The sequence below is a fragment of the Aquarana catesbeiana genome, linkage group LG07 (genome assembly GCF_042186555.1).
Source record: "Aquarana catesbeiana isolate 2022-GZ linkage group LG07, ASM4218655v1, whole genome shotgun sequence".
NCBI lineage: Eukaryota > Metazoa > Chordata > Amphibia > Anura > Ranidae > Aquarana > Aquarana catesbeiana.
This window is the reverse complement of record NC_133330.1, coordinates 108,835,722-108,979,900: the sequence shown is the minus strand read 5'-3', so window position 1 is coordinate 108,979,900 and position 144,179 is coordinate 108,835,722. Positions and strand designations below refer to the sequence as shown.

At 43.3% G+C, this 144,179-nt stretch overlaps 1 protein-coding gene across 2 annotated transcripts; it reads left to right on the top strand.

The window, feature by feature from the left end:
- Positions 1–31,015: 31,015 nt before the first annotated feature.
- Positions 31,016–120,946, top strand: EIF3L (eukaryotic translation initiation factor 3 subunit L). Of its 2 annotated transcripts, XM_073592612.1 has the most exons (15): positions 31,016–31,165; positions 36,232–36,283; positions 42,525–42,735; positions 45,702–45,781; positions 47,194–47,255; positions 47,444–47,513; positions 47,601–47,674; positions 47,783–47,954; positions 56,095–56,249; positions 58,862–59,032; positions 59,158–59,291; positions 107,322–107,495; positions 107,573–107,762; positions 118,882–118,962; positions 120,791–120,946. In XM_073592612.1, the coding sequence occupies exons 1-15, from the start codon at positions 31,139–31,141 to the stop codon at positions 120,827–120,829; spliced, it is 1,692 nt and encodes a 563-aa protein (XP_073448713.1). In that variant the 5' UTR covers positions 31,016–31,138; the 3' UTR covers positions 120,830–120,946. The 2 variants fall into 2 exon arrangements, with proteins under 2 accessions (XP_073448713.1, XP_073448714.1); XM_073592613.1 differs by lacking the exons at positions 31,016–31,165; positions 36,232–36,283; positions 45,702–45,781 and having other exon boundaries at positions 42,528–42,735.
- Positions 120,947–144,179: the final 23,233 nt, after the last annotated feature.

The window sequence follows — 144,179 nt, the reverse complement described above, 5'->3', positions numbered from 1 at the left end:
CCTCAGATTTATAGGTTTCCCAGAGGGGGTGGAAGGGGGGACCCCCCTACATTCTTGGAGACACTGCTCTGCGATACCTATGGCAGAGCGGCCTTCTCCCCACTTTTGTTGTGGAGCGGACGCACCGCATGTCGGGCAGACCACCACCAGCTGGAGCGCCCCCCCTACCCCTCCCGCACATTTATCGCAAAATTTCTCAATTTTAAAGACAGGTATGCCATACTTTGCCTCAGCAGAGAGAAAGGCAATATCCCCTTCAGTAACAAGATGGTTGCTGTCTTCCCAGACTTCTCGGCAGAAGTGCAACGCAAGCGCAAAACCTTCATGGAAGCTAAACGACGTCTCCGTGTCAAGCATGTGAAATATGCAATGCTTTTTCCAGCTCGTCTGCGTGTGGAGGGAGAGGATCGGGCTTACTTTTTTGAGGATCCGGAGGCAGTCATCACATGGCTGGAGCAGAGGGAAGAACGCAGATAAGTAACCTTGTACTTCTACCTTTAGCTCGATTTTTTTTTTTTTTTGACTCCCTTGCACATTTAACTTGATTATCTCTCTGTAAAGGAGATGGGGCAACGGTCTGCATTTAGACATTGCTTTCTGATACTGTTGCCCCTGAGTCGAAAGGTGCTGCATTTTACATGTGCCTATGCCCGGAACAGCATACACATCTGCCTGGACACAGTACTCCCTCGATGGCCGATGAAATCGCAGGTACATTGCACCACTTACGCGCTCCACTTCTCAGGGCTCTCTGAGGGACAATTCTACTAACATATATGTCCACTTTAGGGTCCGAATATGTTGAATATTTGTTCTCTAAAATACCTATTCAATGATTTCCCTCGGCAGAGGGAGGCACTCTGCCTGTAAGTTCACTATTGAAGTGAGCACAGTCCTACAATCTGTTACGTTATGCAGCGAAAACTCGCTCCACTCACCACAGTTTGCAACCTGGGATGGAATACACTGACCACTGCTGTAATGACTGTACTGATGGCTACTGCTGAAGTGTTGAACGCACTGATCTTAGTGGCCTTTTCATGTTTTCCTGATCTTTTACATTTTCTTCTCAGGTTGGACAATGTTTATGCCGTGTTGGCAGTTAGGGATGAAAGCCCGCACCAGTTGGGGACAGTGCAGGGCAGGGAGGGGGGCTTTATGGTTGACACTATTGCAAGGCAGAATTTTTTATTGTATACAAACCTGTTCTTTCTGGTATCATGACAGTATAGTGGTGTTGCTGCTGATCAATCTCCTATTGGAGATTGTCTGTACCACCATTCAATCCTATGGGTGATCTAAACTCTGGAGCCTCATATTATAAACATCTCGCCCCATGGCCCCATTGAAACTACTTACATGGAATGTATGTGGGGTCAGAGATCCAATAAAATGGTCAGCTGTTTTTGCTCTGCTTAAAAAACAAAGAGCAGATGTGGCGGTACTGGTGGAAACTCATGCAGAAGGTTCGGTGCAGAGGGCACTTAAACGCCCATGGATGGGGTGGGCGTACTACTCTATACACACCACACACTCTAGAGGGGTCTCGATATTTGTTGCTAAGGCCACACACTTTGAGCTCCAGGGTTCAGAGATAGACCCAACGGGTAGGTACGTCTTTTTGAAAGCTAAAATACATGGGGACCCAATACTATTATTGACGTTTTATGTACCACCACCGTTTCAATTCTCTATCCTGCTGAAGGGTTTAATTTTATGGCTATGCATCCTAATGTGCCAGTGATATGGCTAGGCGACTTTAATAATGTACTAGACCCAACACTAGACAGAATGACTGGATCCCTCTCCGCTACCGCACCCCACCACCCAACAAGATTTGCTAGGCTCCTTGACAACTTTAATCTAGTGGACACGTGGAGGTATAAGAACCCCGCGTTAAGGGCCTACTCCTGTTTCTCCACCTCCCACCACTCTATGTCCCGTATAGACCTTATACTCCTGTCCAAATCACTACTCCCTAGACTGTTGGATGTGGGATTTTCCCCTAGATTGCTCTCTGATCACTGCCCCTATTGGGCCACACTCTCTTTGCCTCATACCCGACCTCCAAACTCATGGCACTTGAACCCCTTCTGGTTAACTTTGTTTCCAGAAGATGACAACCTTGCTACTGAATGGGAACAATATTTTGAGATTAACGAGGGTTCTACATCACCACAAATAGTTTGGGAAATGTTTAAAAAACATGCGCGCATGACACTTACCACACGCATTAATAAACTAAAATGCACCTTGGAAATAGCTATGGACGTAGCCACTGAACACCTGCTCTCGGCAGAGAGGGCTTTTTTAGAAAATCCCACCGTGGGTAAAGCTGATTACCTTAAACTATGTTCTAGGGCACTGGATCAGCTACATTATGAAAAATCCAGACGTAAACTCTTTTTCCACAGGCAAAAGTCATTTGAATATGGAGAGAGAGCCGGGAAGTTGCTGGCGTATATGGTGCATTGCGAGGAGGGACCTCCGGTGGTGATTTCACTCCGCTCCCCTGGTGATGTACTGGTAACAGAGCCTACTCAGATAACATCTTTATTCAGGGACTTCTTTGCTGCCCTGTATACCACTGCAGCCCCGAGCGACACCACCTTGATGAAGTCATTTTTAGCTGACCTACCAATACCTAAGTTAACTGTGGAACAATCTAGGGAGTTGGAGGCTCCGTTGATGGGAGATGAAATCTCCAGAGCAATAGCTGAGTTCCCCAGATCTAAGGCCCCGGGCTCAGATGGTTTGCCTGTGGAGTTCTATTCCACTTATTCGGACCTACTGATCCCCAGGCTACTTACACTATATAACTCCATATTTGAAAACTCTGACCTCCCAGCCTCCATGAGGGAGGCTACAATAGTGTTAATTCCCAAGCCCAGTAAAGATCCGCATCTCCCGGAATCGTACCGCCCCATCTCCCTGCTTCAGGTGGATGTTAAGATACTTGCAAAGATTCTTGCCATCCGCCTTAACACAGTCATCCTGTCACTAGTGCATAGAGATCAGGCTGGCTTTATGCCAAGAAGAAACACATCTTTTAATCTCCGGAGACTGTTTATCAATCTGCAGACGTCCCATGACAATCCAGGGTCCAGAATCGTCGTTGCCTTGGACACTGCCATAGTTACAAAGTAGGTGAGGTTGAAAAAAGACACAAGTCCATCAAGTCCAACCTATGTGTGTGACCACGTGTCAGCACTACACTGTATATCCCTGTATTTTGCGGTCATTCAGGTGATTATCTAATAGTTTCTTGAAGCTATCAATGCTCCCCCCTGAGACCACCGCCTGTGGAAGGGAATTCCACATCCTTGCCGCTCTTACAGTAAAGAACCCTCTACGTAGTTTAAGGTTAAACCTCTTTTCTTCTAATTGTAATGAGTGGCCAAGAGTCTTATTAAACTCTCTTCTGCGAAAAAGTTTTATCCCTATTGTGGGGTCACCAGTACAGTATTTGTAAATTGAAATCATATCCCCTCTCAAGCGTCTCTTCTCCAGAGAGAATAAGTTCAGTGCTTGCAACCTTTCCTCATAACTAAGATCCTCCAGACCCTTTATTAGCTTTATTGCCCTTCTTTGTACTCGCTCGATTTCCAGTACATCCTTCCTGAGGACTGGTGCCCAGAACTGGACAGCATACTCCAGGTGCGGCCGGACCAGAGCCTTGTAGAGTGGGAGAATTATCGTTTTATCTCTTGCGTTGATCCCCCTTTTAATGCACGCCAATATTCTGTTTGCTTTATTAGCAGCATTGCATGCCATTGCTGAGCCTATCATCTACTAGGACCCCCAGGTCCCTTTCCAGTCGAATGGGGATATCTATGGACCTGCCTTGATAAATTTGGTCTCGGCCCTAGATTCATAAAATGGATCCAGCTCCTTTACCAAGATCCAGTGGCGAGGGTTCTGGCTAATAGGTGGCCCTCGGAGCAATTTCCCCTTTCCAGGGGTATGAGGCAGGGGTGCCCTCTGTCGCTGATGTTATATGCACTGGCGGCAGAGCCACTCCCAATAGCTATACATGCACATCTGGGGATAGTGGGACTGCGGAGGGGGGAGATTGTGGAAAAAAATTAGCACTTATGCGGACGACACCTTACTGCATCTGGACGACTCAGGTGATTCCCTGTCTCTAGCTTTAGCCCTGATAGAGCGCTTTGGCACATTCTCCGGACTCCGGATTAATTGGGTTAAATCCCAGATACTTCCTTTTGACAGCTTTCCACCACTCAGAGATAGGGCCCTGCTTCCCTTACAGAGGGTAGACACCATAAAATACCTAGGAATACGAACCACCAGAGACCCAGCAGATTACACTTCCCTCAATATAACGCCTCTGAATGAAATGCTTAAGCAGAAGACACAGGTATGGGCCCGTCTCCCACTGGGAGTGATGGGCTGCTTAAATCTTATAAAAATGGTCTTGCTACCAAAAATTCTATACATGATTTGGCATTCACCGGTGTACTTGGTACTCAGGCATTTCCAAATACTAGAGACTTTCCTTAAACCGTTTGTCTGGGGCAACAATATGCATGAACTCCCTTGGCATAAGTTAAAACACCCAACGGACCTTGCTGGAATGGCACTGCCTGATTTTAATGCATACTACCTTGCAGCCCAACTTTCACAAATTTTTCACATCGATAAAGTAGACAGGGAAAGATTTCTTTACTTTCTATGCCCAAAGTGGGTACAACAGACCTTAGACCCCCTGGTGGCGCTAATGGGCAGAGGAGGAGACGAGGGCCAAAGGACTGACCGATGGTCTCTCTTGTATCAGTATAGAAAGGTGTGGGGGATGGCCTCTGATAGGCTCCACATCACATCACCACATAGCTGCACTCACCTGTGGCATAACGTGTCCTTACCAGAATTTAGACTCATCCAAGCCAGTAGAGTGTGGAGTTTAAGGGGAATATTCCATCTGTCCCATATCACCCATAATGGAAAATTGAAGTCTTTTGATAGTTTAAAGTCTGAATTCGCATTACCGAATCAAATGTTGTATAGATATATACAACTACGTCATGCCTTCCATGCACAGTTCCCCTTGGATGATCTTGTCTTGAATGATAACCCTTTACTGGCGGCCGTTAAATGTCCTGACCTTAAAAAACTGATCTCTCAATTTTACACCATGTTAACACTCCCACAGGCAACTACATCGGCATATGCCTTGAAGTCCAGGTGGAAGGGAGAGCTAGGCTCTATGGAAGATGCTGAATGGAGTGATGCTCTGGATACATGTAAATTAGTGTCTCCTAAACTGTCGGATCGTCTAACTCAAGCCTTTATAACACACAGAGCATATCTCACACCTTACAGAATCTCTAGATACAGGAGCAGCCAAACTACCAATTGCCCGATGTGCAATCAAGCCGTGGGTGCTTATTTTAATTTATTGTGGCAATGCCCTAAAATCCAGGCATTCTGGATACAGGTGGTACGGTTCTTACATGACAAAATGGGCTCCCCTATCACACTTCAGCCAAAGCCATGTCTCTTTGGAATTTTCCCGGACCCAGAGCTCAACAAATTCACTAAACTCTTCCTACATGAAACACTCTTTTCTGCTCGTAAGGTCATAGCTAGAGCCTGGATGAGACCTAATCCACCAGAATTTCTACAATGGTTGATAGAAGTCAACAATGTTCTGCCATACAAGAAATGAATGTACTCTCATAGGGCATGTTCTTCTAAGTATGATAAGACCTGGGACAGGTGGCTTAGGTACCCGAAACATGTATTGACAAAGCCTAGACATATTGTGCTCTTTAGACCCCCCCCCCCCCATTTATTTAATTTAGTATATTGGATTTACAACTTTTATTTTCTATTTCCCCTTTTCAATCTCCCCGTAGAGTGGGAATACTAGATGGAGGTGAAGCTGAGCATGCCACAATTTGAATATTAGTGTTATGTGTCCTTCGCGCTATCAATAGTGTATTTTGAAAACGTAAAATAAAATCAGTGCAACAAAATCTATAAATAGATACAAAACTAAAGTCAGTGCTGCAAAATCTATAATGTGTACCGTGACACAAATAAAAGAAACCAAATTAAAAAATGTGATTTTGCGCAGTGATCTAGTAGCCTGGGAATGACTTTCCTCTAGGTAAATTACTATGGTATAAGTAATGACACAAAATTATAATGTTGCATAAAAGTGCCTGAGTACATACATATTATAAATGTGACTAAATAATATATTCATAAAAAAAAGGAAGCTCAGAGTTGGGCAGGTGAGGTCAGAGGCAGCTTCCTCTTTGGGTTGCCTAGCAAACACCAGAATGCTCACTGCTGATTTGCAGCAGCCTCTGTCCTCTAGGATCACTCTCTGAACCAGTGGTTCTGAGCTTCCTGAAAGACATCCATGTGGGGGTGGTGAACTACCAGTCCCAGCGAGCCAAACCACTGTTTGAACAACAAAAACATGGAAGGAGAGAGTACCAGCACCTGCCTAACAAAGGAACCTCAACAGGAGATCCCGGAGCGGAGATGTACAATCCACCGCGCTGACACATTACAGCAGCTACGTTTATGGACCCAAAACTCAGAGATGCTTTAAATTACCAGCCCTGAGGTGAGAGTTCTGGGAGACTAGATATATATGAAATCTTAAAGGGCAACACCACTATCACCCATTATTTTTTGAAAACACACTTATCCCCATCTAGGATTCCCCATCATAGCTCTACTATCTATGAGGACTTTATCTGCTTAGATATCACCATTTTGGACTATTCACTACCTATTGCACATATTCATTATTAGCACACTTTATAAGTAATTTTGATAATATCTAACGGTAATAGATATTGATGAATGCTATATTTATAGTTTTTTATGAATATATTATTTGGTCACATTTATAATATGTATGCACTCAGGCACTTTTATGCAACATTATAATTTTGTGTCATTACTTATACCATAACAATTTGAATATTGTATAGATATATAAATAGGTAGGTGACAATCAGCACAAACAATTATAAAATCGCAAACGTTCATAATCAAGCTGAACACTAAAGGTAATCACATATGCCTAAATACATAAAATAAAAGTAAAAATAAGTGCAGCGCAATAGTTGAAACGAATAAATAATAGTGATTCCAAATGAATCCAAGTTAAATAAGTATAAAATGTCCATAAATTAAGTCCCAATGAGTGTAGAATGCCAATAGTATAATCGATCCTATATAACTTCATCCAAAGAACACTGAGTGCGCTTACCAGATGCTGTGGATCTCTGCAAGTAGAGGTCAAACCCACATGTATCCCCACGGGGATGATGATAATTCCCGGTGGTGTCTCTGAAGGGTTAAATAAAACCTGGAGAATCAGCCTTCCAAGGGGGATATATCAGCCGTCCAACAGGAAGATATCAGAGATGCAGGACCAGGTCAGCAGTAATGAGCATCAGATATAAGAGTAAACGACTCCAGTGTAAATATAAAAAAAATTAAAAGTACAATCTAAGTGCACTCCGTTGTTTAATAAGAAACAGTAACAGACATGAAGTAAAAACGAGCGCTCACAGTGTGGGAGCGGGTGACGTCCACAAATGCAGCGTACAGGGGGAGGAGTTTGTGGACGTCACCCGCTGCCACGCTGTGTTATGCTGGCATCATACTGTTTACCGTGCTGCTGTCTATTCATTCATATAGCGCACCTGAGTGCTCGTTTTTACTTCATGTCAGTGACTGTTTCTTATTAAACAACGGAGTGCACTTAGATGGTACTTTTTATTTTTTTTATATTTACACTGGAGTCGTTTTCCCTTATATCTGATGCTCATTACTGCTGACCTGGTCCTGCATCTCTGATATCTTCCTGTTGGACGGCTGATATTCAGAGACACCACTGGGAATTATCATCCCCGTGGGGATACATGTGAGTTTGACCTGCTTGCAGAGGTCCACAGCATCTGGTAAGCGCACTCCGTGTTCTTTGGATAAAGTTATATAGGATCAATTATACTATTGGAATTCTACACTCATTGGATTTTCATTTATGGACATTTGATACTTATTTAACTTGGATTCATATGGAATCATTATTATTTATTAGTTTCAACTATTGCGCCGCACTTACTTTTACCTTTATTGTATAGATTTAACCTGTTGTATATTGTATCGGCATTACTATCTTGTATCAATATGTATACTTATATGGGATGTCGCTGTCTATCTATTATAGGTAATCCCATCTATTAAGCTTGATGATTGTCATGATGACCTACTGTATGTACCTTTCTTTTTGTTCAATAAAAGATTTTGCCAAGTAAAAAGAAGCTGCCCACTTCTAAGGAACTGGCTTACATTTTTGCTTGGGAGATCTTTTGCTTACATGGGCTACTCAAGGTGATTGTCTCGGACAGGGGTAGTCAGTTTGTCTCCCAGTTGTGGCGAGCCTTTTGTGCACAGTTGGGAATTCAGCTTGCTTTCTCCTCTGCCTATCACCCGCAGTCTAATGGGGCCACAGAATGAGCCAATTAGTCCTTGGAGCAATTCATACGTTGCTATATTTCTGACCATCATAACAACTGGTCAGACCTATTACCGTGGGCAGAGTTTTGCTCACAACAGTGCCTTGAATTCGGCTTCCCGATTGTCCCCGTTTATGGCTTCCAACCTTCCATGTTGCATGACTCCTTTGTTCCGCAGAGTATTCTTGCGTTAGAGCAGCATCTCTGTGGTCTTCGTTCCACTTGGGCACAAGTTCAGGAGGCTTTGCAACATGCTAACGATAGGTACAGACTCCATGCTGACCGCAGACGCCTGCCTGCACCTTCCTACCAGGTTGGGGACAGAGTCTGGCTGTCGTCTCGCAACCTCCAACTTCGTGTTGAAGTTTGCACCTTGTTTTATTGGGCCTTTCCATATCCTTCGCAGGATTAACCCAGTGGCTTACGCCTTGGACCTTCCTCCTAGTATGCGCATCTCAAATGTGTTTCATGTCTCCTTATTGAAACCGTTGATCTGCAATCACTTTACCACCTCGGTGCCACGTCCTCACCCTATACAGGTTGAGAACCATGAGGAGTATGAAGTACAATCCATTGTTGACTCCCATAGGTTCCGCGGGCGCATACAGTACCTGGTGCATTGGAAGGGGTACGGTCCGGAGTAACGCCCTTGGGTCTCATCCTCGGACGTACATGCCCCTGTCCTCCTCTGTGATTTCCATAGACTTTTTCCCCTCAAACCCGGTGGTCCTCCTTTGGGAGGGGTCGTTGAGGAGAGGGGTCCTGTCAGGGCTGGGCTCAGCCCTTCCTTCTTTGAGCTGGCCGCTCAGCTGTTGGCTAATTGCCAGCTCCCATTTCTCTCCACAGTTACCCAGCTGTTGATTCTACTCGTCAGTCCTGCCTACTTAAAGTCGTCCAGCTCACTTGATCTCTGCCTTCGCCTTTGTCAACATCACAGAAACGTTCTCCTGCGTTCCTGTTGAAGACTTGCTTGGCTGACGTTCCTTCTGGCTCCTGATCCTGCTTGCTGTACTACTACGTTTATCTCTGGCTCTCTGACATTTGCTTGGCTGACTACCTGATCCGGTTACTGAACTCTGGCTTGTTTTGACTACGCTTACTATTTTTACCTTATTATTATTATTATTATTATTATTATTAAACAAGTGTGATTTAACTATATTTCTGTCTCGGTCCGATTCATGGTTCCTGATAGGAGGAAACGGTAAGCAGCAAGTGTTTGTGCTGTAGAGAGAAGAGTGAAACGTATGTACAGGAGTGTATATAGGAGTCCTAAGCAACTTTGCACTAAATTTCCTTGGGCATCCCATAATTCCCAAATCCCTATCCAAGTTAATTCCCCTCAAATAAACAAAAAAAAACAAGCAATGGCTAGTTTTCTGTGTCCGAGTGACTGGAATGGATGTCTGGCTGGGCAGGGTGACTGTGAACCACTACACACAGCAACCCCTAAGGGGGCATGGCTACATACCCAATCATGTTACTGACTTGTTGCCAGTTAACCTAATTAGCTTCAAAATGTTCCTCCAGCTCTTCCTTGTTAGTACAACTTACTTTGCATGCTTTTTTGAGATGTGTTGCTGCCATCAATTTCAAAATGGTGTTATTTTTTATTTATTTTTTCAGTTTAAACATTTGATCTGTTTGCTATTGTGAAAAAAATATGGGTTTAGGAGATTTGCAAGTCCTTGCATTCTGTCTTTATGTCCATTTTACACAGCCCCCCACAACTTTCCTGGAATTGGGGTTGTAAGTTGAGTTGCTGCTGTACTGTAGCAGAACAATAATAGTGGATCTTCTTGAGACCCAAATATATACTGTATAGATGGACACTTGGTCCCAAAAATTGGAGATTGAAGGGTAGAACAACAAATCGTGAGAAAGAGAGGCTCAACAGGTGCCACAGAGAGGGCAGACACCTGAGGATTGTCCTTTTGCTGAGAGGAAATGAAAGAAAGCTTTGTGGATTAGCTTAAATTGGGATTCTCCGGGTCTCATTGTGTTAGGTACCTGGTAGTTGAGCCCGACTGGTAGGAGAAGACCTCTCTTACAGCTCTGGTTCAGGAGCCACTGGAGTGGGAACAGTGGTCTTGTGAGCACAGTGGGTAGGAGTGCCTGGTGAAGGTTCTTGCGGAGGCCGGCACAGAAGCTGAGTAGAGATCCTTCAGGAATGGCTGAGCTGCAGATGCTGGCAGGGAGAAGAGGATCGGCAGGCAGGTAGGAGGTATAGAAGCAGCAGCACCTGGAGCTGGATGAGAAGGCCGCAATACAGCAATACAAGGCAAAGGCAGAGTCAGACAGTCCGGATTGGCAGGAGATCAGGCAGATATTAGCAAATGGATAATCACAGAGTAGTCAGGCAAGCAGGAGTTCAGCAACGGGTCACAAGAAGATAGCAAAGTCAGGCAGGCCGGGTCGATAACAGTAATGACAATCAGCAGGCAGGTTCAGGAACACAGGTACGGAGCTGCAGATGAACAGCACCGCATGAGTGCAGCTGTCACACTTTTAAAGGGCCCTTGGCGCCAAACACCAGTGGGGGAATTCTGCCGTGTCACTCTGGACGGACCCCACATGCGCACGCATATTCCCCTGAAAGGCACTGGCACGTCCTCGACATTGCCTCCTCCCAACGGGCAGCCTCCAGATGCCCAAGTAACTTTTCTTTTCAGGGTGGGCAGAAAAATAAGCATGGATTAAGCGTTTTGCATGGATATTGCTGTCAGGTTCCCATAAATTATTCTCTGGACCATACCCTTTCCATTTTATTAAAAATTGTACTTGCCCCAGTCTTTTTCTGCAATCGAGGATGGCTTCCACCTCATACTCCTCACCTCCATCCACCAGGACAGGTTCGGGGGCCCTGGTACCCCTATCAGGAAAAGGATCAGGCACGGCAGGCTTCAACAGTGATACATGAAATACAGGGTGAATTTTGAGGGAATCAGGTAGACATAGTTCATAAGACACTTCATTAATCTTCCTTCTAACCGAAAAAGGACCAATAAACTTAGGAGCAAATTTCTTGGAAGGACAAGTCAATTTAATGTTATTGGTAGACAGCCATACCTTATCGCCAAGCTGAAGGTTCGGATCCCCTCTTCTTTTCTGATCAAAGGTCCTCTTACTGTCTGCTTGTGCCTTGGATACCGCCTCCTGTAATATCCGGTTATTGCAACTGAGAAACTGCAATGTGTCCTGGACCGCTGGAACTGAGGATTCTGGAAGAAAATCAGGTAAAAAGGATAAATGAAAACCGTAATTGGCAAAGAAGGGGGACTGACCGGTGGCAGAGTGGCTGGCATTATTATAAGCGAATTCCGCTAGGGGCAGCAGGGACACCCAATCATCCTGTACAAAATATGTAAAACACCTAATGTATTGCTCTAGAGTCTGATTTGTCCTTTCCGTTTGCCCGTTAGTTTGGGGGTGGTATGCTCAGGACAGAGCTAGCTCAATTTTCAAGATCTCACACAGGGCCTTCCAGAAGCGTGAGGTGAACTGCACCCCCCTGTCAGACACTATATTTGCAGGGACTCCGTGCAGCCTGACGATCTCTTTGATGAACACACGGGCCATCTCCACAGCAGAAGGTGTTCCTTTTAAGGGTACAAAATGGGCCATCTTGGACAGGCGGTCGACGACCACAAAGATCGCTGAACACCCTTCTGAGCATGGTAGTTCAACTATGAAGTCCATTGCTATCATCCTCCAGGGTCTGTCTGGTACTGGCAAGGGTCTTAGTAGTCCCCAGGTTCGGTTCCTTGTGGTCTTATTCTGGATGCAGACAGGGCAAGAGCTGACATACTTTCTGCAGAACTCCTTCAAATTAGGCCACCAGAACGTGCGTTGCACGAGTTCAAAAGTTTTACGGACCTCAAAATGCCCTGCAAGTGGATGGTCGTGAAGTAGGGTTAGCACCTTGACTCGAACATTTTCCGGCACGAAGATTTGGCTTCCTCTCCACAATAACCCGTCTCGAGGTGTTAAGGTGATTCCCTGGGGGCTTGAATATTCCGGGGATGCCTCCCTGATCAGGGACAGAAGATCCGTCTGAAGGAGTAAAAAGTTGTTTGTAGGCAGAACGGTATCGGGTACAGATAAGTCCTTGGGGTTATCAAACTTGCGGGATAGAGCGTCTGGTTTAATATTCTTTGTTCCTGGCCGGTATGTGATATGGAAACAAAAACGTGTAAAGAATAGACCCCAACGGGCTTGTCGAGGTTTCAATCGTTTTGCAGATCTCAAATACTCTAAATTTTTGTGATCGGTATATATTAATACCGGATGGACTGCGCCCTCTAACAGATACCTCCACTCCTCCAACGCTGTTTTGATAGCAAGTAGTTCTCGATCACCTACGTCATAATTCCATTCAGCCGGAGAGAGTTTGGGAGAAAAATCCCACAGGATGCATTAGGTCCTTGTTGCCCTGCCGCTGAGAGATTACTGCTCCCACGGCCACTTCAGAAGCATCAATTTCCAGGATAAAAGGTAAGGACGGGTCAGGATGACTGAGAATTGGGGCTGAAGTGAAGCGCCTTTAAAGTTTCTCAAAGGCGTCCTGAGCTTCCGGGTTCCAGTGAAAGCGACAGTTCTGTTTGGTTAATTGCGTGATGGGTGAGATGATGGCGGAAAACCCCTTGATGAACCTTCTGTAAAAGTTTGCGAACCCTATGAAGCGTTGCATCCCCTTCTTATCCAGGGGAACTGGCCAGTCTAGCACGGCGGATACCTTCTGAGGATCCATTTTGATACCAGTTGGGGAGATCACTAACCCCAAAAACTGAATGTCCTTCTGTTCGAATTCGCATTTTTCTGCTTTAGCGTATAACCCATGCAGACGAAGATGGCCCAAGACTCTGCGAACATGTTCCTGGTGTTGATTAAGTGACCCAGAGAAAATCAAAATATCGTCCAGATAAACGATTACAAAGATGTTTAGGAAGTCTCTGAATACATCGTTGATAAAATGCTGATATGTGGCAGGAGCATTACATAGGCCAAAGGGCATGACCAAGTACTCATAATGCCCAAAACGAGTCCGGAAAGCCGTCTTCCATTCATCCCCAGCCCGGATGCGGACCAGGTTGTAGGCTCCTCTTAAATCCAGTTTGGTAAAGATGACAGCAGATCTCAACTTCTGAAACAGCTCAGGTATCAAGGGCAACGGGTATCGGTTCTTAACCGTGACTTTGTTTAGCTCCTGATAGTCCACACATGGACGAAGGGTCTGATCTTTTTTAGAGACAAAAAATATTCTAGCACCAGCTGGAGAGGTAGAAGGTCGAATAAATCCTTTTTCTAGATTCTCGTCAATATATGAGTGCTTCTTGCTCTTTTTCAGATAAGGGAAAGATGCGCCCAAAAGGAATTTCGGCCCCAGGAAGAAGTTCAATTGGACAGTCGTAAGGGCGATGGGGTGGCAGGGAGTCTGCTCCCTTCTTACTGAACACATCAGCAAACTCCCGATAGGCCTCCAGTATGGTTTGAAGGAGGTCCTGATCCATGTCCATACACAGTAAGGTGGCTGAAGATCTGGAGGGTTTATGTAAGCAATGTTCTTGACAGTAGGATGACAAAAACTTGACTTCACCGCTGGTCCAATTGACATGAGGGTTATGGGCCTGGAGCTAGGGCATGCCCAGAATAATCGGAAATAGCAGAGAAGAGATGACGTCCAAGGTTAGAATTTCTTTATGCTGAGAAGAACTGGTGACAGGCAGAGGAAGGGTCTCCTGAGAGACTTGCCCAGATTTAATGTGGGACCCATCAGCCAGGAAAACTGAAAGTTTATGCGTCTTGTCCTTTAGGGGAATATCTTGTGGAGTGGCAAAGACAGAGTCAATAAAGCAACTACATGCCCCGGAGTCAATAATGGCGTTGACTTGGATTGTCCTTCCCTGGAGCTGTAACGAGAGAGGGAGAGCAAGTTGAGTTGCATTAGCGGACAAAGCAGATAAACTGGCCGGATCAGGAAGGGGACACTTACGGGTCTTAGCCGGACAGCTGTGTACATAGTGGCCTACTCCACCACAGTAAAGGCAAAGGTTTAGCTGGCGTCGGCGTGCTCATTCTTCTGGAGACAGAGTAGATCGCATTAGTTCTAGCTGCATGGGTTCGGGAACATCAGGTGTTGGAGTGACCGAATTTGAGCAGGTGGAAGGTGAGTAACGGGAAGCAGGAACTGGAACTTTTGTGGTCATCCACACTGGGCGTGTTTGCTGGGAAGAGCGTTCAGACCGACGTTCACGGAGGCGTCGATCAATCTGAATCGTCAGGGTGATAAGTTCCTCAAGGGTATCAGGCATACCATATACAAAAAAAGGCTGCGCTGCTGCTAGTGTATGAGTGCAAAACTAAATCTCTTGAATAACCACAACTAATGCACCCATATGTGATAAAATAAACAGTGAAGAAGACAAAATTAAAATATTGACAAAAATTCAATCATGACTCCCACAAATAAAACAGAAAAATTGAGCATGAGAAATTAGATGGAGTGGGCAAAGTCCATACAAAGAGTTCCTTGCTGGAAAAGTCTTTCAGAACAGGAAGAAATACACCAGTCATCCAAACGATGTGGGGCATGCAGTATTGTCACCCTGAGGAGCGCGATAACAGAAAAAAGTTCCTCCACCTCAAAAACAGCTACCCCTTACCAGATGAATAGATCTCTTGTTTAAGGAGATCTTGTGGGCATGTGGCTGTGTCCCCCAGCCACAGGGTCTCTGCTGGGAATGAATCTCAAAGGGTCACCATTCTGGGGGTCCTCTAGAAGGTGCATAAGCGCTCAATCCCCATGGATATAAATAAGAGAAAAAGCTCCATAGCGTAACACAGTTAACCAGTTTAATATAAAATTAAGAAACACACTTACAATTTAGTCGTTTCAAATCACGTATTAAAAACACAAGCCGGCCGGCTCACAGCTGCTGCCCGTTGCTTCCGGGATCAGCGATGAATGGTGGTGACGTCAGCACGTCGCTCCTCCCTACGCCGTTTCGACAAATCTGTCGTCTTTCCGGGGCACGGGCGGCGTGCTGACTCACCACCTATAAATATCCTATTGGCTCAACGGAACGCCCCTATCTGAGATCAAGGAGTCCGATGCTTACGTCGCCATCTTCCAAGTGGGCAAAATTGCCCTTTCCCTATTAAGATAAATGTTAACATAGCTGACGTGACTCTATATGAAAAAAATGTTAGTAACCATGTGTTACCTGATATGAAAAAACCTTTATTCTATGTATACAGAACAAAGAGTCTCCTCACTAAAAAAAAAAATTATTTTTGTTTTGCATTCAAATGACGGTATTTGCATTCTCCGCATGTGATAACAATAAGGGTTAAAATTAAAAACTTTTTGTCCTACTACTCAGAGCCTACAAACGGCATTCCGGGTATATTAAAAAACTCCAGACTCACCGTGGCTAAACGGAAGTGCTAAAAAAAGGGAAAAAAAATCACTAACTAGTATACATGGGGATCCCCCCCACACATACTAACGGACAGTAATAAATGTATACCCAATAAAACCCAAATACATTAATGAATAAAATTATTTACTCAATGACAAAGCAGATATGATAATAGATAAATTGGTCCCCCCGGATTATAGGAATGAATTGGGGTGAACCAAAAAAAATTTTCAAAAAGTTCTTGGATTATCAACAGACGGGGGAGATTATCCATTACCATTTCCCCCACCTTATTGGCTCACATGTAAACATATACCTAATAAATTAGTAGTGTCTTCAATACAAGAGCCTGGATACAAGAGACCTCCCCATATTCACTCATGAGGGGTTATTACTGGGACTAAGGATTTGTATTAGAGTATCTATAAGAGTCACAAAAAGTGGCTAATTAGCTAAAAGATATTATATGTCTTTATATGGAAGCCTCAATGGCATATAGAGTCAGCCAATGTGCCGCTCTGTTTAGATAGGAGTACCCCCAGTTATGCAATTGGAATTGAAAATTGAAAATCAAAAATATTCAATTCAAAATGGGGTGCCCCATATAATGTTCCCCTCACCCAGCCGGTCAACCTTGAACTCAGACTAAGGTTACAATAAGACATTCTAACCATTATCAATGAAGGCGTTTACATCAGTATCAATATTCAGGCCATGAGGGGTGTAGCACCGTACCCGATGGATCCAAGCCATTTCTAGTCTAGACAATTCCCTGACCAAGGACCCACCCCTCCAATGAGCACTATATCTGTCTATCCCCAAGAATAGAGTGTTCGCAGGGTTGCGATTGTGATGCAGCGCATAGTGCTTGGACACCGAATGAAATTGAAAACCATTTTTGATATTCGTGATGTGTTCTCCTAGGCGGACTTGCATAGTTCGTTTGGTCCTGCCTATATATTGCAGCCCACACAGGCATTGCAACAAATATACCACCCCCTTTGAACTGCACGTAATGAAAGGCTCTATTTTATGTACCCTAGATGTACTGAAAGATGTAAAAGACTCAGTTTTCCTCTGTTTGTTCTTGTTGAGTGAGCAAATCTGACACCTACGACACTGATGGTAACCAGGTAAATTCTGGAAAAATGACACCTTTTGGGTGGGTGGGTCCACTACATTAGGAGCAATTTTGTCCCACAACGAAGGGACCCCTCTAAACACAATCTGTGGTTTATTGGGTAAAATTGTTTTGATGACTCTATCATTTTCCAGAAGATGCCAATGCTTCCGTAGGATCCTTGTAATTTGATGGTGTTGTGTGGAAAAACTAGTGATGAACGGTAAAGTAGGTCTACCAGAATCACCTTTGGGGGCCTCACTCAACAAGGTGGTTCTGTCAATAGTTTCCACTCGTTTCATCGTTTCCACTAAGGAATCCCTATCGTACCCTTTTTCCTCCAACCTGTTTGCAATGATACCTGCCTGCATTCTATAATCCCTGACGTCTGTGCAGTTGTGCCTCATTCTTATGAATTGGCTTTTTGGGATTGACTTAAGCCAGGGGTCATGATGGCAGCTCCCAATGGGAATAAAAGCATTACGGTCAGTTTTCTTAAAAAAAGAAATAGTTTTGAATGCATTTCCCTCCTTGGATATGGTGAGATCAAGGAAGTTGATCTTCTCATAACTGCTTTCATGGACGAATCTTATCCCCCTATTGTTATTGATTGTGGAAAAGAAATCGTCCAGTTGGGAGATGGATCCATCCCACAGGAGGAGGACGTCATCAATATACCTAGCCCAAAACTTTAGATAAGGGTTTCGGTCTTTGTAGATGACGTCCTCCTCCCATTTAGCCATAAATAGGTTGGCTAAACTGGGGGCGTACTTTGCCCCCATGGCCACGCCGCGCTGTTGGCGGTAATATTGATGACTAAACCAAAAGTAATTATGGCTAGCTGCATATTCCAGCAATTCAATAATATATGTCTGTTGTTGTTCATGTAAGAATGAAAATTTTTACATATAGTATTCAACTGCAGAAATCCCCAGATGATGAGGGATGATGGTGTACAAGGATGTGACGTCTGCCGTCACCAATAAAGTCTGATCGTTAGAACTTAATTCAGATAGCAGATTTATCACATGCCGAGTATCTTTCACATATGAAGGCATTTTATGTACCAATGGTTGGAGAAAGTGGTCAATGTACTTGCCCACCCGGGACGTGATGGAGTCAATCCCACTCACAATAGGACGTCCCGGGGGGGCAAGTCAGGCTCTTGTGAATCTTCGGTAAGAAATACAGTATAGGGACTCCCGGTGCTTTAGGGATAAGAAAAAGCTTTTCTTTTTCATTGAGAATACCCATCCGAAAGCCTTTCTCAACCATAGGTAGTAGTGTCTTCTTATATTCCCGAATAGGATTACCTGGTAGTCGGACATAAGTGTCCTGATCTCTTACTATGTTCTGCATCTCTAGCAGGTATGCATCTCTGTCCAAGACTACAATTCCCCCACCTTTATCCGCTGGGCGGATCACAATGTTTTTTTTATTACAAAGTGAGTCCAACCCGTCTTCAAGGGTCTTGTCCATACGAGGATTGGGGTTTCTTATAAGCTCCAAATCCCGTATAAGAACATCCCTGAATACCTTCAGTGAGGGAGCCAAGGTTCCAGGGGGGTTAAAAGTTGAGGCATTCAATAGCCCAGAATGTTGAATATGTTGCTGCACATTTACAGAATGCGTCGTTTGATCGCAAAGTGTCGTTTGATGTTAACCTTACGGACAAACCTATGTATGTCCATATAGGTTTGAAATTTATTTAATTTCTTTGAAATTAATGTGATTGTACGTGCAATTTACTGTACGTCCGGGGATTGCTGCTGTATACTTGTATCTCAATGTGCATAAATTTAAACCCAAAAAAAATACTGCGCTATCCCTAAATTGGATCAAATAAAGATAAATGTGTATAATGTGAACAATAGTTGATTAAAGCTGCTGCAACCATAAATGTGAGACAACCTCCACTTATTAACACTATATACAAAAAAAGGCTGCGCTGCTGCTAGTGTATGAGTGCAAAAGTAAATCTCTTGAATAACCACAACTAATGCACCCATATGTGATAAAATAAACAGTGAAGAAGAAAAAATGAATTTATGCACATTGAGATACAAGTATACAGCAGCAATCCCCGGACGTACAGTAAATTGCACGTACAATCACATTAATTTCAAATAATTGCACATGCACTTACAGTCATATATAATTTTTATTCTAATTTTACATAAATGTATTGCATAAATATTTGTATTTTTTCCCTCTTGGTTGAGAGGATTTTTAATTTATGAATATGGACATTTTTGATTACAGAGCATCCAAAACAGTTAATACTGAAGGGGTTTTTGAGACCTTTAAGGATAGTGATAAAGATTTGGGAGGTCTTTTTATGAGACTTAAAAACCTAACAGTCTCAGAGATACATACTCAGTGGGATGTAGCATTTTTGGAAACTTATATTCGATTGAAAATGGTTCCCAGGAACCTGAGGTGGGAGGTTTGTCCACAGAAAGGAGAGTCTGAATTGGAGGAATGGTTCCGGTATTTCAGTGATGCTGGGATCAGCTTCCTCCAGTTCCTTATATCCCGAAAAAAAGATAAATTAACCAGATTAGATCTGGAAATCAAGACTCTCAAGGACAATTTACTCCCATTTAAGGACAGCCAGGAATATAAAGAAAGGACCTGTTCTCTGATTAAAACTCTTGATAAAGAGGAGAGAGAACAAAAATTAAAAAAACGTAAGAAATACAATAGGGATTATGAAGACTATCAGGCTAGTCAGGTTTTTGAGTGGCAGAAGAAATTGGCAGCTGAACAAACAGCCCACTCTGACTCTCGTATGGATGCTATAACACAGGGAGATGAAATCCCGGGACAACAAACATCAAAAAAACTACCCAATAACACCAAAGGGGATAAGAAAGGTAGAAGAGTCTCTTACCAATCACCACAAAGAGGGATGGGTCCACCGAGAGGGGGACATCCCAAAAGACCCATGGGGGGGAATCTACCACCGTCTCAGAGAAAGAATGACAATTATGATTATGGCCCCTCACAATATTCAGGATCATATTATGATCATGGGAGGGAACACCAATATCATAGGAGAGATGCTGAAAGAACATCATACTACAACCAGGGCCCCATCAGACATTACGATCAGGATTACCACAAAAGGAATCGTTCGTATTCTGAAAGGGAGGACAATTGGGATCATGGTTATGGGGTTGACACCCAGAACCGTTTTTTTCCCCTAAGGGATAGAGAAGGCCCTATTGAACATGGACCCTCTGTCTTTGCGAATAATAATTGGCTTTGACCATGTGAGACCAAGTCCATCTAGGGAATACTCCAACAAACCAATTGGGGGAAATCATCAACAACCAAACTGGGGTTTGCCCAGACCCAATCAAGGGGTCAAAAGACCAGTGGAAAACAAAGAGGAACCAGAGGGGGGAGGAGAGCACAGTCAAAAAAAATCAAGAAAGTAAGAAATGATGGGATTTTTAATTTGAGCTCACATACCCTCACTAAAGCTGAGACCGCCCTGCTCAATAAGGGTTTGAAATTCGCACCTCCAAAGAAATTAAATAAATTTCAAACCTATATGGACATACATAGGTTTGTCCGTAAGGTTAACATCAAACGACACTTTGCGATCAAACGACGCATTCTGTAAATGTGCAGCAACATATTCAACACTCTGGGCTATCGAATGCCTCAACTTTTAACCCCCCTGGAACCTTGGCTCCCTCACTGAAGGTATTCAGGGATGTTTTTATACGGGATTTGGAGCTTATAAGAAACCCCAATCCTCGTATGGACAAGACCCTTGAAGAAGGGTTGGACTCACTTTGTAATAAAAAAAACATTGTGATCCGCCCAGTGGACAAAGGTGGGGGAATTGTAGTCTTGGACAGAGATGCATACCTGCTAGAGATGCAGAACATAGTAGGAGATCAGGACACTTATGTCCGACTATCAGGTAATCCTATTCGGGAATATAAGAAGACTCTACTACCTATAGTTGAGAAAGGCTTTCGGATGGGTATTCTCAATGAAAAAGAAAAGCTTTTTCTTATCCCGAAAGCACCGAGAGTCCCTATACTGTATTGCTTACCGAAGATTCACAAGAGCCTGACTTGCCCCCCGGGACATCCAATTGTGAGTGGGATTGACTCCATCACGTCCCGGGTGGGCAAGTACATTGACCACTTCCTCCAACCATTGGTACATAAAATGCCTTCATATGTGAAAGATACTCGGCATGTGATAAATCTGCTATCCGAATTAAGTTCTAACGATCAGACTTTATTGGTGACGGCAGACGTCACATCCTTGTACACCATCATCCCTCATCATCTGGGGATTTCTGCAGTTGAATACTATATGAAAAAATTTTCATTCTTACATGAACAACAACAGACATATATTATTGAACCGCTGGAATATGCAGCTAGCCATAATTACTTTTGGTTTAGTCATCAATATTACCGCCAACAGCGCGGCGTGGCCATGAGGGCAAAGTACGCCCCTAGTTTAGCCAACCTATTTATGGCTAAATGGGAGGAGGACGTCATCTACAAAGACCGAAGCCCTTATCTAAAGTTTTGGGCTAGGTATATTGATGACGTCCTCCTCCTGTGGGATGGATCCACCTCCCAACTGGACAATTTCTTTTCCTCAATCAATAACAACAATAGGGGGATAAGATTCGTCCATGAAAGCAGTTATGAGAAGATCAACTTCCTTGATCTCACCATATCCAAGGAGGGAAATACATTCAGAACTATTTCTTTTTTTAAGAAAACTGACCGTAATGCTTTTATTCCCATTGGGAGCTGCCATCATGACCCCTGGCTTAAGTCAATCCCAAAAAGCCAATTCATAAGAATGAGGCGCAACTGCACAGACGTCAGGGATTATAGAATTCAGGCAGGTATCATTGCAAACAGGTTGGAGGAAAAAGGGTACGATAGGGATTCCTTGGTGGAAACGATGAAACGAGTGGAAACTATTGACAGGACCACCTTGTTGAGTGAGGCCCCCAAAGGTGATTCTGGTAGACCTACTTTACCGTTCATCACTAGTTTTTCCACACAACACCATCAAATTACAAGGATCCTACGGAAGCATTGGCATCTTCTAGAAAATGATAGTCATCAAAACAATTCTACCTAATAAACCACAGATTGTGTTTAGAGGGGTTCCTTCATTGCGGGACAAAATTGCTCCTAATGTAGTGGACCCACCCACCCAAAAGGTGTCATTTTTCCAGAATTTATCTGGTTACCATCAGTGTCGTAAGTGTCAGATTTGCTCACTCAACAAGAGCAAACAGAGGAAAACTGAGTCTTTTACATCTTTCAGTACATCTAGGTTACATAAAATAGAGCCTTTCATTACGTGCAGTTCAAAGGGGGTGGTATATTTGTTGCAATGCCCGTGTGGGCTGCAATATATAGGCAGGACCAAATGACCTATGCAAGTCCGCCTAGGAGAACACATCACGAATATCAAAAATGGTTTTCAATTTCATTCGGTGTCCAAGCACTATGCGCTGCATCACAATCGCAACCCTGCGAACACTCTATTCTTGGGGATAGACAGATATAGTGCTCATTGGAGGGGTGGGTCCTTGGTCAGGGAATTGTCTAGACTAGAAATGGCTTGGATCCATCGGGTACGGTGCTACACCCCTCATGGCCTGAATATTGATACTGATGTAAACGCCTTCATTGATAATGGTTAGAATGTCTTATTGTAACCTCAGTCTGAGTTCAAGATTGACCGGCTGGGTGAGGGGAACATTATATGGGGCACCCTATTTTGAATTGAATATTTTTGATTTTCAATTCCAAATGCATAAGTGGGGGTACTCCTATCTAAACAGAGCGGCACATTTCATAATTAGCACATTGGCTGACTCTATATGCCATTGGGGCTTCCATATAAAGACATATAATATCTTTTAGCTAATTAGCCACTTTTTGTGACTCTTATAGATACACTAATACAAATCCTTAGTCCCAGTAATAACCCCTCATGGGTGAATATGGGGAGGTCTCTTGTATCCAGGCTCTTGTATTGAAGACACTACTAATTTATTAGGTATATGTTTACATGTGAGCCAATAAGATGGGGGAAATGGTAATGGATAATCTCCCCCGTCTGTTGATAATCCAAGAACTTTTTGAAAATTTTTTTTGGTTTACCCCGATTCATTCCTATGATCCGGGTGGACCAATTTATCTAATATCATATCTGCTTTGTCATTGAGTAAATAATTGTATTCATTAATGTATTTGGGTTTTATTGGGTATACATTTATTACTGTCCGTTAGTATGTGTGGGGGGGATCCCCATGTATACTGGTTAGTGATTTTTTTTCCCTTTTTTTAGCACTTCCGTTTAGCCACGTTGAGTCTGGAGTTTTTTAATATACCTGGAATGCCGTTTGTAGGCTCTGAGTAGTAGGACAAAAAGTTTTTAATTTTAACCCTTATTGCTATCACATGCGGAGAATGCAAATACCGTCATTTGAACGCAAAACAAAAAATTTTTTTTTTTTTTTTAGTGAGGAGACTCTTTGTTCTGTATACAAAGAATAAAGGTTTTTTCATATCAGGTAACACATGGTTACTAACATTTTTTTCATATAGAGTCACATCAGCTATGTTAACATTTATCTTAATAGGGAAAGGGCAATTTTGCCCACTTGGAAGATGGCGACGTAAGCATCGGACTCCTTGATCTCAGATAGGGGCGTTCCGTTGAGCCAATAGGATATTTATAGGTGGTGAGTCAGCACGCCGCCCGTGCCCCGGGAAGACGACAGATTTGTCGAAACGGCGTAGGGAGGAGCGACGTGCTGACGTCACCACCATTCATCGCTGATCCTGGAAGCAACGGGCAGCAGCTGTGAGCCGGCCGGCTTGTGTTTTTAATACGTGATTTGAAACGACTAAATTGTAAGTGTGTTTCTTAATTTTATATTAAACTGGTTAACTGTGTTACGCTATGGAGCTTTTTCTCTTATTTATATCCATGGGGATTGAGCGCTTATGCACCTTCTAGAGGACCCCCAGAATGGTGACCCTTTGAGATTCATTCCCAGCAGAGACCCTGTGGCTGGGGGACACAGCCACATGCCCACAAGATCTCCTTAAACAAGAGATCAATTCATCTGGTAAGGGGCAGCTGTTTTTGAGGTGGAGGAACTTTTTTCTGTTATCACGCTCCTCAGGGTGACAATACTGCATGCCCCACATCGTTTGGATGACTGGTGTATTTCTTCCTGTTCTGAAAGACTTTTCCAGCAAGGAACTCTTTGTATGGACTTTGCCCACTCCATCTAATTTCTCATGCTCAATTTTTCTGTTTTATTTGTGGGAGTCATGATTGAATTTTTGTCAATATATTAATTTTTTCTTCTTCACTGTTTATTTTATCACATATGGGTGCATTAGTTGTGGTTATTCAAGAGATTTACTTTTGCACTCATACACTAGCAGCAACGCAGCCTCTTTTTGTATATAGTGTTAATAAGTGGGGGTTGTCTCACATTTATGGTTGCAGCAGCTTTAATCAACTATTGTTCACATTATACACATTTATCTTTATTTGATCCAATTTAAGGATAGCGCAGTATTTTTTTTGGGTTTAAATATCAGGCATACCAACCCGAGCCAGCTCATCCTTCAGGCCCTCGGACAAGCCCATGCGGAATTGGTGGTGCAAGGCTGCATTGTTCCATTAAGTGTCCGCGCTCCAGCGTCTGAAGTCCGTGACATAGTCCTCGGCCGGTCCGCAGCCTTGCTGGAGCGCGAACAGAGCTGACTCAGCTGTAGCAGTCCGCTGAGGATCTTTTTAAAGCTGAGCCATAGCCTCAAAGAAGGAAGGTAAGGACTGGGTATGTGCAGAGTCTGTTTCAAGTAAACGGTTAGCCCAGGTCTGGGGTTCTCCTTGTAAGAGGGATATTACAAACCCCACTTTAGTAGCCTCTAGAGAAAATGTCCGCGGCTGCAGGGCAAAGTAAAGCTGACAAGCGCTGCGGAAGGCCCAGAACTTGGTTCGGTCCCCAGAAAACCTTTCAGGAATGGGGACCCTTGGTTCAGGTGGAAGCATTACCACAGAAGGAGAAGAGACAGTCTGTGTTGGGGCAGCCGCTGAGGCAGAGGCCACGCTACCAGGACCAGTAAGGTTCAGAACTTGTCCCTCCAGTCGGTTGTAGCTATCCTGCAGAGTCTTCACGGCCTGGGTGAGTGCAGCAAGGTGCGTGCAAATCTCCTTAATGGGGGAAGTATCTCCTGCTGGCTCAGTCATGGCTGTTCGTACTGTTAGGTACCTGGTAGTTGAGCCCAACTGGTAGGAGAAGACCTCACTTACAGCGCTGGTTCAGGAGCCACTGGAGTGGGAACAGTGGTCTTGTGAGCACAGTGGGTATGAGTGCCTGGTGAAGGTTCTTGCGGAGGCCGGCACAGAAGCTGAGTAGAGATCCTTCAGGAATGGCTGAGCTGCAGATGCTGGCAGGCAGAAGAGGATCAGCAGGCAGGCAGGTAGGAGGTATAGAAGCAGCGGCACCTGGAGCTGGATGAGAAGGCCGGAATGCAGCAATACAAGGCACAGGCAAAGGAAGAGTCAGACAGTCCGGATTGGCAGGAGATCAGGCAGATATTAGCAAATGGATAATCACAGAGTAGTCAGTCAAGCAGGAGTTCGGCAACGGGTCACAAGAAGATAGCAAAGTCAGGCAGGCCAGGTCGATAACAGTAATGACAATCAGCAGGCAGGTTCAGGAACACAGGTACGGAGCTGCAGACGAACAGCACTGCATGAGTGCAGCTGTCACACTTTTATAGGGCCCTTGGCGCCAAACATCGCGGGCGCGCCGGCGCACACCAGTGGGGGAATTCTGCCGTGTCACTCTGGACGGACCCCGCATGCGCGCACGCATATTCCCCTGAAAGGCACTGGCACGTCCCTGACACATTGATCGCCAGTCTCTGAATTTTATTGTAGCCCTCAAGATGCTTATCAACAAGAGCGTCATCTGGAAAGTCCTTATTTTAATTCTTCAAGGATGTGGAAGCAGCCAGTTTCGAAAAAAAAGAAGTGGAGTGGCTGATAGATATCTGAGATGGAATAGGATCATTTTTGAATTTGGAAATCTATCGGGGAAAGCTGGAACCTTTCGTTCCTATCTGGGCAGCAAGATTTTGTATAGTCGGTGAACTGTAAGTAGTATATGAAGTGGTGGCTTGGTAGGCTAACCTTAGCAGCCAGATCTTAGAACAATTTTAAGAGTCCATGTCATACAGAGAAAGGAAGCCTTTAAGACCCCTTTGGGTTTCCAGTAGAAAAGGCCTCATGCTGCATGCTAATATTAGGTGGAAAAAATATATAAGGTGAGAGCCCTAGCCTTTTCTGTATTTCCCTCCAAGCAATTGGTGTCCCGGATTAATAGATTATGTTGTACATTTGTAGGTAATCCTTGTTCTACTGCTTAATAGAGCCGTCAGGCTGAATGGCAGTACCATTTCTGAGTCCAAAGTGAAATTAGTATGAGAAGCCTGTGACATCCAATCCAGGCCTATACGTTAATGACTGGCTTTACAATTAAGTAAATAGATTGTACCAATATGTGAGCATAGTAATGATTATGAAAGACCTGTGGCCCCCTGCGCTAGAATACAGAAACAAGATTTGTGGTGCACATAGCGCACTGTGGCTAACAATGGCCATAGCCAGATTGCACGTAACAGTGGTAGTAACTTAAAGTGGAAGAATAAAAACCACAGAACCACCATGCTTGTACCCACAAAATACTCCTTGTTACTGTCCCACAGCAGACACACATAAACCTCAGGACAAGGAATCATTTAAAAATAAAAAATGTATCATTAACTATATTAAAACCAGCAACTGTTGACATAGTAAACACTTTGGTCAGGACTATGTATGTAACATAACAGCATAGTTTATAGCGTGCAGGGGTCAGGAGTGAGTAACATACAACACAATGTATATGGTGCAGCAATCAGGATTAGAAGGGGGGGATAGTCCAGGATGGAGAAAGACCGGAGGTCAAGGACAGAGAGAGGGGAGGAGGGAGTGGGGGAGGGGAGGGAGAGAGAGTGAGAGGAAGGGAAAGGGGATGAGGGAGAGAGAGGGGAAGGGCGAGTTAAAAGAGAGAGACCTGAAGGTGGAGAGATAAATAACCACTGGCTTTGGGAAAATAGAGCCCATCTGTTCACAGGCTCAGCACACTGTAAATCCAAAGTAAATGAGAAATGGCTTCAGCTTTGTTCCCCACCCGTAGAAGAACCCCTTTAACGTTTTTCCCATGTGGGGCTTAATCGTAGAGGGAGTCTCCGGCTGACATACAGGAAATTTTGGGGGAATGTGTGATCTGATGATGGGGCTGTACAGACGCTGCCAGTATGTGAGGCTCTGCACAACTCCAGGGGACTCCCCAAGGCACCCCAGGACACATCCGGGGAGACATCAAACGTGGACAGCCACCTCAAAATTAGAACATCTAGTCACCCTATTCTATTGGGGAGATTTCCCTTCACTTCCTTTCTTAGAAACACAACTGGAACCAAGAGAAAATCTCTCCAAACTAAGAGGAACTGCCTGCTTTACAGTTGTTACTGAAGTAGATTTTCCTACAGTACCTGCCACACATCGCACAAGTGTTGTTTCCCTAGCAGTGACCTGATTTAATCCAGTGTGGAAAAACACTGGTCACCGCTGATAGTGGGAACAAGGCCAAAGGCTTGGTTTAGACTGGAATCTTAACCACTGCTCCTCTGAAAAGCAATCCATATTTGGATACTAGGTGATTAAATGTTGGTGCGGCATTTATAGGATTAAAACAGACTGTGAGAAGACATCACATCATCTCCTCACCACTTGTCAAATGGCTCTGAAAAGTGATCCAAACGTGGATCGCATTTCAGAGAAGTGACTTGCTGCTCGCTCAACAAGAGATGAGTGATAATTTTTGACATCTCGACTGCAGAATGTGAAAACCCCTATTCCTTGCCTTTGAAGCATAAGGTGGGGTGGTAGCGCTAAAAGCCAACTACATGTCTAAGCAAGCCCAAAGAGCTTGCTTTCCTCTAGATTAGGGGTCTCTCTACTTTCTAAACAAAGGGCCAAGTAACAGTCCTTCAGCTAGTGAGAATAGACAAAGTCTCAGGCTTGGTGGTCAGCCAGAGTAAAAAAAAAAATTACATTGCACCTGTGGTCAGTAGGAGGTGGAATAGTGCCCCATTATTGGGAGGAGTAGTATGCCATCATTGGAGTCAATAGTTAGAATAGTACCCCACTGCTGGTGTTAGTAGGAGGAATAGTACCCCACTGCTGGTGTTAGTAGGAGGCATAGTACCCCACTGTTGGTGTTAGTAGGAGGAATAGTACCCCACTGTTGGTGTTAGTAGGAGGAATAGTACCCCACTGTTGGTGTTAGTAGGAGGAATAGTACCCCACTGTTGGTGTTAGTAGGAGGAATAGTACCCCACTGCTGGTGTTAGTAGGAGGAATAGTACCCCACTGTTAGTGTTAGTAGGAGGAATAGTAACCCACTTTTGGTGTAAGACCCTTTTCACATTGGGACGCTTTGCAGGCACTACAGCGCTAAAAATAGCGCCTGCAAAAGCCGCTACAGTCTCTCCAATGTGAAAGCCCCGAGGGCTTTCACATTGGAGCGGTGCGCTGGCAGGACACTGAAAAAAGTCCTGCTAGCAGCATCTTTGGAGTGGTGAAGGAGCAGTAGCAGTGTATACACCGCTCCTGCCCATTGAAATCAGTGGGGCAGCGTGGCTAGAGGTCGACCGATATGGGTTTTTCTCTGGCCGATGCCGATGCCGATATTTAGAAATCGCGGTGGCCGATGGCCGATATGTGATGCCGATTTTTTTGGGCCGATATATTTGGCCGATTTTTTTTTTTTCCCTTCATCTCATAAAATCTAACAGTTAGACCCCTTTCACAATGGGGCGTTTTTCAGGCGCTTTTGGGCTAAAAATAGCACCTGTAAAGTGCCTGTAAAACGGCTCCCCTGCAGTCTCAGTGTGAGATCCCGAGTGCTTTCACACTGAGGCGATGCGCTGGCAGGATGTAAAAAAAAGTCCTGCAAACGGCATCTTTGGAGCGGTGTATACTGCTGCTCCACCACTCCTGCCCATTGAAATGAATGCGCACCGCTGCCGAAGCGCCTGCAAAGCGTTTTGGCAGCGGCGCTTCAGGGGCGCATTTAACCTTTCCTTGGCCGCTAGCTGGGTTATAAGCGCCCCGCTAGCAGCCGAATAGCGCCTCTAAAATGACGGTAAAGCGCCACTAAAACTAGCAGCGTTTTACCATCAACGCCTGCCCGCTCCAGTGTGAAAGCAGCCTTAAGTAATACAGAAATTTTTTTTCATTTAAACATTAAACAAAACAAACCTTCAATCAGTTCACTTGTATGTATAATTTAGAAAAAAAACCAAAAAAAAAGAAAAAAAAAAAAAAACTATCTTAAATAATAAATACACAAAAACAGGTAATCAAAACTTTTGGACGAAAAAAAATGGGCTAACTTTACTGCTTATTTTTTTTTTTTTAATTCATTACTGTATTTTTTTTTTTTTTAAATTGCGTTTGAAAGACCGCTGCGCAAATACCGTGTGACATAAAATATTGCAACAATCACCATTTTATTCCCTAGGGTCTCTGCTAAAAAAATATATATAATGTTTGGGGGTTCTAAGTGATTTTCTAGCAGAAAATACAGGATTTTTACTTGTAAGCAACAAGTGTCAGATTTAGTCTTTAAATGGTTAAACTGAAAACTTCTACACACAGAGTTCAGTCTATTGATAAAAAGAACCTGAAAGAGATACAAATGTATCTTCTTATCGTACTTGGCAGGCTGCCCAGAGGAGGGGAGAATCCTCTCCACAGATAACTTAGGGAAACTTGCATTAACTTCTATTACAGAAGTCATTTGCAAGTCACGGCTGAAGTTATAATCGGCCTTTTTTATCAGCACAATCGGCCGATGCCGATTAAGTAAAAAACGCCAAATATCGGCCGATATATCGGCCGGCCGATATATCGGTCGACCTCTAAGCATGGCTATACCGATGGCATAGCGCTGCTGTAGCAGCGCTTTGCAGGCGGTTTTAACCCTTTTTCGGGCGCTAGCAAGGCGGTCTTAACCCCAGCTAGCGGCCGAAAAAGGGTTAAAACCACCACAAAGCACTGCTGCAGCAGCGCTTAAACGACGGTAAAGCGGCGCTAAAAATAGCGCTGTTTTACCACCGACACCGCCCCAGTGTGAAAGGGGCCTTAGTAGGAGGAATAGTACCCCACTGCTGGTGTCATTGAAAAGACAAGTGCCTCATCCTTGGTGTCAGTGGGAGAAAAGATAAAGGCAAGCAAAGGACTGCATCCTGCCCACGGTCAAGCCGGGCCACAATTCGGAGATCACAGCTCTAGACGAACAGCAGGTTTAGAGTTCTGTAGATACAGGTGTTTGGTTTATTGATATTTTTTCTATTGGTTGAATTTCATGTATTTTTAATCTATGTAGCTATCATTTAGCATGCATGAGAAAATTGAGTACTGTCCGTGATACTTTTTTTATTTGCACTAACATACAATTTTTCAGGACAAGCTTTCGGGGTATGTCCCCTTCTTTAAGGTCCAAGCAGTATTTAGCATGCATGGAATAAATAATCTAACACCAGGCCCACTGCAAACTGACAAAGTTGCGAATATTATCGTGTTAAACATGCAATACATAGCTGGCATGACCAGACTTTGGCGGTAAAATGCAATTCTCTGTCTCTCCAATAGGTCACAGTCTTCAATCACCTCCTATCCGGGCAGACGCACACCTCGCCTCCATGTGCTTCCCATGGACAATACTACAGCACAGCTGGCTTTAGACCATGTGACCGACCACCACCAATCAGCTCCTGCGTGAGAACCAATGGCCAGGACATTGAGTCTAAAAAGACATCAATGATTGGAGTAGCCCCGTACCGGAAATTAGGTAATATCTGATCGCCGGAAGTGGCGCTCTCTTTCTTACTCTGTGTGCGGTGTAGTTGCCGGATTCGGCTTGTGTTGTACTGCAGCCACTGACCATGTCTTACGCGAAAGAGGAATACGAGGTGAGTCTGGTCATTAGAGATCATGTATTGGCGTTGCTTCCATGAGAGGGCCGAATGTCACTATGGTTATAATGGCGATGAAGTGAGATCGAGCTTTAGACTGTATCGAAATATTTGTATATACATTTTCCAGGGACAAGCCTAGTAGTTCTTTAAGATTTTCTATCTACACCATAGAAATGTACTATTCAGACTAGCAAAAAGTCTATACAATTCATTTATAAATTACAGTGCAGCAGATTGGGGTATATAGTGTATAGCACAGTATACAAATTATAGTGCTCCAGACTATGTCATGTACAGTATATAGAATGCAGGGTTTGAGACTGTCTTGTTCAGTATAATACATAGTAGAATACTGGTGTCCAGACTGTCATATTCACAATGCGGTGACTGAATATGTCATGTACACCCCAGTATACAAAATGCAGTGATCAAGATTTATAATGTGCATCATAGTACACACAATGCAGGGCTCCAGACTGTTGTGTAAATGTATAGTACAAAAGCAGGGCTCTGGGTTATGTTGCATACAGTATAGTACACAGAATGCAGGGCTCCGGGTTATGTTGTGCACAGTATAGTACACAGAATGCAGGGCTCCGGGTTATGTTGTGTATAGTACACGGAATGCAGGGCTCCGGATTATATTGCGTATAGTACAAGGAAAGCAGGCCTCCGGGTTATGTTGCGTACAGTGTAGTACACGGAAAGCAGGGCTTCGGGTTATGTTGCATACAGTATAGTACACGGAATGCGGGGCTCCGGGTTATGTTGTGCACAGTATAGTACACGTAATGCAGGGCTCGGGATTATGTTCCATACAGTATAGTACATGGAATGCAGGGCTCGGGATTATGTTGTGTATAGTACAAGGAAAGCGGGGCTCCGGGTTATGTTGCATACAGCATAGTACATGGAAAGCAGGGCTCTGGATTATGTTGTGTACAGTATAGTTCACAGAATGCAGGGCTCCGGGTTATGTTGTGTATAGTATACGGAAAGCAGGGCTCCGGGTTATGCTGCCCACAGTATAGTACACGGAATACAGAGCTCCTGGTTATGTTGCATACAATATAGTACACGGAAAGCAGGGCGCCGGGTTATGTTGCGTACAGTATAGTGCATGGAATGCAGGGCTTCGGATTATGTTGTGTATAGTACAAGGAAAGCAGGACTCCGGCTTACGTTGCGTACAGTATAGTACATGAAAAGCAGGGCTCTGGATTATGTTGCGTATAGTACATGGAATGCAGGGCTCCGGATTATGTTGTGTATAGTACATGGAATGCAGGGCTCCGGATTATGTTGCGTATAGTACACGGAAAGCAGGGCTCCGGATTATGTTGCGTATAGTACACGGAAAGCAGGGCTCCGGGTTATGTTGCGTATAGTACACGGAAAGCAGGGCTCCGGGTTATGTTGCATACAGTATAGTACACGGAATGCAGGGCTCTAGATTGTTGCGTACAGTATAGTACACGGAAAACAGGGCTCTGGGTTATGTTGCGTGCAGTATAGTACACGGAAAGCAGGGCTCTGGGTTATGTTGCCCACAGTATAGTACACGGAATGCAGGGCTCTGGGTTATGTTGCGTATAGTACAAGGAAAGCAGGGCTCCTGGTTATGTTGCATACAGTATAGTACACGAAAAGCAGGGCTCCTGGTTATGTTGCATACACTATAGTACATGGAAAGCAGGGCTCCGGGTTATGTTGTGTACAGTATAGTACACAGAATGCAGGGCTCCGGATTATGTTGCGTACAGTATAGTACACGGAATGCAGGGCTCTAGATTTTTGCGTGCAGTATAGTACACGGAATGCAGGGCTCTGGGTTATGTTGCGTATAGTACAAGGAAAGCAGGGCTCCTGGTTATGTTGCATACAGTATAGTACACGAAAAGCAGGGCTCCTGGTTATGTTGCATACAGTATAGTACATGGAAAGCAGGGCTCCGGGTTATGTTGTGTACAGTATAGTACACGGAAAGCAGGGCTCCGGGTTATGTTGCGTACAGTATAGTACACGGAATGCAGGGCTCTAGATTGTTGCGTGCAGTATAGTACACGGAAAGCAGGGCTCTGGGTTATGTTGCCCACAGTATAGTACACGGAATGCAGGGCTCTGGGTTATGTTGCGTATAGTACAAGGAAAGCAGGGCTCCTGGTTATGTTGCATACAGTATAGTACACGAAAAGCAGGGCTCCTGGTTATGTTGCATACAGTATAGTACATGGAAAGCAGGGCTCCGGGTTATGTTGTGTACAGTATAGTACACGGAATGCAGGGCTCCGGATTATGTTGCGTATAGTACAAGGAAAGCAGGGTTCCGGGTTATGTTGTGTACAGTATAGTACACGGAATGCAGGGCTCCGGATTATGTTGCGTATAGTACAAGGAAAGCAGGGTTCCGGGATATGTTGCATACAGTATAGTACATGAAAAGCAGGGCTCTGGATTATGTTGCGTACAGTATAGTACACGGAATGCAGGGCTCCGTGTTATGTTGCATACAATATAGTACACGGAAAGCAGGGCGCCGGGTTATGTTGCGTACAGTATAGTGCATGGAATGCAGGGCTTCGGATTATGTTGTGTATAGTACAAGGAAAGCAGGACTCCGGCTTATGTTGTGTACAGTATAGTACATGAAAAGCAGGGCTCTGGATTATGTTGCGTATAGTACATGGAATGCAGGGCTCCGGATTATGTTGCGTATAGTACATGGAAAGCAGGGCTCCGGGTTATGTTGCGTATAGTACACGGAAAGCAGGGCTCCGGGTTATGTTGCGTACAGTATAGTACACGGAATGCAGGGCTCTAGATTGTTGTGTGCAGTATAGTACACGGAAAGCAGGGCTCTGGGTTATGTTGCCCACAGTATTGTACACGGAATGCAGGGCTCTGGGTTATGTTGCGTATAGTACAAGGAAAGCAGGGCTCCTGGTTATGTTGCATACAGTATAGTACACGAAAAGCAGGGCTCCTGGTTATGTTGCATACAGTATAGTACATGGAAAGCAGGGCTCCGGGTTATGTTGTGTACAGTATAGTACACGGAATGCAGGGCTCCGGATTATGTTGCGTATAGTACAAGGAAAGCAGGGTTCCGGGTTATGTTGCATACAGTATAGTACATGAAAAGCAGGGCTCTGGATTATGTTGCGTACAGTATAGTACACGGAATGCAGGGCTCCTTGTTATGTTGCGTACAGTATAGTACAAGGAAAGCAGGGCTCCGGGTTATGTTGCGTACAGTATACGGAAATCAGGGTTCTGGATTATGTTGCGTACATTATAGTACACAAAATCTAGGGCTCCAGACTGTCGGGTACAGTATAAACAAATAGCCACTGCCCTCACCTCTAACTAGCCTTTGCAGAAAAAGCGCACATGGAAGGGCAACGCATGTAAAACAAGACCAAAGAAATTCCCTGCTCAACTTACCAACGAGCCAGCAAACAACGAAATGATCCTGTCTAACAGTATGTGTTAAACAGGGGTTTAGTCTGCACACATTTGCAAAACCAGGTGTAAGCGACAGGCCCTGTCAAGACACCCCAGTAATTTCTGTAGTCCTAACTCTAAAGTTTGAGAGCCTCCACAGTGGAAGCATATGCATTATAATGGATAGGCTAGAGGGCAGGTGAGCCTGGAGGGAGCCCATCCCGTCTTAAAGGCACAGAGGTGCACTGGACACCCAGCACATAGAACTATGGCAGTAAAGGTGTCCAGTGTATCCCCTCACCAATATTTCAACAGTACAAACCAATGGTCACTGCCCTCACTTGTTGGACTTTGCAGCAAGGAGCACATGAAAAGGCAATGCATACAAAACAAAATCAAAGAAATTCCAAGCTCAATTTACCGACCAGCCTGCAGACAACAAAATTATCCTGTCTAACAGTATGCGTTAAACGGATTTAGTCTGCACACATTTACAAATCCGATAAGTACATGGATTGCAGGGCTCTAGATTATGTTGGGTACAGTATAGTACATGGAATCCAGGACTTCAGATTGTCGCGTACAGTATAGTACACAGAATGCATGGCTCTGGATTATGACCTGAACAGTATAGTAGATGGAATGAAGGGCTCTGGATTTTTTGGTGTACAGTATAGCTGTGGACTTCCTAATATACAGTATAGTACACAGGGTGCAGGGGGTCTGGACTATGTCATGTACAGTATGGTACACAGGGTGAAGGGGGTCTGGACTATGTCATGTACAGTATTTTATACAGAATGCAGTGGGTTTGGACTTTGTCATGTACAGTATAGTTCAGAGTGCAGGGGTACAAACTGTGTATGTAAAGTAACATGCATAGATCTACGTAAAAATACAGAACAGTGTCTATTGTGGCATTGTACAGTATGTGCTTTAAAGAATTAAGTGTGGCGTTCTAAATTATTTGTAGCAACGTGTACGTAACAGAATAGCTTCTGCAGTGGAATAGGAGTTTGTAATATACAGCACAGGGTGCAGTGGTCTGAAAATTGTGTCTGTTATTTAGATCAGTGGAAAAAAATTCAACTCTTTTAAAGTGGTTGTAAAGTCAGAAGGTTGTTTCTATCTTAATGCATTCTATGCATTAAGATAAAAAAATCTTCTGTGTGCAGCAGCCCCCATAATACTTATCTGAGCCCATTTTGAACCAGCAATGTTGCGGAAGTGTGTCTGCTGCCTGGGACTCTCCCTCCTCTCTCTCATTGGTTGAGACGGCAGCGCAGCACCATTGGCTCCCACTGCTGTCAATCAGTTCAGTGGGCCAATGAGAGAGAGAGAGGACACACAGAGCAGCGGGTCAGGTGCCCCCATAGAAAACTGCTGTGTGGGGCACTCAGCAGGAGGGAGGTGCCAGGAGCATCGGCGAGGGACACGAGAGGAAGAGATCTGGGCTGCTCTGTTCAAAACCACTGCACAGACAGGTAAGTATAACATGTTTGTTATTTTTAAAGAAAAAAAACAAACTTTAGTATCACTCTGAGTCACGTGTTTGTTATTCTAATGTTTGTTTGATCCCCCTTTTTTTTAAATTTTTTTTTATTTATTTTTTTTAGGGTACCTCCTATGATCCATACAATTATCAAGCAGATTATGATGCGCACACAGGTATGTAAACAAACGTATTTTATATTTTAATCATTCTAATGTTAATTTGTAGCACAGTCTGCCAAAGTTATTTTAAAATTAATGACACAATATATTTTGATTTCATTAGAGCCCTTATTTGTTTAACAACCATGAAATGTTTTACTTGCACAGTGGTAAAGTGCATGGGGACAGTGATTTATTTGGAACATGACTAACAAATGACATCACTAGCTGCAAATCCTTGTGTTCAGCTCCCAGTGCTGTATTCATAGCAGTTAAAGCGTTTGTTAACCCACCCCAAAAAGAAAAAAAAAAAAATCCTGTTTCTTTAAAGCATTTTATACAGCACAGTGCTTGTGCTGTGTCATTTGGCCCCCTTTATCGCCTGTAATACCTGGCTGATCCTGCCTGGCTATGCCCTCCCCTTTGTAAACTGACCACGGTGTATCATGGTTGCTGAGCCCAGACATCGTGGTCAGTTTCCTTGCCTCCGTCTTCCGCAGCCCTGCTGTCTGTCTCCTCTGTGCTCCCTCCCCCCTCCCTCCCTCCCTGTCTGTCAGCTAGTGACAGGGCCTGCCCCTGCAACTCCTGCTGCTCAAATAACTTTCACATCTTCATACCATCCCCTGTGTGAATAATTTATAAAAAAAACCCTGCTATAGCTCTATACACAGCTCTTCTCAGCGGTCACCTGATCGGCCGGCTCTCTCTCCTCTCCTTTTCTCTCGAGTGACTTCAGCAGGGGAATCTTGGCCCCGCCTGCTGCATCTGTCAGACTGGGAGAGGAGAAAGCCAGCTGATCATGTGATCACTGAGAAGAGCTGTGAAATTAGATATAGCAGGCTTTTTTTTTTTTTTTTTTTTTTTTTTTTTTTTTTTTTTTTAAATCGCTCACACAGGCACACAGGATTAGAAGACAGAGGCAATGGTATGATGATGTGAAAGTGGCTTAACAACCACTTTAATGATTGTCTTGACATATGTACTGTACTTTTTAGATTGTTTAAAATGGATTTTGTATATCTAGACTTTTGTTGCCAGAATGTATCAGAAATAACTATGCTCCATTGTCACTAAATGTGTAAACACAATTATAACTTTTTTTTAGCAATACTTTGTTATTGAGAAAGTTTTCAAGTAGAACTCCAGCCAAAAAATGCAAGTCATGTTTTAACCACTTCCGGACCGCCGCACGCTGATATAGGTCTTAACTTTGAAGAGGGATATCTTTGTTATGGCAGCAGCTAGCTGTCATAACCCCGGTATCCTCTTCTTCAGTGGGCACTCTGGTTTCCAATAATAGTGGTCTCTGCGACTAAGATCACTTTTATTGGCGATGGGAGAGGGGCCCGAACACACAATAGCTGGTGTTCTGCTGTTGGTACTTCCATCATCTTTTAGACCCCCCCCATCCCTCCATAAAGAGTACCTGTCACTACCTATTACTGTCACAAGGGATGTTTACATTCCTTGTGACAGCAATAAAAGTAAAAAAAAATTTTTTTTTTTAAAACACAATTTATAAAGTAAAAAAATAAATTTAAAAAAAAAAAAATTTTTTTTTAAAGTGCCCCTGTCCCCGTGAGCTCGCGCAACGAAGAAAACTCATACGGAAGTCGCGCCCGCATATGTAAACGGTGTTCAAATCACACATGTGAGGTATCGACGCGATCGTCAGAGCGAGAGCAATAATTCTAGCCCTAGACCTCCTCTGTAACTCAAACCTGGTAACCGTAAAAATAATTTTAAAGTGTCGCCTATGGAAATTCATAGGTACCGTAGTTTGTCGCCATTCCACGAGTGCGTGCAAGTATAAAGGGCGACATGTTTGGTATCTATTTACTCGGCGTAACACCTTTCACATTATACAAAAAAATTGGGGTAACTTTACTGTTTGGATTTTTTAAAATTCATGAAAGTGTCCCTTTTCCAAAAATTTGCGTTTAAAACACCGCTGCACAAATACCGTGTGATAAAAAATATTGCAACAATCGCCATTTTATTCTCTAGATTCTCTGCTAAAAAAATATATATAATGTTTGGGAACTCTAAGTAATTTTCTAGCAAAAAATACGGATTTTTAACTTGTAAACACCAAATTTCAAAAATAGGCTTAGTCATGAAAGGGTTAAGCTGATTGTTTACTGTGAAAATGAGAAAAAACTGTCGGACAATCTTTTCCAATTACTTGCTAAAATTAAAGGGGTTGTAAAGGCAGAAGGTTTTTTTTTTTATCTTAATGCATTAAGATAAAAAGCTTTCTGTGTGCAGCAGTCCCCCTAACACTTACCTGAGGTCCCTCTCTGTCCAGCGATGTCCACGAGTGTCTCAGCCGTCCGAGATTCTCCTTCCTGCTTGGCTGAGACACAGAAGTGGAGCTAATGGCTCCCGCTGCTCTGTCAGCTAGCCAATCAGGGGAAAGGGGCGGGGCTCCATGTTTGAATGGACACAGGGAGCTGTGACTCAGCTCGGGTGCCCCATAGCAAGCTGCTTGCTTTGGGGCACTGAACAGGAGGGAAGGGGCCAGGATCACAGAAGAGGGACCCGAGAAGAGGAGGATCCTGGCTGCTCTGTGCAAATCTACTGCAACAGAGCAGGTAAGTATAACATGTTTGTTATTTTTATAGGAAAAAAACGAGACTTTACAATCACTTTTAAGTAGTTGTAACAACTTTTAATTCTGTTTTTGGAGTCTGCCCCTGGTGGATGTTTTGTACATGCATTTGTCAAGTATCTGGAGGCAATCTAATACATGTACTTAATAGGCTAACCGCACAATCACCTCAATCCAATCGAGCCACTAACATGTGGGTAGCTGCCAACATTGATATGTGTCCCCATTCCTAAACGAAGTACAACAGAAAAAATGCAGTGCTACCAAAAAAATATAAAAATAATAGTAAAAAATACATTTTTATGGAAATATATTTAAATGGTGAACAGTAGTGGTGACACCCTCTCCATAGGGGTGGGTGTTCTAATCTGTGTTTTTATATATTGTTTCACCAAATAAACAACATGTAATTATAACCAACCAGTATAAAAATAATGATAATATAATAGTAATGGTGTGTCCCCCTTACATACGCTACATAACGTGTTATAAAGCAATGCAGTCTCAAAATAACCAGTCCAAAAATGAACTCCAATGTGCATATCCTTAGTATTTCCCTTCCATACACGTGTGTGTGTGTGTGTGTGTGTGTGTGTATATGTGTGTGTCTATCTCTCTATCTCTCAGTTCAATAAAGTGCAATCCTCCTTTACTTGTGCTTGCTAACCTTTAATTGTATGTGAAAACACCACAAGACTCCACCAGTATTCTTAGCAGATCACCTTCATTTATAGACCTATATTATATTAGGACAAAAGCGTGTTTGCCCTTGAGGCTCAGTTCACATCTATGCGTTTTTGGTGCTTTTTGAAGAAAAGCACTACAGTTCATTTAATATGGTTTCCTATGTGACACATTCACATGTATGCTTTTTTCAGCTGCTGCATTTTTGGAAAGGGTCAGGGACTTTTTTAAATGCAAAATGGTGCTTGTTTGGTTCAATGGGGAAGCTGAAGAAAAGCATGTAGTGTGTTTTTGCTTCCATTTGTGTTTTTGTTTGTTTTTTGTTTGTTTTTTGTTTTTTTTTTTTTTAATCCACCCAATAGAGCTGCATGATTGTGATCTCGATTCAACCCCCCACACAATTTGAATCCAGTATTTGGACAATTCATGTAATCAGTGCAGAGCAGTTCCCTGCTCACAGCTGTCAAAAAAACAGTCGGCAATGTATATCAACAACATTGCTCAGCGCTGAAAGCGAGATAAAAATGAACTTTTGTATCTTTCTGTTCATTTACAGCTCAAAGGGATGAACTTCAGTCTGCTACTAGCTCATTATGAATTACTTACCTGAGATCGAAGTTCCCGCAGCGGACCTCATTCACCGTTCCGGTGGCCGACATCGCTCCCGGAGTTACTTCCGGGTATCGCGGGCTCTGTCGCTGTGATTGACCGGAGCTGTGATGACGTCACTGACAATGACCAGAGCCGCCGGTAACGGCACAGGCTAACTGAAACAACGGCACGTACGTGCCAGTGCTTCAGTGCGCATGTACCGATGACATTGGCACATGCAAATACAGGGGATATCTCCAAAACCGTGCTAGTTTAGGAGGTATCCAGTGTAGCTACAGGTAAGCCTAATTATAGGCTTACCTGTAGCAAATAGTGGTTGTTAAGGGTTTACAACCATTTTAAAGCGAATGGAATTTTTTTTTTTTTTGAGTTTTTATTAAATTGTTTCTCTGTTTAACCCCTTATAAATCCTTAATTTACTCTAATCAGCCTAAACTCCTTATTCTCCTCCATTTAATTAATTTTTTTCCTGCTGATTTTTTTTATTTACTTCTATTTTTTAAACTATTAATAATTAAAACTTTTTTTATTTTTTTTGCTTTGTTCATTAATATTTTTACACCTTTAACATATATTTACACATTTCACATTGAAAATAGCGCAAAATTAATAAAAAAACATTTATTTTATTTCATTTGTAAAATAACTTTTCAATGCTTTGTACTATTGCTGACCGCTAAAGTGTAAACAAAAAGTTGCGGTAGCTATCGGTAGTTTTTTATCGGTGAGTACTTAAAGTGGAAGTCCATGCTAAAAAAAAAAAAAAAAAAAAAAAAAAAAATCCCTGCATTTCTAACACTAACCTATCTAGCCCTGTAAAGAAAAAAAATCAGTATACATTTTCTGCAGGCGATCCGACCTGATCTTCGGCGGCGGAAGCTCTGAGTACACGTCCGACAACGGCTGTGAAATGAATGGGGAATGACGTCACCCAGAGTTACTATGGAGCTTCTGTTGTCGGACGTGTCCTCTGCACCTGCCCACGCAGCGAAGCTGTGGCTGGTGGTGGTGTGTTTTTGTTTTTTTTTTTCCCTTTAGAAATGCTTTAACCACTTCCCATACGGCCTCGGGAACAAGCGGTGATACCAGGAACATGGCTACAGCTGCATTTTTTTTTTCAGCCACTATATGGGCTTTCCTGTAGAAATGATCCAACACAGCTACCTGATCACCTCTACAGGGCACTGCCATTCCTGGGCTTTCTGGTGCAAGCCAGAAGCCTGGGATCATTGCAACCTATTTATCCGGCTGCCCGCAGAGGAAAGTCAGGTACACTTGTACCCACCCCTCCTCTGTGATGAATGAAACTGGAAGCAACGAGGATTTGGTCAATTCCAGTTTCAGTTTGTTTGTTTACAAGTGGTTACAGGCTTGTACAGCATCTGATTGTACCATGCTCATGCGCAAATGCAAACTTATACATAAAGTCCGATTTATGTAGAAATTCAGGAGCTCAAAGGACATTAGAAACAATTTAAAAAAAAAATAGATAACAGGGACGTTAAATAGTGGATGTGTATAGATGATTTTTGGTGACTAAGGATAGTGATTATAGTCCCTTTTATCCTTGCCTTTGTCTGAGATCCTGAACATACAGCATGATTTTTAGATAAAATATCTCATCTGGTTAGCATAATATGCCATGTCTATAATTATATGAATGGGTTTACCTTCTTAGACCCAACGCGAGAAGCTATTTTTATTCTAAGATATGCTGAAATAGAACCTGTAGCAGTATATGATTAAGGAATGGTGGAAGCACAGTTGAAGAGAGTCCATGGTGAGGCTTGGAACATGGAAGCATCTCTAGAGAGATAGAGGGACTGCAGGGGGGGTGCAGAATAGCTGTCAGGTTGGCATTGACTGCAGGAACATGAGGGTTGAAAGTCCAAGATTACCTATACTACCTTTTGAGAATGATATGATCACTAATAATTTGAGGAGCACCAGAGGTTTGTTGGTGTGGAACGAAGGGCGGAGGAGAGATTTACTTGGCGCCCCAGCTAATGTTAGGATTGTGCTGTCTTCAGAATTTTCAGACTGTGCATGAGTGAGCAGTTTTCTATCAACATTGGGGTACATAAGCCATTGATCCTTGTTCCCAGCTGATAGCTTTATACATATGTAGGTTTCCTACTTGTGGAGGTAATATCAGAGGAATGATCATCTTTAAAGAAAAAAAAAATGTTCCAAGAGCTTTTGACTTTCAAAGGCTTCTCATCTCGATAGATTGGTAGATGTCTAAGCGCATGCACTTGTGGACTTTTCAAGAGTTCAAGATATTTTTAAGCTTCTCTTGGATCTGTTCAAATTGGGATGTTGACTATTTTGTTTCTTCCTATGTTTTAGGTGATCCTAAACAGGATCTAGCTTATGAGCGCCAGTATGAGCAGCAGACATACCAGGTCATCCCCGAGGTCATCAAAAACTTCATCCAATATTTCCACAAGACTGTGTCTGATTTAATTGACCAGAAGGTGTATGAACTACAAGCCAGTCGAGTATCCAGTGATGTCATTGACCAAAAGGTTTATGAGATTCAAGATATTTATGAGAACAGGTATGACCATTGATTGCTAAAACAACCAATCCATATAGTCAAAAAAATAGTGGATGTGCTTTTCTACTCCTCAAAGTGCAGCTCTAGGTCAGCCAACACATTCAAACTGCTGTTCTCCCAATGTGGCTGATTTTATCTCAGCAGCTGTTATACTGGTATGAAGAGTGAATATAGTGGCTAATCTACCTATCTTAAATGTTAACCAAGAGCTGAGCTCTTCAACTGCCAAAAAAAACAAAACTCAGACTTTAGTATGTAAAGAATAGTTTCCCTCAGTGTAAGATGGGATTAAATGAAAAATGCCTTTCTATTTACAAAGCATAGCAGTGTCATTTACATTACATTGCTGTTTTCTATATAAACTGTTTTTAAGCTCTTTATCTAGTTTGTGAAAATAACCCTTTAATCCACCCTTCAGCTTCACAACTTAAATACAAATACTGTAGTTGCTGACTCTTAAGGTTCAGGTACTTACTAGTGCCTGAAGTCCAGCACTGTCTTCCAGCAGCCGATTCTTCTATCCTCTGTGGGTCCACAGTGCTGCCACCTGACAAACAAAAGCCAGCTGTGACTTCTGAGGAAAGCACTGTACATGCATGAGATGGTGTGGTAATGTGGGACTGGTTCTGCAGCCCCCTGGGACCTGTGACATGTCGCCTATGCGCATGTCATTCTTGCCAAGGTGAGAAGGTAGGAGCAGGTTTCTGTCCAAATAGCACTTTCACTTTTGAATGAAGGTCCACTTTTAGGTACCACTTTAATGACCTGAAGTCATAGATGCCCAGACTAGATTTAGTATGTTTTGGTTAAAGTGTGTGTGTGTGTTAAGGTCAAAAATGTTCTTCTATAGTTCCCTCTGGTATATAACACTAAGCCCCCCTGAGTGGATGTCATTTTTAAAAATATGTGGAATAATAGCTTACTTCAGAGCGCTCAGCTGACTGCCTGCCTGTCTCCTGTCCCGATCTGATAGCTGCAGGGAGAGGTGCTGGGAAACCCCTGCTGACGTCAAGAGAGGAGGAGAGGAGACCAGCGGGCAGTCACGTGAGCGCCGAACGACGCTCTGAAGTAAGCTATTATACCGCATATTTTTTAAAATTACATCTTTTGGGGAGCTCAATATTATATAATAGACGGAACTATAGAAGAAAAACACTTTTTTTTTCTTTTTTTGTGCAGGAGGAGAGGACCGGGGAGCTGACAAGCGGGGGGGGACAGAGGGAGACAGATACAGAGAGCAGGTCTGTGGCTGACTGAGGCATGTTACTCTGATCACGGTGTCAGGGTTTAGCAGCCCTAATTATCGTGGTCACTGTATAGCGGGGAGGACAGAAACTGGCAGGATCACCCAGGCATTTCAGGTGATACAGGGGGCCAAAGTACACAGCACAAGCACTGTGCTGTATAACATGCTTTAAAGAAATGGGAACAATATATTTTTTAGGGTTAATGAACACTTTAAGCTTTATATGGTTTTTAAGGGCATAGCAGCATTTTATTTGTTACATTTTTATTTTAACAGAAATGCTTTTTATGCTTATGTAAACATTTTTTTTTTTCCTATTCTTTTTATTAAAGTGTATCTAAACCCAATATATATTGTAGCTTACCAGTCCTTGGATATGGTGGCTGCATTCGTTTCCTGTGTCACAGCTGACATAGTAATCACAATATTATTTATTTTTATTATTATACAGGATTCAAATCGTATTTCCATCACATGATCAGGAATCCCTCAAGTTGTGCTAGGGACAGCTGGGATTGAGAGCCAGCAGCTATGCAAAGTGTCATGCGCTGTTGGCCTTCAAAAGGGACATTTTATGAATGTGTCCCCAGCATGGAAGTTTGAATTGGGGGACACTTATTTACAGATGGGAAAGGGTTCGCTAAATTAAACTTCTAATGTAAATGATTAGAGACTGATTATAGCCATTTGGGTCTGTTAACCCATTTTTTTGTTGACTATTACGTTGCTACAGAATATAGTAGTGAGGTAGTAGGGGTTGGTAAGAGAAACTGCTGAGTGCTGCAGGAGACACGGGAGATCAACACTCCTGAAAGTGTTGATTTACAGTTCGACTTTACAATGTGACTGTGCAGCAGAAGAATTGTTAAAGGGTAACTCTTATGTTTGGACTTAAATTTAAGTAACAGTGACTTTAAAGTAATTAAAGTAGCCCCTAGGTAGCAACGGCTGTTCTATCCTGCTACGCCTGTGGCTTACCTGACACTATTGCATCTGTCCAGGACCAGCTGTCACCTTTTCGGGGGTTTGTCCTTAACCTGTTGCTCACAGTGGGAGACCCACTACCTCCTCTGGTCCTCTCTGTTGTTTTTCTCTTTCTTTTATCCCCTCCCTCTCTTCTTCCTCCTTTCGTACTACTCATTTTCAGTTAGGCCTATTCGCCCAGCTTAGCTGGTATCATTTTAATTTGCCGTTATGGAACTCTTCCATTTGTCCGTACCCGCTCACCTACTTGGGTTTGTACCAAGTATTTTCTATTTTTGCTGTTTTGACATTACTTACCGAGCAACTCTGTATGGTGTTTCCTTTGGCTGTACACATAATGGTGATGTAGTTGTAACAGCATATCTTTCTATTTTGTTTATATTTCGAAATTCAGTAGACATATGTTTGTCTAAAGTGATTGTAAAGGGATTTGTTTTAAAAATGACAAACATGGTATACTTGCCTGCTCTGTGCAATGGTAAGTATTTAGGGGAGCTTGGTGGGGGAGCAGAACAGAAAAGTTTTTTTTACCTTTTTATTGCAGAGAATGCATTAAGGTAAAACAACACCTACCTTTACAACCACTTTAAGCATTCTTAAATACATTTCTACTGCTTGCCCTGTTTATAATTGACAGATGTGGCATTGCAGTTTAGTATTTAGAATGCCCATGTGTTTATGTTGCTTTGTGTATGTTAGACAACTTCAACTCATTTGCACTCCATTTGTAATGCAGTTGGGCAAAGTTAACAGAACGTTTCTTTAAGAGCTCTCCCTGGCCTGAAGCAGAAGCCATTGCTCCCCAAGTTGGAAATGGTAAGAATGAGAAAATATATACTTATTTTATTGGTCTTTAAATTGGAGATGATTTTAAATATGCAGACAGACTGTACATCTTGGTAATCAATGCTACAACAGTTATTGTGCTTAAAGCTGAACTCCAGAATAATTATATATCCTCTAAAAAGGCACGTGTATTCTTACTTGAATTTTGCTGTTTGGATTTGTGTAGTAATCCAGCACTAAACAACTTCTATACTTTGCCCTTCTAGTTTTCTGCAGGCAGCCTGTAGTGAATGTACCTGCTACATCCCGCCCACAGCTCTTCTGTCTGCAAAGGATAATTGTAGCACAGTGATGTCACCAATGTTTTATATGGCAATATCTGGGTTTGCAATGACATTTGGTGCATACAAAATATTATATCCTATTGTGGATATTTGAAGAATTTATTTACATAAAAGTATTTGTATCTGGAGTTCCGATTTGATGCAAACCCATCAGTCTTCAGAGTGTCAACAGTCGTCACCCTCTGCTTAGTTAAGTGTTCTTGCATAGCAAGACCACTTACTGTTATCTCACATATATATTATTCTTATTATTATAGCCAAATTTTCCACCCTAACTCCTCCCACAGTTTTTACACTACATAGGCAAGTAATATACCGAAATGTGCGGATTGTTCCCGATTGGTGTGCTGTTACTTTGTGGAACTTTTCGCGGAATGGTTCACAAAATATCGTCGTTTTTGCTGCGAAATTGGTCCCATAGGAATGAATGGGCAAAATGTTCAAAACTAGAGTGGGAGGTGACAAAAGCTGAAAAATCAGGACATGATTTCTAAACTGCCACCACTCCCTCATTTTCAAGCCCATCTACACAAATCTTATATCAAAACGTTCAGCTATCCCTGCTGCCACTAAACATGTCATTGGCTAAGCCATAGTCCTGATAGTTTTCACAATATGACCATTTGTTTGCAACTCATGCCGTCCATTGACATTCATTGAAACGCCACTCTAGCCCCCCCCCAAATTTGAAGGGCAATATCTAAACTGCGACCGTGCCTCCATTTTAAATATTTCAGAGACATACTATGCATCAAAATCTAGGTCTCGGTCTTGTGATTCTCACAATATAAAGCTCTTCGCTGTAGGATTTATAGTTTTTAAAATACGACTGTTTGAAGTACTGCACAGTTATTATAGCCATCATGATCCTGTGTATTGTGTATTGAGCAGTGGTTATAAAGCATAAACAGGGCATGAGCGTTGCTAGGAAACAGTGGTTGTAAACACAAGATGCTGAGACCCCCCCAAATGCATGTGGTCATACCTTCATCTGCGAGGCTTGATAATGCTTGTAGACTACTGGTGGAGGCAAGAACACTTCACACAATTTCCCCAGAAATTGTAGCTTTTCTAGTTACTTTATTTTCTTTCTTTCAGATGCAGTGTTCCTAATACTATATAAAGAACTATACTTCAGACACATATATGCGAAAGTCAGTGTAAGTATTCCTTGGGAATTTATTAGTGGTGTGGCTGTAGGGAGTACGGGGTGGGGGGGGGAGTAGTATTTTTCAGTGTTTGATCTGCCTTGTTTTTATCTGCACACCATTTCATACAGGACACACCATAAAAGTGCTTGCCTGGATGCCTTTGGTTTTCATTTAACTAACTGCATTTGTGTCTGTAGGGAGGACCCACATTGGAGCAACGATTTGAATCCTATTACAACTACTGCAACCTTTTTAATTACATTCTTAGTAAGTGTTTCTGAAAACTGGGTGAATCAAATTGTATAAATGTATTAAATGGAAGAACAGGGTATAATTTTCATCTTACCTTTGTAGATGCAGATGGTCCAGCTCCCTTGGAGTTGCCTAACCAGTGGCTGTGGGACATTATTGATGAGTTTATATACCAGGTATTAAATGACAGATGCTTCTGTATCAAATTTTTGTTCAATGTGTTTTGATATGTAAATATTGGGTTTAAGACTTTTTTGGCTTGAGCTATCTTTCCAATACTTTAGTTCCAGTCATTTAGCCAGTATCGATGCAAGACTGCCAAGAAGTCAGAGGAAGAGATTGAATTCCTACGCACTAACCCTAAAATCTGGAATGTGCACAGTGTTCTGAATGTCCTGCATTCTCTAGTGGACAAATCCAACATCAACCGTCAGCTGGAGGTGTATACCAGTGGAGGTGAGGGAATCATACTATTCAAACGTTGCTTTTGAGCAGAGTACTTGCAGGAGCATGGATTGTCCACCTGCCAGCATGGGGGGGGGGGGGGGTGGATGGGGGCTTGCTTAGTTGGTGGAAGGGGGGGGTAATATTTCTGTAGAGGCAGTGTGCCTTTCTGCAGTACTCCGAGGAGAAAAGAAAAATGTTGGCTACCCGTAGTGGCTGAATGGAGGGCAGTGTAGCAAGTCTCTTTCTTTTATATTGTGTTTTTTGGCACACTGTGTTAATCTTTAGTATGTTCAGTAACCTGGCAACCACACAAAATGGGGCTGCATGTCCATCACTGTGATAACTGCTTCCAGCTTCAGTCTGCATATACAGTAAAGTATGCTTGTTATGCTCATTGTGGAACTTAAGGGGTTAATCCTGTGCATTGTGTAAAAAGGCTGTTTCATTCTTTCTTCTCTGATCCTCCCCTTTTACTGTCCCCCGAGCCATCTCCAAACAGTACAGAGTCTTGGGGGCACTTTTGTTTTTGTGAGGGTGCATGTGATCGGAGCCAATGGGCACTGCCCAGACAGAGGGTGAGGGGTCCTGCAGCCTCATAGGACATTGAGGAGAGAAATTAAACTCCTCCTACAAACTTTAACCATTGCTCAGCTGGACACTGATAGAAGTCACAAGACTGCTATAAACTGCTGATGAGAAAAGATATTTAGCAGTTTGTATTTACTGAATACAGTAAAACCTTGGATTGAGAGTAACTTGGTTTGAGAGTGTTTTGCAAGAAAAGCTATTTTTTATTTTATTTTTTTATAAATTTTGGCTTGATAAGCAAAGTCTTGATATAAGTAAGTGTCACAACTGAGTATAAAAGAGAAGAGGCACCTTTTAAGTGTAGAAATATGGTTACATTTAATGAAGATTCAACATTAAGCAACTCACATGGTTGATAATTAAAACAGGCACATCTAAGTATGCAGGCATCAGGGGTAAAGCTGTCCACATAGACCATCCTCTGCACTGCCATTGACGTCATCCCTTCCACGCTGCACTTTAAGCCTCGCTTTCAGATTGCTCTACTGCAGTGTAGTCTTCCCGGTCACGATTGCAGACTGACAGCAGTGAGAGCCGGCGGTGCAGAGGATGGTCTATGCCAGTGGTTCTCAACTCCAGGCCTCAGGACCCACCAACAGGCCAGGTTTGCAAGATAACTGAAATACATCACAGGTGATATCACTTGCTGCTCAGTGATTGCAGTATTCTAGTCTGCATCTCCCCAAGGCAATACTTAAAATCTGGCCTGTTGGTGGGTCCCGAGGACTGGAGTTCAGAACCACTGGTCTATGCGGACAGCTTTACCCCAGATAACTGCATACTTAGATGTGCCTCTTTTAATCCTCAACCAAGTGAGTTGCTAAATGTTGTACGTTCATTAGATGTAACCATATTGCTACACTTGGAGACGCATCTCTTCTCTCTTATACTCTGTAGCTCCTGCTGGATTTTGCTTCTAATCCCCTTGTGGAGGCTGCCATTTGTGGATGGACATTTTATGGTTACACAACCTATCACATTGCTATAATCATTTTATATGGACTATAAACTGAAGGACTTATGAATAAATGGTTGTGGAACGAATCATCTGAGTTTCCATTATTTCTTATGGGGAAATTTGCTTTGATATATGAGTGCTTTGGATTACAAGCGTTTCCAAAACAAATAATGCTCGCAATCCAAGGTTTTACTGTAATTGCTTTTCTATCTTCTGTGTAGGGTGTGAGGCCATATATAGTGAATGCAGGGTCCTGGGTTTAGTAACACTTTAATAGAATGTACACTTTTACTTGTCATAAGAAACAATTCATTAATGGCTAGCTTAAATTGGCTCATTGCAGACCCATAAAGAAAAGCTCACTAACATGTAAGCAAATGAATCAAGATTAAACTAACTTGGATATTTATTTGCTCATTTATAGCTACAACACCTATGCTTCTGAGGTCCCCAGTACTAAAATAAACAAACATGTTTAAGCAGAATTAAGTGTTGTGGGGATGTGGGAGCTCTTGCAATAATGTTGAAGCATTCAGAACATACTTGAACGTTATGGCACAGTACCTGATAGGTCCAGGCTCAAGTCGCCCCTCTATCCCCTACCAATACTGCCATTCTTCTCACACCACCTTCTGGGTCTCACAGCACTCCTCTGCACATGCGAGCAGGAGTTAAATCATCACAACAATCTCTGCATGTGGAGCAGAAGCAGGGATATACAGTGCACATAAAAAAAAAAAAAAAAACCCATACGGTTACAGGGCAGAAGTTTTTGGGCAAAATAGATTAAGTATGACTTCTGCAAAAAAATAAAATCTAACTTTTTTTTTTTTTTTGTAATGCGTGTTCTGTTCTGCTTTTAATATTTTTCTACTTTGCTCCAACTAGGCTGAGCTGAACAAATCTCAGAAGACAGATCTAAAATGTCAAAAATTTCTTCTAAAACAGAATTTTTCTATAATATTTCTTCTTGTTTCGGGCTCCATGAGATCATGTTTGCTTTTTGCTGCTCTTGAATTCTTTACATTTTGTCCAACCCGCTGACTTTCTTGCTATACTTGCTAATCCCAGAAAATGTTTTTATTTCTCAAGTCATCTTCCAGGACGGCACACCTGAGAGATGAGAGGCTCCTCCCCACAGGAAACACAATCAATCAACAGCTGTTTTAAGTCCACACCCTTCCCCCTGATCCTCAGTTTTTGATTGTGTTTCTCCCTACACGGCGAAACTGTTTGTTTTTTTCCAAATGACCGAAGCCTGGGGCTGGTGGTCTCCCCCTGGGAGCCGGACCAAATGCCTGGGAAGCCTCTGGGTCTGGCAGGATATATTTATCCTTCCCGGGGGGGGGTTCCCCTATCCTTTCCTCAGGGGGGGGGGGGGCAGCAGAAACTGGGAAAGCCCCCCTGAGAGCTGAAGGCACCTGGGTACAGTGGTGTCCCCAGAACTTCAGGGGCCTTTATCCTGTCTCCCCCCCCCTTACCTGTCCGGACGTCCGTTCAGACGGGGGTGCTGGCCGTCGGTTCTTTCCAGGGGGATCGTATCCCCTGACTCCTGGGTCCCTGGTAGCTCGCGTGGGCTGCTAGGGAGGGCACCGCCTGAACGACCCGCGTTCTTACCCAGAAGGGAAGGCTGAGAGTCAGCAGGAGCAGGCACCCACATCCTCCTTTCGAGGAGGCACCAGTTTACTAATGGTGAATGTCTGCCTAAACCACCTCAGATGGGAATGAGGAACGTACGGCATTGCCCCCCCCATGTGTATATACTGACTGGACAGTGCAGGACACAGCCTAACCTTGCAGCTTCCTAAAGGGACAGCAGTTGTGGGGGGGCACTTTGGCGGCTATCCTCCTTGCGTGTGGGCCATAAGGATGGAAAAGCAAGCCCGGTGGCTGTGGCAAAAGGGGAAGACGACAACGGTGAGTCAAAAATCCCCAATCCCAGCCAGATAGTTTCTGGGCATTTGAGATAATCTCCCCTTGGGTCTGGATTCAAATAGCCCAGAAGCTTTTGCTAAAGACACCAGCCACAGCTCCCTCCTACTTCAGAGATGCTGTATGGTGGACAAGTGGTGCAGAGGAGCGAGTGTGCCTAAACCACCTCAGATGGGAAAGAGGTAGGTAAGGCATTTTTTTCCCCTTCCACCTGTATCTACTGAATGGTGCAGTGCAGGACCTAGGGTCTCCATAACAAAATAGCCCAGAAGCTACTGCTAAAAACCACCAGCCACAGCTTCCTCTTATAGCAGAGACACTGTGGTTATCACAACAGTAGGTTGCCAGCCTCTCCCTACATACCCGGTTGTGGTACATTAGTAGGGGTGAATACAGCAAAGAGGGTGACCTGGTAGAACAAAGAGTTCCTTACTGGCCAGGTATACCACTGAACAAGTTATTAATGGTGCAATGGTTGAAGGATTCAGGAGTAATCTCCCTTGCTCAGCAGGTGCACTAGGTTATCTGGCCCTATTAGCCCAGCTGCTAGGAATCTGCTTAAAGTTGCTCCAAGATGCTTAAAAGCTGACCTAACTCTCAACAATGTGGCAGGGACCAAGCTTCTGTGTAGCACAGTAGGGGTTCCCTTGTGACAGATCCTCCTTTTGGGGGTTGCTTGCTATGGGTAACTTTTCATAAGCTCCAACCTCCCACTCCACTCTTACATTGTGGTTATATTTTAATGCAGGGGGTAAGAAAAAACCTTTTTGTTGGTTTGGGCTACAGTCCACTCAGTGACAGATCTAAAAGCGATTTACCATAAATCGTTTTTCCTATATCCTTTGATTAAGGATTTTCTGTGCAAACATATGCAAGAGCTAGATGGCTATATGATTGCTTCTTTAAGGGCTGCAGGTGGCTATTTACCTCCAGGCTAAATTGGTAACCACCCTTTTCAAAGGTCTTATATTGATCTCTAGGGCTGGGCTCATTGAGACTTTAGTTACTGATCAGCCCCACCCGTGTATGAGCTGGCTAGCGTTTGCTCAATCTACGAAGGTAAGGTAGGAAAACAGCTACTATAGTAAGGTGTCCAACCATTTTATGATTGGTTCCTTCACTGGTGGTGAAGGATTAGTATCTACAGCCCAGGCTATGCCTATGAAATAAATTGCCCCTGTTTGGTTATTTCATAAAGGGATACACCATGACTCCTTCTTGGCTGCTCACCAGTAGACCTCAGTAGTGAAGGTTTGTCCTTGCTGGGGTGTTTGGTGGCACAACTAAAGTACACATTGAGATTTGTGACATCTCTGCTGAAGCTTGTTGGGTGTCCTTTATATCCTAAAGGTATTGCTTTGTTTGGCTACAGATCAGAAAATACAACAGGGAAGGTGGTCTGTACTTTCTGGTTTTGTGCCGCACGCCAGAAACGCACATCATTGAGTCTGGTGATGACATTTCTGCCCATAATTGTTATATTGCTGCACATCAGACCTACACAAGATTGGGGTCTGTCTGTGGGGTTTTTGTATCCTGTATTACTGCCTTATTGGTTGCTTATCAGAAAGGCAGCAGGAAAGATTGATGGCAGGGGTAGTACATATACTGCCTTTGGTAATCTGTACAGCACCACAAGGTGGCGTCGTGCTGATTCAGACAGCGCTATTAACGGCAATAGCTGCCGATTTTAGGCATGCGATTTGACATGTGAGTCGCATGCCAAATCGCTTCAATATGGATGTGCTATCTCTATTCAGAATTGTTAGATTGTTGCACATTAGAGATATACACGATTGAGGTTTGTCTGTGGGTCCTGTATTACTGCCTTATTGGTTGCTTAGCAGAAAGGTAGCAGTGAAGATGGATGGTCCTGATTTTGTTGGAAAATACAAATTGAACCTGTGCCATGGGTCGTACACATACTGCCATTGGTAATCGGTGCAGCACCACAAAGTGACGTTGTGCTGATTCAGACAGCGCTATTAACGGCAATGGCTGCCGATTTTTAGGCATGCGATTTGACATGTTGAGTCACATGCCAAATCACTTGAATATGGATGTGCTATCTCTATTCAAAATTGTTGTTGCACATCAGACACATACAAGATTGAAGGTTGTCTGTCCTTTATGTCTTTCATTTACTGCCTTATTGGCTGCATATCAGAAAGGACACAACAGTGAAGGTTGTTTGTCTTTTTCTGATTTGTTTTTGCTGCTCAGCAGGGAGATACATTGAGGGTGATGACATCTCTGCTCAGTATTGGTATATGCTACACATCAGACATACACAAAGATTGAACATTGTTTGTGTCCTGTATGTCCTATATTTACTGCCTTATCGTCCGTATATCAGAAAGGCACAGCAGTAAGTGGTGTTTCTCATTGATCTTCCTTCCTGTTTCTTAGGTATACACAGTAGGGGGTTGTTGGCTGCACTCCTCCAGGGAGCCACAGCATGGGGACCCCTTGTTTGTTCGACCCGAAAACTGCTTTTCCTGCGACCTATGTAATCTTGAGGTCTGTGGTTCCGTAAGCAGGGACTGCTGGAGACGCTGCGACCTGGAGTCGCACAGTCATGAATGGTACCCTTTGGAAGCCATAGTATATGACTTCTCATGCGTCTTGCAGTCCCAAGTGGCAGGTTGGGTCGCACGGGTGTGGGAACCCTAAGCTTATCTGTCCCTTCTGGTTCAGGTTTTGCAACGCAGCAGGAATACTCATTGTGGAGTTATTGCCTTATTTTGCTGTAGACCAGAAAGATCGCAGCTGTAAAGGCTGTCTGTTGTTTGTTTGTTTTTTATGTTGCTGCACAGCAGAAGTACTCAACATTGAAGCTTGTTGGTGCTTTGTTTCATATTGCCTTACCTTATGGCACTTCAGAAAAACACAATGCTGTAGGTTGCTTGTGTTCTTTCTCTGTTGGTTCTATGTAACTGCACTACAGAACTGCATAACAGGAAAGATTGTCTTATAACTGTACTTGGTGGTTCGTCATAAATGCGCAACATAGAAGTTTGTGTCTTTCTGTCTTCTCTTTATAGCCTTGTTTTGCTGTACATCAGTAAAACACCACTGTAAAAGGGGGTTCCCGTCCTTTCTGTATTTACCAGTTATGACCTAGCTAGCTGCACTTCAGAAATGCGCAGCATTTAAGGTGTGTTTGTGTCTTAATGCTTATATATTGGCCGCACATCAGAAAACCAGACTGAGGTTCAGATTTGGGTCTCTTCCCATATTTGATATTTTGGTTTAGCTAGTCACAATCAGATACACAACATTGTTGTCTATGCTTGTGTCCTTTCTGTCTAAATCTATTGTGCTATGTCCACAATCTATGATTTTTTTTTTTATTTGTGATATTAATAATACATGTATCACCTTTTTGTATTTCAGCCTTCTCTTCCGTGGAAGGGCCAGGAGTTCTGGCTGCAGATGTCACATGTCAGAATGCCTCGACCCCTTACATTCCGGGATGCCAGAGCCATTTCCTAGGGTTGAAGCCCAGTAGAGTTATGGGTCACTGGAGGAAGGCGATAATGAATCGCCCTGTTTAATAAGAACTTAGGAAGTTCGGTTCAGAGGAGTTTTATGGCCTGAAGATGAAGTATAAACATGTATACCCGACCAAATAGGTTACAGCTCGGTGCATGGCCTTCATTTTGCCCTTCTAGCAAAACTAGATGTAGCAATATGAGTGTTCTTCTCCTGCTATAGATGTTAGTCTCCTGAGTAGGCTCTCAGGCGTAAGTAAAACTATAGATTGGGCATGCCTTAAACCCAGGGATTAAGTTTTTGTTACCCTTGTTTCCCTTAAGTAGGTTTCCCTTCAGTCTTTGCTGACGTAAAGATAAAAATGAACAAAAAGGGGTTGTCTGTCAGGGGCCCCCTTTTTTTTTGTTTATTTCCCTGGACAGGGTTGTGTTAAGACAGGCCCCCTTATGGATCAATGTAGTGTCCTTGTCTTAAAACACAGGTCTCCGATTAATCTTTTTAGTGGTTCTAAACAGCACCTATAGGCAGAATAGGCCATTGTTGGTAGATGTGTGACAGGCAACATTGATAACCTACAAGTTTAACATGTTTTCTGATTCCATCTTTAAGAGCCCACTCCACCTAGATCCTGCATCCGAAACAGAGAAGGCAGGGACACCGGTGGAGTAGACCGGCAGATCAGCCGCATGATCCAGCTAAGATACCTTCATCAAGCATATGGAGTAAAGGTAAAGCTTACTGCAGAACCGAGGTTCGCCAAGAGGGTCTTGCAGTGGTCCCACCCTAAGGTAGGCCTGAGGTACTTGATTATCCTCTCAGGTGCGCCGTCCTGGAAGATAACTTGAGAAAAGTACTAGTTACTTACCGGTAACTGTCTTTCTGGGAAATCTTCCCGGACGGCAGGCCTACTTCCCACCCGTTGGAGGAGGGAAAATTTTAGAACACTAGAAGGTGAGTACCTATGAGGAATGATTTCCCTTGTGAACCAGGTTCAGGAGTTACTTCTCTACAAACTGAGGATCAGGGGGAAGGGTGTGGACTTAAAACAGCTGTTGATTGATTGTGTTTCCTGTGGGGAGGAGCCTCTCATCTCTCAGGTGTGCCGTCCTGGAAGATTTCCCAGAAAGACAGTTACCGGTAAGTAACTAGTACTTTTTTTTCTTCCTTTTTCCACAGGGGACCCGGAAAGCGTGGCTGGAGAATATGGCAGACACTCTCTTTATAAGATGCTTGGGTACTTCAGCTTGGTTGGCTTGCTGCGTCTACACTCACTGCTGGGAGACTATTACCAGGCCATCAAGGTGTTGGAAAATATAGAGCTCAACAAGAAGGTATGATCCCCTGCTGAAGAGATTTTTTCAAATCTCACTGGGGAACAATAAACTTTGAAGTGCTACGGTACTCACTCTAGGTTCAGAGCTGTCAAATCCCAGCTGGCAGTGTTGGGTTAGAGGCAAATTCGGGACCCTTTGCCCCCATCTGCTTGACTTGAGTAAGACATTAAACTAGTTCTAAAAGCTGAATGTTTTTTACCTTGTATTCTAAAAACTTTGTGTGCAGCTGCTCCCACAGCCCTTCTAAGGCTTTATTCACACCTATTCGTTTTTTGGTGCTTTTTGTAGACATGCACTGCAGTTATTTTAACATGGTTTCCTATATGACATGTTAACATCTATGTTTTTTTTTTTTTTTTTTTTTTTTTTTTTTTTAATGCAAAATGGTGCTTTTTTTTTTTGTTTTGAAAGACTTAATTGGAGAAGCTGCAGAAAAGCATGTAGTGTGTTTTTTGCCAAAATTTGCGTTTTTCAATCTGCCCAACAACAAATTGACCAAAAAAAAATGTAAAAAATTGCAAATCGTGGTAAAATTGCGTGTGAAAAAAACGCAAAACACACTGCAGAAACGGATCAAAAGCAAACTGCATAGGTGTGAACCAAGCCTAATACTTACCGAGCTCCCTCTTGATTCAGCGATGTGCATGACGTGAGAGCATTGACTTTCCGGGGATTCTCCCCCCCTCATTGGCTGAGACCGCAGCGGGAGCCGATGCAAGCTGCTTTCTCTGGGGACACTTAACAGGAGGGGAAGTGCCAGGAGATCCGGCGGGGGACATGGAAAGAGGAGGTTTGGGGGCTGCGCAGAGCAGGTTTGACATGTTTGTTATTTTTAAAGAAAAAAAATGTTTGTCTTTTAATATCACTTTAAGGTGTAGTGTAATTAGATTTGATGCCTCCATAAAGATAACCTATATTCAGCAACTCTGCATTGTGGGCGCTAATTGCAGTGTTGGCTTTATTCACTTTTACCAATGCATGTCTGCTTTGGCTGTCATGTGACCTGAAATAAATTACTGTTGAATCTACGTATATCTGACTTGCCCATCTGCTAATGTGAAAGGGACATAATGTTTGAGGTTTAGGTTTCCTTTTTAATTGCATATTAAAATGCAGAGAGATAAGAACTGGAACTCTATACCCCCCCCCCCCCCCCGATACTATTAGGCACCATTCACACTTGAGTCCACTTTCTCCCTGAATGTGTACTTATCTATACTTATATTTAAATTCCCTACATAGTAAAGTCATTGGATGTTTGAAGAATGAATACATCCTATGTAATGTAGCAAAATGGAATTTTATGGGGAATATTTACTGGACATCACATACCTAAAAACGTTCTCCAAAAAAATCTCTAAGAAAGTTATGAAGCCTCTACCTATATACTTGAATGGAATAGGTGTCACAAATCCAAGCGCAATTCACCACTTGTAAACCTCCCCTTTAAACTGTTTGAGGATGGGCGGATACTTACAAGGGATGGACGATGTAAAAGGAGCCCCCGTACACCGCCCCAACGTCCAGATGAAGCTACGCAATAGCACTGTGAAACGTGTTGATGTCACTTCCGCCCGGACGCCACGCTACGGCTCTATCCCCCATAGTGTTGGCGAATACCAGGAAGGAGACAGAGGAGTCTGTATATGTGACGGGTGTAGTGGGAAGTCCCCAAACCTGGGATTCAGAGTCCCGTGTTGGAACTGTGTGTTAGCCAATGCATCTGGAGAGATACCGGCTACTGAACAACCCTACTCCCACTCGTTGAGAGATACCCATATACATGGCGATGGCAATATCACCTTGATCTATTTTAAACGAGGAGGGCCATACACAAACCTGAACTTATAACTTCTACAAATGGTAACATATAGTAACGCTGATATTACTTGTACTCCCCATTTATCCACAACAAGCATGCACAGTTGGTTTGCGAGGAGATTAGCACACAGGGACTCTAGCTAAGGCCAAATCCCTACATGGGCCCGTTTTGGAGGTGACGGTATGGACATTGTGGAACGGGCTTCTTTCTATGGACCATAGGTCCTTAGTATTTTGAACAATCCATAGTCCCACTATAAGAGTAGCATCCAGTCAGTTTTTCTGGCCCCCTCTATACTCCTCTCCCCTTCCTTGGCTCGAGCCTCCAGGGGGATTGGTACAGGCCTGCTCCATACACAGGGTTCTGTCATACTGGTATTACCCAGTATGGTATTGTCCCAATTCACCAGGTGTCCGGACGTTTTTTCTGTATTATATGTTACATGTTTTGTGATGTATGTCCTACATGTATGTGACATTGTTTGGCTTGTTTATTATGGTCGGCCAAACTAGATATAAGCAGCCCTATATTAACATTTGTATTCACTAACCATGTTTTAAACCATCAGTAAAGTATTTATACTTTATCTTATTTGAATGAACTCTGTTATTTTCAAAAGCCCGCTTTTCTTCCCCATCACCTGTTTGGGACGCTTTTTTGTATGCTATTTAGGGCTGAATAACAGATACACTTTAGATAAACATGTTTTTTTCAAGCCTTCTATTTTTATATGCATAGAGAAAAGAAGGAATTTTTGCCTATTTTGCTCTTTTTTATCTTTTATCAGAGTATGTACTCCCGTGTACCAGAATGCCAGGTCACCACTTATTACTATGTTGGTTTTGCTTATCTTATGATGAGAAGATACCAGGATGCAATACGTGTCTTTGCCAACATCCTGCTTTATATTCAAAGGACCAAAAGTATGTTCCAGAGGACAACATACAAGTATGAGATGGTGAGAAGCCTCTGCCGTTCAGCTTAATTGTGTGTTTTTTTTTTTGTTTTTTTTTTTGTTTTTTTTTTTGTTTTTTTTTTCTCCAGTTCTGTTTTTCTAACCTACCTTTTTTTTTCTCTGTACAGATCAATAAGCAGAACGAACAGATGCATGGCTTGCTGGCCATTGCCTTGACTATGTATCCTATGCGCATTGATGAGAGCATTCACACACAGTTGAGAGAAAAATATGGTGACAAGATGCTGCGCATGCAGAAGGGGTAAGAAAGTGTGCTGGGTTTTAACCACTTCCATACCACGCCTATTCTGGCACTCCTCTCCTACATCATCATTTGTATGCTAGAAAATTACTCCCCAAACATTGTTTTTTTAGCAGAGACCCTAGGGAATAAAATGGCGGTCGTTGCAACTTTTAATGTCACACGGTATTTGCGCAAAAAATTTTCATTAAATAACAAAACAGCAATTTTTTTGTATAATGTGAAAGATGATGTTACGCCGAATAAATTAGATACTTAAACCGTCACGCTTTAAAATTGCGCACGCTTGTGAAATAGCGCCAAACTTTGGCACTTAAAAATCTCCAAAGGCGACGCTTTAAATTTTTTTACAGGATACTAGTTCAGAGTAAGATGAGGTCTAGTGCTATAATTGTTGCACTTTCTCTAATGCCCTGTACACACTATCGGAATTTCCGTCAGAAAAAACTTGGATGGTTTTTCCGACGGAGTTACGCTCAAGCTTGCCTTGCATACACATAGTCACACAAGTTCTCTGAACTTTCGACCGTCAAGAACGTGGTGACGTACAACACTACGACGAGCCAAGAAAATGAAGTTCAATGCTTCTGAGCATGCGTCGAATTGTTTCTGAGCATGCGTGATTTTTTGCGCGTCCGAATTGCATACAGACTAACACATTTTCGGATAGGATCTTTTTCAAAACTAAAAATAGAGAACCTGCTCTCAATCTTTTGCTAGCTGGAATTCTGCCAGCAAAAGTCCGATGGAGCATACACACGGTCAAAATTTCTGGCCAAAAGCTCACATCCGACTTTTGCTGGCGGAATTTCTGATCGTGTGTACGGGGCATTACACACGTGGCGATACCTCACATGTGTGATTTGAACGCTGTTTACATATGTGGGCGCAACTTAGGTGTATGTTTGCTTCTGTGTGCGAGAACACGGGGGGGGAGGGGTGCTTTCAATATTGAATTTTTACACTTTCTCTTGAATTTTTTTTTTTTCTTTTTCATACATCATGGGACAGAGTCAGGCTAATATTTATTACCTGCTGGTTATACTTAATCTCAAGGTGAATGGACACTGGTAGACCAAAGGTCTTTAGACCGGAAGTGATCCCCTATATAACCCCTCCCATACAGGATGTACTTCAGTTTTTAACCAGTGTCTGCAAGGTGGATGGCGCGGTTGTTTGAGCTCCAGGTCTCTAGTCCCACAAACTGTTCTTAAATGAATCAAGGGATTGACTGATGGGATCCATTTGACACAGGCTTTTTATATGCTTAGAGATAAATGGTACCCGAGCCTCGCAAAGAAGACTCAAGATCCTGTGAGATTTTGCACAGCGCTAAGGCATCTGCAGGGTGCTGTACAGGTCCAAGGGAATGGACCCTAAACCTAAAAAAGGTACCCAGTCCTTGAAGTTCCTCAAGTGACAGGAACCCGCCGTGATGGGTGAAGTTTGGGCTCTTAGTTTCTAAGCTGTATAATGTGGAGAACAGCGGCGCTTATCTGAGTGCAGTGTATTAAAATGCTAAATGATGAATTTATTAAGATAAAAAAATAAAATAAGAATTAACTCACAGGGTAAGGGTTAAAATGGCTACACAGCGAGCCTCCCCTTGTGACTAGCCATTATAACCCTTACCCTGTGAGTTAATTCTTATTTTATTTTATCTTTAACTTATCATTCATTTTAATATACTGCACTCGCGCTGTTTAAAGAGCTGCTTCCTCTTCCACAGCTGGCTCCACCTCTAGAGCGCTATATACATCTTTAACCCATCAAACTTGTTCCTAACCCATTTGATAGCCTGAACTGAACTTTCCGGGGTCCAAGTTACCCCCGACCACTGGATGGTGCGCCATTACGCCTTGGTTCACCATGGCGCACGTGCGTTCGTAAGAGTGCTGCTGTGTTCAGCAGTTTTTTGTTTGGCGGCCATGACGCAAGAGCGCCGTTGGACTTAGCAGTTTGTTTGGCGGCCATAGCACACGCAGCTTCACCGCACATGCGCAGTAGCCTTTATCTGCGTGTACGAAGATTTGCTTCATACGCGAATACAGCCACGCCCGTTCACCGGGACCAAGCACATGCATGCGCACACATAAACAGAACGTTCCGGCGCACAGCCAGCTTATTTAAGCTGTATATGCCAAGCATGCGGTGCTTCCAGAAGGCAGCTGTGGGACACAGAGCACACTCTGAACAGGCACTTGCAGAGGTTCATTTCTCCTTACCCGGGTCACGTGAGTCACCAAGTGTTGCTTGGCAGGCTAAAGGTGCTTAGCAGGATTGTTGCATAGGGGCTTGGTGAGCCCTATTAAAGGATTTTCCTTCTGAGGTGTTTTAACCACTTGCTTACTGGGCACTTAAACCCCCCTCCTATCCAGACCAATTTTCAGCTTTCAGCGCTCTCACATTTTGAATGACAATTACTCAGTCATGCAACACTGTACCCAAATGATTTTTTTGTCCTTTTTTTCATACAAATAGAGCTTTCTTTTGGTGGTATTTGATCACCTCCCTGGGTTTTTTATTTTTTGTACTATAAATGAAAAAAGACCGAAAATTTTGAAAAAAAACAAATTTTTCTTAATTTCTGTGATTTGCAAATTAGTAATTTTTCTTCATAATTTTTGGCCACAATTTATAATGCTACATATCTTTGGTCAAAATATCCAAAAATTAGTGGAAATTATTTGGTCTGTGTGAAAGTTTGAGTCTACAAGCTATGGTGCAAATCATAAAAAATCTTATGTACTTGGTGGCCTATCTCATTTCTTGAGACCCTAACAAGCCAGAAAAGTACAAATGCCCCCCAAATAACCCCTTTTGGAAAGTAGACATTGCAATGTATTTAGTTAGAGGCATGGTGAGTTATTTGAAGTTGTAATTTTTTCCCACAATTCTTTGCAAAATTGAGATTTTTTTTTTTTTTTTTCCCCCACAATATTGTCATTGTAATAGCTTATTTCTCTCACATAGCTTGTGTATACCACAAATGACACCCCAAAATACATTCTGCTACTCCTGAGTATAGCGATACCACATGTGTGGGACTTTTTCACTGCCTGGCCACATACAGAGGCCCAACATGCAGCACCAAGTGTTCTAGGAGCATAAATTATACATCACATTTCTCAACCACCTATTACACTTTTGAAGGCCCTAGAGCACCAGGACAATGGAAACACCCACAAAATGACCCCATTTTGGAAAGCTAACACCCCAACGTATAATCTCTGAGGCATAATGAGTCTTTTGAACGGTTCTTTTTTTTCCAGAAGTTTTTGGAAAATGTGGGGGGAAAAAATGAAACCGCATTTTTTTTACACAAAGTTGTCCGTTTATAAGATATCTCCAACACATAACATTTAGATAGCAAAAATGACACCCCAAAATACATTCTGCTACTCCTGAGTATGGCGATACCACATGTGTGAGACTTCTACACAGCCTGGCCACATACAGAGATCGAACATGCAAGGAACACCGTCAGGTGTTCCAGGGACACATAGCATGTACATACCAAGAATTACACCCCAAAATACATTATGCTGAGCAAAGCGTAAACAAAAGATTACCTGTGGTTGTAGTAGCGCAGTTGTACACAGGAGGATAGCACTGGTCCAGGCAGCAGGCAGGGACTTGGTCAGCAACGGCGAACACAATTGTCCAGGCAGCAGGCAGGGTTACTGTCCATATAAAGTCCACGGTCAGTGTAGGCAGAGATATTGTCAGCAGTGCCAAAAATATTGGTCCTGGTAGTAGGCAGGTCCATGTGGTGTGGTCAGTGTGACAGGCAGAGGCATGATGGCAGGAAGTCCTACAGGCAGAAGTAGGGCCTCGTTCAGGACAGAATGGGGACAGGGGTAGAGGCTTCTCCCACCCAAATCTCTTTGAAGCCTCAGTCTCCAGACCCTAATCTAGGATTGAGAAAACAAAAAAAATTGTTTTCTTCATCCAGAAAAACAATTCTGGAGCCCCTCGCATATGTGAGACCCCTGTGTTGAATCCCACTAGTCCAGTTGCAGGGTACAAGATCAGTCCATGAGGCAGGCAAAAAACATGGTCAAACAGTCCAAGGTCAGTTCCAGATCAGGCAGAGGTATGTACAGAATCGTCAGAAGCATGGTCGAATAACAAGCCAGGGTCAGTTACAGAGCTGGCAGTGGCATAAGAGGTGTGAGGGTAAATTGCAGGAACTGAGGCATACGTTTACCATACTTCACTAATAATTTACTGAAGTATGGTAACGGCGAAAAAATTCACCTATGCAGAGGCCTGGTTCGGAAGGACATTGTGCACAATAAAAAGATGTCTCTTCTGAATCCTGCTCTGGTACACACCTTACATTTTTTTGCCGTTGTTGGTTTGGGAGGGATTTTATCAGGAAAGTGGCGTTCGGAGAGTCGACTTAGAACGTCTGATCGGATATTTTCTGGTGGGCCGTTCGGGACTATAAGGGCAGTGAAAACTTCCTCCTGGTAGCCAAGGAAGCGTTTGGGGTTTTGGCTGAAGTTACGATAAATTACATATGAATTGTATATGGCCAATTGAAAAAAATTGTGACTTTTTTATACCAATGGTATGTCCGTCTTGTGGCAAGGTATGGTTCCAGCATTTGGTCATTGAAGTCGACTCCCCCCATAAACAAATTATAATCATAGATGCATTTAGGTTTTTGTATGGGGCCATTCCTTCTGGGGATTTCCACGAAGGTATCATTGTGGATTGAAGACAACATGTAGACATCTCTTTTGTCCCTCCACTTCACTGGCAAAATCTCGTTGTTTGGTAGACTTGCCGTTTCTCCTTTTCTCAATTTCTTATTGACAAGACTTTGAGGAAAGCCCTTCTGGTTCTTTTTTACAGGGCCACATGCTGGCGTCTTCTTCCGGTGAAGGTTGTGGAACAGGGGCAGAGATGTGTAGAAGTTGTCTACCTGTAAATTGTAGCCTTTTTCCAGTAGGGGGTTTATGAGGTCCCAAACAATTTTCCTGCTTGATCCCAAGTAGTCTGGGCAATTAGGGGGTTGCAGCTGGGTGTCCTTCCCTTCGTACACTTTGAAGGCATATATGTAACCTGTGACTCGGTCACATCATTTGTATACCTTCACCTCATAGCGGGCCCTTTTACTGGGTATAAATTGTTTTATTTTAAGCCTGCCACTAAATTTAACAAGGGACTCATCCACACATATGTTTTTGGTCCGGGGTAAACAGCTGGGGGAATACTTCAGATAAATAATTTAAAAGTGGCCGAATTTTGAAAGGCCTGTCCATAATTTGGGTCATTTCGGGGAGGGCACTGGGTATTGTCATTTGAAATGAAGGAACCTCATCATGAGGTATCGGTTTCTGTGCATTACCTTGGAGAATACTGGCATGGGGTGGGTTGACCAATAGGACATCAAAGTGTTTTTTTTTTTTTTTTTTTTGTGAGTCCCATATTAAATGTGAGGCCTAAAAAAACCTTCAACTCCTCCACCGTTAGGTCTCTCCACTCGTAGGGACGGGCATAGTAGGACGTTGGATTATTTAAAATAAATTGCTGTGCATAAAGGTTGCACTGGGCCGCAATATTTGATAGCATATCTTCGGTAAAAATTAAATTAAAAAAATGCATTGGGGAAAAATTCTGTGTCCACCTGGACTCCTGGCTGGGCAGTGAAAGGGGGAATGTTGGCTTCTCTTGAATTAGGAGGAAGCCACAAGGGGTTCTGCAGGGCATAGGGAAGGTTGGCACGGGTCCTTGGCCTTTCTTGCCGAGGTACTGCTGTGCTGGTGGATGGTACTGCTGTGCTGGTGGATGGTACTGCTGTGCTGGTGGATGGCACTGCTGTGCTGGTGGATGGCACTGCGGTGCTGGTGGATGCCACTGCCTCCTCACCAGAACGCCTTCGTTTGGCAGGCCGAATATCTTCCTCCTCTGAGTCACTCGGTGTTCCACTACTGAGGACTGGCTCATAATTTATGTCCGACTCAGAATCGGAGTCTGAAAGGGAATATGAAAAAGAGAGCTCCCCGTCGCTCTCGTCGGCCTGGGAATGTATTTGGAACGCCTCCTCGGCGGAAAAGCATCTTTTGGACATGGTTGCTGGTGGTGATGCGACTACACAGGTGTGTGCTAAGCCCGCACTGATGAGGCAGAACAGATGGGCACTGATGAGGTGGCACAGATGGGCACTGATTTCACAGATGGGCACTGATGAGGTGGCACAGGTGGGCACTGATGAGGTGGGCACTGATTGTGAAGATGTGCAAATGGACACTGATCACCGATTGGCACAGATGGGGCACCGTACTGATTGGCACTGTAGGCACAGTAAAAAGATTTTTGGAAATTTGCAGATCGCTGACATATATTCTCTCCCTCTCTCTCTCTCTCCTCACACGCTGTCTCTGTGTGAGGAGAGAGAGCCGGCAATGAGAGATGATCTCAGTTGTTTACATTTGAGATCATCGCTCATTGGCCATCGCGATCGCGCTGTAAATGGCCGCTGTGATTGGCCATTTACAGCGATCTGTGATTGGTTGTGTCCAAGGGACACGGCCAACACAGAATTTCCCCGATGTGAACGCGCACAGGGAGCGAGGAAAGGGGAGGCCGTCATGACGGCCTCCCGGGAATTGACATCCGCGCTGTAGCCATCATTCAGCTATGGCCGGATGTCAAGTGGTTAATACTACACCCAAGTACTCTCTTTTTGTGGCTAGTAAATGTCTTCAAAAAAGAGGAACGGGACTAACACTACAGGGAGGGGCACACCTATGTCGTCAGTTTCTGACGAACCTAGTGGCATCCCTAGTGTTGTATCCCCTGAAAGACCAGAGCTACCGGGCAATCTGAGCCGCTGCGCCTATCTGGTATTGTGCCTACAGTCAACGTTGCTGCTTCACCGTTTATTACCAAGGATGAACTGTCCTTGGCCTTAGCCAGGTTAGAGCACAGGATTGCTGGTAGGATTGCCTCCATCCCTCAGGGTGGCAAAAAGTGTGACAGATCCCCCCCCTCCCTGAAGCAGGAATGGGTTGAGGATGGGGAAGAGCTTAAAAGCTCAGGATTCTGTGGAGGGCCAGGCGGATTAGTCTGCTTCCGAGCAATCTGGACAAGAAGATATCCAGTTGATGTCTGCCTCCCAGTCGCAGAGGGTTTTCATCCTGACTCTGACCAAAATGGTTCGTTCTGCCTTTAAGTTGCCTCTTGCAGACGTGACTGAGCCCCTCTGGTCCTCTTGGGATCCCTGAGATCTCTCCAGGCCACACAGGCTTTCCCCCTACACCCCCTGCTGGAACAGGGGGTTTATGCTGATTGGGAACATCCTAACAGGATTTTGTGCCTCTTAAAAGGTTTTTTCCTTTTTATATCCCATGGATGAAAAGTTTAAGAAAATGGAGCATGCCAGCCGTAGATGCTTTAGTCTCTTACTTAAACAAGAACTTAACTTGTGCAGTAGAAAACGCACAGGGCTTGAAACACTCTGTTGACAAGAAATTGGAGTCCATTATTAAAGGCTTCCTTTTCTTTGGCTGGTTCAGCTATTCAGCCAGCTGTTGCAGCAATTGGTATCTGCCAGTCCGTAAAGGATCAGGTCAGACGGTCTGACAGGCTTAACCGGGAGGGTGATCTGGCTGAAATAAGACAGCTATTCCTCGAGCACTGTGTTTTGCTGTTTACGCCTTAAAAGGATTAATACAGCAGGCTTCTTGTTTGGCTCTCTTGTCTGTACATATGCGCAGATTTTGTGGTTTAAGAACTGGTCAGCCAAGCTTCCTTGTAAAAAGTTATTGGCAGGTTTCCCTTTTCATGGGGAACGTTTATTTGGTGATCATTTGGACAAATATATCCAAAAGATTTCCGGAGGGAAGAGTTCTCTACTTTCCATGAAGAACAGCACCAGACGTCCCTCACTTAAAACCTCAGGGACTGCTTCTCAAATGTTTCAGCGTCAAGGCAGTTCTGCCGCCAACCGGGGCGCTGGGGCCAGGAGCAAGCCGCAGGGCCAGAAAAAGCCCTGGGTCCAAAACTCTTCTAAACCCACCACCAAGCCCTCCTTTTGAGGGGACACCCCCACTCCATCAAGAGGGGGGAAGGCTGCTGCACTTTGCGGACATTTGGAGAACAATAATTCAGGGCGAGTGGGTCACCTCAATTATATCCCACGGTTACAAACTGGAGTTGCAGGGGGTTCCCCCTCAGAGGTTTTCCAAAACCGAACGGGGACATAAGGCCCATTTTGGACCTAAGATCCCGAACCAGTATTTATTGATACAGTCCTTTCGGATGGAGTCTGTCCACTCAGTAGTAGCCTCACTCCAGAAGGGAGACTTTCTAGCCTCCATCGATATAAAAGACGTGTATTTACACGTACCTATCTTTCAGCCTAATCAGAGGTTCCTATGTTTTTCAATAGAGGAATGTCATTTTCAGTTTGTGGCTCTACCCTTCGGGCTTGCTACAGCTCCCCAGGTGTTCACAAAGGTCCTAGCACCAGTACTAGGCCTTTTAAGGGCCCAAGGGATTCTGGTGCTTGGGTATGTGGACGACCTCCTGCTCAGAGATCACTCAGTACAGGCTCTAGAGTAGATTTCAATAAGTAAAAATAAGTGCACTTACAATCAAAAGTTCATATGTTACTTATAAGTGAATATAAATAATAAATACTTAATAAGATTAAATATCCTTAAATAAAATTGAATAAATACAATCAAATAAAAAACTAAAATCGATGGCGAATCAAGTGCTCAATGTGTAATCAAACATGTGAAAAGAAAAAACATAATCAAGAGTCAGACCATAATTTATAATTATGAGCTGCTTCTGTAAGCCGGAGAGGGTGTCTCCCTTCAGGCAGACGGATTGGACTAGTCTTTGGAAATGGACTTCGCTCATAATTATAATATGGTCTGACTCTTGATCATGTTTTTTCTTTTCACATGTTTGATTACACATTAAGCACTTGATTGATTCACCATTGATTTTTTAATTTTTTATTTGATTGTATTTATTCAATTTTATTTAACCACTTCCCGCCCGGTCAATAGCATATTGACGTCCGGGAAGTGGTTGCGTTATCCTGACTGGGCGTCATATGATGTCCAGCAGGACAACATGCCGGCGCGCGCCCGCGGGGGGCGCGCAGCGCGGCGATCGGGGGCGGCGTGTGTCCCTCGGACACAGCGCTTCCCCGATCACGGTAAACAGCCAATTTAATTGGCTGTTTACCCCGTGATCAGCTATGTCAAAGTCACAGCCGATCACCTGTCACAACAAACTCGGCGGCGCGCTCCGTGCGCGCCACCGAAGGCATGCAGAGCAGGGATCGAGGAAGGCGAGTGTCCCTTGGACACAGCGCTTCCCCGATCAGGGTAAATGGCCAATGAAATTGGCTGTTTACCATGTGACCGGCTGTGTCCAATCACAGCCGGTCACAAATGTAAACACTGAGTAGCGGTTACCATCTGATCCCTGCTCTCTCCTCACGCACCGATCGTGAGAGGAGAGAGCAGGGATCAGTGAGTGAAATCAGTGTCTGTCTGACATTATTGTATTGTACTGTGCACTACACGGCCCCCCCCCCCAATAAAGAGGACCTGTCACCCAGCCCATTTGTCACCGGCCCACCGCCATCGGTACCACCACCAGTAATGCCACTAGTACCTCCATCAGGCCCACCATCTATACTGCCACACAGGCCGCTACCAGTATCGCCACTAGTGCCGCCATCAGTACCACCGTCAGTACCGCCATCGGTACCAGCACCGCCATTACCACCTGTACCGCCATTGGTACCACCACCTGTACCGCCATTGGTACCACCACCTGTACCGCCATCGGTACCACCTGTACCGCCACCACCACCTGTACCGCCATCGGTACCGCAATCACCACCTGTACCACCATCGGTACCACCACCACCTGTACTGCCATCGGTACCACCACCCGTACCACCACCACACAGGCCTGCCACTAATACCTCAATCGGTACCACTACCACCAGCAGTACCATTACACAGGCCCGCCAATAAGCATTGCCATAATGTCCCAGAGGGTTTACACACCTGAGGAGGCATATGAGATTCTTGCCATGTCGGATGATGAGAGCAGCGGGGAGCTCACATGATCTGGTTCGGAATACGAGCCAGTGGAGGATAGTGGATCAGAGTCTGAGTCCGCAGAGGAAACCGTCCCTCCCAAAAGAATGAGATCAGGACCAAGATCACGAGATCTGCCCACCACCAGCAGCGCCTGACCCCAGGAAGAGGAACCCAGTACAAGTACTGGAATTACCCGCCCAACCCGAAGAACCCAGCCCCAGTCTTACCTTCCCGATGCCCTGGCAAACCCCTTATGGTTGCCTGCCAACTCAGGATCTGCTATCATCCCCCCTTTCACCGCACAGCCAGGTGTTCAGCCCGACACTACAAATTTTTCTCAATTCGATTATTTTTCTTTATTTTTCCCACAAGATTTTCTGCAGAATATGGTGGATCAAACTAATTTGTATGCATCCCAATTTATTGCTGCCAACCCCAATTCTTCCTACGCCCACATGTTCTAGTGGCGATGTGTCACACTGGATGAATTTAAATTGTTTTTGGGCCTAACTTTCAATATGGGGCTTACAAAAAGAACGAAGTCCATGCATATTGGTCCACCAACCCCATCCAACACATGCCCATATATTCCGCTGTCATGTCCAGGACAAGATACAACATGATTATGCATTTTCTCCACTTCAATGACAATTCACAGTGCCCTCCCCGAGATCATCCCAACCATGACAAATTGTACAATATACGCCCCCTAATCAATTCCTTTTCCCAGCGATTTAGAGAAGTTTTCATCCCAGACCAAAAAATTTGTGTAGACAAGTCCCTCATACATTTCACTGGCCGACTGCACTTCAAGCAGTATATACCAAGCAAAAGAGCCAGGTATGGGCTGAAGTTAAATAAATTATGCGATCGAGCCACTGGATATGTCTTCACATTCCAGATCTACGAAGGCAAAGACTCCCAGCTCCAGCCCCGTGACTGCCCCACATATATTGGAACCAGTGGGAAAATTGTCTGGGACCTGGTATACCCCCTGTTTGATAAAGAATACCATTTATATGTCGACAACTATTATACCAGCCTGCCCCTTTTTCGTCATCTTTACAGTAAAAAAACCCCGGCCTGTGGTACCTTAAAAAAAAAAACGTAAGGGATTCCCACAAAATCTGTTGACAAAAAAAATTACAAAACGGAGAATCGGCATTCATGAGGTACGAGGAGGTGTTGGCCATGAAGTGGAGGGACAAGAAAGATGTCCACATCCTCTCTACCGTTCACAATGACACCGTGGTGGAGTTTGAAAGAAGACGCGGCCCCATTGTAAAGCCCGAATGTGTCCACTACTACAATATGTATATGGGGGGGGGGGGGGTAGATTTAAACGATCAGATGCTAAAGCCCTATTTATCAAACAGAAAGTCCCGTTACTGGTACAAGAAAGTTGCCTTTCACCTGTTTCACATGGCCCTTTTTAATTCGTTTGTCTGCTACCAAAAAGCAACACAAAACCAACAAGTCACCTACCTCAAGTTTATTGAAGATATCGTCACTGCCCTCATTTACCAACAAGGTCCCGCCCCAGGAAGCATTCGCTCGGATAATGTGAGTCGACTTCACGAGCAACACTTTCCCTATAGCATTCCCCCAACAGAATCTGGAAGAAGACGCCAATTGAAATGCCGTGTATGCAGCAGAGGAGGAGTAAGAAGAGATTCCAGCTTTTATTGTCCCCAATGTCCCTCCCAACCTGGCCTGTGCATCGGAGATTGCTTCAAAAATGATCATACATCCATCCAATATTAGTTCCCCTTATTATTAACACACTGCCATTTCCGCATTTGCCTGCTACCATGTTAATTAACTGACCCTGGCCTGTTTACCCATGATGTCTTTGCTTGCCGATTTAAACCACGTTTCTGACTTCCACGTGCACCAACCTCAGCCTGTTTACCGACAATGCCTCTGCCCTCCGATTTAAACAACGTTTCTGACTTCCACGTGCACCGACCTTGGCCTGTTAATCGACCATGTTTTTGCCTGCCACTTGGACTGATCTTTTGGCCATCTACTTTAGTACACAGGGGTCTCACATATGTGAGGGGCTTCAGAATAGCGTTCTGAGTAGAGAGAACCAGTTTTTCGTTTTCTGTGCTCCCAGAACAGGGTCTGGTTGCCCGGAGGCTTCAAAGCGATTTGGGTGGGAGAAGCCTCTACCCCTGTCCCCCTGGCCCTAAGCTTGATGGTTCTTCCTGCTGCCTGGACCAATACTTTGGCTGTGCTGACCATATTGCTTCCTGTAAAGACCCATTACATTATGGACCATGTTTCTTCCTGCTGTTTGGACCAATACTTTGTCTGTGTTGACCATATATCTGCCTGCTGCCTCTACTGACTTTGGACAGTATTTCTGCCGGGACACCTGCCTGCTACCTGGACCTGTGCTCTGGCTGTGCTGATAGTATCTCTTCCTGTACGAACTATGGACAGTATTCCTGCCTGGATGATTGCTTTTGCTGTCTCTGACCTCATTCCTGCCTGCTGCCTGGACCGATGCTCTCCTCTGTGGACCACTGCACTTCTAAAACCACAGGTAATCTTTTGTTATTTGGTATGTACCTGCTATGTGTTAGAAAAATGAAGGGCCTACTAGATCCTATCGCCACCCAGAGAGCGGACACTCTGCCATTATGGCTCTCAAGTTCCTTTCATGGGACATCAAAGGTCTGAAAGCCCCTGAGAAGCGAACCAGCTGTCTGTCCGAGCTCTGGAGACTTAGAGCACACATAGGCTTCCTTCAAGAGACTCATTTTCGGGCAGATAAGGTCCTGAGGCTTTCTAACAAGCACTTTCCAGTGGCCTACCATAGTACATCTACTTCTAAATCCAGAGGGACGAGCATTCTGCTATCTAAATCTCTACACTGGCAGTTCCTGGATGAAGTCCGGGATGGGGAGGGCAGGTTCCTGCTCCTGAAGGGCAAAATCGATTCTCACACATTTACCCTTGCGAATTATTACTTGCCTAACAAGAACCAAGCTCATATCTTGGGGGCTTTCCTAGCAGCGTTTGGAGCCTTTCCGCGAGGGTACTCTCGTCTTGGGGGGAGACTTTAACCTCACCTTGGATCCGTCTAAGGATTCATCTGTCCAATCGTCCTCTCTACCTCAGGGTGCAAGACGGGCTCTGAAGGACTTGTTGCATGAGCATCAATTGGTAGACATATGGAGATTTTTCCATCCACAGGAAAGAGATTTCTCCTTCTATTCATCGACCCACAGAGCCTACTCTAGGATCGATTTTTTTTTTTTTCTAATACAACATTCTGTGATTTCCTTAGCCTCCAAAGCAAAGATCGGTCAGATAACGCTCTCCGATCATGCTCCAGTCTACCTAGAGCTCACTCTCCCACGCTCACACCCTAAGGCATCATCCTGGCGTCTAAATGAAACACTTCTCAAGGACCCTGAAACAGCTGCGGAGATCAACAGAGAACTTCGCTCCTATTTTAAAAACAATACTGGCTCCGTGTCTAACCCTCTCTCGGTGTGGTCAGCACACAAATGTTACATTAGAGGGATCTTCATAAAACTTGGTCATGTGGCCAAACAACGCCGCGCCAAAATTCTGACGGACCTGTTGACAAAACTTCACGTTTTGGAGAGGCAACACAAGGTTCGAACCGACCGTACATTGGAAGCAGAACTGCTTCAGACTAGAGAGGCTATCAGAGAGCACTCTCTGTATAAGGCCAAACATGTCCTGCTTAAGGCGCGCCGCTCCTTTTACGAGTATGGAGATAAATGTGGGCGTTTGCTGGCAAATGCATTGAGAGCGAAGCGCACACAATCATACATTCCAGCCCTCCTGACCCCATCAGGGTCCAAGATTCACACTTCATCGGACCTAGCAGCTGCCTTTTGGGCATTTTATTCTAAGCTTTATAATTTAGACGCGGCACAGGCTACTGGATCTTCGGCCCCCTCCCTATCAAACATACGGAAATACCTCCCCTCAAACATACGGGTCAAACTCCCCTCTCTCACGGAAGCCGAACGGGAATCACTTTCCCAACCACTACACGTAGATGAGCTCGCAGACACACAGCCGGGGAAGGCCCCTGGGCCTGATGGCTTTACCCTCCTATACTACAAGACATTTCAGACACATCTAGCACCCCAATTCATCACAGCCTTCAATGCCATACTAGAAGGGCATAAAGTCCCTCCTGACATGCTATAAGCTTCTATCTCTGTACTCCCTAAGCCCGGAAAGGACCCGTTGCTCCAGCTACAGGCCCATTTCTCTTCTAAACTGTGACATCAAGCTCCTCACGAAAGTCATAGCCTCTAGATTCAATGGCCTAATGCAACGCTTGGTAGCACCTGACCAGGTGGGTTTCATACGGACTAGTGAAGCGAGAGATAACACTATCCGGACGATAAGTTATAGAGAAGGCGAAAAGGTCCAACACCCCTCTTTTACTCCTATCCACTGATGCTGAGAAGGGTTTTGATATGGTGGACTGGGGGTTTCTCCGGGAAACACTCTGTTCTTTTGGAATGCCGAAGCCCATCTTAGACTGGATCTCTGCCCTCTATTCTAATCCTACAGCCATGGTACGAGTGAATGGGATAGAATCTGACATCTTTGAGATCTCTAACGGGACTAGGCAGGGATGCCCGCTTTCCCCCCTGCTGTTTGTCCTTTCCCTAGAACCATTTCTTCGCCATGTGAAATATAACCCTAATATCAGTGGGGTCCATTCGGACCACTATCAACACAAAGTAGCAGCATACGCTGACGATCTTTTATTTTTTATCACCAAACCTATAACGTCCCTGCCTTTGTTGCTACAAGAATTGAAACGGTATGGCAATCTTTCCAACTTCAAAGTTAACCTCCAAAAGTCAGAAGCCCTGAATATTTCCATACCAGACAACACACTGTCAGGTTTGCGACCCTTTTTCCCGTTTTTAAATGGGCCACCCGTTCTATTCAATACTTGGGTACCAGAATTCCGGCAAATCCAAAAGATATCTTTGCCCTGAATTTTCGTCCCTTCCTAGCGACGCTCAATACAGACCTTAAGAAATGGGATCCCCTTGCTCTATCTTGGTTTGGCCAGTGTAATGTATTGAAGATGAAGATGAACGCAATGCCTCGGCTCCTATATTTGCTACAAGCCTTACCTGTCAAATTACCGCAAACTTTCTTTCACGAGGTTCGCTCAAGGTTTATTAAGTTCCTATGGCGTGGTAGACACCCACGAATGGGTAGGGCGTTACTGCTTAGGCCGAAGCTGAGGGGAGGCATTGGTTTCCCAGACCCTGCTCTTTATTATACTGCAATGCACATGACCCAAGTAATTGACTGGTGCCATCATGGGGAATGGAAACTCTGGGTAATGTTAGAGCAGGAGATGGCCCGGGTCCCATTGGCTGGTCTACCTTGGGCAGGTAAACATCTTGACTCCCACGTAACCACTCATCCGCTGATTGGCCCTTCTCTTGTAGAGATGGATAGATTTTTTTCGTCTTTCCTCCTTGCCTAGTTTCCCTTCTTCCATGACCCCAATTATAGGACATCCCAAATTCCCCCCAGGCTGGTCAGACCTGGCCTTTACTGGGCAGGCCCCGAAAAGGCTCCTGCGCACGTCTCAATTCCTAGGACCCAAGGGTTGGATCCCCACAGGGTCCGTGATATCAGGACAGGCACCCATCACGTTGGATAGTTGGAGAACGGGGCAACTCTCCCACTTTCTCGGCTCACTACCCAGATATATGCTTTTTTCTAGACAACTTCATTCCTTTGAGGAAATATGTCTGGGTGATGGCCCAATCCGAGGTTCCCTTTTTAGATCTTACAAAACTCTGTTGGACATGCATGCTGCCACAGACCCCCCCCTTCCTAGCTAAGTGGGAAAGGGACCTACAAACCACATTTACTACTCCACAGAAGGAACGCATACTCTTCTTCGCTCATAAATCGTCACTTTGCAGCAAATATCAAGAAATCTCCTATAAGTTGACCACACGCTGGTACCGCACGCCGGCCGTATTGGCCAAAATATTCCCCAACCAATCTGACCGCTGCTGGCGATGTGAGCAACAAACTGGCACTATCCTACACATCTTCTGGGAGTGCCCCAAACTACAAACTTTTTGGCAACCTGTCCTCCGCTACATCCACAAATTCACAGATATTTGTTTAATCAATGACCCTGCTGCTGTGCTCCTCAACCTCACTCCCATGTCAAGAAAGCGATATCGTAAATCTCTTCTTAAACACCTACTCAATGCTGCTAGAGCTTGCATCCCAAGTCAATGGAAGCAAACAGTCTGCTCCGACTGTGGCCCAATGGTTCGCACGGGTCAATGATATCGAACGAATGGAGGATCTCACTGCTACGATCCGGGACAAATCCGAGGAACATAAGACCAAGTGGTTTTATTGGACCCAGTTCCGCTTCTCAGAGGAATACCTCCGCGAGACATAGCCAGGCTACATTGAATACCAGAGGCTCTTGTACCTATCCATGACCGACAGATGGCCTGGGGAATTTGGGGCGGTGCTTGCTCTCTGGGTGGACTTCTAACTCTCCCCCCTCACTCTTCCACCATACCACCCTCCTTCCCCCCTTCTTTCCCTCTTCTCCATTCCCCTTTCTTACTCTTTCTTTTCTTCCCTTTATTCTCCTTTATTCACTTCCTCTCATTTAATCCAAAAAATTTGGTATGATTCGACCTAAGTTGGTCACCCAGCAGCACCCTTCCCCTATGCATAGGTTCTCAATTTCTCCTTGGATACTGGGGCGATTTCATAGAGCATTGTAATTGATCAGTTCCACCGTCAAGGCGAAGCCCTAGTCCTTTACCCCCAGGGTATCCGAATATCTTGTGTGCTTACTGACCTGTCTCTGTTATGTAATTTTGAGTTTACTTATCTTTTGCTCATATACCACTACCTGATGTCCATATGTAGGCTACTTTGTTTACACTAATTATTCTGTGAAGTTACCGTTTCATTGTATGTCGCATACCACTAAATAAAAAAAAAAAAATATGAAGGGCCTTCAAAAATGTGATCGGTAGTCAGAAAATATGTGTAATTAATGCTGCTAGAATGCCTGGAGGTGCTACTTGGATTTTGGGCCTCTGTATGTGGCCAGGCTGTGTAAAAGTCTCAAACATGTGGTATCGCCATACTCAGGAGGAGTAGCAGAATGTATTTTGGGGTGACATTTTTGCTATGTACATGCTATGCGTTATAAATATCTTATAAAGGGACAACTTTGTTTTAAAAAGAAAAAAAAAAATGCATTTTCATTTTTTTTTTTTTCCACATTTTCCAAAAACTTCTGGAGAAAAATGAACCGTTCAAAAGACTCATTATGCCTCATAGATTATACATTGGGGTGTGTGCTTTCCAAAATGGGGTCATTTTGTGGACAATTCAATTGTCCTGGTGCTCCAGCACCTTCAAAAGTGTAATAGGTGGTTGAGAAAGGATATGTGCAATTTATGCTTGTAGAACGCCTGAAAGTGCTACTTCAGTGTTGGCCCTTTTGTATGTGGCCAGGCTGTGTAAAAGTATCACACATGTGGTATCGCTATACTCAGGAGGAGTAGCAGAATGTATTTTGGGGTGTAGTTGCAATTATGCATATGCTGTGTGAGAGAAATAACCTGTTAATATGACCAGTTTGTGTAAAAAAAAAAAAAAAAAAAAAAAAAAAATCTTAATTTTCCCAAGAATTGTGGGAAAAAATTACAGCTTCAAAAAACTCACCATGCCTCTTAGTAAATACATTGGACTGTCTACTTTCCAAAAAGGGGTCATTTGGGGGGTATTTGTACTTTCCTGGCTTGTTAGTGTCTCAAAATGAGATGGGCCTTCAGGTGAGATAGTACATCAGGTGTGATCAATTTTCAGTGATTGGCACCATAGTTTGTAGACTCTCTAACTTTCACAAAGACCAAATAATATACATTACTTTGGGTTATTTTTACCAAAGATATGTAGCAGTATAAATTGTGGCACAAATTTATGAAGAAAAATGACTTGTTTGCAAACTTTTACAATAGAAACTAAAAAAAAAGTACGTTTTTTTTTTTTTTTCAAAATTTTCGCATTTTTTTGCTTATCGCAAAAAAAATACCCAGTGATGATTAAATACCACCAAAAGAAAGCTCTATTTGTGAGAAGAAAATGATAAACATTTTGTTTGGATACAGTGTAGCATGACTGAGTAATTGTCATTCAAAGTGTGAGAGCGCTGAAAGCTGAAAATTGGTCTGGGCGGGAAGGTGCATAAGTGCCTGGTATTGAAGTGGTTAAGGATATTTAATCTTATTAAGTATTTATATTCACTTATAAGTAACATATGAACTTTTGATTGTAAGTGCACTTATTTTTACTTATTGCAGTTTATTACACAGATATTGGTGTTTTTTGGTGCAGCTGCAGTCTTGTAATCCTTTTTGCTCTGCAGCGCGGGTTCTTTTTTTCTTTTTAATTTGGTCTACTAGAATAGATTTGCCACCTCATCCCTTTAAACCCGAACACATATTGATTACACCGGTTCTGCGGCTGATTAAAGTGGTAATTAAACTCATTTGGAAAGTAATAAAATTCCTGTGAGCCTCAATCAACCCAAAGCCTAATAGATATCACTAACCAGCTGCAAGCGTTACACACGTCTCATAAGCTCGTGCACATAGACGAAAATAGTAAATGATACACTGTGCTTTAGAATATTACACAATAAATTCATGCTGAAGATTAAAAGAAACAAGTGTAGTGTTAATGTGACGTAAGTGACATGTGACACAGATGTAATATGACAAAAATACAATAAAAACAATAAATATTTCAATTAAAACATTAATATTAAAGTGTTCATGTGCATCCAAGTGCTTTGTAACACAGATATAAGTGTCCAGTGGTATATAGGGAACAACACTAGTCCCACTTTAAATAGCAAAAAGTGCTATTGTGCAAAAACCAAGTATTTTTATAAAACAATGCTGTGACAGTCCTGTTGAAAAAAGTGCATATGCGTAGTATCCAGTAGTAGCACTGCTGACATGCTTATAAATCCATGCGCCTAAAAATGATTGATAGGTGTTGCAGATCATGCATTGGTGCTCTTATTCCAGTGACCCCCTAGATATTAAATGCTCACCTTGGAGCGTGTGACTTAGCAGTTACGCTCAGTCAATACACGATTGTGAGCCACCCCTGGGTTCTATAATGGTAACAGGATCTTGGGCTTCCCACGCAGTATCTCGGGAATAACGGGGAATAAAAAGCCTCGATAGTGTGATATTGCTTTAAACGTTTTATTAAACAAATAAGAACAATCCCCCAACGATGTACTCACATGTACCAGGGTGCATCAGTGCACCGCTCTCAATATGGCATGAAGTATTACAGCGGCTGCTTTTGGAATGGTGTATGCTTCCTCCTAGGCAGACTGCCTGCCTGTCGTACCGTCCTGGCCCCTCCCCTACACGTGTTCGATACAGGGTAATCGTATCTTCATAAGGAGGAAATTCTAATTGGACGGCCGATCTGTCTATCATATATAGTGTGCCCGTGGCAATTTTGTTGTAGACCGCGGACACCCTAGTGTCAATCTATACTTTAGAATGGTGTACTGTATAGGGAACGCTGCACAGGATACACCTATTGTTTGTATGCATTGGTATTTGCATGTCATTGCTGGTAGCTGGGGCATTTAATACCTAGGGGGTCACTGGAATAAGAGCACCAATGCATGATCTGCAACACCTGTCAATCATTTTTAGGCGCATGGATTTATAAGCATGGTGGTTGCAGGATCAGAACCTGCGAAAGGGAAAATCCTTCCCGGTAACTTGGAGAGTACTGACTACAGATGCCAATCTCTCAGGCTGGGGAATGACCCTAGATGGGCCCGAACAAGAGATCCTCTGGCAATCAGAGCAGATGCTCCTGGTAGTTCCATGAAGCCAGTACTCCCTGGTTTATGCTTTCCCTCTGATCCCTCTCCTCTCCTAACATTTGTTATGCAGGATTCGGAGAGAGGGGGTTCCAGTCATTCTGGTGACATCAGCCTGGCCCAGAAGGACTTGGTTCCTGGAGATTGTGAGACTGACAATAGACGGGCCATGGACGCTTCCATGTCGCCCCGATCTACTGTCTCTCAAGGTCCTATATTCCACCCCAATTTACAGTGTCTAAATTTGACGGCATGGCTATTGAAGCCAGGGTGTTAAAGGACCGTGGCATCTCGGGACCAGTGGTGTCTGTCCTAGTGAATGCTAGAAAAGCTGTCACTGGAAGATCTATCATAAGGTCTGGAAGACTTATATTGCTTGGTGTAAAGCCAAAAAATGGCATCCTCGGAGATACGTGATTGTAGAAAAGAGAGAATTCTCCCAGTCATTTGTGGAAATCAAATTGGCTTTGAATACAATCGGAGGTCAAGTTTTGGCCCTATCAGTATTCCTCCAAAGGCCTTTAGCCTCCCATTCACTGGTCCGAACCTATATGCGGGGGGCAACTCGTCCCCCCCCCCCCCCCCCTCATTAGGTCACCTATGTGTCCTTGGGAGCAACCATTTGAACCTATCAAGGAAATTCCATTAGACTTGCTGTCACGCAAGCTAGTCTTCCTGATGGCTATCACCTCGGCTAGAAGGGTGTTGAAGTTGGCGGCCCTTCCATGCAGGGAATCATACTTGATCCTTCACCACGACAGGGTCGTGTTACAACCTGTTCCATCCTTTTTGCCAAAAGCAGTGTCAGCCTTTCATTTAAATCAGGACATTATTTTGCCTTCTTTTTTCCTTGGGCCTCGTTAAGCGGAAGAGAGACAACTGCACTTCTTGGACATTGCTTGGGCAGTCAAGGTTTATTTTTCTAGATCTGCGGAGACCCGAAGATCAGACTCCTTTTTTTGTTTTTGGAAAGTAAGATTATATCATTTACAACCAGGTATAATTTAACCACTTGCCGACCGTGGGACGTCCTAGGACGTCCTGGGTTTGTGGAGGTATATCTGAATGATGCCTGCAGCTAGAGGCATCATTCAGATATTGCCATTTTCAGCCGGTGATTCCCTACACCATAAGAACGATCATAGCAGCGGGTCAGCCGCTTGATCGTTCTTACGGGCAGCGAGAGGGGACACCTCCCACTCCCACCGCCCTCCGGTGCTTCTACCGCCTCACCTCTGCGATCGGTGAGTCTGAGAATGGATCCGCCGGCGCCGGATGTCCACCATAGAGATTTCCGGTGGACCGGGTGGTCGCCGGAGTCTCTATGATCATCAGAGGCCGGAGGCAATGTTATGACGTCATGCCCGGCCTCTGCATTCAAAAAAATGGCGCTGCTTCAGCTGGGAAGCGGTGATCATACACACACATATATATATATATATATATATATATATATATATATATATATATATATATATATATATATATATATATATATATATATATATATATAATTTTTTTATTTTAGGCTTCCCAGCCTTGAGGCGAGATGTGGGGTCTTATTGACCCCATATCTCACTGTAAAAAGGACCGATTGTGCCATATTCCTATTGCAAGGGATATTTACATTCCTTGTGATAGGAATAAAAGTGATCAAATTTTTTTTTTTTTTTTAAAGTTTCAAATTAAATTTTTTTTTTTTTTAAGTAAAATTAACAATAAAAAAAAAAATTTAAAGTGCCCCTGTCCCCGTGTGCTCGCACGCAGAAGCGAACGCATATGTAAGTCCCGCCCAAATAAGAAAACAGTATTGAAATCACACATGTGAGGTGTTGTGGCGAACGTTAGAGCGAGAGCAATAATTCCAGCCCTAGACCTCCTCTGTAACTCAAAACATGTAAGCAGTAAAAATTTTTAAAGCATCGCCTATGGGGATTTTTAAGTACCGAAGTTTGGCGCCATTCCACGAGCGTGTGCAATTTTGAAGCCTGACATGTTAGGTTTTTATTTACTTGGCGCAACTTCATCTTTCACATTATGCCAAAAAATTGGGCTAACTTTACTGTTTTTTGTGTTTTTTTTTTTTTTTAAAGCCTGAAACTGTTTACCGTGCGAGATAAAAAGTTGCAATGACCGCCATTGTATTCTCTAGGGTCTCTGCTAAAAAATATATATATAATGTTTGGGGGTTCTGTGTAATTTTCTAGCAAAAAAAAAATATGATTTTTACATGTAGGAGCGAAGTGTCAGAATTGGCCGGGTTGGTAAGTGGTTAAAGTGCTCTGTGCAGAAAAGTCATTTTCATTCCATAAACCACAATATACATATGTGAATATTGTTCATTAAAAGTCCATAGATTTTTTTTCCCTGTGATAATTTTCCAAAAGTTGTCACCATCATCGTAAACGGATACGAACAAATTGCACCCGGTGTGTTTTGTAGAGTTTCCCACTCACTGGAAGGACATGACCTCTGTAACTTAAAAAAGGTCAAAATAGACTTGGTTTGTGGATCTTTATGCTTGCTTCCGTAATCACTGGAGATGAACCAGGGTATCCTTCCATATAACAGCCTCCTCTCCACCAGGGTAACCCATCACAAATGAGATGGAGAAATTTCCGTAGTGTAAAATAATTTATTAAAAATAGAAAAATAAAATCCAAATGGCTGCTTACATTAACAGGTGCCTAGTCCCGGCACTGGGAATGCTTGCGGACGGTTTAGGCAGGGATTGCGAGCCGCTCTGGAGCCTCGAGCCTTTCCCCCATCGTGTTACAAGAAACCGGAAGCTCGGGGCCTGGAATGCGCCTCGACGTACAAAGTTTCGTCTTACGACGTCATCAGGAAGCGATTCCGGTCACTAGGCATATTACATTAAATAGCCTGGTCCCGATATGTGATTGGCAGTGATATTAATTCCCGCCTCCTGCACCTCTGAGACCAGAACCATCCCCTTTGCTACTGCGCAAATGCAGAGAGAGTTACCACGATCTGGCTTTGCTTGAAAACTGAAGTATTTTTCCCCATTCACCAGATATTGCCAAGAAAATTACCAAATAAATGACAGTGATAATAAGTTACACATACTGGGAAAACTATAGTAATGGAAACCTTAAAGAAAATAAAAGTAAGAGTGAAAGAAAAAAATGGCTTTGCAAATAAAATTAAAATAAAAAATAAAGATAAAATGAATAGATGAAAAAAAATTGATACAATGAAATAAAAAATATGAATGAAAAAATAAACTTATATAAAAAAAATAAACATAAAATACATTTTAAAAATAAACCATGTGTATATATACACAATAATCCATATATACCGAAGATGGTTATAATGTAATCCAATTGAAAATATGTATCGGCAATTAATGCACTAGGCCTTACTTTGTGGTATAGAAAAATAGTATGTTGGCACGCATGGCTCAAATTGGTCTGTTTAATGTAGTGTGAATCCTCAATGGTTAGGTGGAGGAAAAAAAAAATCAGCACCCTAGATCCTGGTCATATTGACCCCCATCTACCCCTCCCCAACCCTACATTTTAACGTTCCACCAATAATTACTGACCTAATCATTGGTTAAAAAATAATTGAGGTCTAAACCAATGTTCATTCCTACAGGTTGCCTAGGGTTTCATTTTGTGATACTGCTTGTTTTAAACGGGTCCCTCTCCAGTGTTTAGAAATGTTTATTGTGTAAAAGGTGAGTTGGGTTGGATCCCTATTATGATATTGTCTGAAGTGTTTTGATACATGTTTGACAAACCTGTTTTTGATATTGGTAAGATGTTCATTTATTCTTTTACATAATTTCCACGTTGTTCTGCCTACATATTGCTTTGGACATGGGCATTCCAACACATATGTAACATACTCAGAATCACATGTAATAAGTGGTTTGACCTTATTGGGGCCATGGGGAACAATTTATTTTTGGTTCTTAAATTGATACTATAATCAGATAAAGGGAGTGGCCATGGAGGCTCGCTATGCCCCCAGTGTGGCCAATTTGGTGTTTGAATAAATGGGAACAAGAAATCATTTACAAACAAGTGGGCGGGGCTTACATGTCAATGATGTTTTCTTACTATGGGAAAGTTCCCAGGCTAGTCTAACATTATTTTTGGGCATTATTAACAATAATGCCTATGGTCTAAAGTTTGTAGCACTATGGGATGAAGTGACTGTCAGCTACTTGGATCTAATCCTAACAAAAAAAAAATAAAATTAGTACTAACACCCATTTTACAGAAACTGATAGAAACGGCTACGTATCAACACAAAGTTGCCATCAATCAGTTACTCTTACAGATAGGTTCCTAGAAAAGGGTTATTTGCCTGGACAATTGACAAAGTGTCAAAACCAAGTCCTTGCCATGGATAGGCAATCTTTTAAATAACAACAAGAAAAAAACTTTCTGAAGAGAACTAGCCTTCACAGGATTTCACAGACAATATAGGGAAATAGAACACATTTTTAAAAAACACTGGCCCATCCTCTTGAAGACAAGGATCTAAAGAGAGTTTTACCAAACAAACCCAAATTTATTTATAAAAGGGTACCAGGGCTGAGGAACAAAAATGCACCTAACATTTCAGACACCCCCAAAAAAGTAGGCACGTTTTTAGATGGGGCAGGTTTTCACTATTGCACCAGGTGCAAGGCGTGTAAAACCACAAAGAGGAAAATTGATTGTTTTCAGTCAGTGGCCACACCACAATTTAAGGTCAAACCACTTATTACATGCGATTTTGAGTATGTTACATATGTGTTGGAATGCCCATGTCCAAAGCAAAATGTAGGCAGAACAACTAGGAAATTACATACAAAAATAAATGAACATCTTGCCAATATCAAAAACGGGTTTGTCAAACATAGTGTGTCAAAACACTTAAGACAATATCATAATAAAGATCAAACCCAACTCACCTTTTACGGAATAGACAACATTTCTAAACACTGGAGAGGGACCCATTTAAAACCAGCAGTATCACAAAATGAAACCCTATGGCTACACAAGTTAGAAACCATGCAACCTGTAGGAATGAACGTTGATTTACACCAATTGTTTTTTAACAAATGATTAGGTCAGTAATTATTGGTGGAATGTTAAAATGTAGGGTTGGGGAGGGGGTAGATGGTGGTCAGTATGACCAGGATCTAGGGGTGGTGGTGTTTTTTTTCCTCCACCTAACCATTGAGGATTCATGCTGTATTAAACAGACCAATTTGAGCCACGGGTGCCAACATACTATTTTTCTATACCACAAAGTTATGAAGGTTTCAATTTCTATATAGTTTTCCAAGTATTTATGTGAAACTTATTATCACTGTCATTTATTTGGTCATTTTCTTGGCAATATCTGGTGAATGGGGGCAAATACTTCAGTTTTCCAGTAAAGACAGATCGTGGTCACTCTCTCCGCTTTTGCGCAGTAGAAAAGGGGATGGTTCTGGTCTCAGAGGTGTAGGAGGCAGGGACTAATATCGTTGCCAATCACATATCGGGACCAGGCTATTTAATGCAATCTGCCTAGTGACCGTAATCGCTTCCTGATGACGTCGTAAGATGAAACGTACGTAGAAGACCAGGGGGGTGTGACCAGATGGATGGGCATGTGTGGCGCTGTGTGATGGAGTGAGCAGGGACGCCGTGTCGCTCTCCCTTCCCCCTGCTTCGCTCTCCGGTTGCTGCCCGGCTTGACACGTGCCTTGCAGGTGCCCTGTCAGCGCGCCCTGATCTGGATGGAGGCCGGTGGAGACCTCGGACGCTCGGTTGCCTTCTTTTCCTCTCTTTAGCTCCCCGCACTGCAGGCGGGCGGTGCGGAGGGGGGACATCTGCCCTCCGGTCGTACATGGAAGACTCGGGACCACCTAGAGCTGCAGAGCGGGGATATGAGACGTTCCGGTTATACCTAGGATCACGCAGTCCTACCAGCTAAACCACCACTGCAGGTGAAACACCCAGAGAACCACAAGTGAAGGGGTACAGTAAGTGGTCCGGATTGCTGCATAACAGGTAATATCAAGGCCAGCAGGGAAAACCTGGATGTAAATGCTAGCGGCGCTGCATCATATCTTTCTTTCCATACTAACACTCTATACAAAGGTAAAAAACGGCACATGCCATGATTACAGGAGGGGAAAAGAACTCTGCACTAACTCTGTGGACTGTGGACTGTGAGGCTGCAGACATTCCTGGAGGGCAGTTGGAGGGGTGGCCAGCAGTTTTTTTCTGTGCTAGTAAGCCCTGGTCGTCAGGGTAAAAATACCCCTCATGTAATATCTTGAGTGTACGCCGATTGGGAAGCCCTGCACCTCCATAGATCCCCCCCCCCCCCCCCAAGGGACTTATGTGTGTCAAAGCTATATTGCTTAAATGAAGGCTTGGCTCATTGGGGGTCAGTGAGTAGATATCGTGAAATGCTCAGGGGTTTAGTATTAAAGGTGTTAGCACTGTCGTAACCTCCTGTAGCCTGTGGCAACTGTGTTAACCAAGGAGGGGTCTGCCTGGTGGCACCCTTACTGGATATACTGTGTCACTGAGCGGGGGGCATACAGTGCGTGTCCCCACCCGGTGTAAATAACGGAGTGTATTGAGGTAATAATATATAATACACATAGTATCTGCCTGTTGGATAAATAACATACAATGCAGAACTTGCGATCCGCCAAAGACAAAAACCCGCAACTCTCAGCAGCAGCGTCAGCAGCTGCAAAGTTGGAGCAATATGCCGACGCCTCAGCTGTGACCCCTCCAAAGAAGGGGGCACAACCGAAAACTCACCAGGGGGGATCCCCGATAGGAAAAGCTAAGGTCAGCAACTAGCTATGCCAACAGGGGGGGTCACAGGCTACCCAATCATCCAAAACCCATAATCCAAAAGGCTCGGGGTCAAATGATCAAAATATAAATACGGAGATCAGCACCGTCGCAACCTTGACTTTAGAGAAAGAACCAACACTTGGCTGTAGGGGTGTGTAACTCCTCACTTAAGGAACTTTGCGATCAGATGAGGGGTGTAAAAGCAGACCTGTTATTGGTCAGGCAAGACCTTCAGAAAACCGCTGAGCGAACAGCAGCTTTGGAGGAAAGAGTAGGCCTACTGGAGGACGATGTATCCCCCCTGATTAAAGAAATGAAATTATTGAAGGAGCAGGTTTCCAGACAAGCTTCTAAATTAGATGAAATGGAGAACAGGAGCCGAAGGGATAATGTGAGATTAGTGGGGCTCCCGGAGAAAAGCGAGGGTTCGGACCCGCCTGAATTCATTGAAAGGTGGTTGGTGGAGTTGTTTGGGAGAGAATCATTTTCTGCCTCTTTTTCAGTCATAAGAGCCCACAGGGTCCCCTTCAGAGCTCCTCCGGCAGAGGGTTATCCCAGACCTCTGCTTATAAGGTTTCTCAATTATAGAGATAAAGTAGTGTTGCTTCGGAAAATTAGAGAGGTAGGGTCTGTTTTTTTCAAGGAGGCCAGAGTTTCTTTCTATGCCGATTTTTTTTTTTTTCACCGGACTTGCAGAAAAGAAGGGCAGAATTCATTCAATCAAAACGCGCTTTACAGAAATTCAATCTCCCTTATGCCCTTCTGTACCCTGCAAAACTACGAGTATCAGCTCTGGGGGGAACTTTGTTTTTTGACTCCCCTCTTGGGGTAGAGAAGTGGCTGGAGGAGAATAGAGAAAAGTTTGTAAATTCAGTGTAAGGGGTTTGGGAGTTATGGTCAGTTTGGAAAACCTTGTTGATGTGTGGGCGGGGGGTGGGGGGAGGAGGGTTACACAGGCGATGGAGTACAGAAGTGGATGGGGAATGAGTTTGAGATGAAGCGAATGGTAGTAGTGGGAGCTAGATGGGTAACGGTCACGGTCAACCCCCAGGGGGTTCACCTAGATAGGTGGTGGGAGGGGGGATGGAAGAGAGAGGGGTGGGGGATGGGAGGTGGGGAGGATGGTTAGGGTAGCATGTTTAAAAAAAAAAAATAAAAAGGAGAAAGGAAAAAAAAAAAAAAAAACCTACAAAGAAAATTTATACACGAGTGGTAAATACCTGGGCTGGAACCAGGGATACACATCTAGATATACACCTAGACACACTTAGATATAATGACAGGAAACTGGCTCTTAAGATAATTTATACACGTTTTAAAATTTACGAGTACACGAAGTATACCAAGTTGGAATTATTATGGTGTTATTTTTTGATCCTACAGGTAGTATACATGGGGTGAAACTCACTTAACAGTAAATAAGCTTAGTCTTGGCAGTAGGACTTGTATCGTTTGCTTCCGGTCCCTCCACCCTGTCCCCTTAACTAGCGGTGGATGCAGGCTGAAATGTTGAAAATCAGTTCCTGGAATGTTAGAGGATTAGGGACTCCCCTTAAGAAACTGGCAGTGCTCTCAGTGCTAGAGAATTACAGGGTAGACCTGGTCTGCCTGCAGGAAACCCACCTCACCAGAGATACAACACAATTCTTACAGATGCATAAATTTCAACATCAATATCATGCGGTTCACTCTTCCTATAGTAGAGGGGTGAGCATTCTTGTGAGAACTGGGGTTAACTTTTCCTGCAGGCAAACCAGGATTGATGAAATGGGTCGATTCATTTTCTTATTTTGCTCTATTAATGGCGCCATGTATGTACTGGCAAATATATATATCCCCCCTCCCTTTAACCTAGATGTCATGCTTAAATTGAATGAATTCTTGATAGATAAAAAGGAAGTCCCTATTATAGTAGTGGGAGACTTTAATGAGGTGTTAGAAAATTGGACCGCTTCCCGTTGAGAACCGTATCGGAGTATACCGCTAAAAGCCGTCTGAGTCAGTTTATAGAGAAAGTGGGGTTGGTGGATCTATGGCAGGTGCGGAATCCGGGGGTGCTCCGATACTCATGTAGCTCAGCGTCACACTCGACCCTCTCGAGGATAGACATGGCCATGGGTAACGATAGAACATCCCAGTTAATAGGTGAGATTATCTATGGGTCAAGAGGGGTCTCAGACCATTCCCCCATAGTGATTTCACTGAAGGTAGGGGGACATAGTCCAAGGAAGGAATGGAGAATAAGTCCGCATTGGCTTGAGGTAATTAGGAAGGGAGATGGAATTTCATCCATACTGAGGGAGTTTGTTAGCTTTAACCAGGGAACAGTGACACCCGTAGTACTTTGGGATACGTGCAAAGCCTTCCTTAGGGGGGTTTTAATACAACATATGGCCAAATTTAATAAAGAAGAAAAACGGGAGGTAGAGAACTCTTTAGAGGATGTAATGGAGTCCGAAAACAACTTTATAAGAGATCCAACCCCTGAAAAGGAAAAGATCTGGCAAGAGAAACAGCGGGGCTATAAACAGATTACTATGCAGAAGGCTGAGACTAGGCGGCTCCTCCAGTGTCAGGTATCCCTAGTAGAGGGTGGGAAGAGTACTAGCCCAGTTGGTGAAATCCAATAAGGCTCCATCAACGGTCCTTGCTATCAGAGCACAAGATGGAGAGATCCTCTCAAGCCCCTTAAAAATAGTGCAAACTTTTAGAGACTACTATAAAAAGCTGTGCACTTAACAAAAAAAAAGTAAAGAGACAGAGATGGAGGCTTTCTTGGGGAAGTTATCAATTCCGTCTCTATCGCAGGAGGAAAGGGATCGGTTGGAATCCCCAATAACAATTTCAGAATTACAACAAGCAATTAAAAGTATGGCGTGTCTTAAATCGCCAGGCCCCGATGGAATACCAATCGAGGTCTACAGGCACTATGGGGAGGTGCTAGTCCCAGAACTACTGAAGGCCTTGGGGGATGCGCATGAGGGGGGGCGGCTGCCGGTATCAATGCTAGACGCAACAGTTATAGTCCTGCAGAAAGAGGGGAAAGATCCCCTTGACATGGCTGCTTATAGGCCAATCTCCCTAATTTGTACAGATGCTAAAATTTTGGCCAAGGTCCTGGCTGCCAGATTGAGCAGAGTCATACATAAATTAATACACGAGGACCAGGCGGGTTTTATGACCAATAGATCTACAAGCCTAAACATTAGAAGGGCTTTCTTGAACTTGCAGTCTACTATGGAGATGAGAGTTCAAGAGCCCTGTTGACTCTGGATATTTCCAAAGCCTTCGACAGTGTGGAATGGGATTATATGTGGCACATACTGGGAAAGTTTGGTTTTGGTCCATCATTTATTGGATGGATTAAGATGCTTCATAACAGCCCTAAGGCAAGAGTAAAAATAAACAATGAATTTTCAGAATGGTTTGTATTAGAGAGGGGGACAAGACAGGGGTGCCCCTTGTCCCCGTTGCTTTTTGCTCTGGTAATGGAGCCCCTGGCTATGTCCATCAGAGCGAGCCACGAGATAAAGGGATTCCAGAAGGGGTTGATTGAGGAAAGAATTGCGTTATACGCAGACGACATTCTGTTGTTTTTGGATGATAAGAACTCAGTGGCAGGGGTAAAAAGAATAGTGGCGGAATTCGGTAATTTTTCCGGTTTGGAAATAAACTGGGAGAAATCCGAGTTCCTACCGCTAGCCCCCTTAGGAACACCAACTGTGCCTGGATTGCCCCAGGTGGCAGTCGTGGAAGCACTGAAGTACTTGGGGATCGTTTTAACGAAGGACCCCAACCAATACGTTAGTAAGAATCTAGTACCTCTCCTAGCCAAATTTTAACAAAAGATAAGCATATGGAGATGCCTCCCCTTGTCAGTAGCGGGAAGATGCAGTCTGATAAAAATGGTCTGGATGCCCCAATTGTTATACATCTTACACAACTCCCCAGTCTGGATCAGTAAGAGCTGGTTTAGGAAAATAGAGACTCTATTTAGGGATTTGATATGGAAAGTTGGGCAGGCTAGGCTTCGGTTGCAGGTTCTCCAGCTCCCCACTAAAGAGGGGGGTTTGCTCTTTCTCACCCGGAGCGTTATTTCCTCGCATCCCAATTACAGCACCTAATGGGCTATGGAGTATCAGAGGGCGGCACTTCGAATGGCAGGTTAATCCTGTTAAATGCTCGGCATAATACGCTTATTGAGGCTTTGGAGGCAGATATGTTCTATCATAAATTCCCGATTAGGTTGCTAATTAAGCTTTGGAAAGCTGTTAAACTAATGGGGTATGAGGAATTTATAGAATACACCCCTATTTGGAACAACCGGAACCTACAAGAAGTTCGAAAAATTGGAAGGAGCAGAGGGTGGGAGGCTGGCGGTATTAAAAAGCTGAGACGGCTCTACTCAGGTAATACTCTTAAAGAATTTCCCGAGCTGGTTAGGGAATTTAAGATCCCTCAGAGCTCCCTGTTTTTCTACCGACAGATAGAACATGCTCTCAGGGCACAATTTGGTGATCAGTTCCCGGGCTGGGTGGAAATGCCCTTAGCTCGCCAGCTGCTACAAGTAGTACCTACTAGGGGGCTGATAACCAAAATTTATGAACAACTAAGCAACTCGGAGAATAGAATGAGAATACTCCAGAAGGTAAGAGCTAAATGGGAGGAGGAACTGGGGGTAATCTCTGGGGAACAATGGAGGAGAATATTCGAGATGGCGTCCCAGGTGTCAGTATCCCCTCCACAGAAGATTTCCCATTTAATGCTGCTTAATAGGGCCTACTATACCGCAAAACGGCTCTTTAGGTTTGGTAGAAGGCCCAATGATAGATGCCCTAGGTGCCAAGAGTCGGGGGACCTTATCCATCTACTCTGGAGATGTCCTAAGCTATTTCGATACTGGGAGGGAGTAATCAGTACCTTGGGGGATGTCTGCACGTCAGTAAAAAGGGAAGCGGTGGAATGTATTTTGGGCTATAGAAGGGTAAGGGGAGAGAGGAGGTGTATTACTCAAGCAATCCTGAGAAGTTTATTTCAGGCTAGAAAAATTATAATGCTAAGGTGGCAATCAAAGGACCCCCCGACAATGTACGACTGGATAGATACATTGGACGTCTCTATCGGTAGAGAGAGATTGGAGTACATTAAAAGGAGGAACCTCCAGGAATTTGAAAAAATGTGGAAGCCATGGTTGGATAGGGTGGTCGGATTAAGGGGTAAACTTGGAATGTAAGGGATTAGGTTGATAACCCAGATATACACGCACTAGAGGAATATAGAATGGGTTGGATACATGATGAAAATTAGGGTCATTAGTGGTTAGATGTAGCTAGGTATTAGAAAACACTAAACCTTGTAGATAGGTAGGTTCTCACATGGGAAGGTTATGGGAATAGAGGGGGGGGGGGGGGGGGGCGCGTAGGGGGTTATTTATAAAATATTTAATAGTCCACTATTAGTACTAATAAGGGGCTTTGGGGGTGGGGATCCCATAAGCCCAGCTTTCTATAAGTGGTCTTCTCCTAGCTCTCTTTTATTGTATTTCTTGCTTCTCCCTCTCCTCTGTATGTAGGTCTGCAGGTGTCAATGATACCTTTAGTATCCCAGAGAGGGAGGAACAGGATTTATACAACCTGTTCGGCTCAAGAGGGGCTTTTTAAGCAGCCTGAGGTTAATTAGGTTAAGAATTAATTTGGGAGAGTACTCAATAAAGCTTTTATATATTTATCTGTATTACAATCGATGAAAGTAATGGAAAAAAAAAGGGGGGGAAGAAAACCACAATGATGTAAATCCAAGTCAGCGACAATAAATGATCAATACGCTGATTAAGCCAGGCGGCGGTGATTGCTGAAGTGGTAAAATAAAAAAAATTTAAAAAGATGAAACGTACGTCGAGGCGCATTCCAGTCACATAATTTCCGGTCCCAAACTTCCGTTTTCTTCTAACACGACAGGGGAACGCATGCCAGCTCGAGGCTCCAGAGCGGCTTGCAATCCTTCCCTAAACCGTCCGTAAGTATTCCCAGTGCCGGGACTAGGCACTTGTTAATGTAAGCAGCCATTTGGCTTTTATTTTTCTATTTTTAATAAATGATTTTACACTATGGAAATTTCTCTCTCATTTGTGATGGGTTACCCTGGTGGAAAGGAGGCTGTTATGTGGAAGGATACCCCGGTCCATCTCCAGTAATTACGGAAGCAAGCATAAAGACCCACAAACCAAGTCTATTTTGACCTTTTTTTGTTAGAGGTAATGTCCTTCAGGTGAGTAGGAATTTCTACCAAACACACCGGGTGCAATTTGTTCGTACCTGTTTATGGTGATGGTGACAAGTTTTGGAAAATGATCACAGGAGAAAATGTATGGACTTTTAAATAATAATAATTACATATGTATATTGTTTATGGTCTTAGAGATGACTGGGGACTATCTGGTCACCGGAAATCTCTATGATCAACATCCGGCAGTGGCCGATTCTTCCTCCGGTTCGCCTACTGTACGGGCGAGCCCGGAGAAGCACCGGAGGGCGGTGTCACTTCCTGCCACCTGTAAAAACGATTATGCGGCTGAACTGATGTTAAAAAAAAAAAAAAAATTATAAGAACTGATAATTTTAATTTTTTCAGGAAAAGAGAAATTTCCAACATAAGGTACAGGAAAATACACTTTGTAGTAATGAAAGTACTTCTGGCATATAATCAACAGCATAGTTCGGTGCAGACGTACACAGCTTAAAACCGTTGGCAGTATGCAGAATTATCGTGTTACTCGGATAGTACAACATTTTCTGGCCTGTATAAAGGTGCATAAACAAATGTAGGAGGAGAAAGATATAATGAAAAGGTTGAGGAGAGTCAGGTAAAGAAAAAAAAGAACAGGCTGGAAAGAAAGTAGTGAAGGAAAGAGAAGAAGAGAGTACTACCACCCGCCCCTAAAGCCCTGCGCCACCTGGGAAGCACCAGTCATGGGTACTGGCAGTCTCTGCAAAATCGAGGGTTACGGAGCATTAGGTTGTAGGAGTCTCCAATAGGACCCAGGGCTCCCATACTCGATTATGTTTTATCAAGAGTGTCATTTAGAGAGGCCATCAGGTACTCCATTCTTTTAACATCTCTGATCCCGGAGTGCAGCTCAAATAGTGAGGTGGGGTTCCCCCTTTTTCCACCTCAGGGCCACCAAACGCCACGCTGCAGTTAGCATGTGTGCCAAGAGTTTTTTTGACAGTTTAGAGAAGGAGGTAGGTGGGAGGTCCAAAAAGAAAGTTTTCGGGTCGAAGGGCACTCCAGTATCAAAGATGTTTTGAAGCAGGGAGTACACCATCTGCCAATAGGGATGAGTAGAGGGTAAGTCCAATAGACATGAAATGGCGTCCCCCTATCCTTACAACATCGCCAACATCGGGGGTCAGCCGAGGGGTATATGGAGTGGAGCAGGTCAGGGGTCTGATACCAGTGAAATAGAATCTTATTTCTTTATCGTACATCACGGGACACAGAGCACCAGAATAAAGACTATGTGGGTTATACGCTTACCTTTAGGTGATTGGACACTGGCAACCAATAGTAAGACGGTTCCTCCCATATAACCCCTCCTATACCGGAAGTACCTCAGTTTTTTCGCCAGTGTCTTGAAGGTGATGGTCATGGCTTTTGAAGCTCTTCAGATTTTTCAAAGATGTTCCACTGAGGACGTTATAATCGGATCCATTCGGATGGCTTAACAAAAGCTAAAGGGATGGTACCCGAACCTCGGTTCAAGAACGAGGTGTTGCTTGTAATGTGTCCTGTATAGGCGCTGGACCCTTGTTAAATTGGTATTCCTGGTCAATCTTGCCCAAGGTAAACCAGAAAGGGTGCTTTACAGGTCCAGGGGTGTGGACCCCAAAATATGGGGGACCCGGTCCTTAGAGGTGCTACCCGCCGTGAACAGGCCCTGCTGCTTGGGATGGTGAGTACTCCCTTTGGGAATTTTTTTATATATATATTTCCCTCTGAAACCTGCTGGTAAACCTTAAACCTGTGTCTGGGATTACAGATGGCCGGTATGGCGCACTTTTGGTGAGCGTGCGCGCATGCGCCGGCGTGTGTGTGTGCGCGTGTGTGCCGCTACCGTGCGCAAGTACATATTTGTGGGGGCACACCCTACAATGCGCTTAAATTCAAGATGGTGCTGCTATAGGTCACGGATGCGTCACGTGCGTCAGTGCGGCGGGCATGCCGCTTATCACGCTGATGCGCGCGCTCACTCTCAGGCTAAGGCTTTATAGGGATGGAGCTCCTGGCGTGTGCATGGACAGCACAGAGTGATAGTGGGCACGTGAGTCTGTAGGTCTTGGACACAGTTGTGACAGGTTGAAGGCTGGTTGTAGTTTGTAGGGAGTACTCCTTTTCTTCCTTGTGTGTAAGCAATGTCTTCCAGAAAATGAGGTATAGGGAACAAGGCAAGCAAAGGGGTAAGAGTACCTCCTTTAAAAACAGGAGACCAACCCCATGCTGATGCAGCCTCAGTTTCTCCCGAAAGACCTGCAGTATCTGGCCTGGCTGAGCCATTGCATTTGTCAGGCATAGTGGCCACTACCAATATACCTGCCTCGGCTTATGTTACAAAGGATGATTTGGCATCTGCCTTAGCAGGCCTTGAGGGCAAAATAGCTGGCATGATTGCCTCTGTAACACAGGGGGGGAGGAAGCGTAATAGATCTCCCTCCCCTGAGCCTGGGCCAAGTGGAGAGTCACTAGAGCACCAGGGCTCTTATAGCCAGATGGGTCCAGGTGATCTGGAACCAGAATGGGCGGAGGATTTGGAAGAGGTGGTCATAAAAGACCGGGAGGAAGGAGAGGCTGAAGAATCCTCAGGTGAGGACTCCGGCTCGGAAGAGCCAATTTCAGCCTCCCATTCCCAAAATTTGTTTATCCAATCTCTAATTGAGATGGTACGAATTGGGTTTAAGTTACCCCCGGTTCAGGAGTCTGGACTCTCCTGCTCTACTTTGGGATCTTTGCGACCTCAGCAGATTTCCCAAGCGTTCCCTTTGCATCCGTTACTGCAGCAGGTGGTTTACGATTACTGGGAGCACCCTGACAGGATATGTTTACCTCCAAAAAGGTTTTCTATCTTGTATCCTATGGGGGACACCTTTTGGTGGACGCTGCCATATCTTCAGCAAATAAAAGTTTAACCTGTCCAGTGGATAATGCCCAGGTATTTAAGGATCCGGCTGATTAAAATCTAGAGTCCTTATTAAAAGCCTCCTTTTCGGTGGCTGGTGCAGCAGTTCAGCTAGCAGTTGCAGCTATTGGGATTTGCCAATCCCTAAAGGATCGCTTTAAAAGGTTGGTAAATAACCTACCTTCCCAGGAGGAATCTGCCGAGGAATTGTCGGAGATTCCTCATGGCTTATGTTTTGCAGTAGACGCATTGAAGGACTCAATCCAACAGATGTCTCGTTTTGCGTTACTGTCAATCCATACGCACAGAGTCTTGTGGCTAAACAACTGGTCTGCTGAGACGCCATGTAAAAGGCTACTCGCAGCTTTTCCATTCCATGGAGAGCGCTTGTTTGGCGAGGATCTGGATAAATGTATCCAAAAGATCTCTGGAGGAAAGAGTGCCCTACTCCCTATTAAAAAGAAAGGGTGGCAACCCTCTTACAAAATTCCCAATGCTCCAGGAACCTAGTGCTTCTTCCCCCTAAGCGGTATCGACGGCCTCAGCCGTCTGGGTTTAAAAGACCCCAGGGTCAGAAGAAACCCTGGACCCAAAAGCCACCCAAGCCCAACTCCAAGTCTACCTTGTGAATGGGCGCCCCCGCTCTCACGGGGGGGGGCAGGCTTTGGCTATTTGGGGATGCTTGGGAAGAACTGGTTCAAGACAGATGTGTCATTTCCACTGTAAAATATGGTTACAGAATAGAGTTCCGGGAAATCCCCCCAATTCAGTTTCAGTACTCAAGGGTTCCGTCGGATCCAGAGAAAAGAAGATGCCTATTCCTAGCTTTACAGCATCTGCTGATGCAGGGAGTAATTGTAAAGGTTCCGCACGAGGAAAAATTCAAGGGGTTTTACTCAAACCTATTCACCGTGCCAAAACCAAATGGGGAAGTAAGGCCCATTTTGGACCTCAAGGCTCTCAACCTCTTTGTAGACATCCGATCCTTCCGCATGGAGTCGGTTCGTTCAATAATAAAATCCCTGAGAAAGGGAGACTATTTAGCGTCCATAGATATCAAGGACGCGTACCTTCATGTGCCGATCTTCGGTCCACATCAAAGGTTCCTACACTTCGCAGTAGAGGGCAATCATTTCCAGTTCGTGGCATTGCCATTCGGTCTGGCCATGGCCCCCAGGGTTTTCACAAAGATTCTGGCCCCAGTATTGGCTTCCCTAAGGTCTCAGAAGATCTCCGTAGTAGGATATCTGGATGATCTTCTCCTAAGAGATTGCTCTCGTCCCATACTGGTTCAAAATGTGTTAAGAACAGTATGGGTTTTACAACGCCTAGGTTGGATTCTAAATGTGGACAAGTCAGCTCTTTGTCCGACCCAAGCCTTGGTGTATCTGGGTCTGGTCTTAGACACCGCCCAGGAAAGGGTGTTAATGCCCCCCTTAAAGGTCGTCTCCATAGTGGAACTCGTCCAGAAGGTGAAAAAACCTCTAACACCTTCTATTCGGCTGTGCATGAGGTTACTGGGCAAGATGGTATCATCCTTCAACGCAGTGCCATATGCACAGTTCCACTCCAGAGTGTTCTAGAACAGTATTCTAAGAGCCTGGGACAAGTCGGCTTGAACCTTGGATCAACCTATGGTTCTATCTCCACAGGTACTATCTCTTGGTTAAAAACCAGCAATTTGAGGAAAGGGAAATCTTTCCCGCCAGTAGCCTGGAAAGTCGTAACTACAGACGCCAGTCTTCTCGGCTGGGGAGCAGTCCTAGAGGAGGCGTCTGTTCAGGGAATATGGTCCCAGACAGAAAGGACCCTGCCCATCAGTCTTTTGGAGATTCGGGCAGCTTGTCTGGCTCTGCGATTCTGGACTTCCAGATTGCGGGGTCTTCCTGTCAGAGTCCAGTCCGACAACTCCACGGTAGTGGCATATATCAACCACGAGGGAGGTACCAGGAGTCGGGCAGCCCAAAGAGAGGTAAATCATATATTGACTTTGGCAGAGAAACATGTGCCGTTTCTGTGTGCAGTGTTTATCCCGGGGGTAGACAATTGGCAGGCAGATTTCCTAAGTCACTAGAAATTGTTGCCAGGGGAATGGTCCCTGCGTCCCAAGGTTTTTCTACAGATCTGCCAATACTGGGGGACCCCGAGATATGGATCTGCTGGCATCCAGATTCAATGCCAAGCTGGGCAGGTTCGTATCCAGGACCAAGGATTTGCTTGCTGTCGGGATAGACTCATTAGTATTTCCTTGGGATCAGTATTCTCTGATATATGCCTTCCCTCCGATCCAAATCCTGTCGCACTTATTACGCAGAATACAGGAGGAACAAAAACCAGTGATCCTAGTGGCCCCGGAGGTCCTGGTACTTGGAGATTGTGAAGTTGGCAGTAGGGGACCCACTGGTCCTTCCATGCCGTCCAGATCTATTGTCTCAAGGACCCATATTCCATCCTTCTTTACGGTTGCTGAATTTGATGGCTTGGCTATTGAGACCAGAATATTGAAAGACCGTGGTATTATGGGTTCAGTCTTGTCTACTTTGATAAACACTAGAAAGTCAGTTTCTAGAGCTATCTATTATAGAGTCTGGAAATCATACATTTCTTGGTGTGAGGAAAGGAAATGGAACCCTCGTAGGTATACGATTGGAAGAGTTCTTGCCTTTCTTTAAGCAGGAGTAGACTTGCAGCTGGCTTTAGGGACAATTAAAGGACAGATTTGGGCCTTATCGATTTTTTTCCAAAGACCAATTGCATCTCATTCTTTGGTGCGAACCTTTGTCAAGGGAGTAACACACTTAAGGCTGCCGGTTAAACCACCTTATGTCCCTTGGACCTAAATTTGGTACTGTCAGCCTTACAGTATCAACCGTTTTAACCTATTAGGCATATTCCTTTTGTCCTATTGACCAGAAAATTGTTTTTTTTTTTTTTTTTTTTTTGGTGGCTATAACATCGGCTAGAAGGGTGTCAGAATTGGCCGCCCTTTCTTGCAAAGAACCTTTTTTGATTCTTCATCAGGACAGAGTGGTCATGCGCCCTCGTCCGGATTTTCTACCGGTTTCCAAATTTCATTTGAATTAGGATATCATTTTACCTTCCTTTTTTCCAAAACCTAAGACTAGGGAGGAAAGGTCGCTTCACTCACTGGATGTGGTAAGGGCGATCAAAGTTTACTTGAAAATGTCAGCTCCTTTTCGGAAGACTGACTGTTTTTTTGTCTTGCCAGAGGGTCCTAAGAAGGGACAGCAGGCAACAAGTTCAACTATATCCAGGTGGATTCATCAGACTATTATCCAGGCGTATGGATTAAAGTGCAGGGTTCCACCTTGGCATTTAAAAGCACACTCCACTAGAGGGATTAGTGCATCATGGGCAGTACGCCAACAGGTGTCTATGGCTCAGGTTTGCAAAGCGGCCAGTCTTCAGTTCATACGTTCACCAAGTTTTACCAGGTGGATGTCAGATCTCAAAGGGAGACTATTTTTGGCCACAGCGTGTTGCAGGCGGCAGCTTTATAGTCTCAGGCCCGTTGGGCTTAGGGGTAATGTTTCCCCCACCCCCCCCCGTCTCAGGTGCATTGCTTTAGGACATCCCACATAGTCATTATTATGGTGCTGTGTGTCCCGTGATGTACGATAAAGAAAAACAGATTTTTAAAACAGCTTACCTGTAAAATCCTTTTCTTGGAGTACATCACGTGACACCGAGGTCCCTCCCCTCTTTCTGGGATCGTCGTTGCTTGCTACAAAACTGAGGTACTTCCGGTATAGGAGGGGTTATATGGGAGGAACCGTCTTGCTATTGGTTGCCAGTGTCCAATCACCTAAAGGTAAACGTATAACCCACATAGTCATTATTATGGTGCTCTGTGTCCCGTGATGTACTCCAAGAAAAAGATTTTACGGGTAAGCTGTTTTAAAAATCCGTTTTTTCTCATTATAGAGCGTACAGATGGAGCTCTTAGATGCCTGTGACCATATGAGCTGTGTTCAGGGGTATGTCTACACCCAGGGCCTGCTCCCACTTACCCATATAGGCATGCCGTGGTCCGGCTGGTGATAAATCCATGGTCAGGAGCTGATAAGTGCGCAAGATCATACCTTCAGGGGACGAGCCTTCTAGACACAGTTTTTCAAATTCAGTTAAGGGGGAGAATTGAAGATTCGTTACCAAAGATTGCGCATAATGCCGTATTTGCAACTAGCTAAAAAAAAGCCTGTCTGGGTATATTAAAGGCATCTTGCAGATCTTGGAAGGATCTTAGGGATCTGGTTCTGGGGTCTACCAATTGACCGTAGCGAAATAGGGCCTTATCCATGCAGAAGTGAGACATCTGTGAGGTCAAGCTATCTGGCATATTGGGTGTGAATAAGAATGAGGTGACTGGGGAAGAGGTGGTGGTAAGCGTGTATGATTTTGCGCGCCGCCACAGCATGCGCAGAAGTGCCATTGGCCCTAGTAGCTGTATGCCGCCAGACACTACATCAGGGCTCAATAGCATGGAATTTGGATGAACGGGGGCTAACCATAATTTCTCAATTTGTGTCCATCGGTTATAGGCGTGGAGAGTGCACTAAGAGGCTACAGGGCGTAACTGGGCAGCTAAATAATACTTGGCTATGTTAGGGAATGCAAGGCTGCCTTGATTGCGGGGAGCGTACAGGACCGATCTAGTAATCCGGTGCCTCTTATAGTTCCAGAAAAAATTATCAAGTCGCCCTGGAGCCTCCTAAAGTGTGGGGATGGGTAGTTTCTCAAAAAGGTATAAAAGTTTTGGTAGGATTGTCATCTTTAAGATCGCAAGGCGGCCGAGAAGACAGTTTTAGAGATTTCCACTTGGTCAGAGAGGCCCTGATGGAGGTGTATAGTTGGGGGGAAATTGGCTTTATAGAGTGTCGTATGTGGGCGTGAGGTGGACCCCGAGGTATTTTAAGGAAGAGGTCTTCCACGTGTAGTTAAATGTTTGCGAGAGGGCCGATATTGTTTGGTGGGGTATATTAAGGGGGAGGGCTTCCGTTTTTGAATTATTGATTTTGTATCCTGAGAGAGCACTATACCGGTCTAGCTCTATGTGTAGATTCGGGAGAGAGACATGGGGTTGCGTGAGAGTGAGGAGGACATCGTCCGCAAATAAGGAAATGTGCGGAACGCTCGGGTCGTTATACATAGTTGAATAATAGTTATGAAAAAGTTGGGAAATTTTAGTGGGGTGAGATTGAAGGACGCCATTTTCATCTTTAAGGTCAGTGGGTTAGGAAGTTGCCGTCCGCTCGTGAAGTTGTCTTGCTAGAAGCGTATGTGGTTTATTGGCCTTGTCGTAGTAGGTCTGTCATAGCCTAAGCAGCGCTTTCTCTATCTTACCCAGGTCTATGTCCTTTAGCCCAGTCCTGATGCTTATAAGTTCCCTGAGAATGGTTAGGAACAGGGATGAGAGCAGTCGTGCTTCCAAGTGTTTGAGTTTGTCTAATAGGGCTCGGCGGGTTGCATTAGCGTTCCTTTTTTGAGCAGTGTGATATGCACTGACCTCTGAAGACCGCCTTATGACCCTCCCACAGGGAGGAGGTAGAGACCTCAGGAGAGCTGTTTTCTGCAAAGTACAGCTTCAGGGTTTATTCCAGTTCCACTCTGAAAGGGTCATGTTTGAGTAGAAAATCATTTAAGCGCCACTGACATGTACAAAAGGATCCCGGGGAGAGTGTGAGGGAAAGTTTAATCGGAGCGTGGTCCGACCAAGAGAGAGCCTGAATATCTGAGCCTGTATAGGCTCTCGGGGTCGGAGCATTGACAAAAAAGTAGTCCAGTCATGAGTGGGACTTGTAGGGGTGGGAGTAAAAAGTGAATTGTTTAGCTGATGGGTAGGCGGTGCGCCAAGTATCGAACAGGGCATAATTCCTGGTTAATTGGCGAAAGAGGGTGGATTTTCTATCAACGGCCGTGGGGGTTTTCCCATACCCTAAGGAGTGTTTGTCAAGGCATGGGGAGTAGGTCAGGTTAAAGTCCCCTCCAATGACCAAATATTGGTGGGGAGCAGCAAATAGTCGTTTATACACTTTGGACAAAAAGGAGTTTTGATTGGTGTTCGGGGCATATATGTTGCATAAAGTGAGATTGGTACCCTGCCTGGAACCTCTAAGAATAAGATAGTGCCCTAGTGGATCTGAGTACAGGAATTGTAACAGGAAGGGGGAACCCTGCTTAAAAAGGATTGCTACCCCTGCTCGTTTAGGTGGGTTGGAGGCCAGGTATATTTGAGGGAAGTTTTTAAGGGCGAATGCCATGATGCCGGTTTTAGCGAGATGTGTGTCTTGGATAAAAATGTCAGCCATGGACCGCTTAAACTCTTGTAGTGCTAGGCCCCGCTTGATATTGGAGTTGAGGCCCTTCACATTTAGTCATAGTATGTCACTCATGGGGGGGGGGGTAGCTTTGTGGGTCCGTTCCCCCGGGACAGCTTAGAAATGGAGATTCACAGCAGAATTGGTAATGCTGGCATGCTTATCCCAAGCCCCTCTAATAATGCTTTCTTTATCGTACATCATGGGACACAGAGCCTTAAGTAATTACTTAATGGGTTATAGGCCACCTTCAGGTGATGGACACTGGTATACCCAATCCAAGAAGTTCATTCCCTATATAACCCCTCCTCCTCCTTCCAGGGGCAGATCAGTTTTTTCACCAGTGTCTAAGGTGTTGGTCGTGAGTGAAGTGCTCTGAGGAGCTCCAGGAGGGATCCATGCTGGTTTTAAATAGCCTCCATAGACCAGATCCATCGCACGAACGTGGGAACATTTTTAAATGTAAAAAGGGGTGGAATTTTTTCTTGGAGGGGCGGGGCCTAAGCACGGTGCCGTGAACGTCCACGAGGACGCACGGCAGGCATAAACAGATAAAACTACAGCTGGGACAGTCTCTCTTCGGCTGACGAGGAGGAAACAAACAGCCTGCACACAGGGACAAAGGAGCTGTGGGACACGTGAGGGTTGCAAGCTGGCATTCCTGATACATGATGGACACTTTTTTTTCCCAGTACTAGGCTGAACCTTATAGCGGCTTTAAATGTCATGACTATATTCAGCGATTAAGTGCAATTGTATAGCGCCTCTGTTTTTGTGCTTAGGACTATGCCTACCAAAAAAGGCACCACAAAGACCAAAGAAGTAAAGGTTTCACCCCCAGGCGTTAGGATCTCGAGTCGCATTCCCACGCTGTCATCCTCGCCTGAATTACCAGTTACGGCAAGCCAGGTTGAGCCATTGGACTAAATTGATGGTACAACTGCTTCTCACATCTTAGTCCCTGTATACATGACTGAAGATGTCCTTTCCTCCTCCCTGCAGGGGCTGGAAGGAAAATTAGCACCTTTAATGGCATCCTCCATTCAAATGGATAGGAAGCGTGCTAGATCCCCCTCCCCCACTTCAGAACCTTTGCAAGGGGAACAGTGGGCTCAGGATGAGTTGTTGCCCTTAATCGATCAGGAGGAAAAACAAACCGATAACGGTAGATAAACCTTTTTCAGACTCACAATCTAAGAAATTGCTGATACAAACTCTTACGGAGATGGTTCCACTTTCATGCTGCCCCTAACGCACTCTCCTGAAAACTCGGTTTCTTCCTTGGGTTCCTTAAAACCTTCTCAGCCTTTGCATGCGTTTCCTGCACATGCATTGCTAGAACAGCTTATTTTTGCTGAATGGGATCACCGGATTAGCATTTTCTCCCTCCTAAGAGATTTTCAATTCTCTATCCCCTGGAGGAGAAATTCTCCAAAAAATGGAAAGTACCAGCAGTTGACGCTGCAGTTTCCAGTGTGAATAAAGGCCTAACTTGTCCTGTAGACAATGCACAAATGCTTAAGGATCTAACAGATAAAAAGTTGGAATCCCTGTTTAAAATCTACTTTTTCCTTGGCAGGTGCCGTTACTCAGACTGCAGTCGCTGCAATAGGCGTCTGTCAATTACTAAAGGACCAATTTAAACAGGCCCTTAGAGAGATTCTTGCACAACAAGCTCGGGAATTGGCTGAACTACCAAAAGCATTATGCTTTGCCATAGATGCCATTAAAGATTCTATTCACCAGGGGTCTTGCGCTTATGCTTGTGCATATGTGTAGAATCCTGTGGTTAAAAAATTGGTCAGCTGAAGCACCATGACTGGGTTTCCTTTTCATGGGGAGCGATTATTTGGAGAAGACTTGGACAAATATATCCAAACAATTTCTAGTGGGAAAAGTACTCTTTTGCCAGTCAAAAGAAAGTATAAATGTCCTTCATTTAAATGGGCTCTTTCCCCTGCACCAGGGGCTTCTGCCTCTAGGCAGTGGCGACGGCCTCTGCCATCAGACTAGAGGAAAACCTCAGGTCAGTAGTGTCTATCCTTCTAGGAGGAGAATTTTTGGCATCAGTCGACATCAGCGATGCATACCTGCATGTCCCTATATTTCCCGCTCACCAAAAGTTTCTGCAGTGAGCGGTTAGTTAGAACAGCAGCATTTTTAGTTTGTAGCCCTGCCCTTCGGGCTAGCCACAGCACCCTGGGTGTTCACAAAAGTGCTGGCCGCCCCTCCTCTCAGGTTAAGGGCACAGGGGATAACAGTCATAGCGTACCTAGACTATCTATTACTAATAGATCAGTCGGTGGCTCGTTTGGAGCAAAGCGTACGCACTACAACCAATTATCTGGAAAGTTTGGGTTGGATTCTCAACCTAGAGAAATCTTCCTTAATACCGCTAAAAAGGCTGGAGTACCTGGGTCTGATCATAGACACAGCCGAGGAAAAGGTGTTCTTGCCTCAGGCAAAAATCAACTCCATAAGAGAACTGGTGCAGATGGTCAGGTCAAAAGGCGATCCCTCCATTCGCCTTTGCATGAGGTTGCTAGGAACCATGGTGGCTTCATTCGAAACCGTTCCCTGTGCCTAGTTCCATTCAAGACTGTTGCAAAACAGTATCCTGTCGACTTGGAACAAAACAATTTAAGCTTTAGACTTGCCAATTTGGCTATCCCCAACAGTGTCCCAAAGCCTCACTTGGTTACTAACCCAGAATCTGCTGAAAGGAAAATCCTTCAGACCCATCATCTGGAAAGTGGTAACAGATGCCAGCCTTTCAGGCTGGGGAGCAGTACTAGAAAGGACAACTGTCCAGGGTCAAGAACCGAAAGAACCTTGCCCATCAGTATCCTAGAAATTCGGGCAGTGCGTCTGGCTCTAAAGGCCTGGACTTTCAGGTTACAGGATTGTCCTGTCAGGATTCAATCCAACAATGCCACAGCTGTGGCCTATATCGATCACCAAGGGGGCCCCAAAAGTCTCTCAGCGCATAGAGAGGTGAACCATATTCTAACTTGGGCAGAAAGGAATGTTCCATGCCTATCGGCAGTCTTCATTCCGGGAGTAGAGAATTGGCAGGCGGACTACTTGAGTCGCCAGCAGTTATTCCCAGGGGAATGGCCTCTTCACCCCGACATATTTTGGACTGTTTGCCAAAGATGGGGAACTCTGGACGTAGATCTTCTAGCATCCAGGTTCAACATGAAGTTAGTCAACTTTGTGGCCAGAACAAGGGATCCACTCGCATGCGGAGCAAACGCGTTGGTGACCCCGTGGGATCAGTTCTCACTGATCTATGCATCCCCCCCCCCCCCCTATTCAGTTGCTGCCTCGACTTCTTTGCATGATCAAGCTGGAAAGAAAGCCGGTAATTCTGGTGGCACCAGCATGGCCCAGAAGGTCATGGTATGCAGAAATCGTAAAGATGGCGGTGGAGGATCCATGGTCCCTTCCACTTCCACTACGGCCAGACCTACTCTCACAGGGGCAGATATTCCATCCTACCTTACGAACATGAAATTTAACGGCTAGGCTATTGAAACCCACATTCTGAAGAAACGTGGGCTTTCCGGGTCAGTTATCTCTACCTTAATTAATGCAAGGAAGCCAGCCTCCAGAACTATATATTATAGAGTCTGGAGGGCTTATGTTTCCTGGTGTGAATCCAAGGGTTGGCACCCTCGGAGATATATCATAGGCAGAATCTTGCCTTTCTACAATTGGGGTTAGAAATGTAATTGGCCTTGAGTACTATTAAAAGCCTAGTCTCAGCTTTATTGGTCTTATTTCAAAGACCACTTTCTACTCATTCTTTAGTCTGGGGTTTTATACAAGGGGTGACGTGGCTTAATCCACCCGTCAAACTTCCCTTGAACCCCTGGGACTTGAACTTAGTTTTGTCTGTGTTACAAAAACAGCCATTTGAACCGATACAACACATTCCCCTAGTCCTTCTGACAAGGAAGTTGGTATTTTTGGCTGCTATATCCTCAGCAAGGAGGGTTTTGGAATTGGCTGCTCTTTCTTGTAAAGAGCCATATTTGATTTTTCATGAGGACAGAGTGGTGTTGCGCCCTCGTCCAGGTTTTTTGCCAAAAGTGGTCTCAGGTTTCCACCTGAACCAAGATATTGTCCTGCCATCGTTTTTTCCAAAACCATATTCCAGGGAAGATAAGTCACCACATCGTCTTGATGTAGTGAGAGCATTGAAAATGTATTTAACAGCAACTGCTCAGATTCCTAAGACTGATGTCTTATTTATTCTGCCAGAGGGTCCTAAAAAAGGACAGGCTGCGTCGAAATCCACTGTCGCTAATTGGATTCGGCAAGTTATCATTCATGCTTATGATTTAAGGGGTAAGATTCCCCCTTTTCAAGTTAAGGCGCACTCTACTAGGGTGGTTAGTGCTTCTTGGGCAGTGCGTCATCAGGCCTCCATGGCTCAGATCTTTAAGGCCGCAACTTGGTCTTCGGTGCATACATTCAAGATTTTATCAGGTGGATGTAAGGAGGTATGTGGATATCGACTTTGGGCGCAGTGTGCTGCAGGCAGCAGTATAGGTCCTCAAGTCTGGGGGTACCCTCCAGGTTGTGTCTCCCTCCCCTCAAGTAGCATTGCTATGGGACGTCCCATTAAATAATTTCTTAAGGCTCTGTGTCCCATGATGTACGATAAAGAAAATAGGATTTTTATAACAGCTTACCTGTAAAATCCTTTTCTTGGAGTACATCATGGGTCACAGAGGTCCCTCCCCTCTTTTTTGAGATTTAAGTATATTGCTTTGCTACAAAAACTGATGTGCTTCTGGAAGGAGGAGGGGCTATATAGGGAGTGAACTTCTTGGATTTGGGTATACCACCTGGAGGTGGCCTATAACCCTTTAAGTAATTATTTAGGGCTCTGTGTCCCATGATGTACTCCAAGAAAAGGATTTTACAGGTAAGCTGTTATACAAATCCTATTATTTTATTTATTTATTTCAGGTACTTATATAGCGCCGTCAATTTATGCAGCGCTTTACATATACATTGTACATTTCACATCAGTCCCTACCCTCAAGGAGCTTACAATCTCAGGTCCCTAACTCACATTCATACATACTAGCGACAATTTAGACAGGATCCAGAGGAAACCCATGCAGGCACAGGGAGAACATGCAAACTCCAGGCAGGTAGTGTCGTGGTTGGGATTCGAACCAGCAACCCTTCTTACTGCTAGGCGAGAGTGCTAACCACTATACCACTGTGCTGCCCCGCCCTATTATTTTCTATTATTTTCTCAACAGTGATCATTTTGTATTGTAAAGTGTTTGTGTGCACTGAAAACATAGGGTTTACTCCCTGTACATTGCATATTCAAACACTGTGCCTGCATATTCTTTGGTTATGTGTATGTGCTCTTACTGTGTAATGAGGAAAGCAGGGAGGTAGCTTGGAGTATGCTCCCTGAGTGCAGAGCTGTATGTGTACAAGAACCCTCTAGTGCTGCTGACAGGAAAAAAAAGGATTGTGCAGTTTTCTTTTGCACTCCTCTGGATGGATATGATAGATTGCTGTGGGCATCGCATGTCTTTTTTTTTTTTTTTAACAGGTTTTAAAAATAAGCCAAAGCGATTCTCCCGAAGTCTGATTTTGATTTTTTTTTTTTTTTTTATATATTTAACAGAGATGCACAGATCTATGAAGAGCTGTTTAATTTTGCATGTCCCAAGTTCCTGTCACCAGTGGTCCCTAACTATGATAATGTTCACCCTAACTATCACAAAGAACCCTATCTACAACAACTAAAAGTCTTTTTGGACGAAGTTCAGCAGCAAGCTCAGCTGTCCACTATCCGGAGGTGAGTCACATTTGTATATCTTGCAGAGGTATGTTATTTCTGTATCCTGTTACCTCATATCCCTCTCTTGCCCTCAGCTTCTTGAAGCTTTACACCACCATGCCTGTGGCCAAGCTTGCTGGTTTCTTGGATCTTCCAGAGCAGGAGTTTCGGATTCAGCTGCTTGTTTTTAAACACAAGATGAAGAATCTTGTCTGGACTAGTGGCATCTCTGCATTGGAAGGAGAATTTCAGTCTGCCTCAGAAGTTGACTTCTATATAGATAAGGTGACTACAATACATGTGCCAGGATTGCTTAGGGCTCGTCCACACCATACATGCATGAAACCTGATGGGAAAACCGTGCATATTTCTCTTGCAAAGACACATGTTTTACATCGGTTTTCATGCGCAATTTACTGAGTTTTTATGCACACTGACATTTTTCATGTGCTTCTTTTATGTGCCCTGTTCATACCACAATGTGCAGAAAAACTGACATCTCTGTACATGGTCTGAACGAGACCTTTTAAAAGTGTGATTTCAAAACTAACGTAAAAATTGGATAAAGATGGAATAGTGCATCTTACTTGGAATATATATTATAGTTTCTGTATGAAGAAAAAAATTTAATAACCCATAGAAAAAGTATACCTTTAGCTGCAATTATCACCTTAATCCCCTGCCTGGTCCTCCACAGACACTCTACTCTATCCACTAGCAGCTGCTTGTTCTCTAGGTCCAGGGTTATTCTGCTATTCTGAGTGAATGTTGTAATTGACCCAGCTGCTGCAATATCGCACAGCCTGGGCTCGTACCAAATACTGCAAAGACTGTCTATCACATATCACAATGTGAGCACTGTTCTATGCAGCATTGAGGAATGCCAGTGCTGGAAAAGATCAAGAAAATGGCTGGGAGGAAACTGAATTATAAGGTACTTGTATGTATGCTGGAAATGGTACAAGAATGGGGAAGGGGGAACCTGAAAGCTGAAGTTGTGCTTTAAAGAATATGTAAACACCTTACGACCACAGTGCATTTTAATGTAGGAAACAACACTTGTTAACCATAATCAAATGTGGATTTGTGAAAGATTAAACATTTTGTACCTCCTTCTTTTTTTTTTTTTTTCTATCCTGTTTTCACGTGACTGCACAGTCCTCCTTGAGTCTTTAGTTCTCTCCCACACTAGAGGGGGCTTGTCCCACTATTAAGTGGGCAGGCAGTGCCTGATGTCACACACAGTAGGGAGGTACAGTCCCTGTCTCTCTGCATTAGGAGTCCTGTATCCCTATTTCTGATGTACACAGCCTGCAGCTCTCCCCCTTCTGCAATCACTTGCTGGCCATCTCTATCCTGTCCTGCAGCCGATTTCCACCTCAGTGCTCTAACATGTACTCCATTCTGATGAGTCTGCAGCCCCCTCCTATCTCCAACCACCTGCAATACAGCTCTTCAGCTGATCTCCACCTTGGCACTCTAAATACACTCACTCCAGCTGAGAGTCTGCTCAGTCTGTAGTCCTCCCTAACCTCCTGTAACAACGACTTCAATCACTTCCTGCAGCTATTCTCACACACATCATAAATAAACTGCAGTTTACAACTTCTTCTTTATGGGTCATAATTGGTCTGGGCTGAGGGGGATGTGTGATTGCTATTGGTCAGGTCACACACAGAGGGGAATAGCACTCTCTGTCTTTGTGTCCTGTAGATTAGGCAGCTGTCTATGAGCAGATCAGGGCTGAGTGGGGGCATGGCATTAAAGTGACCAGGTATTTTACAGCAACCTGCTCAATAAAAAAAAAAGTTAGATAACACTCACTAAGTAGTAGGTATAATTGAAAGCATATATGTTTTTTTCATTTTAGGGTTACGAACTCTTTAACCGGTTCCCGAACAGTCGCTGCAGTTTTACTGTGGCAGAATGGCACGGGTGGGCGAAACTACGTTACCCAACGTCGGGCGCGCGGCCCACTAGGTGGCCGCGACATTCGGATTAGTTTCAGAACTGATCAGTCTCCAGGCCCAGGCCAATGATTTCTGGCCTGGACCTGCTGATCGGTTCTGACGAATGAAATGCTTCCCTTGCCTGTAAGTGTAAACACAGGCAGGGGAAGTGAGGTCATCTCCCTCTCTGGAATTCTTTTCCGTTCCAGAGAGAGGAGAGAGGACATCTAAACGTGAGTTGCACCAACACTACACTGACACAGTACATGTAGACTAGGCACACATTTTACCCCCCCTCCTGTCCCTGTCGTGTCACCCAGTACAGTGTTCATATTTTTCTTTGATCACTGTACTGGTGTCATTTGTGACACTAATCAGTGTTTTGCTACTTAGTAGTAGGCCCATAGGTCTAGGGACCCCCCCTAAACCCCCCTAATAAAGGTTTAACCCCTTGATCACCGTATTAGTGTCACGGGTGATGCTGGTTAGTTATTTTTTTATAGCGACAGGGCACCCGCCGTACATTACCTAATAAAAGGTCTAACCCCCTGATCACCCGGCGGGTGATATCAGTTAGGTTTTAGCATCAGTTAGGGTCTGCATCACCCAAGGCAGCGTCGGATTAATGCCAGTAGCGCTAACACCCACTCACGCACCATACACCTCCTTTAGTAGTATGGTGTCTGAATGAATCGATATCTTTGATCTGATCAGAACTATATTGACGTTCCCAGAGGTAGCGGGATCAGCCCAGATACCTGCCAGCACCTGCATTTAGCCCCTCAGCCCAGGCCACCCAAGTGCAGTATCAATCGATCACTGTCACTTACAAAATACTAAACATAACTGCAGCATTCGCAGAGTCAGGCCTGATCCCTGCCAACGCTAACAGTTTTTTGGTAGCGTTTGAAGCAGTCGCTGACAGGTGCACTTTTTTTTGTCTCACTAGTTGTATCAATTTAGAGGCCAAAATGTCCAATCAAAGGTACACTAGTGAAGAGGCCTACACATTTCTGAGCATGACAGATGAGAGTGAAGAGGAACTCGCCCATCTGTCAGATTCAGGCTCAGAATACAAACCTATAGACAGCAGCGGCACCCTGACAGATGGCTCTGATGACGGAGTAGTGGTCCCTGCCAAGGTCAGGTGTACCCGACCCTGTTTTCATCTGTTGAGGTGCAAGAACCGCAGGGCTCTCGTATGGAGCAGAGAGTCAGTACTAGTGCTGCTCATCCTTCTGGTGAACTTGCAAGCACCAGCGACCTAGTACATCCTGATTGTACATCCAGCACTGCTGTAACACTTGGTGATATGGCGAGTCCCATAAGTGCAGTTCAAGCTGGTGAGGTGGCTAGCACAACTAGTGTCCCGCAGCCACCAAGAAGACAGAGACAGGCCCGTCGAGCCCATAGTGCCCTTCCTGCTGCATTTGCCAATCTGAATTGGGAGCCCACCACTTCTGCAGCACCCGTACTTCCCCCATTCACTGGCCAATCTGGAATTCAGGTGGAAACAGTTGATTTTACGTCACTTGATTTTTATCCGCTGTTTTTCACGGAAGATCTCTATAGATCTATTGTGGACCAAAGTGATTTGGAGGCTGGTCAATTAATCGCCGCTAATCCCCAGTTGACCCTTGCCAGAGATTGGAGACCTATTACGGTCTCCGGATTTAAAACCTTCCTGGGCCTATACCTACTTATGGGCATAACTAAAAAAAGTGAGTTGTGGTCATATTGGTCCACTGGCCCAATTACCATATGCCCATGTTCTCTGCCTCCAAGACCAGGACACGATACAAGCAGATCTTGCGGTTCATGCATTTCAATGACTATGAACTGTCGTCATCGGGTGACCCTGAATCCGCTCTACAAAATTTGGCCCCTCGTAAACCACTTCAACCATCAGTTTGCAGCCTTGTTTTTTCCAGATCAAGTTGTCTGCGTTGAGTCCCTGATTAAGTTTTCTGGCCGCTTGCCATTCAAACAGTATCTTCCCAGCAAGTGTGCCAGATATGGGGTCAAGATGTACAAGCTCTGTGACAGGGAAACAGGCTATACATATAGTTTTATGGTTTACGAGATGGTTACGTAGAGCCGGAGAACTGCCCAGACTACATAGGGAGCGCTGGTAAGATTGTGTGGGACTTGGTGTCACCCTTATTTGGAAAGGGATACCACTTGTATGTGGACAATTATTACACAAGCGTGACACTTTAGTCACTTGTTTGATCATGGAATTGGCGCATGTGGCACCGTGCGGTCTAATCGCCAGGGCTTACCCCAGCGGGTTGTAGATTCCCGTCTTGGGCTGGGGGAGAGAGCCTGCTTGAGATGTAATAATTTGCTCGCTGTGAAGTGGAGGGATAATAAGAATGTTTTCGTTATTTCCTCCCTTCACGCAGACATGACGGTCCAAATTCAAACGGTGACTGGTGTTGTGGAGAAACCCCTTTGTGTCCATGAATACAACCTTAACATGGGAGGGGTGGACCCAACGATGGCGCCGTACCTAATTGCTCGTAAGGCCAGACGCTGGTATAAAAAGTGTCTGTATATTTATTCCAATTGGCTCTGCTGAATGCTTATGTGCTATACAAAGCTTCAGGACGAACTGGATCCTTCCTTAAATTCCAGGAAGAGATAATCACAGCCCTTCTGTTTCCAGACGGTGCTGTGGCCCAGCTTCCCGACCTAAATGCAGTGAGCGGGGTGCATGAGAGGCATTTTCCTCCCTGCTACCCCTACCCAAAGAAATCCCCAAAGAAGATGTCGTGTCTACAGAAAATGCGGATATAGGCGTGACACCCCCTTTTTATTGTCCCTCCTGTCCTGACCAACCTGGTCTTTGCGTTGGTAAATGTTTTGAACGCAACCACACACATTGGTGAATGTTTTGAACGCTACCACACACTAGTGGAGTATTGGCGTAGGGTACCGCATTGCACAGTCCTAGGGCACACTTACACAGGGTCTCGAAAGATGAGATGGCCATCACATTTTGAGAGACCCTAATCTGGAACGTTTACAGTTTATATAAAAGTGCAAAAAAAAAAAAAATACACACAAAAAATAAAAAAGCCAAAAATAGTTGTGGTTTTATTTTTCTTCTCTCTATTCTTATGTTCGCTCTCTATTGTCCATTCTATTGTTCTCTCTATTGTTACTGTATTTTAGAACTGTAATGTTTTTTATTTTTACTTTGTTTTATTGTAATGTTGCTTTGTCTTATTGTTAACCATCATTTGCTTAGCAGGTACGCCATTCAGCTGCAGCACAGGTTTATTTATTCTAACAGCAACAGCGTTTGCTCCCACGATACGTAAAGCCGTGACTCCAGCGCTGTAGGAGGTGATTTCACCACCACAGTTAAAAAAAAAAAAAAAGCATATATGCCGAAGCATGGGGGGCAGGGGTGGAGGAGCGAGTTGCTCCTAACATTAGGGGGCGGATTGCCCCCATGCTTCGGCATATATTTTTTTAGGCACTGATTGCGTTAAAAAATCAAGTTTTATTGAGTTAATGTCTTTTCCTCAGTTGTCTTCCAGGACAGCCCTTGAGAGATGGAGTCCCTCTCATCGCCACAGGAAACGCATTGCCACAGTTCAAAAGGCGGTCCCTCAGGTCCCTGGCCAGTCATTTGTGTTTCCTCCGTTGGAGGAACGGAACATGTTGCCAGGAACCAGGAGAGGACTTCATCTCTCAGGGGCTGCCTGAAGGGAGTGGAGACTGCATGAGGGGACTGGGTCCTATCCATCGGCTCCAATGAAGTTCCTACCTTATGCTATTCAGGGCTAGGGTACCATCCAGCGTGTTAAGGAGCAGACCCATCCCCCCCCCCCCCCCCTCCTTCCAGTGCCAAAGTGAGGCAGGTTCCCCCAGGAGCGTTCTTGGTGGATTCGTCCATCCCAGCTCCTTGCTGCAGTTGCGGTGGGGGCCGGAGACGCCGTTTGCGTCATTTCTGGCAGAACCGCGTCATCACTGTGCGCCGAGACTTCCGGGTCTCTAGAGGCGCAAGGAGGAAGGGGAAAGCCCAGGCTGGGCCTACTATTCCCGACCAGCGTCCAGCAATGCTGGACTAGTGGCGGGATCTGGAGCGGGGGGGGGGGTGGGGGAGACCATGGAGGCCTAATCCCCAGGACGCTCCGGTGGATGCAGGCACCAGCCAAACCCAGGTAGGCTGCTGGGCAAGCCCTGTACTGTGGTTTTTCATGTGGGTAGTTGTAAGGCTGGGACCTGTAGTACCCCATGGTGGTGGATACCTCACTATCCCGGATATATGCAGTTTGGTGGTTGCAACACGGGTGTTTAAAGAGGACTAAAAGGTTTTTGATGCTGAGTTCATTCTTTCTTTATTTTCAGGCTAAGGAGGCTCCAAGGGAAGACAAGTCGGGCCGCAAAAAGGGCCCTAATTGTGGAAATAAGTTATCTTCAGGCTCTAACAAAGCTTTATGCAGACAATGTATTGCAGGCTTATTTAAAACAGAGGCAGACTCTCCCTTGGCTAAATTCCTTAGCTCCTTTAAAGATGAGATGTCGTCAACCTTTAAATCTCTCAGGGAGTTAATCGCAGATGTAAACACGTCTGCTTCCACCAGTAGAGCAGCTGTGATTCCCTCTTCATCAGGCCTTACAACACCCAGCTCCAGGGAGCCCCATACAGTCAGGGAGTATAGGCCCGTGTTAGTTAGCCCTGAATTCTCTGACGCAGACTCAGACCAGGTGGAGGATCAGGCTGTAGCTAACAAAGCCGCAAAATACAAGCTCTCTTGAGGAGAAGTAGATGAGCTGATAAGCGTTATTTATGATACACTGGAAATTGATGGAGAAGAAGTTCAATTGTCCATACATGATAAGATGTATGAGACTCTGGGGAAAAAGAAGGCAAAAGTATTCCCTATACGTAATGTGCTTTCTGACCTTGTCCGTAAGGAGTAGGCCGAACGGGATAAAGTCTTCTTTCCAAATTCTCTTAAAAGACGATTCCCCTTTGACGAGAGCCCAGAGGCGGTCTGGAAAAAAAACCTTAACTATACACCCCTCTGTAAAAAAGTCTCTAAACAGTCTGACCTTGCTTTCGAGGATATGGGTCATTTAAAGGACTCAATGGACAGGAGAACAGACGTAGTCTTTAAGAGGGCCTGGGATGCTTCTATGGGAGGCTTAAAACCAGTTGTAGCCACTTTGTGGCTAGAAATCTGGAGTTCTGGTTATCACAACTACAAGAACACCTAAAAGCAGGCGCTCCTAGGGGGAGCTCTTAAAAACCTTCTCTATGCTTTTCAAGGTGACGAGTTTCATTTCTGACGTCTACTGATTCCGTAAAATTTACGGCTAAAACTGCAGCGTTTTCCCTCACAGCCAGGAGGTCAGTCTGGATGAAAATTTGGGGGAGGAGACACAGCGTCCAAAACACGCCTGTGCAGTGTCCCTTTTACAAGAGACTTAGTCTTCGGCTCTGAATTAGATACCGCCTTAGAAAGGACGGCGGATAAGAAGAAAACTCTTCCCACTAAAAATTTAAACTTTCAAGAGCGTAGGAGCGGCAAGGATGTGGATTTCCCTTCCACAGGCTGTGGTCTCAGTTGGGGGCATCGATAGTTTCAAGAAACTATTAGATAAGCACCTGAATGACCACAACATACAGGGATATACAATGTAATACTGACATATAATCACACACATAGGTTGGACTTGTCTTTTTTCAACCTCACCTATGTAACGATGTAAGGAAGTTTTTTCGCCCCCCAAAAGAACCCTCAAAAACAGAGAAGGACTTCATACCCAAAAAGCACTTGACAGGGCAAAAAGGATAAGGGGGCATACTTTTTAACCGCCCCAGTCAAAACCCTAAACCCAAGTGACATCAGGGTCCCTGTGGGAGGAAGATTAAAGAATTTTCTCCCGCAGTGGGAAAAGATAACCTCAAACGAGTTTGTTTTAAATATAATAAGAGGTTATGCGCTGGAATTTCACAGCGATCCACCCTCAAAATTTCTTGTGACAAAACTTCCAAGGCACTCAGAAAAGGCCAGGGCCTTACCATTACTAGTAGGGGAGATGGTGGTTCAAGAGGTATTGACTCCAGTGCCTATTCAGGAACAGGGGGGCGGTTTTTACTCGCACATCTTTGTGGTGAAAAAAACATCAGGGAAATTCAGACTAATCATGAACCTCTGACCTCTGAACCTCTCCATCCGATACAAAAGATTTCGGATGGAGTCCATTAACTCAATACGGAATCTTCTCCAAAAAAGAGGTGTTTATGGCTACCCTGGATTTAAGGGATGCATATCCCGATAAGGAAGGAATGCCAGAAATTTCTTTGGATGGCGGTTCAGATAGACGCCAAGATTTATTACTTTCAGTGCAGAGCACTTCCCTTCGGACTGTTGTCCTCCTCCCCGAGAATTTTTACCAAGGTTCTCAGGGAGGCATTAGTTCCGTTAAGGCTTCAGTCAGTCGCGATCATTCCGTATCTAGACGACTTGCTCCTCCCATGTCCCACTCGGAGAAACAACTCTGTCAGGACTTAGAGTTAACACAACTCAGCCTGAGTCAATTGGGGTGAATAATCAGTTTGGAATAGTCCAAAACTACCCCAACATAGTCTTGCCGGAAGAAAAGATATTGAATCTGAGGCAGAGAATGTCCTTTCTTCAAACCAGCTCCAAATGTGCAGTGAGAGAGGTGATGTCAGTATTAGGACTTTTGACAGCGGCAGTTCCGGCTGTACATTGGGCCAGGTTCCACCAAAGAGACCTTCAGAGGTTTGTGTTGGAACAGTTAAAAGACAAGGATCTGGAAGAAGATATTTAGATCCCCACCAAAGTAAAACGCTCCCTCTGGTGGTGGAAGGACACAGAGAATTTAAACAAAGGGGTACTCTGGGTCTTATCACATCCACACTGACTACGGATGCGAGCAGTTGGGGAGCCTATCTCAACTCAGGCTGGCCTCAGGGCAGGTGGGCGCCAGAGGAGAAACAATTCTCTTCCAATTGGAAGGCACTAACAGCTATCCTCAGAGCCCTACTAGATTTTCAGGACACAATACAAGGACACAATACAAGGTCACCATGATTTCGCCACCACAAAAAGTGTTTTCTTTAAAAAAAAAAGCGTTTGAAAAATCGCTGTGCAAATACTGTGTTAAAAAAAATTGCAACACCCACCATTTTAATCTGTAGGGCCTTTGCTTTAAAAAATATATATATAATGTTTGGGGGTTCAAAGTAATTTTCTAGCAAAAGCAATGTTTTCCATGTAAACAAAGTGTCAGAAAGGGCGTTGTCTTCAAGTGGTTAGAGTGGGTGATGTGTGACATAAGCTTCTAAAGTTGTGCATAAAATGCCAGGACAGTTCAACCCTACCCCCCCCCCCCCCCCCCCATGACCCCTTTTTGGAAAGTAGACACCCCAAGCTATTTGTTAATAGGCATGTTGAGTCAATGAAATATTTTATATTTTGGCACAAGTTTTGGGAAAATAACAAACTTTTTTTTTTTTATTATTTGCATAAAGTTGTCACTATATTATATATTGTTCAAACATGGCATGGTTATTATGTGGAATTACACCCCAAAATACATTCTGCTGCTTCTCCTGAATATGGGGACCCCATGTGTTAGACTTTTTGAGAGCCTTGCCGCGCACAGGACCCCAAAAACCAAGCACCGCCTTCAGGCTTTCTAAAGGCGTAAAATTGTGATTTTACTGCTCACTACCTATTACAGTTATGGAGGCCCTGAAATGTCCAGATAGCACAACCCCACCCCCCCAAAATGACCCCATTTTGGAAAGTGGACACCCCAAGGTATTTTCTAAGAGGCATGGTGAGTATTTTGCAGGTCTAATCTTCTTTTTTTTCTTTTTTTTTTTTTTTTCTTCAATTTTCAAAACTGACTGAAAGCGAGATCTGCAAAATGCCTAACATTGTAAAATTGTATAAAGTGCTCTCTCTGGTCATTGAGCAGCCAAATCTTCCGAGGCTGCAGTGGTTAAGCTTGTTTTGTAAAAAATGGAGCAATGGTATGATACCTGAGCCTATTTAGCTTACATGTTTCTGAGCATTACATGATTTTGTGTTTTCCTCCTGTGCATGTGCTTAAAGCTGTAATTCTGAACATCTTACGAATGCCAGGGTGATATGATCCCCATCACTACTCCAGCAATTGGCAATAAAAAATAACATGGAAGCTTGATCAACAGACAAGCTCATTGGTTTGATTCCTTTGCACATGCATTATTACTGGGCTAGACAGATTATTGGGAGCTGAAGACAAATGGATTAGAGGTCACCTGCTTTAGCGGAAATTTTAGTAGGTAAACAAAAGAGTTTGTGGGGAAGATGGATGTGAAAATGCATATGCATAGTTTGACTACTAGTGTGTTCTAAGTTGGGAACATTTTACTAGTATCTGTTTTCCACTTTAAATTTTAATTTATTCTGAGAATATGTATTTAACATTTGAATTGTTTATCCACTTCTTGTCACTATTATACAGTAGGTTCATGTTCCTCATGCATTATGCTCACACACCTCTCTATAGAACTGCACGGGTCAAGCTTGCTACTTTTTTTACATTAGCGGAACCAAATTGTTTCTGAGCATCACAAACTGAAAACACTTTAATTTGTATTATTTGAAACAAACCCACCCATCCATGTCTCAATGCTTTATTTCCACTTTGAAAAACACCCCCTAGCATTTTTGGCCAAAGCTAATGAGCATAGGCAGATGATTCGTCTAACGTTTACTTCCTGCAATTCATCTGTCCTGAGCTAAGACACACAGGCAGGAGGGTGTGCAAAGCTGAGAAAGCTTTTCCTTCCTTTCCTCCTGAAGATTCCTGGAATGTATGACATAATTTTGCCTAGGTCTCAAAACCAGGGAGTAACTGAAAAGATGTAAAGAAACTGTTTTTAAAACAGGTACATTTTATATACTTTACTTTCCTATCCATTTACGATTGAGAGCAGCAAGAGGATTTAAATGGTCAGTGTTGATTGAGGAGTTTAGTTCTGCTTTAATGTGCTGTATTTAGGGGCGATGCTGGGATCCCTGAGAAAGATACCCCAGTAGTCATTTTAAAGTAGAACTGGACTCATCTGCCGGTTTGTTCCTTCAATGATGAGTTGCTCCTCACTGCTCCATCTGCTGGCTATATCCTCTTCACCTCATCGTCTGAGTCCCAGTAGGATGAGCCAGGGTGTACGCTGCATTGCACATGCACTGCAGGCAGTGAACATGTTTGTAAAAACTGCTAGGAGAGAGGAAAAGGTGTGTGGTGTGTTTTTTTTTTTTTTCTTTTTTGTTTGTTTTTTCAGAAGAGATATAAAATAAAATCATGACGTTCTAGCAACTTAGAAAAAAAATCGAAATTGAGAAATCACACTTTAGAAACCTATTTAATGTTTAACTCCTCTTTTTTTTTTTTTTTTTTTTCAACCCCAGGATATGATTCACATTGCTGACACCAAAGTGGCCCGACGCTATGGAGACTTCTTTATTAGGCAGATACACAAGTTTGAAGAGGTAAGTTTTCTTTGCATCTCTATAAATCTCTTTACAGAATACTGTATTTATTGGCGTATAACACTCACTCACTTTTTCACCAAGAAAATCGTGTGCAAATAGCGTGTGCGTGTTATACGCCAATACTTAAATTTTAGCTCCCTCGGAGGGGACAGGGAGGGGGTTGGGACGAGCGCCGTCAGATTAAATACAGTGAGAATCTCCTGTTTACTTGGTGGCCTCTGTAATAGGAAGTCCCATCTCCTGGGCCGCCATTGGACCACTGTTCTGTCTATCATAGGGGATTCTCACTGTATGTAATCTGTCGGCGCTCATCCCGCCTTCCTCCCTGTCCCCTCTAGGCTGCAGATGGGCATCGATTAGGCTGCATTGATGGCAATGGTGAGGCTGCTGCATTGATGGCAATGGTGAGGCTGCTGCATTGATGGCGATTGTGAGGCTGCATTGAACTGGACTGATGAGGCTGCATTGATGGCACTTGTGAGGCTCCAGATGGGCATCGATCAGGCTGCACTGATGGCAATGGTGAGGCTGCTGCATTGATGGCAATGGTGAGGCTGCTGCATTGATGGCGATTGTGAGGCTGCATTGAACTGGACTGATGAGGCTGCATTGATGGCACTTGTGAGGCTCCAGATGGGCATTGATCAGGCTGCATTGATGTGGACTGATCAGGCTGCATTGATGGCACTTGTGAGGCTGCAGATGGGCACTGACCCTTATTTTGCTTCAAAGTTCCTTATTTAAAATTTAAGTTTTTTTCCCCGAAACTTCCCTCTTAAAATTAAGGTGCGTCTTATACGCCGATAAATACGGTAATTAAAAAGGTAAATATTAAACCAGAATGAGGGTGATTCATTCATAAAATCTGTAGGGAAGAAAATGTCTGAAATCCTGATCTTATTCTAACACCTTCAGTGCAAAATAGAAAACTTGAAGACATCGTTGTAAACATTCTTCAGTTCTCTAGATTTGTTTTATTTTATTTTAGGTACTTATATCGCGCCGTCAATTTACGCAGCGCTTTACATATACATTGTACATTCACATCAGTCCCTACCCTCAAGGAGCTTACAATCTAAGGTCCCTAACTCACATTCATACATACTAGGGACAATTTAGATAGGATCCAATTAACCTACCAGCATGTCTTTGGAGTGTGGGAGGAAACCGGAGTACCCGGAGGAAACCCATGCAGGCACAGGGAGAACATGCAAACTCCAGGCAGGTAGTGTCATGATTGGGATTCGAACCAGCGATCCTTCTTACTGCTAGGTGAGAGTGCTACCCACTACACCACTGTGCCGCACACTCCAATTTGTTGTACCCTGCATTGGGAGCAGATAATCCAAATAAATTTCCCTACATACTGACCAAATTCACCAATCGTATTTAGATATAAATATATAGAAGTATAGCATAGATGTAGAACTCTTGCGCACAGGCGCTCTGAGCCCATTGATATGTAGATTCTGCATAGTTTCTTCACCCAGGAGCTGCATGACATGAATGAATATACGTAGCTGTATGCGGGTATACATTGGTACACGTGAACACTCATTTAGCGTACAGGCATATTCCAAAAATAGAAATAGCTGCACAGCCATTCATGTGTTTAGGCGGCTGTATGCAGCAACAGGGCTTCTTGGTATGGGGGAAATACGCCAGAATTTCTGCTGCAACAAGCTCAGGTTGCCCTGTGAGCAAGAGGCCTTACATGTGCAGTATTTACTCGGCTAATCTGATAAATATAATAGGTTTGCATTGAATAGTGTGCATTTTCAATAGTCTGACTGTAAATAAATCATTTTTTGTTTTCTTTTTATAGTTGAACAAAACCTTAAAGAAGATGAGCCAGAAGCCTTGAGAGCTCCACACACACACACACAATATATTTATAAGGATTGAAGGTCGAATACAACTTCGAAGCACAGTCAATCTTGGAAGGACTTGATTGTTTTAATAAAATGTTCAGAATGTTTAAGGACTTAACTTTGTCAATTACTTTGCCAATTTTAACATGAAGGCTATAGGGTGCACAAGGAAGGGTAGTGTTAGTCTAATCCTTATTAACAGAGGGGTATATAATGTGTCTATTTGCCCTAGGCCTCTTGTCACCCCAGAGAAACTAACAGAGATTTCTTTGAAAATGTAATAAATCGGTTCTGACCAGAGCAATATACAAAGTGCGAAAAAGGTACATAATCCTAGGAAGGATATTTTATCTTTATATAGTATAGTCTGCCGAACCATGATGGAGGATGGATCTGCCAGTTATTTTATTTATTTTATTTATTTCAGGTACTTATATAGCGCCGTCAATTTACGCAGCGCTTTACATATACATTGTACATTCACATCAGTCCCTACCCTCAAGGAGCTTACAATCTAAGGTCCCTAACTCACATTCATACATACTAGGGACAATTTAGACAGGATCCAATTAACCTACCAGCATGTCTTTGGAGTGTGGGAGGAAACCGGAGTACCCGGAGGAAACCCACGCAGGCACAGGGAGAACATGCAAACTCCAGGCAGGTAGTGTCGTGGTTGGGATTCGAACCAGCGACCCTTCTTACTGCTAGGCGAGAGTGCTACCACCACACCACTGTGCCGCCCAAGTCTGCCGTTAAGCGCTTATAGAGTGCAGGGTAATTTTGGGAATACAGGGTGTGTATGGAGGGAGTTAGACATATACCTAAATAGGAGAGACCGATAGATTCTCAAACAAACTTATAATGAAAGTTGGCTCGCTTTCATCATCCGATCCGGAAGGGAGATATTTAGTACTCTGTTTTTTTTTTTCTGATTAATTGAGAGGCCAGAGAGCCATGAGAAGGGCTGTAATATGCCATAGATATTGGGAAGGGTGGTGATGGGCATGGAGACCATCAGTAGGATATCATCCGCAAAAAATGCGTATTTATGTTCCCTCTCCCCACATTCTATCCCTTTTTATGTCTGGGCACTTGGGGCACTTGGTTCTATAGCCAGTACAAACAATAAAGGTGATAATGGGCAGCCCTGGCGTGTCCCATTTTGAAATGGAAAGGAGTTGGATGTGTAGCCATTAATCATTAAAGAAGCTGTAGGGGAAATGTACTGGACTTTGAGTCGACAAAAACTGCGGACCAAATCTGTTTCTAGATAAGACATAGAAGAAATGGTCCCATTGTAGGGAATCAAAGGCCTTCCAAATATCTAGATATAGCAGCATGCCTTGTCTTAGGCCCCTTCCCATCCCAATCTGATCGGACAGCTGAAATCTCTATTATCCTTCTGGTCTGGTCAGATGCCTTCTTGATCATGATGTATATAACGTGCATGAAAATAATTCAGTCTACAGGCCAATATTTTGGACTCTAATTTCAAATCCACATTTTTTTTAAGGATATTGGATGTTGATTAGAGCATATCTCCGTGGTCCTTACCCGGTTTTGGTATGAAGTGTATATACGCCGTATTTTCATGAGCTGGGATGCAATTACTCCTACGGATGTATTTGAAATAAGCGCATAAGTGAGGGATGAGAATCTGTTGATACTTCCTGTAGTATTGACCTGAATAGCCATATGGGCCCGGGGCCTTAAATGGGTGTAAGCTCGTAAAATTCTCCTTCCATAAGCTCCGTATGGACTTGCTAAAGCTGCGGTAGAAGGACCCATAGTGTAGTATTTATGTTTTGACCAACGAATGGATTTTTCTGCTTGGGTGGTGAGTCAAATTTAACCACTTCAGCCCCGGAAGAATTTACCCCCTTCCTGACCAGAGCGGTTTTTTGCGATTCGGCATTGCGTCGCTTTAACTGACAATTGCGCGGTCATGTGACGTTGTAGCCAAACAAAATTGACATCCTTTTTTTCCTCACAAATAGAGCTTTCTTTTGGTGGTATGTGATTGCCTCTGCGATTTTTTTTTTTTTTTTTTTTTTTTTCTTTTTTTCTTTTTTTTGCGCTATAAACAAAAAAAGAGCACCAATTTTGAAAAAAAACAATATTTTGTACTTTTTGCTATAATAAATATCCCCGTTTTTTTTTTTTTTTTTTTTGTTAAAAATTCTCAGTTTAGGCCGATATGTATTCTACATATTTTTGGTAAAAAAAAAAAATTTGCAATAAGCGTATATTGATTGGTTTGTGGAAAAGTTATAGCATCTACAAAATAGGGGATATATTTATAGCATTTTTATTATTTATTTTTTTACCAGTAATGGCGGCGATCTGAGATTTTTATCATGACTGCGACATTAAGGCGGACACATCGGACAATTTTGACTTTTTGGAACCATTGGCATTAACCACTTCAATACCAGGCACTTATGCACCTTCCCGCCCAGACCAATTTTCAGCTTTCAGCGCTCTCACACTTTGTATGACGATAGCATGACTGAGTAACACTGTATCCAAACAAAATTTTTATCATTATCAAAATTTTGCAAATAAGTCATTTTTCTTCATAAATTTGTGCCAGAATTTATACTGCTACATCTTTGGTAAAAATAACCCAAATTAGTGTATATTTGTTCTTTGTGAAAGTTAGAGTCTACGAACTATGGTGTCAATCACTGAAAATTGATCACATCTGATAACACCTGATGTACTGAAGGCCTATCTCATTTCTTGAGACACTAACAAGCCAGGAAAGTACAAATACCCCCCAAATGACCCCTTTTTGGAAAGTAGACAGTCCACGGTATTTACTAAGAGGCATGGTGAGTTTTTTGAAGTTGTAATTTTTTTTCCCACAATTCTTGGGAAAATTAAGATTTATTTATTTTTTTACACAAACTGGTCATATTAACAACAGGTTATTTCTCTCACGCAGCATATGCATAATTGCAACTACACCCCAAAATACATTCTGCTACTCCTCCCGAGTATGGCAATACCACATGTGTGAGACTTTTACACAGCCTGGCCACATACAGAGGCCCAACATTGAAGTATCACCTTCAGGCGTTCTACAAGCATAAATTGCACATATCCTTTCTTAACCACCTATTACACTTTTGAATATATAACAGATGCATGCAAGCACTCAGGACAGAATTAGAGGGTACAGTATTGAAAATAATAAATGTGAGTTCGATCAATGAACCAAAAAACAAATATGGACAAGACGACTGCAAGATGATATAATCAATAGTACAAGGCAACAATGTAGCTGCAAAACAGTCTCATTATTAGTCCATAGCTACAGCTGTGGATAGCAGTAAACTTGTATCAAGGAGATAAGGGCAAGATAAAACAAGGCTGAAATGTCTCTAACTAAAATGTCTATAGTCTGTAACCAGCGCTGAGGGCAAGCTTTCCAAGTGAGCAGAGTCAGCTTTCCAATAACCATGAAAGAAGAAAGCGCCTCAGAGTGCAGGTATTTATTACTGACAATAGGTTATCCACACTTACAGTAAGGTAAGGAGAAGACCGGCTACAAAACGGGACATGACTTCAGTGACAATCTCAGCGTCCATGGCATGGATCCGGCATGATGAGCGGTGGAGATGGTCTCGATCCCCCACGGGAGAAAGCAAACAGGCCGCTGCGCTGGATGACAGTCCCGTAATCCAAGACGAGGGCGTGTGACGTCACCGAAGTGAAGAGAACCACAACGCGTTTCTGAGCATGCGCGAAGTTCCCACTGGGCATGCGCGCTCCTTTATCAAGTGTAGGGCAGAGGGGAAGAGCAATACCTTATATAGCTCCGCATAGAAGAAAAAAAACACACACTGACAGCTGATGGAAGAGACGAGATTAACTAAATACTAAGTGTTGGAGGGATGTGTAAAAAACCAAAAATAGGGTTAAAAACAAAGACCGCTAATAAGGGCAGAGGGGGAGAAAGGGGGGGGGGGACCTACTATTAGATACAAAATAGGAAAATAATAAGAGAAAATATATATATATATATATATATATATAAAATAAAGGAAATAAATAATGAGAAAAAATAAGAAAAAAATAAATCATGTATAGAATAAAAATAATGATCAAAAAAGAAAAAAGGGGTGAAAATTAATAATAAAAATAAATGTGAAGATAAAAGTAAAAATAAATATAAATAAAATTTAAAAAATATATAATAAATAATAAACCAATATAATGGGGGATATGATTACAATAAAAATTATACATATCCATATATCATGAAGAAACACAAGTATGTATAACAATTATATTACTAAGGGAAAACAAAAAATGATTATAAATGAACCGAATAATGATATGTCGCATGACAGCGACTTCTATCAGAAACTGGATGGTGGGTGAATGGGGATTATTAGCTGTTATCTGAGCATGCGCGAAGTTCCCACTGGGCATGCGCGCTCCTTTATCAAGTGTAGGGCAGAGGGGAAGAGTAATACCTTATATAGCTCCGCATAGAAGAAAAAAAACACACTGACAGCTGATGGAGGAGACGAGATTAACTAAATACAAGTGTTGGAGGGTTGTGTAAAAAAACAAAAATAGGATTAAAAACAAAGACCGCTAATAAGGGCAGAGGGGGAGAAAAGGGGGGGGGGCAGACCTACTATTAGATACAAAATAGGAAAATAATAAGAGAAAAAAAAAAAAAAAATATATATATATATATATATATATATATATATATATATATATATATATATATGATAAAGGGAAAAAAATAAATAATGAGAAAAAATAAGAAAAAATAAATCATGTATAGAATAAAAATGATCAAAAAAGGGGGGAAAATTAATAATAAAAATAAATGTGAAGATAAAAGTAAAAAAAAAAATATATATATATAATATATATATATAATAAAAATAAACCAATATAATGGGGGATATGATTACAATAAAAATTATACATACATATCCATATATCATGAAGAAACACAAGTATGTATGATAACAATTATATTACTAAGGGAAAACAAAAAATGATTATAATTGAACCGAATAATGATATGTCGCATGACCGTGACTTCTATCTGAAACTGGATGGTGGGTGAATGGGGATTATTAGCTGTTAAACATATTCTAAATATTTTAAATATATTTCAAACCATTATTGTCTATGAGAGGTATTTTAAAAACATTTTAAAATTCGAAAGACTAAAAGTACATTACCACTAAACTGATAGATTACTAAAAGTAATGGGAACTCTCCGTGACAATTAAATATACTGGGAATATTAGCTAAATTAAATTATGTATGTGTAAACGCAAAACAACGTACATTATACATATATTCTTATAAAATACAGATAATTCTATATAGGTGTACATACAAAAAAAATTATATCAAAAAATATATATCAAAGATACTTCTACATAGATCCATATTGGGATGGGAACAAAGAGATCAGGGCTAGAGGGTTATATGATGGTGTTAACTTCTAGTTCTTCATTTAACCCATTGGGAGCAAGAGTGTCGAGGGTGTATATCCAGAAAGTCTTGCGTTCGCATAACTTGGAGAACCGTTCAGCCTCAGACAAGTTACGGGGAATCGACTCTAGGACCCACACCTGTAAGCCAGCAGTTGATTGGTTATGGTGCTCTAAAAAGTGGCGAGGAACGCTATGTTCATCGCAACCTTTCTCAATGAATCTGCAATGTTTGCCAAACCGTTGTCGCAATGGACGAATAGTGCGGCCTACATATAATGATCTACATGGGCATGTCAAGCAATAAACCACATATTCAGTAGAGCAGTTGTAAAAGCCCTCCAACTGGTATGTCTTATCTTTGTGTTGAAAGCTCCGTTGACCATGTCGCACAAAAGCGCAAGTTTTACAGAGTGGTTTATTGCACCTATACATGCCGGTAAGAGGGATAAGAACCAGAGGGTTATTAGGTTTAGTGCATTTTGGTTTACTGGGTGCTATCTTATTTTTTAGGGTAGGGGCCCTTCTGTAAGTGACCTTCGGTCTATTTGTGAGGTTATTACTAAGGAAAGATCCTGTTTAAGGATGTTCCAATGTTTATGGAGAATATGCTTAATTTTCTTATATTTGCTATGGTATCTGGTAATAAAGCGCACAGTATCATTTTCCAGCTGTTTTTTAGTCTTAGGTTTTTTTCCCAGAAAGAAAGGTGGTATAGGCCTGGTCTACCAAATTGTCGGGGTATCCCTTATCTAAAAATTTCTTTTTGAGATGCAGTCTGAATCTCTAGTGCAGTTTTGTCTCCGTCTACAGAACTGACCTTTCGGAATGTTATTGACCCACTGCGGGTGATGGCAGCTATCAAAATGTAGATAAGAATTCCCTGCAGTGGGTTTGGTGTAATTACGTGAAAAAATATGGGTATTGTCGTGAAAAAGCTCAAGGTCTAAAAACGGAAGGCTTATCTACATTATGTACTGAGGTAAAGGACAGGCCTAAATCGTTATTATTGCAGTGTGAGACAAAGCTGTCTATTGAGGTGGAGGGGCCATCCCAAATGATGATGATGTAATCTATGTATCGACCGTAAAATACTAGGTGTTTAACAAAGGGGTTATTGTTCCATATAAAGCAATCTTCCCACAAACCAATGGTTAGATTCGCATAAGACGGGGCAAAATTGGTGCCCATGGCAGTACCATGGGTTTGCAGAAAAAATTCCTCCTCGAAGTGAAAATAGTTGTGTGTTAGGCAATAGGCGGTGGCTTCCGATATAAATATAGGCTGCTTTGCATTTAACAGAGGGTCCAGAGACAGAAAATGTTGGACTGCCAATAGACCTATATGGTGGGGTATGGACGTATACAGGGCGTTGACGTCGAGAGATAACCAAGAGTAACTGTCATGCCAAATGTAGGGAGTCAAGAGTTCCATCAAATGTATGGAATCCCGCACATAGGATTGGAGATTCTGGGCCAAGGGCTGTAGAAAGGAATCGACATACTGAGAAAAACCACTGGTCACACTGTTCATAGAGGCCACAATAGGCCTACCAGGGGGATGAGATGAGTTTTTGTGCACCTTGGGTAGATGATAGAAATAAGGTGTACTGTAAAATTCTTTGCACAGAAAAGCGGCTTCATTCTTGTTGATGACTCCATCTGATAGAGCTTTCTTAGTTAATGCCTCGGCCTCTAATCTAAATTGGGGTAGGGAATCAGAGTAAAGCTTTTTATATGTTTGGCGATCTGCGAGTAATCGCGGTGCTTCTGCGATATAAAAGGTGCGGTCTTGTATAACAATCCCGCCTCCCTTATCAGCAGATTTGATCGTAATGGCAGGGTTGTTGGAAAGAGAATGGAGTGCAATTTTTTCGCCAGAGCTGAGATTATAACTACAGTATTTTTGTGTTTTGTCTGCTTGTTGGCATAATTTTTGAAAGTCTGCAAAGACCACTCTATTAAAAGCTTCCAAATACGGACCTTTGGATTTGATTGGGTAAAAAACGGATTTTGGTTTAAAATTGGAATACCTGACCGGGGGTGAAGTCTGGATATGTTGAGTTGAGTAGTTCAAAATCTAGGCCCAGATCAAAGTCTCCATCTGATTCAAACTCATGAATACTGATGGGGCTCTCGGGGGAGTCATCTATGGTGATGTTGGGGGAAACTGCTTTAACAGGTGTTGTATTTTGGATGTTGTTGACCGATAAATTCTTCGCTGATTGGATATTAAAAAATCTTTTCAAGGTCAAATTTCTAATGAATTTGTTTAGGTCCTTAAAAAGAAGAAAGGAATTGGGTAGTATAGTGGGTGAAAACGTGAGTCCCTTGCCTAATAGGGAAATTTCTTCAGGGGATAATGAATGTGAGGAAAAATTGAATATTTTTATCGTTTCTGTACTTTTGCATTTGTTTTTGGATTTATTACGTCCACCTCTGCATCCTCGTCTGTGTATTTTCTTCTTAAACGCTGCTTGAGGTGAGGATCCTTCTCTAAATAAAAAAAAAAAGGAGAGGGCTGCAGAGTGGGGGGCTATTTCTCCACTTTGAAAATCACCTAGGAGTAGATTATTGATGGAGGAACAAGAAGTGACCAGTTCTTGTTTAGGAAAAGGTAGATGTATGTGAGTTGTCATTATTAAGGGGGACAATTTTAGATGGAGATGAGGTATTGACCATATGAGCTTTTAAGGACGTGGAAGTGGATACAGAATCAGGGGACCTGGATGATAATGATCCTGATGAAGCCAGATCTACTTGAACAGATGGTAATGAAACTGTTGGGGCCTGAGAAGGGTTAATGGAAAGAGAGGGTGCAGTAGGCAACGTTTCTACTCTGATAGATGATGGTAGAGGTCTAGCTCTGTCTGGCATTCTGCCTTTGAGGTAGGGGTGTAGCTGGACGATGGGGACAGGATTTTTTGGGGTCTAATTTGAGAGGCTTATGTTGAGGAAGTGTCTTTTCCTTAGAGGGCATAGGGAATGAAGTCTGAGGGGGCACAGGATGACCCTGTGTTGTCGTTTTCTTGGGTATTAGTATGGTCGGGTGAGGTGACAAGGACATTAGGGCTGGTATAGTGTCATTTCTCTTCCAGGAGAATATTTTCTTATGTCTATAGTCCTCTAAGTGTCTCTAAAATTTACCCAGTTTAGTTTGGATAAGATGATTCTCTTTGTTCTTGGTGTTCTTTTTAAGGGTCTCTAACCAGGTGGGTGGGATTTTTAAGTTGAAGGACGTGATCTCTAGTGATAAAATCTGTATCTGATGTACCATCTCACTATATTTCAGATTTCTTTGGCTAATGAGGATCCCTATCTATTTTGTGGTACAAACTTCAGCGAAATTTTCCCATTCTCTATTATGGGTATCATCAAGAAAACCACAGGTCTTAAGGATCCTGAGTCCTCTAGGAGAAATTTTTCCTTCTAGATATTTTTTTAGGAAAAACTGGTCCCACCACTGGGAGTTAGCGGTGTGGATCAGTCGTTCCAATTTTTTGAACTTGCCACAGAGAGTGTATCTATCAGACCGGGTAAGTTTAGAAGAATGACAGAATAAATCGGGGGGTAATGTGATATATAATGTATCCAGAATCTCATATTTATGAAATTCTATATCCTCAATAAATTCCATTGGGGAGAGTAATAATTCACCAGAAGTGGAGTGATAATTCACTAAAAGCGGCGCTAAAAAGATGTAAAAAATATGTATAGAGCATGGGGGTGAAAAAAAGATAAAAATAATAATTATAGTAGATAATAAACACAATCGTAATTCAATTCTGGAAATAGGATAAAATACAAATTGATAAAACAACGATAATAGATTAAATGAAAAGCATGACCCCTCTATAGTCCCAGCTGCTGACACAGGACTCCAAATAGTAGGTAGATGTATAACAGATGCGTGCAAGCGCTCAGGACAGAATTAGAGGGTACAGTATTGAAAATAATGTGAGTTCGATCAATGAACCAAAAAACAAATATGGACAAGACGACTGCAAGATGATATAATCAATAGTACAAGGCAACAATGTAGCTGCAGCTGCAAAACAGTCTCATTATTAGTCCATAGCTACAGCCGTGGATAGCAGTAAACTTGTATCAAGGGGATAAGGGCAAGATAAAACAAGGCTGAAATGTCTCTAACTAAAATGTTTATAGTCTGTAACCAGCGCTGAGGGCAAGCTTTCCAAGTGAGCAGAGTCCGCTCTCCAATAACCATGAAAGAAAAAAGAGAAGAAAGCGCCTCTGAGTGCAGGTATTTATTACTGACAATAATAGGTTATCCACACTTACAGTAAGGTAAGGAGAAGACCGGCTACAAAACGGGACATGACTTCAGTGACAATCTCAGCGTCCATGTCATGGATCCGGCATGATGAGCGGTGGAGATGGTCTCGATCCCCCACGGGAGAAAGCAAACAGGCCGCTGCGCTGGATGACAGTCCCGTAATCCAAGACGAGGGCACGTGACGTTACCGAAGTGAAGAGAACAACAACGTGTTTCTGAGCATGCGCGAAGTTCCCACTGGGCATGCGTGCTCCTTTATCAAGTGTAGGGCAGAGGGGAAGAGCAATACCTTATATAGCTCCGCATAGAAGAAAAAAAAACACACTGACAGCTGATGGAAGGGACGAGATTAACTAAATACAAGTGTTGGAGGGATGTGTAAAAAAACAAAAATAGGATTAAAAACAAAGACCGCTAATAAGGGCAGAGGGGGAGAAAAGGGGGGGGGGGCGGACCTACTATTAGATACAAAATAGGAAAATAATAAGAAAATAAAAAAAAAATAAATAATAAATAATGAGAAAAAATAAGAAATAAATAAATCATGTATAGAATAAAAATAATGATCAAAAAAGAAAAAAGGAGGGAAAATTAATAATAAAAATAAATGTGAAGATAAAAGTAAAAATAAATATAAATAAAATTAAAAAAATATATAATAAAAAATAAACCAATATAATGGGGGATATAATTACAATAAAAATTATACATATCCATATATCATGAAGAAACACAAGTATGTATAACAATTATATTACTAAGGGAAAACAAAAAATGATTATAAATGAACCGAATAATGATATGTCGCATGACAGCGACTTCTATCTGAAACTGGATGGTGGGTGAATGGGGAGTATTAGCTGTTAAAAATATTCTAAATATTTTAAATATATTTCAAACCATTATTGTCTATGAGAGATATTTTAAAAACATTTTAAAATTCGAAAGACTAAAAGTACATTACCACTAAACTGATTACTAAAAGTAATGGGAACTCTCAGTGACAATTAAATATACTGGGAATATTAGCTAAATTAAATTAAATGATGTATGTGTAAACGCAAAACAACATACATTATACATATATTATAAAATACAGATAATTCTATATAGGTGTACATATGAAAAAAAAATTATATAAAAAAATATATATCAAAGATACTTATACATGGATCCATATTGGAATGGGAACAAAGAGATCAGGGCTAGAGGGTTATATGATGGTGTTAACTTCTAGTTCTTCATTTAACCCATTGGGAGCAAGAGTGTCGAGGGTGTATATCCAGAAAGTCTCGCGTTCGCATAACTTGGAGAACCGTTCAGCCTCAGACAAGTTACGGGGAATCGACTCTAGGACCCACACCTGTAAGCCAGCAGTTGATTGGTTATGGTGCTCCAAAAAGTGGCGAGGAACGCTATGTTCATCGCAACCTTCCTCAATGAATCTGTGATGTTTGCCAAACCGTTGTCGTAATGGACGAATAGTGCGACCGACATATAATGATCTTCATGGGCATGTCAAGCAATAAACCACATATTCAGTAGAGCAGTTGTAAAAGCCCTCCAACTGGTATGTCTTATCTTTGTGTTGAAAGCTCCGTTGACCATGTCGCACAAAAGCGCAAGTTTTACAGAGTGGTTTATTGCACCTATACATGCTGGTAAGAGGGATAAGAACCAGAGGGTTATTAGGTTTAGTGCATTTTGGTTTACTGGGTGCTATCTTATTTTTTTAGGGTAGGGGCCCTTCTGTAAGTGACCTTCGGGCTATTTGTGAGGTTATTACTAAGGAAGGGATCCTGTTTAAGGATGTTCCAATGTTTATGGAGAATATGCTCCATTTTCTTATATTTGCTATGGTATCTGGTAATAAAACGCACAGTATCATTTTCCAGCTGTTTTTTAGTCTTAGGTTTTTTTCCAGAAAGAAAGGTGGTATAGGCCTGGTCTACCAAATTGTCGGGGTATCCCTTATCTTGCGGTCTTGTATAACAATCCCGCCTCCCTTATCTGCTGATAAGGGAGGCGGGATTGTTATACAAGACCGCACCTCTTATATCGCAGAAGCATCGCGATTACTCGCAGATCGCCAAACATATAAAAAGCTTTACTCTGATTCCCTACCCCAATTTAGATTAGAGGCCGAGGCATTAACTAAGAAAGCTCTATCAGATGGAGTCATCAACAAGAATGAAGCCGCTTTTCTGTGCAAAGAATTTTACAGTACACCTTATTTCTATCATCTACCCAAGGTGCACAAAAACTCATCTCATCCCCCTGGTAGGCCTATTGTGGCCTCTATGAACAGTGTGACTAGTGTTTTTTTTCAGTATGTCGATTCCTTTCTACAGCCCTTGGCCCAGAATCTCCAATCCTATGTGCGGGATTCCATACGTTTGATGGAACTCTTGACTCCCTACATTTGGCATGACAGTTACTCTTGGTTATCTCTCAACGTCAACTCCCTGTATACGTCCATACCCCACCATATAGGTCTATTGGCAGTCCAACATTTTCTGTCTCTGGACCCTCTGTTAAATGCAAAGCAGTCTATATTTATATCGGAAGCCACCGCCTATTGCCTAACACACAACTATTTTCACTTCGAGGAGGAATTTTTTCTGCAAACCCATGGTACTGCCATGGGCACCAATTTTGCCCTGTCTTATGCGAATCTAACCAAGGGTTTGTGGGAAGATCGCTTTATATGGAACAATAACCCCTTTGTTAAACACCTAGTATTTTACGGTCGATACATAGATGACATCATCATCATTTGGGATGGCCCCTCCACCTCAATAGACGGTTTTGTCTCACACTGCAATAATAACGATTTAGGCCTGTCCTTTACCTCAGTACATAATGTAGATAGCCTTCTGTTTTTAGACCTTGAGCTTTTTCACGACAATACCCATATTTTTTCACGTAATTACACCAAACCCACTGCAGGGAATTCTTATCTACATTTTGATAGCTGCCATCACCCGCAGTGGGTTAATAACATTCCGAAAAGTCAGTTTTGTAGACGGAGACAAAACTGCACTAGAGATTCAGACTACATTTCTCAAAGCGTGCATCTCAAAAAGAAATTTTTAGATAAGGGATACCCCGACAATTTGGTAGACCAGGCCTATACCACCTTTCTTTCTGGAAAAAAACCTAAGACTAAAAAAAACAGCTGGAAAATGATACTGTGCGCTTTATTAACAGATACCATAGCAAATATAAGAAAATGGAGCATATTCTCCATAAACATTGGAACATCCTTAAACAGGATCCCTTCCTTAGTAATAACCTCACAAATAGACCGAAGGTCACTTACAGAAGGGCCCCTACCCTAAAAAATAAGATAGCACCCAGTAAACCAAAATGCACTTAACCTAATAACCTTCTGGTTCTTATCCCTCTTACCGGCATGTATAGGTGCAATAAACCACTCTGTAAAACTTGCGCTTTTGTGCGACATGATCAACGGAGCTTTCAACACAAAGAAAAGACATACCAGTTGGAGGGCTTTTACAACTGCTCTACTGAATATGTGGTTTATTGCTTGACATGCCCATGTAGATCATTATATGTCGGTCGCACTATTCGTCCATTGCGATAACGGTTTGGCAAACATTGCAGATTCATTGAGAAAGGTTGCGATGAACATAGCGTTCCTCGCCACTTTTTGGAGCACCATAACCAATCAACTGCTGGCTTACAGGTGTGGGTCCTAGAGTCGATTCCCTGTAATTTGTTCTATCTTATTTGTTTTGTAAATGTCCCAGGTGTTTACTGTTATTGAGCTCAGGTTTGTTTCATTGCCTCCTGTGTGGGACATCCCAGTTAACCAATCGCAGTATCCAGCTTGGTCTGAGTTAGCCAATAGCGCGGTTTTCTGAAGCGCTGCTTGGCTATTTAATACGCATGCGCGATCACGTACCCCTGATGACGTCAGTTGTGACGAAACGGCCGTAGGGTCACAACGTGAACTCGCTTCGCGCATGCGCAATTTTAATTTAAACGGCGGTGAAGTTTTCTGTCTCGCTGGTTGTGACAGTCTCACTGCTGGTGCCTATAGGCATCTCTCTGCATACATCACTTTATCTTGTGCACGTATATTTGATGTATTGCAGTGCATCTGTCATTTTTTATGCATTTTATTTGCAATTTACATGCACTTTATGTATAAACTGGTGCAATGTATTTTTAATTTAATTTTTATTAAAACGTTCCTGGTTATCTGCACTACTGGAGTCCCCTTCTCTCTTTTTATGTTTTTTCCTCGTGTGGACACTGGCCATATGGTCCTTCCTGGAACCATCTCATCTTCCCTGGGTATCACCTGCTGCTGAGGGGAAGTTAATGCGGAGAGTGATCAACAGGACTTCGATTGTGGTTTCAACAAGACACCAACGTTGATCTACTAAGCCTGTTTTGACCCCCCTGAATAAGGGCGGTCGCAGGCTTTTTGGTAAGCCTTTATTGCTCTCTGGTGGTGGATGTCACTGTTGATCACATCGTTGGATTGATTTTGCACTAATATATCTTTGGACTTTTTTCCAACTAGTTCGGACTGATTTTCTTCTTTTTTCACCATTCCTCTATTACAATGAATTGTTATAGATGAATATTTACACATTGATGGTTTCTTAATATTATGGATTGTTTATAGTACCTACATCATCACTTCATTGTCGTCATTTAATTTTTGGTAATATTATTATTATTATTATTATTATTATTATTATTATTATTATTATTATTATTATTCACTTTGCTCTTGTCCAGCGCTGCACTGATTATTATCTACAACTAGTCTTGCCTTATATCGGGGTTATAGTGTTCAGCAGCAGGACCCAACTCACGTTCTTTTTGACTATTGATTAATTTTGCACTGAGCGCAGGTTTTTTATTTTATTTTTTAGCTTATTTTTTTTGATATCCAAATCTGCAGCTGGTGTTCCTTTAAAATGGATATCTTTGAGTACAGGTCCCAGGTAGTCATTGATACTACGGGAGTCTTTGATGGTAGAGAAGATCCGAGAGATGACTTAGCAGGATGTTTCCTTAGATTGAAAAATCTTACTATTACGGAAATACATTTAAGATGGGATATTGCTTACTTAGAGGAATACATAAAGGAAAATATGGTCCCGAGGAGCTTAAGGTGGGAGGTCAATCCTCAGAAAGAGGACAATGAACTAGCAGAGTGGTTCAAGTATTTTAACGAAGCTGGGGTGGGTTTTTTACAATTTTTGGTGGCTAAAAAGAAGCGTAAACTCACCATGCTGGATTTAGAAATTAATGACATCAGGACCAAACTCACTCCCTTTAAGGATGATCAGGAATACTTACGTAGATCGGAGTCCTTAAAAACTATACTGATTAAGGAAGAAAATGAGCAAAAACAAAAGAAAAAAAGGAAGTATAATAGGGATATTAAGGATTATAAGGACAACTTGGTCTTTAAATGGCAGACACCCCCCTCCATTGATCCTCCCACTGTCCCCGTTAGTCATGGTTTGCAATCTTCAACTATGACTCAAGAAACTAGAGCGGGTCTGGTATCTAATACTTCCTATACATATCATAATTCTCCTCAACCCTCTAGAGGTAGGAGACCACAACGATACCTGAGTCAATCTAGGAATGCAAGAGGGGGCAATAACTCCTTCCCTCATTCATATCAGCACTCACCACCACCTTGGAGACAAGAGGGCCGAATGAATTATCAAAGTCGCAATGGTGGTCATCACCATTTCAGTCAGCAGAATCCCACTACTCTACGTCACCAATATGAAAATCAAGGTGAACGTGAAGGATATGAGGGCAATATTAATGTTAGGAATAGATTTTCACCTTTGGTGGATGTTACCGGTGATGGTACGTCAAACTTGGGTGGAAATCATAATGACATTCCTTGCCCACCTCCAAATCAACATACAGGAGAAAACCGCTCTAGACGGGATTTTCAGTTGGTTGGCAGGGGAAGGAACAAGAGAAATGGCGACGCAAGAGAGGGTGCAGAGGGGGAAGGAAACTTCACCCCAAAAAGGAGGAGAATTTAGATGCCAATGGCATTATAAACTTGAGCACCAAGGAACTTACAAATGATGAGCTCGCCACTCTCAATAAGGGTTTGAAATTTGTCCCACCTCGCAATCTTGATAAATTCCAAACGTTTATTGACGTTCAAAAGTACACGCGTAAATTAAATATCAAAAGATATATTATGAGCAATTCATCAAGACAATTAATTAGGGAAACACCAGTGGTGGTTCACTCGGGATTGACCAATGCTTCGCTGTTCAATCCGTCTGGTAGTTCAGCACCCAATGTCAATATTTTTCGGGATTTGGTGCTGAATGATCTGAATAAGTTGAAATTAAGATCGGTGCGGGCCCAGCAGAACATCAGAGTGGGAATAGAGACTCTATGTAGCAGGAAGGACATATTTATACGCCCCGCGGATAAAGGCGGGGCTATAGTTATCCTGGACAAAGACTCCTATACAAATGAAATGGAGAGAATTCTCTCTGATGTGAATACATATTGTCCTCTGCCATCGAATCCAACAGTCACATTCAAACGCGAGTTGAGTGCTTTGATAGAGAAAGGATTTGATATGGGGATTTTGAATAAAAAAGAAAAAGAACATTTGGTCCCTTTAGCCCCCCGCTTACCGGTCATGTACATCTTACCGAAAGTTCATAAAACTTTGGTGAACCCCCCAGGTAGAACCATCATCAGTGGCATAGATTCCATAACATCACGTGTGGGTAAATATATTGATTTTTTCCTCCAGCCACTGGTGGTGGGTACACCCTCGTTTTTGAAAGACACGAAACATGTCTTGAATTTATTGAATGAAGTGGAATGGAAAGATACGTATATGCTGGTGACAGCGGATGTCGCATCGCTTTATACATCAATATCCCATCAGTTGGGACATGAAGCGGTGCGACATTTCCTCTATCGAGACTCCAATATCCCCATCACACAATGTAAATTTGTGATGGAGCTATTGGACTTCTCGATGGAGCATAACCATTTTTGGCACAATGGTACACACTACTTGCAAGTGAAGGGGGTGGCCATGGGAGCTAAGTTTGCTCCCAGTATGGCCAACCTCTTCATGGCCAAATGGGAAGAAGATGAAGTTTTGCATGAAAGACCTGCACAGCTTATCTTATGGAAAAGATTTATAGACGACGTCCTATTTATCTGGGACGGTGACGCTGAATCTGTTGCTACCTATCTATCTGCACTTAACAATAACACCAGGGGTATAGTGCTTACTTATGAAGCCAGTCCGACCCAAATCCATTTTTTGGATCTGGTTATAAAAATTGAAAATGGTAGGATTACCACCTCTACCTTCTTTAAGCAAACGGACAGGAACAGCTTCATTCCCCTTGACTCTTGCCACCACCGTTCATGGTTAACAGCTGTCCCCAAAGGACAGTTTTTGCGATTAAGGCGGAACTGTTCCAATATAGATCAATTCTACAAGGAAGCCTCTATATTAAAATCTAGATTTTTGAATAAGGGCTATGATTTGACAGCCCTTGATTCTCTTATCCTAGAGGTAGGCAATAAGGACCGTAAGGACTTACTGATAGATAAATCCCCCCAAACTGGTGACCGAGAGGATTTTGGGCTGGCTTTCATTACCACTTATTCGAGCCAACATTGGGCCATAAAGAGGATTATAAAGAAACATTGGCCGGTTATTAAAAACGACCGGATTCTTGGACCTCTATTGGCAGACAAACCTCGGGTGCTATTTAGGGGAGCTACAAGCTTGAGACATATGTTGGCACCTAATATCCCAGATCCACCTGCACGCTTGAGTTTTTTTGGGGATCTAAAAGGTTTTTCCCCATGTAGAAGGTGTACAGTATGTAGGGTTAATACATTAAAAGATAGGAGGTTGACAGAGTTCACTTCAGTCAATACAGGCCTAACATACCCTATTAAATCACTTATTACATGCACTACGAAATGTGTTGTTTACCTCCTGAGGTGCCCTTGCGGGCTGGAATATGTGGGACGCACTATCAGAATGTTGCATGTGAGGTTGGGAGAACACATCACCAACATAAAGCAAGGTTTCGACAAGCACAGTGTTTCTAGGCACTATGATCTTGTGCATCATCGTGATCCAACGGGCACTACTTTCATCGGCATAGAAAAATATGTCCCCCATTGGCGTGGCAGTAATGGGAAGAGGACCATCTCTAGATCCGAGACCAATTGGATCTATAGGTTGGGCTCCCATGCCCCCAATGGCTTGAATATAGAATGGGACATCAACTGTTTTATCAACAACAGTTGATGTCCCATTGATAAATATCTTAACCTCTGGTTATCTGGTGATTGATCTTGATAACCGGTTATCTGCTATCCATTACTCCTTATTCTGTGGTTTTAAAATTGCGTTTATTCGGGATCTTCTCCTCTCTTAATATTTGCTTGTTATAACCATGCCAACATATAAGTATCTTTATGAGGATGTCGTGAAGAGCCCCTTTGAATATCATGAAGTAGGATTACTTGTAATAGCACCCATCCTTGTTGGAATGTTAGTTATTTTCAGTGATTTAAAATATGGGACTAATGTTCCTTTAATTTTCACACTGGACCTTTGACTTTACCTCTTGTTGCTTTTTTAGGAAGCATTGAGTTGGCATAATAGCATGTATATAAAAAAATTTTTGCTATTTTTTCCTTCCTTTTTTTTTTTTTTTCTCCTTTTTTTCTTTTTTTCATTAAATGATTGCACGAAATGAATTTCTAGGGATTTTATATATGTCCACTAGATGGCATTAGTCTGGTAATTTGTTCTATCTTATTTGTTTTGTAAATGTCCCAGGTGTTTACTGTTATTGAGCTCAGGTTTGTTTCATTGCCTCCTGTGTGGGACATCCCAGTTAACCAATCGCAGTATCCAGCTTGGTCTGAGTTAGCCAATAGCCAAGCAGCGCTTCAGAAAACCGCGCTATTTAATACGCATGCGCGTGCGCGATCACGTACCCCTGATGACGTCAGTTGTGACGAAACGGCCGTAGGGTCACAACGTGAACTCGCTTCGCGCATGCGCGATTTTAATTTAAACGGCGGTGAAGTTTTCTGTCTCGCTGGTTGTGACAGTCTCACTGCTGGTGCCTATAGGCATCTCTCTGCATACATCACTTTATCTTGTGCACGTATATTTGATGTATTGCAGTGCATCTGTCATTTTTTATGCATTTTATTTGCAATTTACATGCACTTTATGTATAAACTGGTGCAATGTATTTTTAATTTAATTTTTATTAAAACGTTCCTGGTTATCTGCACTACTGGAGTCCCCTTCTCTCTTTTTATGGTTTTTCCTCGTGTGGACACTGGCCATATGGTCCTTCCTGGAACCATCTCATCTTCCCTGGGTATCACCTGCTGCTGAGGGGAAGTTAATGCGGAGAGTGATCAACAGGACTTCGATTGTGGTTTCAACAAGACACCAACGTTGATCTACTAAGCCTGTTTTGACCCCCCTGAATAAGGGCGGTCGCAGGCTTTTTGGTAAGCCTTTATTGCTCTCTGGTGGTGGATGTCACTGTTGATCACATCGTTGGATTGATTTTGCACTAATATATCTTTGGACTTTTTTCCAACTAGTTCGGACTGATTTTCTTCTTTTTTCACCATTCCTCTATTACAATGAATTGTTATAGATGAATATTTACACATTGATGGTTTCTTAATATTATGGATTGTTTATAGTACCTACATCATCACTTCATTGTCGTCATTTAATTTTTGGTAATATTATTATTATTATTATTATTCACTTTGCTCTTGTCCAGCGCTGCACTGATTATTATCTACAACTAGTCTTGCCTTATATCGGGGTTATAGTGTTCAGCAGCAGGACACAACTCACGTTCTTTTTCACTATTGATTAATTTTGCACTGAGCGCAGGTTTTTTATTTTATTTTTTAGATTCCCTGTAACTTGTCTGAGGCTGAACGGTTCTCCATGTTATGCGAACGCGAGACTTTCTGGATATACACCCTCGACACTCTTGCTCCCAATGGTTTAAATGAAGAACTAGAAGTTAACACCATCATATAACCCTCTAGCCCTGATCTTTGTTCCCATCCCAATATGGATCTATGTATAAGTATCTTTGATATATATTTTTTTATATAATTTTTTTTCGTATGTACACCTATATAGAATTATCTGTATTTTATAAGAATATATGTATAATGTATGTTGTTTTGCGTTTACACATACATCATTTAATTTAGCTAATATTCCCAGTATATTTAATTGTCACTGAGAGTTCCCATTACTTTTAGTAATCTATCAGTTTAGTGGTAATGTACTTTTAGTCTTTCGAATTTTAAAATGTTTTAAAAATATCTCTCATAGACAATAATGGTTTGAAATATATTGAAAATATTTTTAACAGCTAATAATCCCCATTCACCCACCATCCAGTTTCAGATAGAAGTCGCTGTCATGCGACATATCATTATTCGGTTCATTTATAATCATTTTTTGTTTTCCCTTAGTAATATAATTGTTATCATACATACTTGTGTTTCTTCATGATATATGGATATGTATGTATAATTTTTATTGTAATCATATCCCCCATTATATTGGTTTATTTTTATTATATTTTTTTTAATTTATATTTATTTTTACTTTTATCTTCACATTTATTTTTATTATTAATTTTCCCCCCTTTTTCTTTTTTGATCATTATTTTTATTCTATAAATGATTTATTTTTTCTTATTTTTTCTCATTATTTATTTATTTTTTTATTTTTATATATATATATATATATATATATATATATATATATATATATATATATATATATATATATATATATATATATATATAATTTTTTTTTTTTTCTCTTATTTTCCTATTTTGTATCTAATAGTAGGTCCGCCCCCCCCCCTTTTCTCCCCCTCTGCCCTTATTAGCGGTCTTTGTTTTTAATCCTATTTTTGGTTTTTTACACATCCCTCCAACACTTGTATTTAGTTAATCTCGTCTCCTCCATCAGCTGTCAGTGTGTTTTTTTTCTTCTATGCGGAGCTATATAAGGTATTGCTCTTCCCCTCTGCCCTACACTTGATAAAGGAGCGCGCATGCCCAGTGGGAACTTCGCGCATGCTCAGAAACGCGTTGTGGTTCTCTTCACTTCGGTGACGTCACACGCCCTCGTCTCGAATTACGGGACTGTCATCCAGCGCAGCGGCCTGTTTGCTTTCTTTCATGGGGGATCGAGACCATCTCCAGCGCTCATCATGCCGGATCCATGCCATGGACGCTGAGATTGTCACTGAAGTCATGTCCCGTTTTGTAGCCGGTCTTCTCCTTACCTTACTGTAAGTGTGGATAACCTATTATTGTCAGTAATAAATACCTGCACTCAGAGGCGCTTTCTTCTTTTTTCTTTTATTACACTTTTGAAGGCCCTGGAGCACCAGGACAATGGAATTGTCCACAAAATGACCCCATTTTGGAAAGCACACCCCCAATGTATAATCTATGACGCATAATGAGTCTTTTGAACGGTTCATTTTTTTCCAGAAGATTATGAAAAATGTGGGAAAAAAATTAAAATGCATTTTTTTTTCCCCACAAAGTTGTATTTATAAGATATTTCTAATACATAGCATGTACATAGCAAAGATGACACCCCAAACTGCATTCCACTACTCCTCCTGAGTATGGCGATACCACATGTGTGAGACTTTTACACAGCCTGGCCACATACAGAGGCCCAACATCGAAGTAGCACCTTCAGGCGTTCTACAAGCATAAATTGCACATCTCATTTCTCAACCACCTAATACACTTTTGAAGGCCCTGGAGCACCAGGACAATGGAATTGTCCACAAAATGACCCCATTTTGGAAAGCACACACCCCAACGTATAATCTGAGGCATAATGAGTCTTTTGAACAGTTCATTTTTTTTCCAGAAGGTTTTGGGAAAAAAATGAAAAAGCAAAAATGAATCCCCAAAATACATTGAGACTTTTGCACAGCCTGGGCACATACAGAGGCCCAACATCCAAGTAGCACCTCCAGTCATTCTAGCAGCATTAATTACACATATTTTCTGACTACCGATCACATTTTTGAAGGCCCTTCATATTTCTAACACATAGCAGGTACATACCAAATAACAAAAGATTACCTGTGGTTTTAGAAGTGCAGTGGTCCACAGAAGAGAGCATCGTCCAGGCAGCTGACAGGAATGAGGTCAGCGACAACAAAAGCAATCATCCAGGCAGGAATACTGTCCATAGTTTGTACAGGCAGAGATACTGTCAGCACAGGTCCAGGTAGCAGGCAGAGGTGTCCCGGCAGAAATACTGTCCAAAGTCAGTAGGGGCAGCAGGCAGATATATGATTAACACAGCCAAAGTATTGGTCCAAGCAGCAGGAAGAAACATGGTCCATAATGTCATGGGTCATTACAGGCAGCAATATGGTCAGCACAGCCAAAGTATTGATCCAGGCAGCAGGAAGGACCATCAAGCTTGGGGACAGGGGTAGAGGCTTCTCCCACCCAAATCGCTTTGAAGCCTCCGGGCAACCAGACCCTGTTCTGCGAGCACAGAAAATGCAAAACTGGTTTTCTCTACTCAGAACGCTATTCTGAAGCCCCTCACATATGTGAGACCCCTGTGTACTAAAGTAGATGGCCAAAAGATCAGTCCAAGTGGCAGGCAAAAACATGGTCCAATAACAAGCCAAGGTCGGTGCACGTGGAAGTCAAACATGGTTTAAATCAGGAGGCCGAGGCATCGCCGGTAAACGGGCTGAGGTTGGTGCACGTGGAATTCAGAAACGTGGTTTAAATCGGCAAGCAAAGACATCGTCGGTAAACAGGCCAGGGTCAGGTAATTAACATGGTAGCAGGCAAATGGGGAAATGGCAGTCTGTTAATAAGGGGAAATAATATTGGATGGATGTATGATAATTTTTTAAGCACTCTCCGATGCACAGGCCAGGTTGGGAGGGACATTGGGGACAACAATAGCTGGTATTTCTTCTTACTCCTCCTCTGCAGTGTTGCTCGTGAAGTCGACTCACGCTATCAGAGCGAATGCTCCTGGGGTGGGACCTTGTTGGTAAGTGAGGGCAGTGACGATATCTTCAATATACTTGAGGTAGGTGATTTGGTTTTGAGTTGCTTTTTGGTAGCAGACAAACGAATTAAAAAGGGCCATGTGAAACGCAACTTTCTTGCACCAATAACGGGACTTTCTGGTTGCTAAATAGGGCTGTAGCATCTGATTGTTTAAATCCACCCCCACTCCATGTACATATTGTAGTCGTGGACATATTCGTGCTTTACTATGGGGCCGTGTCTTCTTTGGATCTCCACCACGCTGTCATTGTGGATGGTAGAGAGGATGTGGACATCTTTCTTGCCCCCCCTCCACTTCATGGCCAACACCTCCTCGTTCCTCATGAATGCTGATTCTCCGTTTTGCAATTTTTTTTGTCAACAGATTTTGTGAGAATACCTTCCGTTTTTTTTTTTTTTTTTTTTT

Bases quoted from the DNA above. Each gene is read 5' to 3' on its own strand.
- EIF3L (XM_073592612.1), top strand. From the start codon at position 31,139: ATGTCTTACGCGAAAGAGGAATACGAG. The intron at 31,166-36,231 runs GTGAGTCTGGTC...TATTTTTTTTAG, and splicing joins ACGCGAAAGAGGAATACGAG to GGTACCTCCTATGATCCATA. The intron at 59,033-59,157 runs GTGAGAAGCCTC...TTCTCTGTACAG, and splicing joins CAACATACAAGTATGAGATG to ATCAATAAGCAGAACGAACA.